Here is a 119,812-nt window from a genome sequence, read left to right as displayed (position 1 = left end):
AACTGGCTGACTCCCAGACATCAACTGGACAACTGCCTTGCCCAGGGAATCAGTGCCAAGAGCTGTTTACAGTGTGTACCAGAGCCCTGAGAGCCAAAACTGAAGGGAAAGTCCATGGACACGTGTCGTGCAATTAGAAAATAAATAATCACAAATCCATTGGTATTAAAAACTCTTACCCAGAATATCCAGGGATGCTCTAGCAATTCCACAATGTTGGTGGTCTAAGCTGAAATAGAAACAAAATATTGAAACCAGAGGAAGTAAACACATCAATGAGAATATTGGTGTTTACACAGTGGAGAAGCCACATCAGAATGTTTTTAAATAATGCATCATGTCAGGAGGATACATCCTTATAGGCATGCCATGTATGTATTTATACCCACAGAGACATCACCATGTCCTGCACAAGTTCTAGCTTCCTGACTCCCTATGTTGCTTTTTCTGAGGATTTTGATGCCTGTCTGGAAGGTCATGACACTGGGGGTTAACCCTTTGCAGCCAGATCTTCTTTTTTTGCAACTTTTGCTGCTGTTTGGACTGTTTTCCTGAGCAGCCACAGCTCACATCATTTCACTGTCTCCCCTGTGCAGAAAAAAAAAAAAAAAAAATCCTTGTTTATTCTAAATAACTCTACCAAAATTTTAAGTGGGATTGAACCCCTTTGGTTTTCTCTTTAGCCATTACATCCTTGGATTTAGCTTCTTCAAGCAAATTTCCTACTGCCTGCCTGATTTATCAAATGAATGTTTTCCTCCTACTTACCGAAAGACATGCAGGTGAATTTCAGTTGTTTATTATTATTATTGTTATTGCTATTATTTTACCGTTATATTACTACTATTGTTGTTGTTGTTATTATTATTATTATTATTATTATTATTATTATTATTATCATTGTCATCATCATTATTATTATCACAAATTCCTTTTTTGAAATTGGCCAGTACCTTTATTTTTTCCCTCCCCCCATTTCACGGAATAATCACCCGACATGAAGCCACGGCATCCCACAAAGGAGCCCCTGTTAATGGAAGGCAGCAAATCCGTCCTGAATCTAATGTTTACATACAAACCGCGGCCCGAAACCCTTCCTCCGGAGGAAAAAAAAAAAAAAAAAAAGGAGGGTGAAAAGGTAAAGAAACGCCCCCAGCTCCGGCGGGGAGCGCTCCCGGGCCGGCTGCGGCAGCGGGGGCTGCGGCGGCGCCGCTCCCCGCTCGACGCCGGGCGCGGCCGCGCCCCGTGCCCGCGGCGCACAGACGGACCCGGGCAGCTCCCGCGCCCCGGCGCACGCAGCCCGGCACTCCCGCACCCCCTCCGCCCGCCCCCGGCTGCCCGGGGCGGCGCGCAGCGGCGGCGGAGCCATGCTCTCGAGGAAGGGGATCATCCCCGAGGAGTACGTGCTGACCCGGCTGGCCGAGGATGTGCCGGATCACGCCCGGTACCGCGCGCGGGAGAGGCGGGCGCGCTTCGTGGGCAAGAACGGCGCCTGCAATGTGGCCCATAAGAACATCCGCGAGCAGGGGCGCTTCCTGCAGGATGTCTTCACCACCCTGGTGGACCTCAAGTGGCCGCACACGCTGCTCATCTTCACCATGTCGTTCCTCTGCAGCTGGCTGCTCTTCGGCATGGTCTGGTGGCTCATCGCCTTCGCCCACGGGGACCTGGACCACAGCACCCGGCTGCAGCGGGACCCCGCGGAGGGGGCGGTGGCGTCTGCGGCCGCCTTCGTGCCCTGCGTGACCAGCATCCACTCCTTCACCTCTGCCTTCCTCTTCTCCATCGAGGTGCAGGTGACCATCGGCTTCGGGGGACGCATGGTGACGGAGGAGTGCCCGGCCGCCATCCTGGTGCTGATCGTGCAGAACATCGTGGGGCTGGTGATCAACGCCATCATGCTGGGCTGCATCTTCATGAAGACGTCGCAGGCCCACCGCCGGGCCGAGACCCTCATCTTCAGCAAGCACGCGGTCATCGCCCTGCGGGAGGGCAGGCTCTGCTTCATGCTGCGCGTGGGCGACCTCCGCAAGAGCATGATCATCAGTGCCACCATCCGCATGCAGGTGGTGAAGAAGACCGCCAGCCTGGAGGGGGAGGTGGTGCCCCTCAACCAGATCGACATCCAGATGGAGAACCCCGTGGGGGGCAACAGCATCTTCCTCGTCTCCCCACTCATCATCTACCACGTGATAGATAAGAACAGCCCCCTCTACGACATCTCCCCCATGAACCTTCACCACCACGAGGACCTGGAGATCATCGTCATCTTGGAAGGGGTGGTGGAGACCACTGGCATCACCACTCAGGCCAGAACCTCCTACCTGGCGGATGAAATCCTCTGGGGCCAAAGGTTTGTGCCCATCGTGGCAGAGGAAGATGGGCGATACTCGGTGGACTACTCTAAATTTGGCAACACAGTGAAAGTGCCCACCCCCTCGTGCACTGCCAGGCAGCTGGAGGAGGACAAGAGCATTATGGACACCATGCCACTGTCCCCTAAAGGCACAATAAGGAAGAGGTCTGTCAAGCTAAAGCCCAAGTTTACCATAAGTGATGAGCCTTCCTGATGCCTTCTGACTGGGAAACTCTGTTAGGGCTTTGTGTCTGAAAAGATCTCATGAACTCAAAACACTGAGGTGGCCTCTAAGTTTTTTTTAAAATTCAGGTTGGTAGCACAAGGTATGTTCTGGTGTTATTTATTGTGGGGAAATCTAAAGCTAATTATATTTTTTTAAAGTTGTGAGAGATTTCAAGCAGAACTGGGAGTAGGGAAAATCATGGTCTGCAGCTTTAAATTTCAATTCAGACTATTTAATTGCACGATCATTCTGCATTGATTCAACTGCAGGTAATAACACATTTTCTCAAAAAGTAAATGTATATTTATCCTCAGAGATTGCAGTTTTTAGGGTCTTGCAGTGTTCGCAAGTCAGTAGTTTTTAACTGGTGGTTTTTTTCCTAACTTGAACAATCAATATAGCAAAATAAAATATTAATAATTGATAAAGTAGGCTGGATTTACATGATAACAAAAGGGTCAGACAATGACACAAGACCAGATCTGGAAGTGTCTATATATTATACTGTATGTCTCAAAGAAATTAACTGCTGGATTTGTGTCATCCATATTGTGTTGTATGGAGCCACTCCTGCCACATGCAGTATGAAATGTATTTGAATATTTACTTTTGTTTATTTTAAAAGCCTTTACACTTCCAAAATAAAACATTCAGGAATACCGTTTTGCACTGTACATTTCTGAGAGTAAGCAATGCTTTGCCTTTAAAAGAAGTAGCAGATAATACACAGTTGAAATGAATTATAAATAGGAAAAATTTTGCATTTTAGTTTCTAAATGAAGAGAAGCAACATTCCCCCTCCCCGAGCCACATGGCAATAAGACACTCAGTAGAAAAATTAACCTGTCCCTTGGGTCACGGTGAATTCTGCTAGATAATCAGGGAATAAAAATAGAATTACATATTTTGAATGAAAGGGCAGTGCTGAATGCTGAAAATATATCTGCATGCAGTAGGGAAAACCTCTTACTCCTTTCCCTTTTGTAAGAGAAGCCAAGGTTTTTGTGCTTAGGGGAAGGAGGGGTGTATAAGACAGCGTGGTCACTTCTGGGATGCTGTGTCACAAAACATACTCCTGCTGAGGAAATGATTCCCTTTCCAATCTCATCCTGACCTCCTTATGCAGCTGGTGCCTGCGTCAGTTTTTAGCTGAATCCAAGATCTGTCATTTACCAGCAAACATGAAGGAGCCATGTTCATTCTCTCGGTGCCACAGTGACAGCAGGAACAATTCCCCTTCACCCACAACTGCAAATCCACTCTCTGGAGATCCTGGTAACAGCAGCATGTTTATTTCTGCAGAGGGTTATTAGGAGACAGCACCAGTATTAACTGCATGGCAAACTGCCACCCAGGTAAAAAAAATGTAACGTCCAAATAAAACCTAAATAAGCATCACAGAACTGGTCCAACACCTGGTTGCACAGGCTGTGCAGAGAGGCACCAACTAACTTTAAACATAATAATTCAAGGAGGATCTAATGTCAAGTCTTGTGTGTTCTGTAGTTCACAACAGACACCTGAAATGGTTTGTGTTGGCAATAATATGGCAAATTTCTGATGCCTTGTCAATGTAACTATATGACAAACTCATTGAAAAGGGTAAGAAAACCTCCATAGTGACTGTGGAATATTTTCAGGCATCTATAATAAAAAATTGATGTTTGGGTGAAATCAAGTATTGGCTTAAAATTAAAAAAATATTTGTTATATTTTCACTGTTCATGCATTTCAGTTTGATGAAGCCTTATCAGACTGTCCGTTACAGGAATAAATGCCTGCTCAGTTTCCAAATCCCCAATACACCGATATTATTCTGTGAACAGCTCTGAAAATGTGATATGAGTTTCACAACAGAATGACAGTAAAACTAGCGTTAGCAAATAGCCAGCAAAGAAAATTTGGAAAGGCACATTTTATATTTGTAATCATACCCCCCCCCCGCAATTTTTTAAAATAGGGCATGATTAAATGCCTTACATGATTACATTTCTTCTGTAACACTGAGTTTACTTGTCACATTATTTTCTGGCTTTCCCTTTTACTTCCCCTGTTCTATCTCCCATTGCCTGTCAAAGGGCACTTACAGTAGAGCTCCCTGCATTTCCAAGGCACCTTTGTTCCTTTGAAAGTTCATTGTTCTTGATCACTTGCCACAAAACCACTGTTCAGTTCTCACAAGAGTCATACACAAAATATTAGTTGCCTTTTTGACTTGAAATGTTTGGTCTGTCCATAGTTTCCTTAGTGCCTTATTTCTATGTGTAAGATTCACTTTAAGGTCTTCTCATTAAACTTCCTCAGCTCTGCTTGCATTTTAAAGCTCTTCTCAAGATTTGACCTAAATGTGAAGCAGTTTCAGCAGCAATACCATGCAACTATTTTCAGGAACTGATGCAAGCTTCTTTTTGCCTCGGGGAAATCTGTGAAGCTGAGAGGTGGAAAATTCTCTTTGTTCCCTGTGAGATGGGAGGGGAAAGATGGGAAGAAACAGCTTCTGTTCACTGGGCTGCTGTCAGGACCATCTTTTATGTCACTTCTTTTTCAAAAATCTGCCTGATTTTTCTGAAGTCTTGCAACAAAGAGGCATCATAATATTATGAGGAAGGCAGGATTTGTGCTGTTAAAATCACCATAGTGAATAATTTGAATCAAAGTGCTGGTGATTTTGAATCTCAGGATTGTTGTGATATAAAATACTTCTGTTCTTTCACCATTTAAAATACTCAAAAGCATTTTGGGTGCAGAGCAAGGAAGGATGAGTATTTATTTTGTGCTAAGGATATTACACCTTTTGGGGGATCCTTTCATTTTGTCATTACTAAATATTTGGGAACACTGGTATCTGAAATTGTCCTCCCTCTGCTGACTGCCCCCATTCTGTGTAGGAAGGCTCTGAAGAAGGCGTCAGTGCTCGTTTTACACAGAAAAGTCCTCATTCTTAGCAGTGAGCAAGTGCTGTGTTTTCCATAGCTGAACTCAGCAGTGAGTGGGCTTTTGAACTTTCTTTCTCAGCCTACATCTGCTTTTTGGTAGGTGGTATCACAGTTTGGATCCTGCTGAGCAGCCAGGGAGAGCTGTGGCTCCCGTGTGTCCTCTGCACAGAAAGTGGTGTGAGGGAAGCTGGAGGCTACATCACCTGCTCGGGGCTTGCCCTGGCTGAGGTGTGGACATGGACACGAAAAATAGGAAGTGTAGGTTTTGTGATGTGACCCAGTGATGAGTTTCCGCTGTGGCAGAACCAACTGAGTCCATGGAATTGCCTTTCTGTGCTTCAGGAGAACATTCTGAGTTTGTACTCACAAGTTCACACTGTTTAGTGCTTTCGAATTGGAGTTTGTGGAGCTGCTTGGACGGAGAGAAGGATCACAGAGCTGGTTAATCAGAAAGGGAGGCTGGAGAATGCTTATCTTATATGCTGTAGTTTTAAAATACTTGTAGTGACTGCTGGTGAGCCACTGGGCATCTCAGTTCATGCTGCATTTCCTAATGAAATCAAAACATATGTATACAATATTAGATTATAACTAGGTCCGACTTTCTCTCTTTATCCCTCAAGGCACGTAAATCCAGTGTTATAGCACTGTGCTTCAGCAGGACATGTCCCTATGAAATAGATACAAGCCACAAATTAACTAATGAGGTGGCATTATAAGGCAAAAGAGAGTCAGGGACACAAAATAAATACATTTAAAATCCAGAAGTTGCACAGTGTGAAGACAATGTCAAACAGTAATAAACTATCTTATTTTGAAGCACCAGTGAAGGTGTGACGATGCTGAGATGAGTGATCAGAGACCTAAAAAACAGATATGAGAGGCTGGAATGAGAGTATTTAACAAGGCCAAGGTCTAAATGCTAGCACAGATTGACAACAGGGTCAATGTCAAAATTCAGGCTGCCCTGTAAAGCGAGGCTGCGGGCTGGGCATGATCAGCATTGCTCAATCCAGTGGGTAAATATTGGTGCTTGTTGAACAAGGTACGAGCCACAACAGAGCCCTGCTGGAAGCAGTGCTAGGAGGACTTGTTGGGGTCTGACCCTTGTGGTTAGTTATGTATTAATAGTTAATAATATGAAACTAACAAGTAATCAACAGTTCTTTGAAAACTGAATTTGTTTCTTGGTGTTTTCCTTCCTTTTCCACTCTTTGTACCTCAGTCACCCCTGAAGGTGATTAGTGTAGGTGTGCTAGCACAGATTGCTTTTATTTGGGACAAAGCACAAGAGTGTTTTGGGGAGTAAAATACAAAATTAAAATAGACACTAGAAACGCACAAACTTCTATGAAATTGCCAAGCTCGTAACTTTCACAGTGATTACTTTTACAAAGCATGGAAATATATTCCTAGGAACTGGAAATTGATAAACCACCATGGATTTATGCTTTCTGTTGTTCATTTTTCAGGTCTGTGTGGAAGGGAAGTGGTTTAGCTCGTCAGATTAGGGTTGAGGAGAAGAGTTTAAGGTTCAAAATCACTGCATTTTAGGCTCCCTGGTTACACCTTCCCCTCTCCCTGTGCTCAATGTCCTGCTGATGTTCCCACTAAAAGTGTGCAGGGTAAGTGCTCTTTGCAGGGCATGTTCCCATGTGGCACTTCATTCATCCAGGGCCAGCTGCACCATTCCAAGGTGGGCATCTCCAACCCAACAGCCCTGATCCAAGCATCCTGGAAGGCAGCAGAAAAATACCCACCCATTTCAGTGTATTTTTGGACCAACAGGCATAATCTGCCAACCTGCTGGAAGCACGTGCTGCAGCAGAGAGAGGGATTTTCTCCTCCCTGCAGCCCTTCCTCGAGCAGAGGTGCTGCTGGAGGTGAGAAGAGCCTTGTGAGGGGAGGCTGTGGGGGAGCTGGACGCGAGCGGGCGCAGGGCCGCGTGCTCAGCGTGGCTGGGGACTGCCTGACTGCCTGTAACCAGTGACTCAGTGCTCTATTTTTGATCCAGCAAGGGGAGAAAGATACGTGATACAAACCTCCACACCACACTAAGGAGAACTATTAAAAGAGCAGAAGACATTCTTGAGAGGCTGCAGATACTGCTCTGTCCTGCTCTGAGCACTGCTGGGTGCCTGCAGAATATGCTGCGTGTTCTTGTGGCTTACGCTCCTGTTTTAATTTGTAGCATGACTTTAATGAGTTATAACAGGCAATGACTCAGTTTAAACAGAATTTTCAAAAATCAGAACCTGCAGCTCCTCTTTGCCATTTGCCTCTGCCGACCTTTGTGCCTGCCTTACTCAGGAGTTTAAATGCAGGTGACACCACCCTGTGAGGTTTCCTAACCAGCCCCCTCACTGCAGAGCTGAGCAGCATTAAATGGCAATCCCAGCAGAACTGGAGGGGGGCCAAGGGGTACCTCGTGACAGTAGCCCCACAGAGAAACATGTCTCCTCTCTTCCCTCACTGGGAGTAGGGCTGCCACCCTTTCCCTCCTCTAGCTGTAATTTCTACATTAGCTGTTCCTTGTTCATTCACTATTTTAAGTGGCAAGTACTTACTTATAAGTTTTGCCTTTTCTTTTTGCCCAAGACAGGGGAGGCACAGGATATAAACACCATTATTGTTGTTATATTCACAATAATATTATTCCCAAATGGAGTTGAAGAACTGAAATTGGCAGTGAGCATCAGTGCCAGCAACAGGAACCTTGGACTTCCATGAACTTCAACTCCAGCTCCCATTTTAATTCCTGGGCCTTCAAATCCAAGATAGCTTGCCAGGGAGTTCATTAGCACCAGGATGTCCCTGTTAGGGCTGGGCACTATTAGGTTAATGGGGTGGGCAGCTGACTCAAATAGTCTCTGGTGGGGCCTTTGCTGTAATAGTGATGCTGTTTCTCGGCTTCAGCATCTCCTGGGAACTTCTTCCTCTGCTTTGTGAGTAAAAATCTTGTTTTCTTTCCTTTTCTCAAGCTTGAGAGAATATGACCCTTTGTATTGTATTGTGTGCATATTGTATAATCCTTTTTGCTAAGGCATTTGAATTTCTTGAATGTTTATGTCATGGTCTTGCCATGTGCCTGAAAGGAGGTTGTCGTGAGGTGAGTATTGGTCGCTTTTTCCCAGGTAGCAAGGGACAGGACAAGAGTAAATGGCCTCAAGTTATGCCAGGAGAGGTTTAGACTGGATATTAGGAAAACTTTCTTCATTGAAAGGGTGCTCAGGCATTGGAACAGGCTGCCCAGGGAGGTATTTAAAAGCTGAGTGGATGTGGTGCTGACTGACCTGGTTTAGTGTTGGACTTGGCAGTGCTGGGCTAACGGTTGGATTTTCTGGTCTTGATGCTCTTTTCTAACCTAAACAATTCTTTGATCACAAGTTCTCACTCTCTCCTGGTGAGTGTATGCTTATAGCAATGGGCAAAATAAAGTTGTTAAATCTACTTTAGCTGTATGGCTTGAGGAATGAAAGTTAGCAAGGTGATGCTTCTTTCACGGAATAGGTGGAGAAAAGAGGCAGTGAGATGAGCGGGAAGATCAGAGCAATGTTACTGCAAAATGCATGGATTTTGGTGGAGTAGAGTGCCCAGGGAGCAGCTTCCTTGCATAAAATGATGGCAAATTCTGAGGGTAATTCCTTACCTGAGGGTAAAGAAGCTGCCCAGTGATGTTTAGAGGGTGACTGCTGCTCTCTGGGTGTGCCCATCACTGAGCACACCGGGGTGGCTCCATCTGCAAGAACTAATGGCTGGCTACACCTACCATGGAGAAAGCTCATGCTTACTGAGAATTTATCTAAATTACAGGCAGTAAACAGATATTTTTCCAAAGTCAGTAGCTGTCTTTAGAAGTGACTTTGTAGGAAGTAGCTGTTATTTTCTTCTATCTTCACAGATTTTCTTCTATCAAATGTTGCCTGGATATTCTACACTTAGAAGCCACCTGCTTTGCTAAATGGATGCTTTTGATAGTGATATTTGATTATTTGGTTTGAAAGGTTGTTCTTTCATGTTTCCTTTTTTAATTACCCCAATGTTGTTATTAATTTAATTGAATCTTTTTCCTGCTTACTTTGCTCATTGCTGTATGTAGCCTGAAAAGCATGTTGTGCTCTTGTTTAAGGAGAAAAATAGAACTAAAAGTTCCCCAGCATGCCATAGCCCTGTGACCCATGGTCAGAAGTCTTGAATTACAATATTACCATTCAAGGTATTTCAGTGGTATCACAAGTGTTTCTACTCTTATGTGCACCTCTGTGTTCACTGAAGAGTCCATTTTCTTTTCTAAGTGGAGCTGAGTCTAATTTTGAAATTTGTGTTTCCTTAAAAGTCTCATCTTCAGTAGGAACTCACATCTGAGCCTACATTCTTCACTCTGTTTTCTTGTTGCAAGTTCTATAGAAGATTAAACCAGACCGATCCTCATCCAGTCCTTATTTGCTACTTTTTTTTTTCCAAATGGGAATAGTCCCTTAAAGCAGGTAACTAAACTCACCCAGTTTCTGTTCCTTCCATACACCCAGAACTGAAGTGTCCCATCACAGTAGCCTTTGGATGTGCAGCAATGCCCTTTTATCTTCAAAGTGGGAACTGCTTCTTGGCTAGATGGGGCAGAATTGTTTATTTTATTTTTTCAGAAGGAAGTGAATAAATGTTTTGGCAGCAAAGCCACTCCATAAGTGTGTCACATTGGCCAAGAGGTTTGTGTTTTACTATTAAAATGGTAATTTCCACATTTCACTGATGTCCTGTAACATTAAATAACTACCTGAAGAGACAAGTATAAAGATAAGACTCCCTGCTGCCTTGTTCCCATTGTTTGGACTTGGCCTTGAGCAGGCCCAGTGTGAAACTTGTGTGTTCTAAACTCTGTCTCTGGACTGCTAGAGATCCCTTACCTTCAGCTGACTTTCATATGAAAAAAAAAACCTGCTTGGTTTAAAAACTATTAATATTAACCCAGAGACAACTTCTTTGGAGGTGATGGATCATATAGATTCTGCCTCTTTCTTCCCATTCCACATGCATGTTGCTGATCCCAAACCTGCAGTTCTGTAGGCAATAGAGGGTCAAGTAGCTGCTGGATCCTCTCACTTACCGTATTGTGCTCAGGAGTGATATCATCAGAATGGCCTTTACAGTTTTGTTCTGCTCCAAAATGATACAGATTTTATGTGCCTTTGATTTGCTGTTTAGCAGACAGTTTATTAGCAGCCCTGTTGGCTTCTTCTACAAAGCAGGAAGGAATTAAGTTAATTGTAGTAGTAATGCTCTTATACTGATCTGTCATAAAGGGAGTTAGTGTATGCATAGAAAAATCCACAATCTCACATTAAAAAGTATTTCCCAATTTACACCAGTCCACAAAAATTCTTAGTACTCATTACTCAGTATCCAGTGATCACTGCTTTTCTCAGAGAAACTGCTCCATAGTGTGCGAAATTCAACAGATATCATCTTACTGACTTAAAAGCATCTGGATGTGGTTCAGAGAATGCCTGGCTAAAATGGTGTGCTGGCACTCATGTTTCATTCATTTTCCTGAAACAGTTTAAATAAATGAAAAAATACTGATCAGCAGTTGTTGAGAGGTTTGACTTGGTCCATAGCAAGTTAGAGGTGTTAGCTCGCTTTTGATGTTTACTTTGTAGCTACAGCTCATTCATTGCAAGAGTGGGGTGGAAAACTGAAAATTTTCACAATTTTCTGACATACAGAAATACTTGCTTGAAGATATGATCTCCTTTAGGGTAAGACTCCAGTACCTCTAATAACTTTGTGGGATCTCTTATTCCTTTATTCAGCCATTCTAAAAGAGGCTTGGGTGTTTGCAAACTGGTACCCAAGTTTAACTAACTTCTAAGAGGTAACAAACAATTATAAAATAATACAGTTTGCCTGCAAGAGTGAGTTGATAGGCTTGTTCTAAACGTGTTTGATGTTTTGAGGTACAAAATGTGATATGGAAAGTCCAAGACACACAGTCCTATTGACTGATTTCTGTAGGAATTTCTCATCCCATGGAGACAACAGAAGAGTTTGCTAAAGCAAGAGACAAAGTCTTTCTTTAAAAAGCTGCTGCAGTAAAATACTCCTGGGACACTGAGCCAAGGGTGATTTATTGCAGAGGGAAGAGTTGCACCACAGCAAAAGAGTGTGTGTCTTGGGGTTTGGGTGCTCTGCTCCTGGGCTCAGTGGGACACTGCACTTACATATGTACACACATAGTGTGTCACAATGCATAGATCAAAAGGGAGAAATGTTGTTCCTTCTTAAAGGGTGTTTTCAAAGTTTTTTTCCTGGCAGCAGGAGCATGACCAAAGCATGACTCTTATCAACATGATAGCAATTAAGCACTTGACTTGAGCCAGGCTGTTTTCAGCCCAGTCACCATCATCCACCAACTAAAATTTTCTTTATTTTGCTACAGAAAAAGAAGATTTATAGTTTGAGGACAAACTAGTTAAGAAATAAACTCCAAGAAAAGGTTTGATGGTAACAGTCCTCAAGCATGAAATGCAAAATCTATACTTCTTTCTAGCCTCTAGGATTTTACAGAAGGGTAAATATGAAATTACATCTTGTGGTTGAGAGGGGAGAAGGAAAGAGAAATTGTTCTGTCCGTTGTGATCTCGTGGGAAGCAAATTGGTGGTGGAATGGCTGGATTAAAGGTAACCTCAATTTGTGGCTATTAATTTTTTTCCCCAACCACTTTACTTTCAGCATTTCATAGTGGGGAATATAACATTCTTCACTCACTTGAAATAAAACAATTCAAGTAAAGCAAAAACCCAAGTAAAATACCACTTTGTTGGAGCTTTTGTAGAGACTCTCAATAGCAAAAATAACATGCCAGGTGAATAAATCTTGTGGAGCACTGCATGGATTCATTTGATAGAAAGCTACAGCCAGGGTCTCCTGGGCTGAACTGTGCTTGCACAGTGGCTCAGGAGTTACACCTTCCTGGCCCAAATGACTCTGTACAACTGAAACAAAATTATTGTCCCCTGCAAATTGCATCAAACAGTGCTCTGTACTGCCCTTACAGTGAGAGAACTCGTAGATCTATTATATGTACCTGAGAACTTTAGAAATGTCTTTTTTTTTTTTTTTAATAGGTTTCTCCAGACTTTGTACATTACTTTGAAAACAACTTTTCGTTTGTTTCCTTTTTGGGGGTTTGCTTTTTGTGGTTTTTTTTTTTTTTTTTTTGTTTTTGTTTTTGTTTTTGTTTTGTTTTGTTTTGTTTTGTTTTGTTTTTTTTGACAAATTTGAAAGCTGTAGTGTTATCTGAAGCACAGGATATAGGTAGAAGCAGTTGCCTGAGTGGCCCAGTAGCTCTTGTCTGACATTATCCTTGATTATATCCTCCTCCAATAACCACTGAATTTGAATCTCTTTAGGTCAGAAACCATTTACTCTCTGCACACAGACACAGAGAGACTAGAGAATACTTCCTACTGCTAGATAAGCAGATGAAGATGTGAAAAGGAGGTGGAAGAAACTTGATTATTTAGGTCTTGGTATTTGTATATTTGGTTATTTATACAGGAAGCAAGAGGAATTCAGTCTCAGTAAGAAATAGGAAAAATAATGTTATTTGACAGCTTAAACACTGCTAACCTCTAGTTCTCTGGCTATGAAAATGCATTTATTTATATTAATTTAGTACTCATCCAACTACAAGGCTTCTGTAACAAATGTACCATGTAATTACATATTTTATTTTCCCTGGCTTATGAAGTTCTCGGCTTCTCCTTGCTAGTCCTTCTTGTGTCCCTGAAACAGCCATGCCAGCACAATTTGAAAACTTAGGAACTACAAATTACAAGTGGTTTCCCTGCTGCAGAAGGAATAATCTATTTATTTTCTCTTAAAGGGTCAGTCTCATCCTATTAAAATATGCTTCCTCAGGAAAACACTTCACAAACTCCAAGAGCTCTTTTCCCTTTTTTTTTTTTTTTTCCTTTTTTCTTTTTAATTTTCTTGTAAGAGTTTCTTAAAACCTTTTAAGATATAGAGACCATTGCTCAGTGGATTAGGCTTTCTGACTTTTATAGGGTAGACAGGAATACAGATGCCATGGACACTTTGAAATTCTCAGGCCAGCTCTGTTTTTTAAACTTAATCTAGTCCTCAGGCTAGATTTAGATCTACATCTACATTTTTCTTCCTTTTTAATGCATTGGTTTGCAAGTGCAGTGCTCTGTAGGTGTCTCGTAGTGGGACAATCAGGTCTGTGTGGGATTCTATTTGGGTTTTTTCTAAATACTTTATTAGTTTGTGACAAATCCTGTGAAATCTTATCAGGAGCAGTACTTTTGTTGCTCCTTAGGTCCAGCCCTCTCAAAACTCTCTATTTCTGGTGTGTCAGTGCTTGTAAATCTGGACATCCAGGACACAGCTGCACTGACCTCCCTCCAGGGCAGACACAGAGCCAATTTGACTCATGGCAGAGCTAACATGGGTTTAAAGGCAGTGTGTCTTCTCCAGGTGTTTTCAAGTGGACCAAAGAGAAAAGCACAAACACCCTGCCCAAAGGGCACAGGATAGGAGAGTCACCTTGCAAACTGAGAGGATTTCCTTGTAGTACCTTTGAATGTGCAGCATCAGCAATGAGCTGTGTGGTTGTGAAAATGGAATTTGATTGTCTTTGCAATGCAGTTTTGTCTCCAGCAGCAAGTTAAAGATCTTTGTCTTTAACTTCAAAGGATCGTTCTGAGGGCAACTCATCATCTTTTTGCCTAAGGAGTTCAATTCCCTCAGGAAAGAGGAAATGGGCTGTGCAAGTTGAAGACCCTTCACAGCAGCTGGCATTAAGCATTGCACTGCATCCAGCTCTGGTGGGGCTACAAAAGCAAATCACCAGATTTTTATACATTTTTATCAAGATAAGGGAGCGCAGCAAGGTGCTGATTGAGGGTGTCCCCCTCTCCCAGACACTGAGGACCATGACCCCCAGAATGCTGGAAGTCCATAGCACAGGCAAAAAGAAGAGGCTTGGGGAAGGATGGGTTTCATGGTTGCACCCTCTGCAGATGTTGAATTCCTCTGGAGAAATACCCAAGATGTGTTTGCTTTTCCTAGCTAGGGAGATCTAGTGGCTGTGACCGACAGGGCATGAAAGTCCCATTCTCCTCTGTGTGTGCCTGAAACTGAAAAGCTTTCAGATCCCCCTGGTTCTTAAGCAGAATTGCTTTTTCTTCTCCTGCAGCACTGCTTTGTGTGTCAGAGGAAAATGTGTACCTTCCTTTCTTGCAGATACTTTGGATAAGAAGTTGTAATAGTAATGGTTTGGGATGAAAGCCCACAAGCTGGTGATTCAAAACAGCTCCTTCCAAAGGCTGCTTTTCTGTGCTTCCTTTGAACACTGCTACTTTTTGGGGAGCTGGAAGGAAAACAAAATACCCTTGTTTGTGCATTCATGCTTACCCCAGGAGTGGGACAGCCTGCTCATCTTCTGGGCAGCCTTGAGGAGCTATGTGAGAAGTGAGCTGCATCTTCAGAGTTTGTTTGTTTTTTTTTTTTCCCCCCCCAACTCACAAACATGAGGCAGTTCTTCACTTTACTAAGGTTTAGGTAATGGACTGTGAAAGTGCATTAAAGAGTTTTATTGCTTTAAAACATGCAATTACTTTCCCTTAATTGAAAAGCTGCAATTATTTAAATAGCCTTTAGTCCACCAGTGTTGCCAGATATGTGACTGAGAGTCAGCTAAAGCCAGGCAGCCTCCAAGGGCTGTTCTCTGTGAATTTGTTTGTGAAAGGGTTATTTAGATACATAAGTTTGTCACACTTTAATAATAAAGAAACCGTGTCATCAAGCAGTTGGGAGTTACCACTTCGAAGTTCTACTGATGACACCTGCACATCAGGCATGAGCAGGATGATGTGCATTAGCCATTTTTTGGGTCAAACTGCATCTGTTCAGCCAGTCATTTGTGGCAGCATGTGAATGCACTGCTTGTAGTCCCAGTGCTGTTTTTTCCCTGTTTCATAACTACTGTGTTGCAATTTGGTTTTGAGGTTTTTTTATTTGTTTTGGGGGTTTTTTTGTTTCATTTTTAAATTTAAATAAATGTTCTGTGCACACTTGATGCCACCCTGGCTTTGTCCTGAGGAGCCCAAGGGACATCTGAAACATTTAGGACACGTCTAGACTGAAAGCTGAGCTGTGATGAAACATGCATGAGCTGGCAGGGCCCAGGTCTGCAGTGCCACGTCAGGCACAGATGGCTTAGCAATCTCCAGCCCAACTGCAGCTGCCAAGGAATTAAAGGAAAACTTTTGCTTTTAAGTAAACGGGAGCAAAGGCATGTGAGTGTTGCTTTTGGGAGCTGGGGTTAAAATCACAGTAATGGTAAGGAGTATTCCAGGGCTGGCTGCAGTCAGTCAGCCTTCCCGTTGTCCTCAGAATAAAATCATCTGCAGGAACAGTTTTCAGTGTAGAAATTGTAATAGAATCAGAATTGAAATTTAGACACTGGAAACCACTGATGTGGTTGATAGTGCTTAACGTAAAGGAAAGCTCAGCCCAAGGGGCAGACAAGCAGATGTTAATCCAAAGACTGAGGCAACTAAAATGCAACTTGGGACCAGTAAATAATTAATGGATTAATTAATAAAGACTATTATGGTGATACTGTCATTATCTGTAGATCGAAGTAAATCTACTCATCAGGATGGATAATTGGCTGGTTATTTTTCTCATCTGAAAACAAGGTAGAAAGTTAAAATACAGATAGTAATTTAGACTATGAATAGTCTGTGTGATTTTTTAAATTTCCTTCACACTTTATAATACTCAGTGAACACAAATAAACAAATATTTACAGCACTTAATTTTCCTCTTGTTAAAAAGTAAAATACATTAAAAAAAGGTTTTTAGGTGAAGATTTATAAAACTATTGTAGTTGCAATTGAGCCATGGCTTTATATGCAGTGAGCAGCATGGCACTGAACAGAGACAATTAAACTAGGGACACAGGGAAACTCTGCTCATAAATTTAAGGTGTGCCAGGATGACAACTCCTTATTCCTTTATCTGAGTTCTCATATTTAGCAGGACGATTTTTATGAGTTTTCTTGGCTGTTCATTGGTGATCACACTTCCCCTGGGAGCTTCAGAGACCAAGTGAAGCAGCATCCCTAAGCTGGCTTTAAAATATGCAATTTTTACCTTTGGAACTCCTGAGGGAAAAATAACTTGCCATCTGCTTCCAAAGAAGCTGTTTCCTGAGCCAGCCTCAGGAGTGACCATGAGCTGGTGCCTGTGTAATCCTGTTTTCTCCAGAAAAAGTACAGGTGTTGCCTTTTTTGTTTCACTAACACATAGGCTTCTACCCTAGGACTGTGGTTTCAAGGTATTAAGTGTAAACAGCAGCTTTTCACGGTCAGTATCTTGGGGTTTTAAATACCAGCTAATCCTCATATTGTTCCCCAGTTGTGGTTTACTGCACTCGGAGATGAAGCCTCGTACAGAGGTGTCTATTCAGGAAAATCATTAGCTTAGTGCTCATTTGCACGTTCAGGGTCTCTTTCAAAAAGAAACAGCATGGTGTAAGGAATGCGCTTTGTAGAAGGAAAGTAAAAAAAAAAGGCCCTTTTGAAATATGGCAGCTGCCGTTGTTTGGCTTTTGAGGGATCATTCCGTTTTCAACATCCTGCTTTATTTATGCCGCCACCCTGCTTCTTAATCGGCTCCGGCGAGGGCTGGGTAATCCTTGTCTTGAGACTCCCTCTAGTGAGGGGATGGTGCTCGTTCGCTGAGGGATCCTCGTGTGCTGGGGCAGGTGTTGGATCACTTCTCCGCGGTACTCAGAGCCCTGCCAAGGTCTGCGCAGCCTGTGGGACTGGCGGGGGCTCAGGAACTCCTCTCACGGCTGCTGGAGTTTGCAGTGCCTTGCTGTGAATGGAAATTCCGTGCACAGGAGTTGGCTGAGGGCTCCATGGCTCAGCAACCCATCCTCTCCTCCTAAGGGGTGGGCCCTGGATTTGGGAATTGGGGTAGTCCGGGATGAGCACAGTGGAGTTAGAGGGCTGCCTGTGCCTCCATCCCACTTTCTGCCATGTCCCTGGGGAGAGGGAGCACAAAAATGGAAGCCGTCTTCTCAGTGTATTATTAACAGCAATGATAAGATAGTGAGAGAGGGTGTGAAATGAGATATTGAAGGGGAAACGGTGCATTGTAGGCACTGGCACCTTCTTTAACACAGAAATGGCTCAGTGGGTGGTTTCCCGGGAGATCCCAGCTGTGAGCCATTATGTGTTTGAGGCAGTACACGTTTGAGTAAATAAACGTCGTTTGCACGGGGACTGAGCAGCAATTGCAGTGCAGTCACTCAGACTAAGAGCTGCTTGAATGGATGGAAAAGGAGCCAAGAATGGAGAGGTCAGTTCTGGAGTGCTGCTCTATCCCTGCCTCTTTCACTGAAAAATACACCAGCTTAAGAAACTGGGTTATCTCTGAAAAATTTCTTTTCCCTCACTGGTATTGTACTTTACCACACAAGCAAATAGGTAGGGTGTTATTGAGCACGGTTTTTGATAGTGTGATTATAAAAACTGTTACTATTGGATATAGCTGGATTCTGGCAAGTGTACCTTTAAGGCATTAGGCAACATCAGGGTAACTGTAGGTGGCTTTGATATTTGCTGTCTGTGGATGCATAAATAATAGGACTCAAACTCATTCCCTCTTTTCCCACTATGTAAAAATAAACAATGCATTTTTAGAAATGTAACTGAACTACAGTCAGTGTTGCTGTTTTCAGATGGAACTCTCATTTCACAGCCTTGGTACAACTGGGACCAGCCTTAGGGACAGCTCTTGGCATCTGCTACCTACTTTTGGATAAATCACCAAAGGACAAGCCCTAGTCCAAAGCTTCACTTCTTTGCATATCCCATCATATTTTTCCTAATCCACATACATTTACAAGATGGAGAATTTTGATGTGGCTGGATATGGCATCACATCCTGTGGGTGTCAAGAGACATCTTGCCCCAGCCATTCTCACATCCTGAAGTGGCCAACACCTGGCCACGAATGCACAATCTCTAGGCACAGAATGCAACCTATAGAAAGATGTTTTACTAAGCCTATAGGTGCTTCACCTTCTTTGGGATTTCTGTTTTGAATGTGAACACGTCAGGGAAGTGTCGGGTGGTGTTACGAGTTTGTAATGCTGTGGCACAGTAGGATTTTAATTAGTTTTGTACTTTTATGAATATAGAAAACTGAGCATTTGAGTGCCTAATTAGTGAATAGCTACTGCAGTGAGGCAGCTGGTGCCAGGGAAGAACACATGATCTCTTACATCTTGTTTTAAATTCACACCTTTCCAGAAAGCAAGAAGTGGAGTGCAAACAGGAACGACTTCTAAGGCAAGGGCTTCAGGGTGACCTAAGTGTGGCCTGTCACTACCTGAAGGGAGCCTGTGAGAAAGATGGAGAAACTTTTACAAGGACATGTAGTGACAGGACAAGGGGGAAATGACTTCAAACTAAAGAGGGCAGGTTTAGATTAGATATTAGGAAGAAATTCTGTACTGTGAGGGTGGTGAGGCACTGGCACAGGTTGTCCAGAGAAGCTGTGGATGCCCCACCCCTGGCAGTGTTCAAGGCCAGGCTGGATGGGGCTCTGAGCAACCTGCTCTGGTGACAGGTGTTGCAGCCCATGGCTGGGGGCTTGGAATGAGGTGATCTTTAAGGTCCTTTCCAATGCAGGCCACTCTGATTCTATGACTACAAACCCACTTCCAGCCACCCACTAAAAATAAAACACTAAACTTCTGTCACTGTGCTGAGTTTCAGTTTAATCCAGTTAAAAACTAATCTATACAAAGTACAGAGTGGGGCTTTTTTTTTTTTTTTTTTACATATATTGCACCAGAGATATGAATTTGTACAACATTAACCAAATTTTACCCCTTCATCCTCCTACCAAAATCACAGCCAAGTACAAAACCAAATCACTGCATCTTTGTGGTGGAACTGGTGTCTGTATAAAGTTACAGTTTAGTTGTAATCACCTCCTAAATGAAGAGCAGAATACAGGTGTAAGCACTTGTGCCCATGATATTCCAGTCCCTTATTTCTCTGTGGTTATAGCTTTCTACTTCCCAAGTCACAACAATTTTCTACAAAACTCTGGATGTTTCCACGTAAATGGGATAAGGGGACCAGTCGCCAACAGCAGAGTCAGGACCTTACAATCAAATATAAGAGGCTGCACCGAAACTGAAGCTTGAGCATTACATTACAAAGCCATCATGACATTTGATGGCATTTGTGAGGAGGCAGAAGTAGCCTGAAGGAATGATTTGTATGGTAGAAATGCCTCCACACCAAAGGTTCAGTCCTTGAATTTCTACAAACATCTGTGACTGTACCACTTGTCCTCTGTAAACTTTCATGAGGGATGGGGAAAACACAGTAAGATTTCCCTTCACCTTTACCATGACTTTTGAATAATTCCCTCTTGGTTTCCCTCCTCACCCTGTTACCCATTACCAGGCTACAACCCCAAAGCCAGGGCTTGCCCAGAGAAACTTCATGTAGCTGTAACTATGTCTGAGCCTCTTTGCAAACAGATGAGGCTGTTGAAAGATATTTTAGTCTCCAGACAAAGACAAAATCAAACTGTTGTTACAATTGCCTAGAAATGACAAACAATGGAGACACTGGTTTTGCAAACTACTTGCATAAAGAATGAAAAAAAAAGGTAAAATAAGTCGAATGGTATAAAGGAAGGAAATGCAACATGACAACTTACAGGATAAAATAGATAAGGGAACCTAATCTGTTCTGGCGCTGAGTTCTGCTGCATTGTGTGGAGAACACGACTATGCCCAGGTCTGATGAAAGAAGCCTTGAGCATGGAAGGAATGTGCCTGGCTTCCATCAGTCAAAGTTCTTCAGAGCGAGAAATTTCCCAAATGTCAATACAAAATTGCCTTCTGGTTGTTTTGAGTTTGCCTAAAATATTCAAGTCTTGTTCTGAAAGGAACATCTTTCTCTAACAGAGGCATGCTTCTGTTTCTTTGCTCAAGCCCCAAAATACCTCTTTTAATGCCACTGTCAGCAGTTAGCCACAGAACAGGAAGGAAATGTAAAGGATGCTGGCAGAGGTGTGTATCTGTTCAAAGCCAGCATTATACAATCAGAACAATCCATGTTAAAAAAAAAACAAAACAAAAGAAAAGAAACAACCACAAAAACCCAAGCAAACAAGGAAATCCATACAGGGTTTACACTTTAGAATAGTTTCAGTTTGAAATGAATGAGAAGCAGGGACACTGGCACAACTTTTCAGCACTATAATAAAACTGACAAGAAAATCAATTTACTCTTGTAAAATCTTGGCTTGCAATTCTAGGGACCTATCCTGGTTCAATACCAAAATAATACAATCAAGTAGCACCCCTGATTTAGGACACTTCATAACCTTAGACCAACTGCTGAAAGACTCACAAGAGTCAACAGTGAGACCCTTAACAAATCCCAAATTCATGTCTGAGAAGAGCTCTCTGAAGCACATGGTGCACTTTGAAAAATCTGGTTTTATTGTAGGAGGTAGGAGAATCTGCACAGAAAAAGACAATGAGTCTTGTTCTGTTTTGCACAATATTTCCATCAACATAAAAAGCTTACTTAATAACATGCAAAATTTTGAGATCAGCTGGCATCTGATAAAAGAAATGGGGACAAAGTACTGTCCCAAGGGCCAGCTGAGCTTTCAACTGCTACACAGAATTAATCTCAACAAGGAGGACGGTTCAGATCAATACACAAGAAGTACAGCATTCCTTTTGAAGGCTTTCAGTGAAATTCTTAGGTTTCTGTAAACATGAAAAATATTCACTGTTCCTCATAATTCTTTGCTGTGTTTAAATTTTAAAAAGTGCAAATTTTCTGTGATTGAGAAGTTTGTTTTTTATTTGGTCTCAAAGAAGAAAGGGTTTGGTAGTGCTGGAAATAGGCCTTTATCTATGGTCTTTGTTTCCCCCTCTTTTGCTTTTCAGCATTTCTGGAAAGAGTTCCTACATCAAACTAGATCTAACTGAACATTCAGGCCTGTTCCCTGCTTCCTCTCTGAGAAGATTCTGATTCATGCCTAAACACAGAATGGCAGACATCTCCTCTCTCTTTGTCAGGGGAGAGTTCAACAGCTCAGTCCCCTGGCCATCAAAATTTTTAATAGTAATGGTTTCCTTAATTTCCTCCTCTGTTACAGCCTCTACATGATCCCCTTGTGTTTCTAACTGATGCATTGGAGAGAAAATTATTTTAACTTACAAATCAAATCTGACTGATACTTCATCTCTAACAGTCCCGATGATTTTACAGTCTGAGGGAGAAAGAGGAGAGTTCATGTTTCACTCTGATTTCCTGTCCCCCCCACCCCTCCCATCCCTTCCCCACCCCAAATAATAAAGATGCTATAAAGTTGAGGCACAAGTGGTTAAGGGTGAACTTGATCAGTTCTGACAGCTGGTTCTTGGACATGTCCTGGTGGTAAAGGCTGATCACCTCCCACTGGGTGTTTTGGTGTGTCTCCAGCTTTGGGTTCACCAGCTGTAAAACAAGAAGAGAAACATTTGTAACTTCTTAGTAAACTGGCCCCAAATGTGAACATTCTCTAAATGAAAGTTTCTAGCATAGGGACACTCAACAAAACCTTCTATTTTCTGAACCAAGAGCTTTCTGTGTGCATAACAATGAAATTGGATTGAGATTACCCAATAGACTGCACTATTAGTCAGTGTTACCTCTTAGATTACAAGTTGTTTCTGCTTTTAAGTAAAATATTCTCACGTAACACATTGTTTTTTCTGAAATATACCATGTTTTTATGAGACCTTTAATCCCAATATGGGAAGCTTGAAAAAGAAATAAGTAACAACTTGCTCCTGTATGTTACTCCTCACTGCATCAGTACTTACAATGTTCTCCCTTTGCCAAGTTTGAGTAACACTAGTTTTATAGTTCACATAGTAGCTCCAGTGGCCTATATATTTAAAATAGTGTCTGCCTGGATATTCTTGATTCAGTGAATGAGTAGTGACCAGTTCTGGCTAGTATAATGTATTCTTATGATACTTCATTAAATGACTTTGAAGAAAGATTTTACATAAAATAATACATGTGTTAAGAACAGTATCTGCTACAATATTTCCAGCATCAAAAGATGTATCATATGCAATTACCCATAACGGTTTTACTGAAGGTGAGGGGAATTTAGGCTCTTGGAATGCAGGACCATAAAATGAAGTTACTCACAGGCAGTTTCAAAGCAAAGAGAAGACAGAATTAAATTGGTTCTGAAATCTCCTAATTTCCCTTCACAGAACTGAGTGGGCAGAATTTCAGGGTACCCAACAAAGTAAGATGTAATCACTGAACACAGCTCCTGCAGTTTGAAACCCCACTGTTGGCCCTGCAGGAGCAGTGAAGTGCTCCTAGTGTTCAAAAGGCTGCCTGGATAGATCTGAAGCTCATATTTGAGATCAATGTCAAGAAGTTCTTGAGCTTTGCACATGAACATGGAAGCCAATAAAGCCAGCACAGTTTCAACCTTTCTAGAGAGGAAGAAAAAGTTAATTTAGGATGCATGGGGCAGCAGAGCCCCTTTAAAGCACAAAAGAAACCTGGGCAATCTGCTCTGGATAAGAAGTGCTAACATATACCTGACTGTTTTGCCACCACCACTGATCAAATGCAGTGATTTATTATGCCACTACCTTCTCCTGAGAGTGTTGAAGCACTGGTCATTCATACTGCCCAAGACTGACTTGTTGTGTCATACTGCATCCAGTTGCTGGTAAATTGGCCACTGAGGATTTTAAACACTTTGATTTGTTCTGCAGCCTGAGACTGCAGTGCAGCCATAGATCCTGGGACAGACCTGGTCTTTTCTATGTCCCTGTTCTTCTCTGGATGCTCAGAAATCCTGGATACCCTAGATCTCAGTAATGTAGACTGATAGGTACAACACAATCCTTCTCTGCCCCTTTGATGCCTTGTGTTAGGACTCTGGTTTCTTACTATGGACTTTAAAGGTGAGATTTCAGGAGTACTTAGAGTTACATACTTTACATGAATACATACTTTACATACTTTACATACATACATACTTTAATGACCTCTCTCCAGAGGTCATTAAAGCTGTATTAAGTTAATAGTTTTAACAGAAAATATGGAGGTAATGACTTTTACATTGCAGAACTTATTTTAAAGTTTGTGTATCTACACAGAAGGACACATACGGGGTTGAATTTTCAGTTCTCCACCTGGTCCTGCAGGAGGATTTCCTTGCTGTAGTTTCTTTTGTTCCATCTGTTTTACAACCTGGTGAAAAAGAAAATACAGCAGTTGAAAAACTTGAATTTGTCAGCTTTATCTGATGTGACATAAATGGGTACACCTAAACCAAATCTTGCAGTTATGTAAGGTCTTTCTTAGTGGGTGTACTGCTGAGTTGCTTTAATTCTGAACAGCTGTGATACCATTAGTTTAGAATTCAGCTGGGACTCATATGAGAAATCAAGGTAAATCTCCAGAGTTGGGGATTGTCAAGAGCCATTACACATATAAGGACAGAGAAAAGGTGAAAACAAATATATTCTGTCCTCATACATGTACCTGCTGAAGCTCTTGTTTCTGAGCCTGAAGCTGATCGTGCTGCCTCTGTAGCTCTTCCTTCTGTTTCTGAAGTTCTTCTGCCTTCTTTCTAAGTTCATCTTCCTGCTGGGAAATGTGGTTTTCAAATTCCTTCAGCTCATCCTCAGTGAAGAGCTGCTGTTGATCTAGTGTCTGCAAGAAAATACGTACAAGTGTGAATACGTAGCCAGGAAAGCATGTGTGTTTTTTATTATTGTCTTACTGAAATTCTTGCACAGTTCACTAAAAAAACCTCAGAACAAAATACCAAGACATGACACTGTGTACACTCAATGAAAACAGCAAAATAGTAATTTCTCAGCTATTTTCTCAACAAAGCTCTACTACGGATTTAGACACAGGAGAAAAATATCCTCTTTCTTCCAGCTGAGCTCTTATCTTCCCTTTGAAGTGATTCATAAACAAAATGTCCATTTCCATTTGAAAAGCACGTGTGAAAAGCTCTTCCTGAATCCCCGGGGTGGCGCCAGACCTTTTCCGTTTGTGTGAGGCCCGTGGAGTTCACATCTGCATCACATTAGGCTGCCGCAGCTCAATGCTGCGTTCAGCTGAGGGGCTTAGCGACACACATACCACAGCAGAGCTGGAAAAAACCAAAGGTCACAGACATGCCGCTTGGCTTCCTGGTCCAAGTGCTGGTAATGGTGCTGTGTGTTGTACTTGGAACACATTTTCATTACCTCCCAGCTATCTGGCTCCAGAAATTCCTTTTTCTCTGTAGCTCGCAGGAACTCTTCCAAAGTCACTAGCCGGTCCTTGTTGATGTCAACCTATTTGAGGCATAAAGTTAAGCTCAATCTAAAGAACAGGTTTTGGTGGAGCTAATGTTTTAATTTCATCAATCCAATATCTTCAAATATAACCATTTAAAATTTTTTTAATGTCCCATTTTCAAGGGAGTGCCCACAACATTTTCTGAAAACTTCTCTCACAAGCTTACATAGCTTAACAAAAATAGAACCAAAATCCTGACATTTCACTTCAAAATTCATTGGCTTTATTGGAAACACTTGTGTTCCCAGTCCCAACACTAATAGTGGAAAGCACTATTTTTTTTTTTTTTTTGAGAAAAATGTTTTGTAGCTTTCTGGTAACTACTCTGACTCACAGTTACAAAATTATCTCCACTGTTGGAGGGGGAGGTTTTGAAAAACAGAAATCCCACCCAACTGAATTGTGTCAGAATCCTTTGAGGGGAAGGGAGGAAATGCTTCCCTTTATGACTAATACATGACCATGCTTGCTCTGTTCCTCAAGTTTAAGGAATACAGTTGAATACAGAAATATTATGGGTGGAAAACACAGTGATTCAAAACACCCCTTTTCCATTCCTGTGTCTCCTGAGCTGAAAGCCCATCAGACCCAGTGAAGGTATTCACTGTCACAGGTCATACCTTGAGCTCTGAGCCCCCTTTTAAAGGCACAAAGGTGAGCTATATGAAAGAAGACATTGCTCTACTCCCTCTTCTCACACCTAAATCTTATCCATTTGCCAAGTACCAAAGCACATTTAGAATCTTCCTTGTCTGAAACACAATTCACAAGGAATTTCTGTTGAATCTCAGAATCTGCAAACAACCATGGCTACAGCACAAGTCCTTCTCTGGAACTCCTTAAATAAAAACTAGTCAGCAGGCATTACATCAGAACACAGGGAAGGGGCTTGACAATTGTAACTTTACATGAATCCCAGCACAAGCAGCATTCAGTGTGACAGGCCCTCCCTTTCTGCTGCACTTGGACAACACTTCATGTTAGGAGAATGTGTTTTTTGAACACAAAAGGGAATCAGCCCTACCTCATTCATTACATGTTCTCTCATTCTCAGCCTTTCTTCTTCCATTTCAACCATGTCATCCTCTTCATTCTTGGGATCATAAACTTTTTCTAACTGGAATTTAAAATTAGTACATGTTAGTTTGAAGAAAAGACTGCTCATTCAAATGGCAGAGCATATCTGGAAAAGCAGTGTGAGATGTTGCTCTGTGTGTGCAATTTTCCTCTTTCAGCACAGTATTTAAGCAACAAGTGAGCCTTTCTTTCCTAAGAATGAAGTTTTCAGTTAATCCATGTGGTCTGTTACAATTCAGTGCTGTGGATGTTACAGTAAAGTTGACCTCAGTGTGCATTGTCTGATCCTACATTTGATTCAAAGCAGGCAGAGGTTCCATGTGGTTTCTGGAATAGGAGAGAGTGGCTTTTTCACCAGGGCATGCAGCTGACCCTGTAAGCACTCAGGGTATCACAAGACAAATTCAGTGCCAAATTTAATGGTTCACTTCTCTTCTGGCACAATGTCTTTCTGGAGAGTTCATGCTTATTTGCTTCTACTTGGCTTTCTTAGGCATTGAGCTTCACTTGCCCAGCTACAGCTAATTTTAAGGCCCTGGGCTGTTAAGTTTTTACACTACAAAACTATAAAACAGTGAGACATCTGTCAAAAAAAGACTGCACTACACCTTCATTGTAGTGAAGGGGATTATGGCAAATTATTGTACCAGTGTTGAATTTTCAGACAACAAACCAAGGCTTCAAGAAACTAAGAGCCTGCCTACTTTATCAGATGTACATGTGCTTCCAACTAGCCAGACACAAAACATAGGAATTTTCTGTAGCCCCTTCCACAGTGCTGTCCCTGAGCCAAGTCACACAAGTATGACCTTTTTTTCTCATAACACTTGTTAATAAACACTGAATGAGCACAGGTGCCCAGCTTCAGAACCTCAAAGCCTCTACCAGGCTATATCTAGGGAGAGCAAGAGAGCAGCTCTCTACACTGCAATTTATACAGGTAATACCTATCCTGCAGATTAGTTATAGAATCCCCAGCAACCCTGGGGCAGAGAAATACATGAGCACTGATATCTGACTCTTATCCTTCAACTACTTTATTTTGCCAGCTGATAGGTTTTATACTTTTGTAGAAATATTAAGGATGCACAAAACTTGGCATGAATGCTCTATTTTGTAGTCCAAAGCCTCCAAATATACTTGGGAAAAAGAGACATCCCTGTAACCTTTTACTGAAAGAAGCTTCTGAATATTTTTTTTTACCTCTTTAGTAAACAGAGCTTCTAATTCTTGCTCATCCAGGAAACCATCATTATTGACATCTACAAAAAAGTTTTAAAAATACAAGCTGAGTACATATGGAAAGTCATACAGGTAAATAGATGTTAAGAGAGTTAAGTAAAGATCAGTGTACACATCTCCTTTAACAGGAAGTTGGTTACATAGGTTGTTTCTTCTGTTTAGGTGTTTATCAGGCATTGGCTGGAGTCTATTACCACTTTTGGTTGATTGGACAGATCCAGAGCAATCTCTCTACTACTCAGCAAACCGAAATAGGTCACCACAGGATTGCGCAGACTGCAACTGCCAAAAAATATTGCTGAGAACAAGCTGTCCCCATTTAACCACTCAATTTGTAAATAGACTCAGGAGCAACAAGATTCTGCAGAAAAGCTTTAACTGACAATATGACTCTCAAAAAAAAATTAAATAATTACATGACAGTCTATATAAACACGAGCACTTGAGATAAGTCTAAGATGACTTTACATGACAAATGCAGAGAGAATACTTGGTAATTAATAATCCATCTTTTAGTCTACATTGTGCTCTGAATACTGTTACACTACCTCTGAAATGGAATGTCTACTTCAATTTGTTAGCCAGTATTTTTGTGTAATTGCTACAAAGTTTCCTATATACTAAGCTCTAAGGCAACAGGTGATTTCAGCAGTTTCTGTTTTGGTAGGTTTTGCACAAACAAGCTACCAAAAACTTTCAGAAAGCTATTTTTCAAAATCTCTTTCTAGAAAGAAGAGGTAAGATTTAGTAGCTATGATGATCTTCAAGGTCCTTTTCAACGCAAACCATTCTATGATTCTGTAATACATACTTATTATATTTTAATAAACTGAGATAAAAGTTCAGACTCAAGCTAGAATACTTTTCTGCATCTAAATCATCATCTTTGAGATTAGTCCAATTCTGTGTACTGCTCAATCCTTTGCAGCCTAGTGCCAGGCAGGATCTACTTAGGGGTACTTTGTGATGAAGCATTTAAGAATATCAGAACAGAAGGTTACATGGTGACATGATCACACATAAAGCAAAATGTTCATTGAGAAGCATCTGTATCTGCTACTGCTACTACTTATTGTTCCTAGCTGCCTATTCCTCAGAGATCTAGAGGCAGGATTAGAGGGGTTTTATTTTATCAAGGGAATCTTGCAGCTTCTGAAGAGGCTTGGCTCTTCTATGACCATTCCAAAGATTAGGAGTGTCTGGTACTTGTCTGCAGAGATGATGACAAAGCAGGTTCTGCCCCTGCACAAATCTCAGAGGATTTATTCCCAGTACATACTGTGTAAGCAAAGTTACCGATATGGACAGCCCTCTAAGTACCCATACTTCCCTCAGGAATCACTACTGGGTTTTGCCTGTATGATTTTAGGAGTAGTTAAACAAAACTCTGAAAGTTTTTAAATTTTAAATTCCATTTAAAACATTGCACAAAAGTTACAAACAGTGACAAGTATTTTCTCCTCTGTATTATTCAGATTCATCCAAGTTGCTTGAAGTGAAAGACTTCATCCTAACATCTGACAAACTTGTCCTCAGCAGAATATAACAAAGTCACTTCACTTGTTCATTAGATTAAAACTAAACCTCTTACCGTGCAATTTGAAAAATGTTTTGGGGTCAAATTCATTAGGATCTAGTCCATCTGCTTCTTCCCACACCTCTTTCAGTTGATCTTTGCTTCCCTATAGATTGGTTACAAAGAAAAACTATTCAAAAGACAATTTAGTGTAATTTCCCTGCATTACCTTTACTTTATGGTTTCTCTGAAAGGCTTTCTTTGTTTGCTGATTAGTCATGTGGCAAATGGAATCAGTGGCATTTTCTTTCATTCCCTTTTGGTCAGGTCTAATACTTTCATCAGACAGAAAGGTCCAGGGAAAGAGGGAGTGTAAAGGAAATGCATATTCTGTGCAAAGGAGCACCTGTAATAATCAGTCATGGCCACGCAGCCCCAGCCAGAAACAACAGCTGAGGGAAGCTGAATTATTTTGCCTTTCCTAGAGCAAATGGTACTGTGATGCAGCTCCTTGCAGGCCAGGCATACCATGAAGGCATCCCTACAGTTCTGAACACTGTCATGGCTTCTTCCTCCTGAGTTTCAGTGTCTTTGTTAGTAAGAGTTCTGGCAGCAAATAGCACACCTGCACAGAAAGAATGGGGTTTGTACAGTGGGGCTTGCAATGCTCTCAGCATTGTGCCCACTCTGCTCCCATGTCAGTGAGGGGAGGCAAATGCTGAGAACTAACAAAACACACCCTTCTGTGTATTAGCTTTTTCTCTCTGGAAAGGAGAGCTTGAACTCAGTCACATAAGAACAGGCTGTGGCCTTACAGGATGGTGAACTTTAGGGTGATCTCCATGTTTTTTCTTCATCTCCTCAAATTTGGATTCTTCTCGTTTCCTCTTTTCTTCATCCAGTGTTTTTAAATACTCTCTCCTCTCATGTTCTTTCATCATCTCGTATTTCTTAAACTCCTCATGGCGAGTCTTATCATAGTTTTCCAGGTCACTTGTAGCCTAAAAATACAGATATATGCAGATGTATGATTACGTGACAGATCTGACATTAAAAACCCTGGCTTGTTCAGATCTGTGGGCAAGGTTGGCCATTTTGCCATTCAGGGCCGACTGGCTGGGGGTTCCTTTCACACGACAGTGATGCAGAAACATCTCTCCTCCCTTTGTCATTTTCACAGAAGTTAAATTGTAAGGGTTCATCTGCTGGACAATTTTTGCAGTAACACAGTGCTGTAAGAAGCCATCAAGGTGTCCTTTCTCATCAGTCAGTAATAAATGAACTCAAGTTATCAAGTCCTACACTAATGGTACCATTAACTCCTTGATCATTTCAGAATAAGAACATTTGTAGCTTATCCTACGGTTTAATGACAAAAGTGCCTTCATTAATAATGGGACTCAGTTTGCAGCAGCTTAATACAGATTAAAAAAAAAAAAAACCCAAACAATTAAATGGAGAGAAAGGGTATGAGAGAAGAATTTCTGATAAGCTCTTGTATAAAGATGTGTCATTTTCATACAGGCTAAGGTGTTAAAGGATGTTTTGGTAGTGCTTTTCAAAGGAACATGTTTACACCTGATACTGTCCCTCCATTATTCACATTTTGCTTTTCAGATTCACTGTATGTTTTAAAAAACAATTCCAAAGCTAAGATCCCCTTAAGTATCCATTAGACCCTGTCAGTATTTTGGCTGAGAAGTGAGAAGACAAAAATAAAATATATAATAAAAAAGAACTGGCCTTTTAAGGATATGCTTCTCCAAGCCAACCAGAATTTTCCCAGAAATGACGTTGAGAATGTTTGGAAAAATTACAATATCTCTATAAAAAATAATTTTACAGAAAATGGACATAAAATCTTCCAAGGGTAAAAAATTTGCACAAAAATTATAGAAATCTTGAAATATACCTTATCTTTCATTAATTTTGTAAGTATAGAAACTGTCAAAATTTCATCAGACATGCAGTGCTCTCTAAAGCATAGCTGAGATGAAAATCATTTTTCCCTCTGGGAAGTGTATTTTTCTCTAGGTATACCATGCTTAGCTTAACTGCACCCCCTGAAAAAACCCCCCACACCTGTGACAGATACTGAATCTGCTGAACAGACACTGAATGCCATGCCCAATATAAGCAATTTCTAATATTGCTACCTGAAATTCTACTCTGCTGTGGTTTTGCATCTTGATGTATATATAATAGATCCTAAAATTCATATGGCTTGGTTAGGGATGATTATTTACATCATTCTGTGAGACTCCTATATGATGTAGAAACATAAATCAGAAAATACACCTGGGAAAAGATACCTATCTCACCTGTATTTAATTTAAAGGCTCTCAGAAAGGTGTATTTTATTCCCAAAGTTGCTTGTACTGGCATATGAATGCAAGTCCTGTTAAGATGACATCCCAAAACTTATGGACTCTTTTGCACCATGCACACTGGCAACAATTTTCAAGTGTGCATGCAGACAATTGACTTTTTTCTGAAAGTGAAAGCTGCATGTCATTTATCAAATGTGATTTATAGGAAAGGACTTCCCTTTACCAGAGGTTAAAAAAGCATAATAATTAACCCCCCCGCCAGAGTAGTTCATATCTGGAACTCACTGCTTTGATCAGCATATCCAAGTCTTTAGGTTCGAAGGTGTCAGGATTCTGATGGTTCAGGTGCTCAAACTGCTTAAGGAGAGCCTGATGGTCTATACCAGTGTCTGGAAGAACAGGTACAGTGTAAAACATTAAAGTAAGTTTGAAATCCAGCAAAATGGAGCTTATGCCTTGTAAGTACCTGAGGTTCCCTGAGGACTGAGTAATTTGTTGGAGGAAACGACAGCAACGTTTCTAAAGTTGCTTTTCCTGAAGGAGGTTGGCAAACTTGATGGCAATTTGCACTGCCTTCCTTCTGGTGGGTCAGTGCTGCATTGCACACAGTCATTTTACATGCACAAATTACAGCTTCTGTTTCAGCAAGAGCAACTATGATCAATTTGAGCTTTACAAACTAAAAATATTTTATTCTCTTTTATATAAATGAGATAGTTGAAACTGTGATCTATCAAAGCTAACAACTTCCATATTTTTCCCACATGGGGAGAAGTCCAACTCTTCTACTGCCCTGGGCATTTTGCAAATGACACACATCTGGCCAAAGATTTATGTACAATATAGTGTAAAATTGTATCAAATCAAACAAGCAAATATTCAAACTTCATTTGTGCAAAAAAGAGAAGTGCGAGACAGTGGAGAGTCAGGTCTTGTGTCTAAAAGCTGGAAACCTTTTCCTTATGACAGGAGTGATACCCACCAATATCAACACACAATGCACTCAACCCATTTCTACCACAGGCTTTTCTAGCTGTTACCATGGTCTCTGAACACTAATGCTACATAATAACATTCTCTTAAGAAGCGTATGCTTTGATATATTAAGTACAACAACTGTGACAAGCTTTTACTAGATGGCATAGCAAAGAATATTTCATTTGCTTAAAAAAAATGGAAAACACAATTTTGAACATACTGTTCTTTCACAAACTATCTGCTTTACAATCAATGCTGTGTTTGTATTATCACAAAACAGCAAACACTGGCCAGGGCAGATTTCAACCATCATTCCTCCCTGGTGAGATCATAATTTCTGTTTAAATATATGTGCCTTTGTCTGTGTTTGAAACACTTTTAGAAGTGTAATAATAGACTTAAGAAAAACCAATAAAAAATAAAAAAACGATCCCCCAAACCCATTTTCCTCCATTTCTTACATTTAGGGGAAAAGATTCATTCTATTTGACACTATTTACTTGCCACATTACTGTATGGTCTGAGACCCAACTCCTAACATTCTTCTGGCCTGTACTGATCAGTCAAGTAGGATCATGGTGAAAATGTTTAGAAACACAGCTGGATGAGGACTGAATAAATGCAGAATATAATCTCAAACCTGGTTGTCTGGGGTTTTTTAAACCTGATCCAGATAAGAGGAAAGAAGAGGGGAGGGGAGTTGTGCCTTTTTTTCCTTTTTGTAGATCAGACAGAAGACTAAGATACTAAGTGGTGTTATAGGGAAAATATTACAAGAGCAAATAAAAGGAAATCAAACCAGTCTGCCTGCTGCTGCTATAGAATGCTCTCTGTGCATATTCCAAGATGCTGTCTAGGTGTGTAGATGCAGCTGTATTTTATAGGTAAGCTGGCCATACTTGTACATAATGTGAAGTACTCATGGGCAAAGCTGATTATAAACTTTGCAAAATGCTTTCACATCTTAGTACTCATCTGAATATTCTGAACTGCAATCATCTGTTCCCAAAAGTAAGATCTCACATCTACATGGTAGGACCTGAGCTGCTGGGGGAAATTATTTTCCTAAAGCACATTCTGTTAGTTACTATTAATTTATGAAAGCAGAGAGAGGTAGAAGTGATCAGTTCATTAAACTTCAAAATACCTGGGTGTGTACACAGCTGTTTTATGTATCATTAGCTGCTGTCACCTAGCTGTGAATATCACCATGATGTCACTGGACTGCTTGTGTGCAACAGCAGCAACATCCCCATAAACATTTATTTGCACTTCTTCAGTCTATTTGCCACATCTAAATTTAGCTTAGCCTGCAAGACATATCCTTATTTTAGGAGTATTTTAATTTGATACATTATGTATTCAATTCCTTGGGATTGCCCTTGAAAACTTGCAAACATCTTTATAAGCATAAAATACTGACAAAAAAATTCATTTGCTACCCCCTAAGGATATGAAATACTGTGGCATGTTGTTTTCTTGAACACAGCCCTACTGTGTTACTGGTTCTCTGCGAGTAATCTATGAATTGAATTGACAAAAGTAAGAGGTTGAAAATAAGAGGCAGAAGTATTTGAAAAATCCACAGAAAGAAAAAAGTTCAGTTATTTCTAGAACAGAGATGGCTTTTCTCTTCTCCCCAGTTTCCTATAAAGACAGGTCTTTAATGGCTCCAGGCCAGCTCAGAAAGGACACTCACTCTCAGCTTAGTCATTATTGGTGACAACAAACAACGCACAACTGCTGGACTTTGACATTTCTCTAACATAATTCCATCTGTTAACTCACCTAGATAAATTCTGTATTCTTACCTTGAACAGAATCCATTTTAGCTTTAATTAACATTCTTAATCTGGCTACCTCTTGTCTTTTTAGTTCATCCAGCCGTGTTCTTACATGGTGGCTTACTAAATCAAGCTCTCTGCTTAGCTTTCCACTCTGTTAAAAAAAAAAAAAAGTTATGTATAAACACTGGAAGAAAGAAGCCTTTAGGATTCCCATTAGACATGAGCTGCAAGACAGCAGACTAATGGCAGTCTCTGGCAATACTGTAGCCCACATTGTAAGAATCTCAACATTTTTTAAAGAGCAGATTAAAAATTTTTATGCCTCTGGTTATGGAAACAGAGAGGAATCCTAAAAGCTTTCAGAAAAGAGAATTTCTAAGTATCTTGCTCCTCCAAAGAACAAGACCATAACCTTGAAGGAGCAATGCCTAGTAACATTTGTGACAAATTTCTTGATCAAATATTCTCAATTGAGTTCAAAAGAACTGTGAGAAGAATACAAAGTGCCTCATCCAAGCGAGGAGGGCTATTAGACTGGAGGGAAGGTACAAGGCAGCAGCAGCCACCAATGTCTACTGCAAGAACCTGGAAATGGAGAGTAATCTCCAAGGGTGACACTAGATAGAGCATGGAAAGAAAAGAAGCCACAAGCTGCCAACAGCATCATGAGGGATTAAAGGAAACACAAAAGGCAGGATCTCCTCCTTAAGTCTGTCACTTTGGACTGTTTCCTACTTGTCTCTTCCTAAATTGCTCCTAAAGGGGCAATGTAGAACAGCCACCACCTAGAGCCAGGAGCCAAAGGAAGAAAGAATACAAAATATGTGGCTCATCACGATGGATTTAATTAACGTCAATTTAATTATTTTTTTGAACCTACCTTTATTTCCTCTATGTCAGCAGTCTGGAGCTTCTCCCTGAAATGCTTATCAGTTTCTAAGACATCTATTACTTGCCTGAGATATTCATCATAATAAAGTCCTGTATCCTTAAAAAAAAAAAAAAAAAAAAAAGGAAGTTGAGGAAAGAATATACTGACAAACAGTTAATTAGTTTTGTTTAAATACAGTTATAAAACTGACACTCTAATCTCAGCAACACAGGCACTGTGCTGTCTTACGTATCTTTGTTTTTCCAGATTTGCATCATTGCCCTACAGCAATTTATGATTCATTTCTTTCAGCAACTGGCAAGGAAGAGGAGAAAAGTGATTAGGAACCCTCGTAGTGCACAAGCATCTGTCACATTAATAGAGCGTGTGGCTTTCTTAAAACAGTGCAATTCATTTGTTACTGTTCTATTTGAAACACTGAACTGGAATCAGTGATTAGAATTTCCTAAGGCACCACCCAATCACTTGAAATAAGTCTCTGTAGAACAGCATGCTCTTCCTGTTGTATGCTGGGAATTCATTCCATGTGCCACCTCACCTTTAGCAGCTCATTGAAAAAAAATAAAGAGCAAACTTAAAGGGAATCTCCCCACAGTAGATGGCACACACTATGAGAATACTGGGGAATACTAGTTTCCTTCTAAAGGAGTTTGCTATATCCAGATTACTAACAATTAGGATAAACACTCAATCAGATAAATTTCTTTATACTTACTGGATTTTCTACCTTCTCTCCTTCTACATGGCCTTCTGCTTTGACTTTTGTCTTATCTATGTCTATAGGTACAGCTTCCAAGGCCATTAGGAGACATGTCATCAGCAAAAGACACTGTTGGGGCAGGACAGATAACCTCCTCATCTGAAATGAGACCAGGTCACAAAAATAAACATACATCACGTTAGCATACTGTACTAAGCAAAATTTTTTATGTTCCTACATAGATACCTGTAATAACCCACTTTCCTCACAATGTTCTGCCCTCAAGGAACATGAAAAGCCAAAGAAGTAAATACAGCCTTAATTTTTAAAGGCCATTCTTAGGAAAACAGATTTCCTCAGATTGACTTCCACTTGCGTGCCAAACCTAAGTTGTAAATGGTAAGAGGTTTGTAACGTGTTGAGGTATTATCAACAGCAGATGGGAACATGAATTTAGGATGTTCAAGACTCACATAACTAATACTGACATTCCTACTAAGATCATGTCCTTGCTGAATTTATTGGCAAACTCCTAAAGATCATTAGGGACATTGAATCAGATCTTAGCATAGTAATGCCAGTGTTTTTTATGTTTCAACACTGAAGTACTTTGCCGAATTTGGATTCAATATCCCCTCCAAAATTTATTTGCAGGAAGAATATTTTACAATCCATGTTTTATCCATATTTCAGGCTGACAGAGATTCCTGAAAAATAGTGTTCACACTACTTGAAATGGTTGCTGAGGCTGGGGCTTTATTAAGCCAGTTTCCCCCATACTTTCTTTAGTGTCTTATGTGGAGCTAACTCAAACATAATTTGATGAGCACTGAGCACTTTGAGTTCTTGACCTCTGTCTTCCCCTTTATCAAACTTAGTTGAAAATAATTCATTCAGAAACTGGTAAAATGGAATAATTAGATAGAGTGAGTATAGGCAATCAAGCTAAAAAAAAAGTAATTATGGTAATCCAGCATCTGACAGCCAAGTCAGGCTCTTGACACAATTTGTCCAGTCCAGACTGTGACACTCCACTGTCTATGGATATTCCGTAAGAAGTTTGAGCAAACTCAATATTATACTGGTAATATAAATCACCTCCTAGAAGGTGAAAGTTGCCAGTCAAAGGCTGTCTAAAATTAGCTTAGATGTGACAAAGAAAAAGACATAACATTGAAGAAATGTGCAGTCAAATAAATTAAAAGTATACCTGCTACAAGGGGAATTTCTGTACCAGCGATTTAGCAAGTCATGCGAGGAATTCTGTCAAAAGTATTTATGTCCACCAGCAACAAATCTCTTTTTAGGTGGAGGGATGAAAGGGACAAACTAATTATGGTGTCAGTGCCAGTTTTCCTGACTACATGATCTGGTACTTGACAGAGAAGCCCTGCTTTTGCTTGGGTTAAGCTGCCCTTTACTATGGCAATAAATGTTGATAGCGGTACATACTTAATATTACGCATTGTTGACGCCCTTTATTCCCCCTTATTCAACTGCTAGGAAAATAAAAGCACTCTTACACCAAAAAAAAAAAAAAAAAAAGCAGTCAAGACATGTAGAGATGGTATTTCTTTTGTTGGGGATGAGGAAATAGATGGAGATTAAAAGTATATCCACCTATCCATCTCTTGTTTTATATGTCAAAAGCTCAAGAATTACAATAATTTTCTGAAACTGTTTTTTCTTAATCACATCTTCAACAAAAGGAGCCTAAATGGATTATGCTCTGCAAATACCTGTTACTTTCATTTTTAAAGATAACTAACATCTGATCATTACCAGATGGGATAGCAGGAACTATTGTTGCTGCCACACTGAGCATTTGAAATTGAACGTCAGCATTACTGTCAGATTCACAAGATTCATAACCTTGCCTAGGTTATGCCCTTACAACAAGCAAACAAACACAAAAAGAAACCAAACCCAGACTGATTTCTGGAACTGATAAGGTGATTTCTATACCTCTACACAAACCTTTGGCTTGCAGGGACTTAAAGAGCTGATGAGTGAAAGGGTTAGCTGTTCACCATTGCTTTTAAAAATGCCAAAGTTCCTGTATGTTGGATGTTTTTAATTACAGAACATTGTTGTATAAATCCTGTGCCTAGCTTTGTAATTTCAACAGGATCTAATCACAGGAGATGATGATAACTAACAAATACTAGGTCTTCAAGTCTCCTAATCTTGATGTAGATGCCAAGACTCAGAGTAGTTCTTGGTACTACAGGTAAAGCAAAAACCCACCCTGCTGAAGTTCTTGCAGAGTATGACTGGGGCTGTCTAGTAATCTCTAAGTGAAAGGATGTAAACATGCATAAAGTCTAGGAAATGCATATGAAACAAAACTAATTAACCCCAAAATACTTATCAAGGATATAATAATTATATATATACTCTCAGCATTTTTGGAAACATCTTTTAAAAGGTTATGTATGTGTGAAGTATTCATTTTTAAAAAGTGTAGCCTTCTGATAATACTAAAAATACAGAACCTGATAGATGGATATTTTTCCAACCAAAATATTTTCATATATACAAAATTATAGTAATAAAAGTAATTTAATATTATTATACACTGCTCTAGTTATGCAAGGTGTGTAAACAGTGTTTTAGAAAATCATTATCTGGCTATGAAATGAGCATGCTCAAGCCCAACAGGTGATGGCAGAGAAGCACAGAAAGCTTCCCACAGGTCTGGCACTGACTCATTCTTTGCCTATGGCAAGTACTAAAGCCCACACTTTCAACAATGACACCTAGTCTTTGATCCATTTTAACGACATAACTAATTTCTTAAAACTCCTGACCTACAACTTCTAGCAACATGAACAATTGTGGAGACAGGGATTGCCAGTTCATGTTGAAGGGGGGGCACACTTAAGATTTTTCAGACTTTTTCCTTGCTCCTGAGGAACACTGCTACATAAAATGTCCATGCTAAGCTGAAACAACTGACATATAAGTAACCATCTTGGTCTGCCAAACCCCATATGAGGGAGCACTAATCACCTCCAGATTTGGGATGGACAACTGGAGCTGTATCATCCTTATCTACCTCTGCAGCAGTCAGCAGAGCTTATCTATCAAAAGGCCTAATCGAACTAGGTGCCATTGGCTCTGATCACTTTATGTGGAATTTCTGCTCATGGGCAATGGGGTTTTTTTTAACCTTTGTAATTACATGCTGTCATACATAATGGGAAAGACTGGATGATATTACAGTATGTTCTTCATATCTATTTGATGTAATAGGCTGCTCAGAAGACTTCACCAGGCAGTTTTGCTTCAGGTTGTATAGTGGGTGTTTTTATTGTAGTTTTTTTATAAAACAAGTTAAAAATTTCACACATACCAGGAAGAATTAAAAGCAGAGGAGTCCAAAATGGGTAAGTAAACAATATCTCTGTCATCACAGCTGACTTTGCAGACAACTATGCCTAACACAGCATTTCCCACAGTATTTTGAGGAACCCAACTGTGATGTAACAAATAAATTGGAAATACATTTATTAGAATAAAAAATAATTACCTGGTGAAGACAGAGTTACTGTATTTAGGTATCTACTAGTCCTAGACTATACTCACCAAAATTTCCTTACGAAAAGCAGGTGACTAAGACATGAGTCAACCTTCAGAGTGTGCCTGTCACACCTGACTCACTGAGCACCTTCTACTCTGATGTGTATCAGAAGAGAGAAACCAGGCCCATTGCAAAATCTAATATTAATCACCTACCAGAAAAACTCAGCACAATTCTCAAATTCAGCAACTGTAGGGAAGCATGAGAAGAAGCTCTAGATGAGAGGAAAACTGGGGTTCCCCTTTTTGTTCCACCGAGCACTTTATTATTAGGAATTAATTCCACTCTCAGCCCGCTACCAGCTGCTTTTAAGAGTTCTGGATTTTTGAAAACCCATTCCTGGATGCCCATCCCTTCTCAGGCATTTTGAGTGCATCCATGTGTCTGAACCAGGAATGTGGCTTTCTTCTGTACTAGAGCCACCAAGTGAACAATCAGAGAGGGTGCTGCAGAAGAGGAGCAGGGTCAGTTTGCTCACTGCCATCAGCAGTCCATAATGCACAGCAAACACCCTCCTACCCTGCCATGTGGCATATTATTATTACTATTCTTCCTACTTCTATGAACTGTAATAGAAATATAAACTCTTATTAATCTGCCCAGCTGACTACTTTCTCAAAGATAGATGGGGAGAGTTAATGTCACAATTGTCATCCGGAAATTGATTTTAGTCAGACATCCAAGATAGCCCATCTAGATGTAAAGGTAGCACAGCTGTAATCTGCTGGTATCAGAAATCAATCTTATCTTTACAAGAGGGATAAACAAACATTCCCACTTGTAGGACATAAAGAAAACTAATCATAAATGTAGTGCTCTACAAATACTGTAGTTTACAAACAAAGCTGATATCCAAAGCTTTCAGGGAAAAGGAAAAATAACTTCTCAAAGTATTTCAAAAATCAGAGTGAGAGCCAAAAGAATGAGACAGTCAGCAGAAAACAGAGCCACCAATGTACTTGCATGAAGAGAAAAATACAACTGGAAAAGAAAAGCACCAGGCTGCCTGCCAGCAATCTTGGTAATTTGTTAATCACAAACTCCTATCAATGTCAGTGAAACAGGATTGAACATCTGAATTATAAAGAGCTACAGGCTTTGAAAGGTAACTACAAATCTCTACTTCTAAGGTTTGTTTTAGCCATAGTAACACAAGCTGCTAAACACCTATTTTATACAGCTGCCAGGTGTTGTAATACAAACCCAAAAATTACATTTCATTAACGTAATACCCCTTGCCCAGAAAACAGCATCGTGCAGGTACTGACAGCTCCATCACCTTCCCGGCAAAGCACAAGTATTTTTAAAGAAGTAAGACCCAATGTCAAAGTTTCTAAAACTGAGATAGGCAAAACCATCCAGTGATATCAGGATGCAGTATCTGCACATGTAGAAGCTCAGTGGATGGCCATGATGCAAGACAGCACAACACTGTAAATGTCACATTGCACATTTGCACTTGCCAAACCCATGCGTACCGTGATGGGCAATGAAAACATAAATCTGGACTCACATAATACACAAATAAACCTACCTATTCATAAATTTCACATATGCCTGCTCTATCTGATATGGAAATAATTAAACCTGTGTGAGACACAGTGCAGATGTGCAGGATAACAGCAATGTTCTCTACAGTCATGACCGTAACATGACTTCCTATTTTTATGCTGTGCATCAGAAAAATGAACAATCTTCACAGGCAGTGCTGAATTACCAAAAAAACAGGAAACAGATAAAATATATCTACTGATTTTTATTTTTCTAAGAATATTTTACTCTCAGTACTAGAATGAGATTTAAAGTATTCCCTCATCAGTCTGCTCCAGTCACCTAGCATCTTGAATCTGTTTTCACCTCTCTGAAACAGTGATGATGTACCTGTCTGTACATCACAGTTTAAATAGAAAATATTTCATTCCATGGGTTTGTTCCAGTTCTTTAAAAATTATTTGCAAATCTATAAATTGATCCGCTTACAGAATCCTAAAAAAAAGATACATTAAATATTTGAAATGAGGCAGAAACAGATTATTCTTCTGCCATAATTCTGTGTTTGGAAACACCAGTGTTAGCTCCTCCCAGTTTTTTCAGGAGCACTTGCTGCACAGTCACCCTAAGCTATCATACCTTAAGCAATGATGAAAGTCCATGAATCAATAGTTAATGCATCTTCTTCACACTGTTTATCCATTGAGTTCATGAGGCATAAGCACAGCTGACATGTGGCAGCAATTTTGAGAAGCAAGTGGAGAAACCTGTTTGCACTCACTCTCTTACGGTAAACCTCTGGTTGTGGTGAGGGTGTCTTCACTTGGTCACCAGTCCCCCACACTGAGATTGCTCCTTTAAGACATGAGCAGGAAATGACATGCAAAAGGAAATGGCTACAAGCTGCAATAGTTTTCTCCTTACAAGTTAACGTTCATAACACAGAAACACCTGCACCCTTCCCTTCCCAAATGAAAACTGATCCTTTTAGAAGTTAATATGCAACCATTTAACTATTATAAGCCAGCTATTATTGCTATATAATTATATATATATAAAGTTTCATTATCCTTCAAGTATTTTTTTCTCTTCTTTCAATGTTGTTCACTAACCCCATGATTCAGATGTTGGTTTTTTTTTCCTGGCCAATATCAAACATGTTTCACATTGGTCATGTTGTCCTAATCTTTTGTTAGAGCACATCCCACTCAGTTCTCTGCACCAGGAGACCTTCCTTATTTTTTTCAAGAAGCATTTTAATCTTGCATGTAAATAGTTCTATATTAAACAGTATTATTTAAGTACATAAAGGCAGCAGAATCCTTTTTTCTCATCCTGTTTACTTGACTTAAATTCTTTTGAGTTGTATTTGTTACATTTTCACTGCACTGGAGCTGCTTAATTCTCTTTACAACTAAAAGCTAGCTGCTGGAACAGCTGCTTTTTTCAGCTTCCCAGAAAAGATAGCATGCCTTGACTGTGCCTAGTACAACATTTGCTGAAAGAACCTCCTTTTAAAAAATGCACTTCAGCTGTTTTATTAAATGAGTCATGCAATAGTAACACAAACTACGAATGCTCGAGTGGGAAAGAGCAATTTTATGTTCAAACCACATACGATATAGGATAATATAATGAAACAACACAACTCTGTCCAGAAAGAAATATGGCATAGAAGCAAATTGTATGTCTGCTGCTACACGTGCTTAGCTCTGTCCTAAGTGAAGTCTGAAAACCTTTTTAATTCTTGTTGCAATGTTAATGGCTCATCATTTAAAAACCTGTGTGTACACACACAAATGCATATACATATTTATAATACTACCTGCCTCCAAGGAATTTCCCTATCCTTGCTTCAAAAAAATAAATATCGCTGTCTACAAAGCTACCTTAGTAACTGAAGAATGTTGAAATATTAGGCTTGTTTTTCAAAGTGACTTGTTCGGTTTTATTAATTCTTTCCAACAAGGCCGACTCACAAAAAGATTTATGAAGCTAATAGTCAAGCAAAAACTTGTACTGAATTCAATGTATACTTGCTAAAAATCTTATCAACTTCAAAAGCAAATTAAAAAAAAATATTACTGCTACAAATATAGCTTCCTGCACTCTAATTTCAGTTCCCACATAGAACATTATACAACAGTACACTTGGAGTCTCATAAATTCATTTTTCATAAATGCAAATAGCAATTTTGTCAGTGCTGACGTAACTCCAGTGTGCTACTACATGTGAACAATGAATTAGCTCAAACTCTAACTCAAATCAAAAAGTATTTCAATTATTCTAACAATATGCATTTTGCTCTAGTCAACAACAAGTGATGATGCCAAAGCAAGCCTTGAATGCCACAGAAGTCCAAGGTAAACTTTTCCCCCTTCAAAAAAAATACAAAATAGTTATCCAGAATAAATCTAATCTAATGTTGTGGAGCCAGATTTAAAAATATTTAGGCACTTTATGATAGCTGCCTAAGGAGATTTATTTTCGCAGTTTGCTAATTCCCATTGATTTCTACTTGCTTAGAAACAAAAATATGCATCAACATCCCATTCTAGTTTTATAAAGAATAGCGGGAGAAATGCAGTCATGAAGAGCCTACACTTCTCTTGAATTACCTATGATAAAAAAAACCCAATATTTACAACTGAATATGATTAAAATGGTTCTAATGAAATGCAGTTTCTTTTGCTCTTCCAACTGTCAAATCACACACCGTATGGAAGAGCCAAAACTATTGTAAGTAACACGAATTTGGATTCTGATTTAATTTGGTTTGGCATTAGCACCTGGCCATGACTTTATCTACATAAAAGCACACCCCTGTCCAAAAGGCTCGTGTCTGCTACGTATCTGACAGGAACTTCCGAGAAATCTCTTCTGCTTACTGAGCAATCAAATAACTGAGGGCACAATACCTCGCTAGATCAAATGCCTCTGCACAGGAGTTCAAACCATAGGAAGTCCTGATAGCAGCTTCAAACTTAACAGTAAATGATTTTATCTTTCTTATGTAAAGCACATTTGTTTAGTCAGCACAGCTCTAGAACTATTGCATCAATGTTTCCACACCTCTAACACTTGAGTCAATATATTTCACATCTTTTATTACCTGCTCTCCTCTTTCATGACTGCAATTTCAGTTATGTATTTATAATTGGGGGGAGGAGGGGGGCAGTTTTTGACAGAAAATCTTTGATTTGGCTTATATGAACAGGAAGTTTTGCCAGCAGCACCACCAGTGCACAGCCAAGGTATGCAAACTGCACCTTAGCATTATTAATATTATATAAAAATAAAATTATTTTTGTTGCTGTTGCTTGGTTTTATTTGCCCAATGGAGTTTTCTGAATATAATTTCAGACACCAAATAATGGTATCTCAGGGAGTGTTATAACAAACTTACATCAGATGCCTTTGCATCCAATTGCTAAAGTAAGTTTTAAGCAGACCCAACAGGCAATATTAATCTGTAATTTCATTTCCCCCTTTTCTTTATGTTAACTGTCTTGGTTAGAAATGAATGAGATTCACATTGCCCTACATCAATACAATTTATTTAAATTTAAGTTATTCTTTTTTACATAACTAGCTTTCTTATTCTGAAACAAAATACCGCTACCATCCTAGAGATTACAGAAACAAGTAAAAGGAAAAATAGATGATCACAGTGAGGTACTGTATGTAACCAGGTTAGTAATCTGTGGCTGAGGCACTGTGACTGTACAAGATCATTGTGTAGTAAATTACAGTAAGAAACATAACAGGATCTTAAGTGCTCATAGAAACGTGGGCTTCTCCCATAAACTGTCTCTGAATTTTAAGCGGAGGTCCATAAAGGTTACAACAAAATCTGGTTTCAAACTCTTTGAGTGGCTCCTATCCAGTCTTTACAGTAGGAATCTTCCCTGTGCTGCTCTATTTGGTCAAGAGGGACAGTCACTTCAGAATTCAGAATAGAGCCGCACCAATATGGAGTTAGCTCCAGGACTTCTCTTGACACTGAGAGAAAACAAAATGACAAAAAACCTTGAAACAAAACAAACACTGAACTTGACATAGGCACTTCACTGTTGATACTCTGATGGTCTCACGTTGAAACTACTGGATTTTATCCTTCCGTAGCAAATACTTGTAAGTCAAACAACAAAGGCTTTTTTCTCCTACAAGTTTACTAAATAGTGTTGCAAAATGCAAATTCTTTTGAAAGCCTTAGCCGTGTTCATTTCTGCAAAAAAACGTTACCTCTCTAGAGCCATATCTCAACCATTTCTGCTTTTGGAATTATTTCTGAGTGCAGCAGCCAGCCTGGCACTGGAGTACTTTCCAGAGCTTCTCCAGGGGTACTATAGTAACAGTATAGTAAGAAGTGGCCAGTTCTGGGGTCCCCAGCACAGGAAGGACAGCGATCTGCTGGAGTCGGTCCAGAGGAGGAGACCAAGTTGATTAGAGCCATGGAGCACCTCTCCTACAAGGAAAGGCTGAGAGAGTTGGGATTGTTCAGTTTGGAAAAGAGAAGGCTTCAGGGTGACCTAACTGCAGCTTTTCACTACCTGAAGGCAGCCTCCAGGAAAGATGAAGAGAGACTATTTAAAAGAGCATGTAGTGATAGGACAAGGGGGAATGGCTTCAAACTGAGAGTAAGTTTAGATTAGATATTAGGGAGAAATTCTTTACTGTGAGGGTGGTGAGGCACTGGCACAGGTTGTCCAGAGAAGCTGTGGCTGCCCCATCCCTGGCAGTGCTCAAGGCCAGGTTGGATGGGGCTCTGATCAGTCTGGTCTAGTGAAAGGCGTCCTTGTCCATGGCACGGGGTTGCAACTGGATAATCTTTAAGGTCCTTTCCAACCCAAACCGTTCTTTTGACTCTAAGGCAGCAACGCTGGAAAGCTGTGCCCTTTCGAGGGAAACCCGTCCAGTCTCCTGCCCAAGTTTTCCCTGCGGTTGTGCAATTACGAGCCACTCAACATTTCTGCCGCTGCAGCTGCCGCCGCTGCCAGCTCTGCCTTCGCTTCTGCTGGCGCTCTACAGCTCCCCGTCACCTGCCGCAGAGCCGCGGGCCGGCCGGGGGGGCGGAGGGACGAATGGAGGGGATACGGGGACACGGACACACACACCTGGAGCCGCCTTCCCGGCGGGCGCCAGGGCGCTCCGGGAAAACTTCAGCTGCGCCCCGCTGCCGCCCCGCACGCCAGGCAGCCCCGAGCCCCGCCATTCCACCGCCACCCCCCGCGTTCCAGCCTGGGCGGCGGGAGGGTGCTGAGACCCCCGCGTCCCCCCGCGACCCTGACAGCGGCTGCCCCACCGCCAGGCCTCCGCCCCGCGCCACGGACGGGAGCACTGGGACGGGCGGCGCTACCTTTGGGTCCCGCTGTGGCGGGAGAGGAGCCACTGCTTCTTAAGGGCGAGGTGCGTCCTGACCGCGGGGCACGAGGCGGGGGCTCCGGCGGGCGCGCTGCGGCGGCGCTGCGGCTCGGGCTCGGCTCGGGCTCGGCTCGGTGCGACAGCCCCGCGGCGGCCCCGCGCCCGTTGCCATGGGCACAGCGCCCGCCCCCCGGCGCGCGCCCATTGGCCGGCGCTGACCCGCGGCCGCCGTCGCGGAGCGCTCCGATTGGGCGGCGCGGGCCCCGCCCCGCCGTGACGCGCGCGCCGAGCGGGGAACGTGGCGGCTCCGCGGGGCGGGGCCCGCGCGCGCCGCTGGCGTCACCGGCGGGGCGGGGGGCGGGACGCGGCGTGAGGGCGGCGGCGGGTGCGCGGCGGGGCTGCCGCGCTCTCTGTGCTCCGTGCCCTTGTGCCGCGAGTGACAGCTCCCTCCTTGCGCCCGGCGGCATCCTGTGCAAAGCTCTTCGCTGCGCTGAGCACTGCTCCGTGTCCGGTCGTGGGCTGCGGTGTGGGAATTTGAAAATGAACTCTCAGGCATCCTTCCTCAGTATTGCTCCTTCTTTTTCCTAATTATTTTCAGTCATTTGAGCCTTAACTGTGTTCAGACCGGGTTTTCCATTTCCCTTAGAGGACAAAAGTCTTGACCTCCGTGCAGATTTAACAATTTGGGGAACCATATTCGACCTTTGCATTTGTTAATGCTTGGTATAAGCTTGGGGTTTGATTTGTGGATTTCCATTCCCACCGGTTTCGAAGTGTGGTACCTGGTGGGTTTTTTTGGCTATTATTTTCTGAGTGCTTTAAGCATTTTTTTCAGCACTAAAAGGGCTCAGAAAATATTCAGAAAAGTTATTTTTAGTGGATAGTTAAATACTAGCTGTTTCAGCAAATGCACTACACTTCCTATAACACTGATTTCTGGAATAAGCGTAAATTCTAGTTGTAACCTCTGAGGGTGTCTCAATACTGTAAGCCTGTACTCCTATTTAAAGAGATGTACTGAGATGTACAAATTATTGAAAAACTTTTATCACTGTGCATTGTATTTCTGTTATCCTGATTTACAAGATAAGTAGGTACAAGTTAAGGTTTGGGGTTTTTTTTTAAAGAAATTATTCCAACAGTTCATACAAATCAGAGATAAAAAATAAATTATTGAGGGATTTGCTCAGCCTGGGGAAGAAACTCAAAACTGCCACAGGTTTGAGGGTTAATTACAATGAGGGCAAAGTGGTGCTTGAAACTGTAACTTCTGGGTTGTGCAGGTGAAAATAAAATGGGGTTGTGAAATGTCTATGATGACATCTGTGCTAAGCTGTTAAAGTAATAGGGCTGACACTACTTGGAACTTTCAGAGCCATACTGCTCCAGATTAGAAAATCATTTTCCTATACTACAGTTCACTTTAGAAACAGAGTTTTGTGGTGACTTAGCATTCTTTTCTCATTTATGGACTGTCATTTTGGGCACCTGGAAGCACTGGAACTTAGTAAGCTGCAGGCGGTTTGTGGACCTGAAAAGTGCCCAGATGTGGGAGAAGGAGGAGGGTGATGGGGGCTGAGGGCCCCTCTCCTGAGGTTCACTCATGCTGCTTACAAGGAAGGCTGTCCCCTGGGCACAGGGACCGTCCCCCACCTCCTGTCAGGAGCATCCTCATCCTGTGCCTGGGGTCCCCTCAACAAGACCAAGGAACAACATTCCAAGTGTGCCCTCACTCTCTGCTTGCATGAAGAACAAGCTTCTCTTCACTTTTGTGGCCTCCTGCTTACCTCCTCATCCTTTTTTGTAGGAAGACTCAGAGGCAGCTCCTATATGGGAGCCTTCCCGCAGGTTTTCAGGAAGAACCTGCCCTTCTCAGACAACTACCAGAACGTGGCTTGGAGGCACAAGGCAAAGGACAAGGTGACATCATCTGCAAGGACAAGCTGTGGTGGGACCAACATGAGCCTTGCCTGCAGGAGGAAGGTGTTCTGGTGAGACAAGGGAAGAGCAGTGACGGCCATTTACTGTGACACAGCCCCCCATGTTATCCAAGTGGGTAAGGCATGGACAGGAGAAGGGGACTCCTGTGCAATGTGCCTTGTGTTCAGCAGGACAAATCCTTAATTAGTATTCTATCCTGTATTGGTTATTGATTTCTTACTGTTCGTGCGATTAGTCCATATTTTTAGTCTTTTTTGTATCTTTTTCCTCAGTTAGGGACTTTCCAATACACATATACTGAGTCTTTGTTAGCTTTTTCTTTATGCTCTGATTTCTACAAAATGCCTGTGTGGTCTGTAAATTCTGTTCTTCTGGTCACAGCACCAAGCCTGACAGAGTTCAAGAAGCATTTGGACAGTGCTCTCAGGCACGTGGTGTGACTCCTGGGGATGGTGCTGCTCGGGGCTGGGGATTGGACTCAATGATCCTTGTGGGTCCCTTCCAACCCAGCTTATTTTGTGATTCTGTGATTGCATCCAATTTCAGCCACACTTGGCTCTCTCCCAGGCCTTGTTCAATGAAGCGTATCAGGGTGGTGTGCTGGCTAAAAGTGATTTAAGACTAGCACACTGCTTATAATTAATATACTGACTATGATTGATTAAAACAATTAGTTAAAAATTAATTGGAAAATTTATGCCACTTTCAACAAGCACACATGGCACTGCAGTGCAGGTGTGCAGAGGGTTGGTGTGATGCACGTGTATTCACAGCCAGTGCAGCGTGTCCAGGCAGAGGGTGGGTGCAGTGAGGATCAGAGCAGCTGTGAGTTGGTTTTCCTGGAGCTGCAGCTGTTTTCCAGCTACTGTCTCCTCTAAAATGGCTGGGATTGTTCAGCCTGCAGACAAGAAGGCTCCACAGAGATCTTAGAGCTCCTTCAAGTATCCAAAGGGCCTACAGGAAAGCTGGAGAGGGACTTGTACAATTGCAGGTAGTCATAGGACAAGGGATATAGGTTCTAAACTGGAGGGGGCTCAATTTGGATTTGAAAGAACGTGGAAGTTTTTTTTTTATTCTATGATTTTGTAGCTTTAGAAACAAATAGACAACAGCTGAAGGATAATAGCTTCTCTTTTATTCTCACAGGCCCCATGCTGTTGTCAAGCCTCCTGCTTGGAGTGGAGATTTCCATCATAGCTTTGACTGTTTCAGGATTATTTTGACCCTCTCTCAATCACAAGCTGGTAAGTACCATAGCCTAGTTAGTTGTGCTACTTATTTTTCCCTCTCCAATTATGTGGTTATTTCATGTCAGGCTGGAAACTCCTTTAACTGAAGAGTGGAGAACCTCTGGGTAGGCACATTTCCAGCTTTCTGGGGCTGTGTCAATGACCTCTCTCATGATGGTAATACTTAAACTAGGCTAAGGCCCATGGAAAATAAGGAGGTGATTGGTGATGGCCAACATGGCTTCTCCAAAGCAAATTGTGCCTGAAAAATTTGCTCTAGAAACACAGAAGGAAATATATTCAGAGAAACAGGCATGATCTTCCCTCCAAAATACTTAGAGTTAGAATTGAGGCAAGACCCACAATATATTTAGAAGGAAAGTATTGAGTAAATTGAGGGAGAACTGTTCTGAAGGTGTAGAAAAGTATTAATACTGGTAACAGGACATGAGGGTAATTTCAGACTTGAAGCCACATGGAAAAGTCACAAAAAGAAGGGAGAAGAGGAATGATACTTTGTGTAAGAAGTAGGTAAGACATCTAAGTTGTCACAATCAATTTTTGGTACTTTTAACTGAAGAGAGGGTGCTTTGAAAATGAGATGACAATGAACAGAAAGAAAAACAGAAAGTAAAAGGTAGGGTACTGCTGTGGTTGCAGCAGGAAGTGTATCACAGCAATTTTTTGGCTTCCCATTTCCAGTAATGGAAATATTTTTTAGAACAAAAAGGCTTGTGGTTATGGACAGACAGTGCATGTATATCACATGTATTTCACATGCAACAGAAGATAATATGAAGGTCTTGTTAAAGGAGAATATAGCACCTGATTACTGATGCAGTTTTTATTTGATTTCTCATGCAAATCAATATTTTATTACTTCTTTTTCCAACTTATCTGCAGTTTATAAATGCTCCTCTCACCACAAAGCAGATAAGTAGCATCTGAATATTTGGCAGAGGCTAAGTATCCACCAGATATTTACGAGATCGTGGTAGTAATTTTGAAAAGTACCTGTCTTTTAAAATTGTATCAGCTTCTGTCTTGTCATATCTATATGCATGTGATTATCACCCAGTTATTGATGGGCAAAAAGGGCTGTCAGCATGGGGGGTTTATTCTTGTGATCTTTAGAGTTTTTGGGAAGTTTATTTGCTATTATTTTTTATAAACCTTGGCCTAATAGCAGAGGGGAGTCAGCAGTGGTATTTCCTAGGAGTTTATAACTAGCCTCTGTACTTCAGTGTTACCATAATATTCCCAAATAGGGGTACAAAATGATGTGAGAAAGTTTGCTGATGACTTAGAATTAGGGAATTACTTAGAAAAACAACATTGAAAGAAAATCTTTTACTTCAGATCTGCAAAGTATTTTGTCATACTCAGTAGCCGGGTGGTGAAGCAGTAAATGATATGTTAGTAATGTAAACTGACTTGCCTTGAAGAAAAGGCAGCCTTGGATTTTTTAATCTATTTCTCTTTTTGCTCAGATTGTGGATGTGTAATAAGCAGGTTTTGTGGTAACGTTAGAGCAATGTTTAGTGGAGATCAAAATAGCAAGTGCTAGGAATAATGGAATTGCTAGGAAAATAATAGAATGTAATGAAAGGAATTGTTGTATTGCAGCATAAATCCATTGTACATCTGTCTGGTAAGTATGACATGCAGGTCTAGTCCAAAGAAGAGTGGCATGCTGGAGGTAAGTAGAAGTGATCACTATTTTTCATAGCAAGAAAAAAGCAATGAAATCCCATAGCAGATTCAGTGGGACATGCTGAACATTGGTGCCTGTCTTTGCTTGGTACTGTATGCTGCAATTTCTCAGCTGTCTTCTGCTCTGTGAAGAGTTATCCCCCCTTTTGGGCTGGATTGCAAGTCAGAGTTAAAATATAAGCTTATTAACTGCTCTGTGGAGAAAGATTAAGTAGAATCTGATGTATCTTCAAGAGATTAAAGTTCAGGGCGCACTTTTCCCTTTCCTGTGTGTGTTGTGAAAGGTACAGTTCTGCTCTTTAAGCACTGTGGATGAAAACTGCTTTTGCCTTGTGTTGTCATGAATTGTACAAGCCAAAGGGCTGCCTTTCCCTTTAGGTTTTTAAATGTGCACCCTCAGTAAGTTGTTGGATGACAGTGAGTTGGGCAGGAGTGGATAATTAGTTGTTCTAGCAAGGAAAATCTCAACAGGTGGGTGGGGAGCACATGTGAATGCTGAAGAAGGGAGTGCTGAACAACTAAGGGAGTGGGAGTGGGCACATGTAAGTGTGGGCATGAGACAGAGCAGGAGGTAAGTAAAAGTGTGAGAGCAGACAGGCATGTGGGAGGCAAAGCTGCATCCGTGAGCATAAACACCATGTGCGAGGGAGTGGGAGCAAGCACACAGGAGATGTTTCTCAGGAAATAAGAAAATGGAGGATTTAAACCAGGGCTTACGGCCTTTCATTTTCCTGTGCCACAGAGATATTTGAGGCGATGTGGCTCTCACTCCCCAGTCCCCTCCCTGTCTGAGTCATTTTCCCCTGCTGTGCTTCCATGGCGAATGTGCTGAAGACTGAATCTTTGAGTCAGAGGGCAGCAAGAGTATTTTGGTCTGGAAGCCATTTCCCCAGCCTTTCTAGACTCTCCCCAGCGTGAAGCACCCTTTTGTCCACTGTTTCATCCCATTGTGCAGAGATGAAACATGCATGTTTGTGGACATCTGTAGAGCAGTGCTGACAATATTGACAGTTTTGGGAATTGAAAACAAAACACCCAAAATATATCTGTGTGCTCATTGGAATAATGAGTTATTGACTGGATGTGTTTTTGTTTCTCACGCTGAAAAAAAGAGCAGTATTTAGTAAAAAGTATTGTTGGTGTCCTTGTTGGACCCTAACACTATCTTATTACTGAAAAACTTGCTGAGGAAATTTGAATGCTATAAGAATGGGAGGATGTGGTTGCAAGCTCTGCTCCATCCTGTGTTGTTTTGGACCCTGGCCATCAGGAAACATTTTGTTTATCTCAGAGATGAAACACTTTCTCTTCAGAAGTAGTATTATGGGCCATAAATAATCTGTGGCAAGCAGCGACTTTGTTACAGAAAGGGACATCGTCCCAACTTTTCCTTTCTTTGATGAAATTTTAAAGAGAGATTTCTACAAATGATGTGCCAAAGGGAAATTTGCAAGGTTTGCATTGACCTACATAAACCCTAGTTGAACATGAAAGCAGATTAAAAGTTGTTTCATTCTGCTTCTCTCACCCTTTGTACTTTATCAACCACTGATCTTCATTCTTTGTTAATTCATATGTTTAATGCAGCACTGCAAATATTTTTTTCTCACATCCTAAAGTATTCATAAAAATAAGGCTGGGTGAGAATACTTGAAAGAGCATTGTTTGTAATTTTCTTGCACAGCTGTGTGTCTAGAAAATGGAAATACTGGCTTTTCCGTGCTGCAGAGGAATGGAAATAAATCAAAATGCAAGCTCTTTCAAAAGAAATTACATATCCTGGAGTATCCCAGATCAGGATAACATTTTGTTGCATAGCTTGAGTTTTATTTCAAAAGATTGACTTGATATAGACACTTTTGTATTCTAACTAGTTATTTTACTGAATGTATCTACTTTGGATGAAAAGTTATGTGGTTGACCTGATCGGCTCATGACATGGGTCAGTGGAGGGAAAGCAGGGGAAGGACAGTTTGAAGGAAAAGGAACAGAAAACCTTGTGGAGGAAGAAGACTGAGATTGCCACATAATCCTGCAACTGATACTCTCAAGAATATGTTTTTGCAGAAGCAGAAATGAAATACGGTATGAAAGGCAAAGTAATACCTTTGAAATAATTCTGGAAGCCCAGCATCAAATCAGTTGTGCAACTAAATGACCATCACATAATTATTCAGACACTCCTTCTTAAAAGCAGTTTTAATAAGAAGTATTTTATGGTGGTTAGTGTTCATACTTATTCTGTGAAATAAGGAAATATTAAGCCAGGGGTTCCATAGATTGTGAAGCAAAGAAGTTCGTCCAGATTGTGAAGCCACACTGGAAATAAAAAGCCAGGGACATTTTAAACCTGTTGATACACCTTAGAAGTAGAAAAACTGCCCTGTGAACCAACACCTAAGAACTTCCTAGAAGTGGTCAGCTACTTGCTGCCTACTTTTCTGGTGTTGACATTGGATTAAAGGTAGCTAATGCTGCCTTTCTTTATGGTATTTGCTGTGACTGCTGCAGTGTTTAACAGTCGAGAGACAGACTGAGTTATAAAATAGATCAGGACAACAACAGTTCTTCTGGACCTTATTTTCTTTGCTTATGTTATCTCCTGGCCTCACTCCCACATCCTTCCATATTTTATATCCTCCTGCAATAAAAGTGTAACATATGAAGCAAAACCTTTTATCAAGCTATCTGAAAGTGCTCTGCAATTGTTCCTTGTTGTAGAAGTGTTATCAGACTCTTCCTATGAGCCTCAGGCTGCAGGTGTGTAATTTAATTTTAGAAGTAGGACAGGCTCAGTTGTCTCATTACCAGGGAACTGGAAGGCCTGTCTCACAACAGTCCCTTTTCATCTCTCCATCTAAGCCTCTCCCCAAAACTTTTTGTCCAGAGGAACACAGGGACACCCTGCAAGTCCTCCTGAAGAGTCATCCTTCCCCAACCTACCCAACAAATCATGTGGTCTCCATGTTGAATGGAGCTGCTGTTATTGCAGAGATGGAAACAAATCCTGCTTCCGATGTTACTTTTAAATTTATACTATTTTTTGATGTTTTAAGGAACTTTACCCACTGAAATGAGTGCACAAATTTTTCTTAGATGCTCATAGTCTTAAAGTTTTATCATCTGGTCAAGGCAAAACTCCCTTCACATTAACAGCTGCAGACACAGGGTCCCTCATAGATTTGGGGCAAAAATTGATGTCTTGCATCAAAATATTCTGATTTGTGTACCACTATGGGTGAGTAGTAGACAGCAGTCAAGTGATTTAATAATTTCAGAGTTTTCAAAGCAAGTGAAGATATTGGCGTCAGATTCTTTTAAATCCTCACTTAGTACAACAGTCCAAAACATTCATTTCCAGTGCTTAATGATCACCAGTTTAAACATGGTTTAAAATAGAAAAAAAGCTTTCAAAACAAGCTTTACCTCTGTCATCACATCTGTCTGCCTTTTGCCATTACGCAGGCAGGGTATTTATCTTTGAAGTCCTGTGTTTGCAAAGGTGCCAGTCATGCTCTATTAGTCCTCTCTAATCTCCATGTGTGCACTTAGCTGGGAGTGTAACACAATATTTGTTCTTTAATTTTAGATGAATGGTTTCTAATGAGTTGCAGGGTCTTCAGTGTTTTAAAAGTCTGTTTTCACCCTAAACAACTTGGGCTGGGTCACTGAAATGGTAGATGGCAACATAATCTATCAGGCTTATTTGAGTTTCCTTAATCTATGTGCTTATTTAAGAAAGGGAAAAAAGGGCAGCAGTGGAAGAACATTATTCACTAACTCCAAAAGGTTAGTGAATTCTCTGAATTGTGATAACTGAAAAGAAATTAAGACATTATTAGTATTTCTAAAGTAACTTAGGGTTAAAAGAGACTTTCTGGAAACAATCTCATAATTATGGTAGAGCCTGTGGTAAGGTGGCTATCCAGGTTCTGGTCTTAACCACATCCCACCGTGTGGCCTGATTGTCAGTGGCTGAGAGTACTCCAGGGCTTGCTGGAAATCCCCTTGATTTTGGGGTCAGATGGAATCTTAAAAAATTGTATTGTGATACACACTGTCACAGAAACAGTTCCTTCCTTCCTTCCTGCCTTCCTTCCTGCCTTCCTCCCTCCCTCCCTCCCTTTTAAGACTGCACATAACACATGTCAAGCTCCCAGGGATGTTTCAGTCATCCTTGAGATCAACCCCGTTAATTTCAGTACAAATACAACATGAGTAAATCTTAATTTCCACCAAAATCAGATTAAAGAAGGATTCTTTAAATGCTTCCAGTGTAAGCCCTCTACAGCTGTCAGGCTGTCCTTTTCCTTGGAAAACTGTGCAGTGGCTGCAGAGCTCATGAAACTGTGATGTGAGAAAAAATAAGGATATAGAAGTGGTATAATTGAGAATAGGATTTTTAGCCTGATTATTCCAAATTGTAGGATTTGTGATAGTAATCAATTTATTTAAAAAAACCAACAAAAAAATAACTCCATCTGTTTCCAACCTGTACTTCCCCTCTTTAGTGAAAGCTGTGTGCCTACTCAAAAATATCCAGGGAATTCTCTAAAAGGCTGGGAATGTATCGTATCTTTAAGGATTGAAAAGTCTGTCCTTAGAACAAGCTATTAAAGTATTTCTCAACCTAAGAGAGAGGTCAAGGATGATCAGTGTAGTTTCTGCTGCTTTAGGAAAATGTAGTAGCCAGGAACTCTATTAACAATACTTCAGTTCATAGTCAGGCCCTTTTATGAGACTAGCATGTTAATCTTTATTCACGTTTGAAATCTCACAAAGATTTCCAGGTTTTAGAAGAATTCTGGCTTTTCTGGCTTAAACCTTGTGGATTTTTAAAGGTTTTTAATATTACATGGGAGGTGGGCATTTTATATCATAACCAAGTGACCAGGAGCTGGACTTGTTTTTAATAATGTAAGACTAAGGAGGACAGGATGCTCTTGCTAACAGAGAATGAATAAATAGCTGGAGGATGTCACTTTTTATTAGTGTGGTATTTTAATATGTAGCTTCCATGGGTTAAGAATTCAGCCAGGTACCTTTGGGGATGCCAAAACACTGCAAGTGGATCCATCCACTGGTTTTAGTGGGCTAAGACAAAGATAGTTTTGTTCTTTTTAGGCTATTCTTTCAGTGACAAAAGGGCATAGCTTCCACTGATTTAAACACAAAACCAAGATCATGCTTAATGCCATGCTTAATGATGTGATTCCTGACTTGGATAATGAATTCTGCTCTCCCAAAACACTATGCAGCATTCTAGTAGAAGTAACATTTGCAGGTGACATATACACAGTTTAGTAATTTTTTTCTGAAAGGCCTGGGATTTAGTTAAAACCAGGTAGCTAAAACTTACTCAGTTTAGAGGTTTCTAAGAGTTGTTAGACCACTCTATACTTTCAGAACACACACACATAAATACTTGCTTCACTGTGGCAAACCATGTATCATAGAATCATAGAATTCAGTTTGGGTTAGAAGGGACTTTAAAGGTCATCTCTTTCCAACCTCCTGCCATGGGCAGGGACACCTTCCATTAGACCAGGCTGATCAGAGCTCTATCATGCCTGGCCTTATTCCAGGGATGGGGGACACCCACAGCTTCTCTGGGCAACCTGTGCCGTGCCTCACCACCCTCACAGTAAAGAATTTTTTCCTAATATCTAGTCTAAACCTGCTCTCTTTCAGTTTGAAGCTTGAAGGTTGTAGTTTGAAGGTATGGTATCATAGGCAGAATTAGCCAATACTGTGGTGTCATTCCCTTATCCGTATTCTCTTCCACATCCTTCAGCTATTCTTCAGTATATATTTCAAGTAAAGGGCCATTACTATTTGAGACTTAACTCTACATTTACATTTGGAAAATAAGTAATTTTCTTAACATTAATACTTCCAAATGCTTCAGTACTGTCTGTGCTCTTAGGACGAGGGCTGTGTTTCTCCATGGCCTGATGTGTCACTGCTTCATTGCAGGAGGATGACTGTGGATCCCAAGAAGGTGATCTGACAGGTGATTTCTCTGACACCCCAGAAGATCAGAAGGGACATTCCCAATGTGCTCTGCACACCCACACTTGGGTGTACAAGCTCAATCCAGACAGAGTTCCTGCTACGTTTGGTGGAATTGTTCTGTTGGGTGGCATATCCACAAAGATGGGGTTTGTAACAAGGCCAGAACTGTGTGGTAAGTCCATCAGCTGTCCCCCACCTTGAAGTTTCTCAGTGAGCTGTGCACCCATGACCACACACTGCTTTTTCCCTCCCACACACATGAACTCTGTGGTAAGTTGTTCAGTGAGTTGTGACATGTATTAATGTTGTTGGCTTCTGATGTTGTTGGGTTCTTTCTTCGGGGACTGACCACTGCAATCCTATCTGAAAAGTTTTCCACCAAACTCAGAGATAGTTTTCATTAAAACTCTCTCCAGTTTAGTCCCTCAAGCATGGGTGTCTTTCTACTCATGAATGCAAGCAGCAAAGGAAAGCAATAAATCCCTTTGAATAATGTGCCAGTGCTTTACTGTTACATAACTATCATTCCTAAGAAGATGCCTATTTATCAACTAAAGAATATTGGCAAGGATTTAAGGCATTTTAAAATAATTCTGCTGCTTCCAGAATTTGGATCATTGACCCTTAACCTGAAAACTGGTTTTACAAATGTCCTCCAGGAAACTCATTGTGTACTTAACTCCCCCTATGAAATCTACAAAAAATTGTATACCAAAACACAAGGATTAAGGGCCAGAGCCACGACAGATTTAGACTTGGACAGGGATATGAAAACACCTCAGTGAATGTACTTGATAGGATAATTTCTTTTTACCAATATACACTGTGTGACTACAAGTAAAAGCATGAGGAACTGTTCAATATTTTTTAACAGTAGAATATTTCCATTGGCTTGCAATGCTTAAAGAACTGTGAAGTTTTGTTACTGATGAACATAGGGTTGCTATAAGAAGCTTCATGCAATTAGCTTGTGCCAGAAAGGGAACACCAGATGTTTTGGGGAAGGGCTTGGATTTTTCATGGAGCTACAGGAATATGGGCAGCTGGGAGAAGACCTTGTAGCCCCTTTCTTAGCCTGTGGAAGTCTCTCTCCTGTGTAGGACTCCTCCTGGTAGTGCTGGTTGGTTTGTTTGAACTTCTTGGTATGGGATAATCCAAGTGAGTACTCAATATGAAGTTTTATCATCCTCTGCCTTTGGATGTCTGATTAAGTGTGACTGGCTGTGACTGGGATTTTAAATACCAGCAGGCTTCCCAATTACCTCAATTATCTTTGCCCCAGGAATGATTGCTATTTCCAGGCATGCATCCTGTTGCCCGCAGTTTCTCACACAGGTTTTTCTGACACCATTCTTACAGTAACAGCCCTTAGTACAGCACACTACAGACTGAAAACTATCCCACAGTACCTCCTGAGTACACTGCAGCACTTTCTGCATGCATTTTCTAACTCTTCTGCTTCCACTCTATTTTAGGAATACTCAGAAACTTCATTTTATTTAAAGTTTACTTAAAATTATAGCAATCATGCATTTTGCTTAGAACACATTCTATCCAAAAAGCATTTCTTATAATTTCTTCTCTGAGTAAATAAACCATCTCTAAAAGGGAGTTGATGAAAAAAAATGGGCTATCACAAACTAGTTACAGTAAAATAAGTAGTGAAATGTGTAAAATTATTTCTGTTCAGGTCCCTGTTCTAGTAGCTCTTCTGGACATAACTTATTTGCAAAACTATGGGTAAATGTGAAAAATATTTTATGAATTTCAAATGCATGCCCTGTTATGTCATTTTGTAGAGAATGTTGCCTAAACCATGTGAGACATACCTAAGCTTCTGTGCCAAGATCTGTAGTAATATTTTGGCTTGTAATGCCTAAATTCCCATTTCCTGAGGCAAGACCCAGGCCCTAAGAAGTTAATCCAAGAGAACATTTTACTTGCACTTGAAACCACCAGCAGTTGGTTTTGTGGTTTTTACTTTAGAATGAAACTTTCTTCTTATATTTAGCCCTTAAATATGTAACTCATATGTAAAGCCAGCTGAAATGATTGTATAGATTTTGAGAGCCATATGCAGGCTTTAGACATGCTGCAAACACATGCAAGCTGTTGCATGACAGTGAAAGAAAAAAACCATAACCACAACCTAATTTTTCTTTCAATCATTACTAACACTGATATCCCCTTTCTCCCTAAGAGAAATTAATAGTGAACTATTAATAGGAGCATGCTGCTGACTAAACATCTTCAGATGTAAGCAATAGCCATTGAAGCTTGGATAAGCACTAAGAAAAAAGAAAAGTGAGTATTAATAATAGAGTTCAAAATGACCAAGAAAAGGCATTCCAAGCCTAAGTTAGGAAATGATAGTGAATTTTCAGGAGGTGTTTTTTTTTGAAGTACTACAATCTTCTGTTTTCTTTCAGAGTGAAAAAGAACCTGTCTCCCTCTACTGGTTTTCAGAGAAAAGTTTATAGATACTAAAAAAATCCTGGCTGCAATTTTGATACAACTTACCAGTTGCTCCAAAACTAGCTCTTAAAACCTGTTGCCTTTAAATACACAGAGGTCACCTTGAGGCTATCAGTGTCTTGATTAGCTGAGGATTGGTAGATTTTTGTAGTGTTTACTCTGTTAAGCTTAGTTTCTCAGTATATTGAACATGATTTCTTTAAGAAAATATAACAAGATAAATGTAAATATAACAAGATAAAAGCTGTTTTGTCTTTAATTCAAACATCACTGAATCTTGCAGTTATCTAAAGAGCAGCCTCATACTGGAGTTGTAGATGTAGTTGCATAATTTTCCTTTCCTGCATCATCTGAGTTGGTGTACTTTCGAATTCAGAATTTGTGTTGCAGTCGACACCCCAATGAAAGAAATCCCGGGAATTTCCACGCTGCACAAAGTGGGTGTGGGTTTTTTACCACGTTCTGGTACATAGCATGGATTCTGTGAAGAGGTTTTTGTCCTTGGTAGGATATGCTCCATCCTCCTATTGTCACAGGAAGCACATTTGTCCTTTAATAATCCCTGTGCTCCTACTAACAATTTCTCATTTACAGAAAGGATACTCAACAATAGACATCAAATTTATTCCTTCCAGTTAGTTAAAGGCAAGCAGCAATTCCAGTAGTTCGAGGCATTCACCTGTTAAAGGGCACATAAATGCATTTTAGGCTGAGAAGAAACTTAAGGAAATTTTGGCTTTAAAGTGATTGTTTTGAGTTGTTCTTTTTTGTTTTGATGGGAGAGTGTTTGGTTTTGGGTTTTGTGTGTTTTGTTTTTGTTTTGTTTATTTCCCATGTGTTGTAGTCACCAGCACATTTGTTAAGCTTCGTTACATGTAGGCGTCCTTTTGACTGGGTATACTTCAAGTTTTCTTGTGTCCTAGATATTGTTTAAAAAAGCATCTGCCAGTGACAGTTTGTCATATTTCCAGTTAATACCAGTGTCAATATCGTTAGTTACACAAGCTGATTTGCATATGCATATATGTCTTTGCATATGCTGTGTGTCAGTTCTTTTGGGATGTTTGACTACCAGCAAAGTGAGCACAGCACTTACTCTCTCCAAATATTTGACCAAATTCTCTCATTTTTTCTGTCTCTGGTATGCAATTTAGATTTCATTAAAATTTTATTTAATAAATTGTGGGTTTTTTACAAGACATAGCTTTATCAACTGTCTCCTGAAAACTGTCAGGACAACTGTGGCATTTGGTCTATGTATCACAGACAAGATACACAGTAGCAAGGCAGTGAGGCTGCTGAGACACACACCTTGTGCATGGCTTTTACATGGGCCTATGAATAACTTCCTGTATGAGAAATACTTTAAAGCTGGCGTCACTTCTGCATGTGGGAATGTGTAACTTGTAATCATCCATTCCTAAGCAAGTCTGCAGGCTATGCCATTGTTCCCTTCTTGACTCAGCTCTCTAGGGAATAGTGTCACTTTACCTGGAAGCTGAGCTTCCAAGGCCAAACAGTTGTCTTTCCTGAAGGAGAACTGCTATGACTGCCCAGCTATGGAGAGGCTACATGGCATCTGACTTAAAAATGCTGTTTCTAAATCTGGCTGGTACCACTTCCAGAGTACACCTGATAACTGGTACTTAGGTAATGTGGATGTAGCTGAGAAACAATGAAAGGAAAGGCAAAAGTACTTGTGTTGGAGTTGCTCTTCACTGTAAAGTGCTGGCCTGCATCAAAAATAGTGTGGCCAGCAGGACTAGGGCAGTGATTGTCCCCCTGGAGCCAACACTGGTGAGATGGCACCTTGAATCCTGTGTCCAGTTCTGAGGCCCTCAATTCAGGAAAGACATTGAGGTGCTGCAGCAAGTCCAGTGAAGGGCAACAAAGATCGTGAAGGGTCGGAGGAGCAGCTGAGGGAGCTGGGCTTGTTTAGCCTGGAGAAAAGGAGGCTCAGGGGAGACCTTACTGCTCTCTACAATCACCTGAAAGGAGGTTGTAGCCAGGTGAGGGTGGGTCTCTCAGGCATCCAGCAACAAGACAAGATGAAATGGCCACAAGTTGTGCCAGGGGAGGTTTAGGCTGGACATCGGGAATAATTTCTTCACTGCAAGTGTTGTCAAGCACTGGAACAGACTGCCCAGGGAGGTGGTGGAATCACCATCCCTGGAGGTGTTAAAGACACAACTGGACCTGGCACTGAGTGCCACGGTCTGGTTGACAGGGTGGTGTTCGGTCAAAGGTTGGACTCAGTGATCTTGGAAGTATTTTGCAACCTTAATGATTCTGTGACTCTGTGACAGCAAAGGAAGGAATAGCACACTCAGTTTGATAATATGAAGTCAGTGCCTATTTAACATGAAGGACCTTCAGAATACCTTTCAAAAATGAGATAGTGCTAAAAAGGATGGGCTTAAACTATTTTTAAAATATGCAGAATAGCAGAAAATTTTTTGAGAGGAAGGAAATAATTTCCAAGTAAAGGCGCAGACAGTTCTTACAGTTATCGTGACACTGGTAGGCAGGCTTGATAAGAGTCTAAAATTCTTCACTAATCCACAGAATGAACTGAATCCTCTTTCCTATCTCAACTAGTAAGATTCATATTTGACCTACTGTCACATAGTATGTAATAACGTGATAGAGGTTGGTCAATCAAATGGAATCATGGAATCACAGAATGCCTTGGGTTGGAAGGGACCTTAAAGATATCTCATTCCAACATGATCATGTTGGAACTGTAGGGTGTGGCACCTGCCTTTTGTTCAGACTAAGCAGGTTAATGCTCCTTTAGTTAGCAATGGATGAAACATCGACAAATGGTTACCCCAGGTCTAAACCCTGTGGCCAGTGAGTCACAGGTGCAATTGGGAGCAGTTTAATGTGACCTGTGAAGGGGAAAGCAGCACAAACGCCATGGAACTGGTTTGCAGCAGGATCCCAGTCAGAAAGGCACTGTGCCTCTGTAAAGTATCGTTTATGTGGGTCACTAATTGCTCCAAGTACAGCGCTCTCCTGGCCAGGATCACCACAGGAGCCCAGCAGAGGAGGTTGCCAGGAGACAAGACTGCAGGACAAAAAGTCTAAAATGCAATCTGAAAAGAAGGTGTATTTGGACAGACAGTCTGGAAAGGACCGTCGAGCTTTTGAGCAAAGTAGATTTCTTCTACTGATGCTCCATTCTGTGTTCAAAATTGGAACAGAATTTGCTTATTGATTGTCAAAACTGAAATGGCATTAGAAAGGACGGATTTCTACATCTTATAACTGTCAGCCTGAAAAATTCCTGATGGCTTAGATCTTAAGGGCAGTAAGAACTCCAGTAATTTTTTTAATCTATGTAATTAAAGTCATGTCTGTGATGATTCTCCAGGAACACGTTTTGTGTCAGCCTTCCAGGTCCCCATTTTGCTCATGTTGAAGTCACCTGCAAGGGCTTTCATTGACCTTCACGGTGCTAAGTCAAGATTTATCCAACAGAAAATGCTTAGATGCTGAAATGGTGAAGTTTATCTATAACCACACAGAAAATGTCCCTGCCCGCAGTGTATTTTTGACTAATTTTTGATAATTCGTTTATATTGTATCTTCTAAACTGATGTGTCTTCTTTTCATGTGTCTTCTATGCTTCATTAAGTATTCATTAAGTTTTGTATTTTTTGGAATTTTCAGTGTGCTAAAAGTGCAGAATAAAATACCAATAGGCATAAACTGAATTCTTCACTTATGTTAAGTGTCCCCTGAGTGGACGGAATAAGAAGTCATTCTCTCTGGAATTCTTCTACATTAAAAATCATATTACTGCATTTAAACGCCCATGACAACTTTTAATTTGATCTTACGAAAGGCCCATTGTCTAAACTTTGTATAAAATCCCACATGCAATACTTTTGGGCATACCCAAAGCATTTCGTTCTTTTGAAGCTATTGTGAAGGTCAAACCAAAATATTTGGTCTTTCTGAAACGTATTGGTATGTCACGAAGGTTGGAGTTGACAACAGGGAACTGTCCTTGCCGGCAAAGTCGTTTCTGAAGTGAAGCAAAATTCTGTGGAGAGGAACCTGTTGTTCCAAACCACCGGGGTCGTCCACTGGCAAGCGATGAAGGTGTTCATCCCTGCAGCCAAGCCTCATGTGCGGGGGGCTCCCCGGCTTCCCCAGCATCACCGCTCGGCCCTGTCCCCGCCGCGTCCCGGCCCTTCCCCCGCTCCGGCGGCGGAGGAAGTCCATTGTGTCCGCGGCGCGGCTCCAGCCCCCCCGACGGGCGTTTCTGGTGCGTTGTGCAAGTTCCCAGTCATGCCGAGCATTCTTGGGAAGATCGGGCGATAAGGGGAGGAAATGACGGAGAGTCACCCCAGCGCCACCCGGCCCCCGCGGCCCCTCCGCCGCCGCCCCCCCGGCGGGACGGGCTCCCTGCGCGGGCCGGGGCCGCGGCGGGCGCGGCGGGCGGGGGGCGGCGGCGGCGCGGGCTCAGGTGAGGCGGCCCCGGGGCCGGGCCCGGCGCAGCGCCCGCCCCGCCTCGCTCCGCCCCGCGCGGCCGGGCGGAAGTGAGCGCAGCGCGACGAACGGGGGGAGCTGCCCGCAGCCTGGAGCGCTCCCGCCGGGAGCAGCAGGGACGAGGGGAAATGGTCGAGGTAGGCGCGGGGAGCCGCGGGGGTCGGGGCGAGCTGGGAGCTCTGCGCCGTCCCAGCCCCGCCCTGCCGGGGGCCGCTCGCTCCGCTCCCCGCCGTGCCCCGCTTCGCCCGCCCCTCCCGGGGGTCTCTGCGCCCCTCGGCCTCGGGCGCTGCCCGCCGCCGGCGCGGCCTCAGCGCGGCCCGGGGCTGCCGGTGCTCCCCGCGCTGCCGGGCGGCACCTGCGAGCGGCGGGCCCGGGGCCGGGCAGCGCTGCCCGCACGGCTCGTCCCGCTCCCGGAGCTGTGCGGGCTCCCCGAGCCGGGCGGCGGCGGCGCTGCCTGCGGGAAGTGCTTCCAGCCGGGAACTGCGTGTCTGGAGCGCTGGAGCGGCGCCGCTCGGGGCGCGGAGCCGTCCGGAGGAGTTGCCCGCGCTCCGCAGGTGCCAGAGGTGCATTTTGGACCCGGGGGTGAAGTCTCCGGGGTGGCAGGGAGCTGTCACCGGCACGGAGCGGGGAGCTCGGGAGGTGCCCAGCATAAGGGGCACCTTGGCGGTCGCTGCAGAGACCCACCAGGTTTACACTTCCTTTTTGTTCGTCCTCTTGTTGGCTTTGGAGTGGGTTCGCTCGCCCCGGGTTGGTGCGTTGCTGTGGTTCCGGAGAAGCTGGGTGTTTACAAAGCTGATCCCTAAGCAGCTCTGCTGTTTCCTCCGGGAGCTTTGCCGATATTTCTGGTGATCCATGGAAGTTTGTGACTGCCTTGCTGTTCTTAGCTCGATCTAGTTTATTACTCTGTATCAACACAATAAAAAAGGTATACCTGCACCTTTGTTAGTACAAATAACCTCCCACTTCAGCTATGCTGTTGTTGGGGAAATGATATGGTAACAAGATGCAGTCAAAGGAAAAGCGTTTGGAAGAAAAGAGATTCTGGTGGTCTTTCTACTCATTTCTACTGTTACTTATTACAAGTCTGATACTAGAACATAACACAGTTAAACTGAATTGGGATAGAGGAGAGATGGACAGGTTGTAACTAATAACATTGCATGTTTAATGCAGATCTCTTCCCAAAGGGAACTGAAAATTTAAGAAAAAATGTCTGATGTCTGTACAAGATGTTGTGCAATACTTGATTTGAATATAAGCTGTGCTCAGGAGTAGTAGTGATGAATGATTTATGAAGAATCCAATGGGGAAGCAGAAATGGGGCAGGGGAAATGAAATCAGACCAAAAAATGGTTTTTTGTTTGGCTTTGTTGGCTTTGAAGGCAGTCATTCCCCCAAAATGGAGAGTGAGCCTGTAAAAAACTTCCTTTATGTGTCTGGGGGGAAGAGAAGTTACTTAAATTGGCCTCATGCAGCACATTTTTTGGAGGGGGAGAGAGGGATTATAAATCCCTCTAAATTCTGTTGTTTGTTTTTTGGGGTTGTGTTTGTTTTTTGTAAAAGCAAATTGAAGCAAAACTGTTAAGAATAAGGTGACAGTGAAAGAAAGTTGCATAGAAGATAAAGGCAGAGGGAGAAAACACAGGCAGAAGTGACAAATACTTGAAGTTAGATGTGGTCCCCTTTTGGGGAGGGGACCACAAATCAGACAAGTAATAGGCTATTTGCAGGTCCTTCTTCTTAAATATTGTGCTGTATTTGAATGGTTTTTTACATTCCAATTTATTTTACATTCTTTTACATCCCTTAAAGATGCTTGCTTATAAAATATACAAAGGAGATTTCAAGAAATATTTGAAATTTTGATTGATTTAATAAAATAGATTTGTTTCAATTACAGTGCAGTAGTAATCCTGATTTAGATACTTGAGGTTCCTCTTTCCTTTGGGTTATTACTGTCATCACTGAGAACTCAAAGGTTCACCAGTACATATAATCATTGTACTTAAATTGATGATTTAGTTATTTTTATGTGATTTGAGTAGCTCTCTGTGTACTAACAAAGAAAATTGAATGCCTTAAATGGAAAATGATGCATTTCAAAACATTGAGTAAAAGAAAATACTTACAGATTTTGTGTTCCTTTGTTTCTTACTTCTCAAGCTAAGTTGAAACTGGTAGTGTTTCTTAGAGCTGATGTTGTATTTACTGCCTAGCTGGAGACACTTGGATTAAAATGTTGTTTAAGAAATAAAAATGCTGAGGTGATGTTTTGGAGGGTTTTTTTTTGTTGTTGTCTTAGGCTTTGATGTGGGACCAAAGCCCGACGGTATGGGGTTATGTAAAAAAAAGAATGCTAGGTTTGAATTTTATTAGAGCAGGATTGCATGTTGTTTGTCTTTTGAATAATCTTAAGGCTGCCTTGTGGGAGCTTCAGAAATTGCAGTAAAGTAGCACTGGTGGGTAGGCCAGTGCAAGTCTAACACTGACATGACTAAAATTCATAAAATATAGTATGTGTTTTAAGGTCAGCCTTTACGACATTCTGGTAATGATCTTCCATATTTTTATTTTAGAAGTATTGCCTTTTAGTGTCTGTAGTCAGTACAGGAATAATTTGGTGTTTATTTATTTTTAGGATAATACAACAAGCTTAAAAATGAGAGAGTATTACACAAATGTACGTTGTTTGCTTTATGGATGTGTATCTGTGAAAACGTATTTTGTTCTATTTTAAGTAGGAGATGTGGATGTGTAATTAATTACCAGAACCAGGGTTCAGTCTTTATCAACAGTGGTCAATAAAATCAGTCATCTAACACAGCATCATCCAGCCCCTTTGTAGGCAAGGAGGGTGGTGTGATGCAAGTTTGTGAGAAGAATGATGATGTTGTTTCCATAATGGCCAGGGAAGGAGGAAATGTTTCAAAGTGTGCCAGCAATGATAAACCTTACTTAAGCTATAAAAATTTTAGAATGAAATGCTTTAGTCACATTAAAAGAAGTTATGAGAAATATTACTTCAGGCTATAACTTTGTAGGAATGCAGCCTGAAAGTATTTCCTTAGATTAAGCTTATTCCAACTGATGGTCACTTCAGAGGGAAGAAATGGAAGTAGAGGGGGAAGGTATGTCTGCGTGTTTCATGTAACTTGTAATTTGAAGTTACAAACAAAGCATCACTTACAAAACCCAACCATAAGTTGCAGTGTGTAGTATATGAGGACACTTGTGGGGTTTGTGCTAAGGGAATGTCACTGGTTCAGATCTGGAGGCTGGTCAGTGCATTGTGACCCAGAGGAAATAATAGAGCTTGTAGGTTTCAATCTTGTAGTTGATGTTTGTAGAGGACTGATCACGATCAGGTCATCAATAACTGATCCAGTCTTCTGCTTAGGTTGTAGTCACAGCAGAAAAGCAGAGCGTGGTGACAGTGCTGAGTTACAAGGTGAGAGCTAGAAGTTTAATTGAGTTCAGCATTCATCTGAACAAATTCCTCATGAAAAAGTCCATCAAGAGTCTTAATCTTAGAGAAGTTACCTCAGGATTCAGGAAGTACTTGAGTGGCAAATTAGTGGAGACTAGAAGGGTATTTTGAGGAAGTGTTTGTGTTGGTTTAGCTTTTCCCTATTTGCATTTCCAAAGCCACCTTTAGAGACAAGATAAAGATGAGGTGAACCTTTGGTCTGAGTGTAGCCACCCTGTTCAGTTCTCTACCTGTGTACTGTAAGAAAAACAAGTCCAAACCAAGCATGTAATCGTTCAGTCAATATGTGTAATAAGCGTTTAGTATTTTCTGATGGATAAAGCATGGAGCTACACGGGAACGGTGCATTTGGTCTGTCAATTAGTAATTGGCAATTCTGCTTGATCTCCTGTGAATGTGAGGTGTGTGACTAAGAAGCATCTGCTGGTTATAACTGAAACTGTGCAAGTTTCCTGCCTGAGGGGAAACTCAGCTGCTGAATCAAGTGATGGAAATAACTTGGCTACTGCAGCAGAATTGCATTAGGGTAGACTGGTAGGATGATGCTAATACAGAGTTAAGTCTGGGCCAGAGCTGAGGTGTCAGTGTTTCTTCTCCATGCATGTTTTTGATGATGGTTTGTTGAAGGTGTATATGGTGCACTGCTGCCCAGGGAGTAAAATAGGATCTCTGTGGGGGAGGGTTGTTTTCATCTCCTGTGTTAACAGCCACTGTACCTTGCATCATGGGCCTCCTGCATTTTGCTGTGTTTTCAATGTTTTGTGACATTAGGAGGATGTCTGCAGGGCTTACTTCGGTCACATAATTTAGGAAACAGTGGGATTTTAACACGGTCCTCTGTCTATGCTGCAGAATATTATAGAACTATATGGAAGGTGTTTGGGCATCTCTGTTGTGGTAATTAAAGCAGGCAGCACAGATGTTTCTTTCCTCTCTCCCTGTTCTTCCTGCACTAGACACTTTCTATGGTTTTGATAAAATTGGCTATGCAGTTTAAAATATTGTTTGTCTTCTATTTAGTACCACTGGGACTGGGATTAATGGAAGCACTAGTTTAGCTAAGTGCTCCAGGTAATTTGTCATGCTCTGCTGGGGTCAGGCCCCACTCTGCATGAGTAACTAAGGCCCCTTCTAGTCTTAATTGTTCCATGAAAGTGATATTCCAGAATAAAATTCCTTTGCAAGTCAAGAATTACTGCACCAATTATTCAGCTGGGGAATCAAAATATTTGGGGCAGTGACCTTGCTTAAAGAATAGGAAAAAGCCTCCCCTTAAGCCAGCAGCTAATGTTGATTCCGTGTGAAAGTTTGTATTGTGTGAGTGTTTTCAAGTATCCTTTGAAAAGTGGGATTGGTGGAGGGATTGGGAACGTCAGGGTGACGTGGAGAAAAGCACAACTTAAGATGTGTCTGTAAAGCAAGGGAACCAGTAAAAAGTTTTTAAAGACAGTCTTTTGAAACAGGAGGAGTGGAATTGAAAGCATTATTCTGTAAGGAGAAACATTGCAACAGAACTAGAATTCCTAGCCTTTGTCAAACAATGTGGGTAATAAGCTTGGCTGTAAGGCATGGAAAAAACTATCTTGGCCAAGTGCATCGGAATGAAACAGCCTGGGATGCCATCAGTTTCATTCTTGCTCTTTTCTGGTACCTGCATCCAGAAAATACTGGGCAGGAGCAGAATAGCAGGATGCTCTTAGAGAGCTGAGAACGGAATAGGGAGAAATACAGGGATGCAAAGTTTGGTGAGTAGTTCTGCAGCTGCTGAAACTGATGCCAAGTTTCCTGTTGATTTGTGTCTTCTGCTGATTGGCTTGAAGGACTTCTTGCCATGGTTCAATCATTTAGAAAGATTATCCTGGTGATAAATCTGCAGTGTCCAGTTATATGAGTGTACACTACAATTTTCTTCTAGCTGTGACAGCCAGTGTTCTTGGCAGGGTCAGGTTTTTTGGTTTTTTTGACACTTAACGTGGAATTCAGTTGTTTTTACGACCTCCGTCTCTTTAACAGACTTAAATGGAATGGTGGTTAGTTTCAAAATTTGAGGGGAGGAGTATAATAGCAGAAATGTGCTGAGTAAGCTTGCAAACCTGCTGTACCAAACCTGCATAAATCCATAGCTAATGATGGAAGGGCTTGCAGTGGCCAGTGGTGCAAATCATTGCAGGGGAGGAGTGTGGCAATGGGAAACATATGATCTGTAGGTATCTGTAGCTGCCCTCACTGAGATCTGGCTGGAACATCATGATAGATGCATCCATGCTCTGTCTATCAAGAAACATTGCTCAAAACCTGAGGATTCAAAGTTAGAGCAGCTACAAAGTATGCCGTATCTACTAATGATCCTTTCTGCAGAGTGTCCTGGGTGAAAATTTATTTTAATAGTTCATAAATTTTTATAAGCACTGAAACAGCTGAGGTTGGATTTTTCAAGGGATTTGTTGCTGATGTTGAAAGACCTTAAAGGCTGAGACTTCCTGTTCTAGTGCTAGAAACATCCTATTCTTGCCTAGCCCTCAAGATCAAAGGTTTTGTGATGAAATTGTACTTTTTTTAGACGTAAATGAAATTTCAAAATCAAAGTTAAGAGATGCGGTTCCTGCTTAGGTATTTATGATCTGAATGATTTGAACAAAACAAACGAAATTAGTGTTGGTTCAAGGTTTGTGCTCAGTTGAAAATTGCACCTGTATTTAAGCTAGTGAAGTTGCCTTTGAAGGCTCTGTAGATGTGAGCTGAAACAAAATGGATTCAATTTTCTGGTTAACTGTGTTAATCTCATCTGTAAGGGGGCACTTGCTCATTTTGCTAAAATGACTGGATTAAAGAAGTTACTAAGTTTTCACTAAAAAGATGGTGTGATAGAACTGTATAGCTTCAACACTGACCTTTCAGAACTGTTTGTTATTGAGAAACCTCCAGTTTAAACCTAACAGTATTTAAAAAAAAATAACAGCCTTACTTCGAGAAGTCATGTCATGAGTACATGTTCAGTTTTTTCTCAGTTTGAAGCAATCTGAATGCATCTGGCAGAGAGGGCTTCTGAACATCAAAGTTCTTGTGACTTTTTTCTTTCTTTCTTTTGCTAAGGAGTTTTCCTGCTGTGGCAAGTGTCTGGCTATGAATTCCTTTGCAGATGATTCGTATTTTCCACAGTATATTACTGCTGTCGTATTTTGCTAAGTTTTCCCTGGTTTCCCATAAAACTGCTACTGTCTCTGGTATGCAGGCAAGATTTGTTAATTCTAAGTTAGCTATGATTCAGTATGAGACAAATGCTTCAAATATTTTTATTTTTGTTCTATTTAATGGCAAAATAACCTCAAAGTTAGTTTGAAAATTGCACTTGTTTTGAGGAAGCACTAGCTACTGTATGCCAGCCTGTTACTTTATAAGGAATGGAGGAAATGGCCTGACTTCTTATCATTGCTTCTGTATTTAGTGCTTGGACTCCAGGGAGTTCATGTGCACTGATTTCTGATAGCTATTAAGTACTTCATATGAAGAAATTACCAAATAATATGTTCTGTGCTTGCGTAGAACAAATTATAAATAGGACATTACAAGCCTTGGGTGTTTTTGAAAAGAAAGCTGTGCAGCTCATCTGAAGTAGAGAAAAATGTTAACATGTACATGAGCAGATGGTGAGATTACCTCTGCTTAAGGTAAAACGATTTATGTCTGATGAAGTCATCCCTTGCTCATTAAGATAGGAAACTAATTTAGGTTTTGGGAGTCTTTGTCGTGGTAGAGACGTAATGTCCTGTATTGGTTCCCCGAAGCTTCTTACTGGAAAACTATAAATTCCTTACTGGAAGGAAAATTCTTCCTGGTTCCATTTTATGTATTTGCTAGACCTAGTGCATATGTAATTTTTTTTTTAATGTAAGCCTCTGTAAGTGAAAATCTGGTTTAAAATTAATTTCCATTCCATGTAGAGGCTTTGATCTGAAGGAGATGGTCAGGCATCTTGCAGGTTCTTGGTTCTTGATGATTAATAAGTTTCGTTGCTGCTTTTTTTTTTTTTAAAGAGTATTTTGCTCCTCTGAAATAATGCATGATGTGCAATACTCAAAATTATATAACAATACACAGGTACTTGAGTGATCAAATGTAGGCTCTAAACACATTTATGTAAAATTGTTACCTGGGGAGTATTGCTGTTACAGAAATTCGGGTAGACCAGAGCCAAAAGCTCTGCAGACTCCTGTCTGATCACAGCTGGTTGAATAGCTAAACTAAATATTCAAGTTAATGAAATCTGACTGCAAGAGGCAGATTACCCTTGGTCAGGGCTGTAGATAAATCGTGTGGTTGAGGTTTTAGACCCACTTCTAAAGGAAGCAGGTGAGGTGCTGCTAGAGCAGTGGAAATGTGGCGACTTCACACAAAGTATGAATGTGCCTGTTTAATTTCAAAATTAGGGGACAAGTAAGTGGTGTAGGGTATTGTTCTATCACTTCTGAATTTCTGTTACAATCTCTTCAATTGCTTCTGGCTTTCCTTTAAAAATAAATCAAATGTTTCTCACGTTCTCTGAGTGCTTGGCAGGAGGAGCACTCTTGAAGGTGAACAGATTGACAGCTGAAAACTGATTATTACTGTTACTTAAAATAGTGTGTAGCAGTTCAGATGAGAACAGTCCTAGCTCCAGAAGGATCGCTTCTGGGTCTTCAATGACCTCCAGTTGTTGCAAACTTCTGGTGAGTTCCTATGGCTTGGTCAGTAATGGTTCAGGATGCCAGGATTTGAACTGAAAGTTATTTTTTCTGACTGTTTGAGGAGTTCCCTGGTGATAGATGATCCTAATGGAATTTGCCCTTCTCTTTGTACATGTTGGAGAAGTTTAAATTCTGCTCACTCCCTGCCTTTGAACTTAGATGGCTGTGAAGTGAGAGGTTCAAAGTGAAGCTAAATTTATGTGAAAAAGTTAACTGATGCTGCATGGTTAGCATTTAAAAGGTCTATCAGTATTTTAATAATGCTTATGCCTAGGGAGCTTTTATTCTGATGTGTTATGTGAATTTACTGCTTAGAACTGGCATGCAGGATAAAGTTTTGCCAAAACTATTGCAATTTTATCAGAATTTTTTATCAGTTTTTAAAATGTCAAACTGTTTGAAAAAAACCTGCAGTCTGCTTATAAAATTTGTTAGAAATTTATACACTGACTTTACAAGTTTCCCAAGGTCAGGACTTAAATACAGCAGATTAAATGTATGTATGCTTATGAGGTTGTCTTGCAAAGAATATGGCTAAAATGCAATTTTTCAGATAATCAGACAATAACCATCTGTCTTGAATGCTAGAAGTCACTGGATTTGTCAGTGCAAGTGTGCTGTCATACACTGACAGAAATACAGCACTGTAACATGAAATTGTAAAATAAACAAGTAGTTCTTGAGTGACTGGGATTCTCTAGATGTTGTGAATGAAGGTGCTGTGGTAGCTGTGTGCCATGTTTCTGAGAGCTGAGGAATGTGTGTTTATCTGCAGCTGTGACTTCGTGGAACAGGGACTCTCCTTGTGAACAGGAGACTGCTCGGTGATATGGAGATCAAGGCCATCAAGTTCAGCAGAAAAATAAGGCTGCTTTTTTTTTTTTTTTTTTTTTTTTTTTTTTTTAATAGAGCTGGCTGTTGCTATATATAAATACTTTGAAGACTATATAATTTTTTTTTGTCTCCTTTAGAAAAAATCACTTGTAATTATCAAGCAGCACCTGAATGCATTGATAATCTTCTAAGTTGCAGCCCAAGAAGTTCTGAATAGTCTCAGAAAGTATGATTCTGTTTTATTTTTTTGAATAAAGTTCAGGAAAAAGTCCTGCTGCTCTTTAGACTCCTTAGGCAGCAGCAAGACTGTGAAAACTCCAAAATGCACTTACCTCAGGTTGCTGCTTCTTGGAAAAGCCAAGTAGGATTTCCTGAGAGGACTTCGTAAGTCAGGGTGTTCTTGCATCTAACAATCTGACATAGCAGTTTTAACCAGCTGTAAGTTAATGAAGAGATTAAAGCTGGCTTAGCTTTCTAGACAGTCTGAGAAGGTGGTGTCAAGTATATGAGACTTCTCATTAGGATATTATCTGTGGCTAGTAGGCTTAGACCATCCACAAAATATTCAATATGTCTTCAGGAGAAGTTTTAGTATGATTGTCCTGCTAACAGGAGCATAGTAAATAATTGAAGGCCACAGCTGTGCTCTTAATGGGACCAGAGATGTTCATTGTCTACAAAGGAACCCAGCAAAATAGTTTTGGGGTTTTTTAATTGATTCCCTGGTTGTGTTTTACGCTGAGCTCTGGAATAGGCAGCAGACAGGACAAGATTTCTTCCTAATGCAATATTTATGGCTTTAATGGGTGTTGACCTCTGCAGCTTCATAACTGTACAGAAAAGGATCTGGTGTCTGTTTTTTTCTGTAGACTTTGACTGTTGAATATTTATATAATTATCCTGTGGAATGGATTCATACCTTTAACTTCCAAAGCTTCTTAAGACTTTACGCCCCAGGACTTGAGTTGTGTGATTTTCAGAGTTAGTCTGTCACTATTTCAGCCTTTCTGAAGACACCCTCTTTTGTTTAAGTCTTGTCTTGGTAACTGTAATGTTATTTCTGGTTTAATCTTGCTTTGTGAAGGGTTTCGCTTGGATTTGTCTTCAGACTGAGCTGAAATGTATAGAACCTCTTACAGAGATGTCTGTCCTTCACACTGTAAGCTATTGAAATAAAGTAGATAAAACAAAAGCTTGACCAGACTTAAAGAATTTAAAGAATCTGTTATAAATCTGTTAAGAATCTTGCTTTCTGTGTGGGGAGTCCACAGAAATACAGTCACTTTGTTTGAAGCACATCTCTGGTATAATTCGAGGAGGGCAAAATCCCCAATCTAAAGTCCAAACTATTCTACTGGTGTGAATTGAAAAGGAACATAAAGAATTTTGAGTTATCTGCATTATTTGCTGCAGAGAATTCTTAATTTGTAGATTGTTGCATGACTTAAACTCAGAATGATTTGCATCTATAAGGCTCATCTAGTTCAGTGAAACTGTGTTTTAATGAGGATTGCTGATTATGTAACCCTCCTAGCAGAAACTCATTATTCCTGATTTTTATCTTGCTGCTTGATGTGCATACTGGCTGTTGCTGGAAGACATCTTATCTCCTGGGCTCGGCTCTGACCCGGCTGTGTGCAAAAGCTGGAGCATAAAGTAGAAGGAATGCTGAAAAATAACACAGTTCTTGTCGTAATCTCTTGCAAGATTGTTTTAATAAAGAGTCTGCATAGATATTGTAGTGAATATGGGAAGTTTGTATCATAGTCCTAAACACAAGACTGGAATCAGAGAAATGTAAAATATCATTTTCTTGGTGGTGGCTTTAAGCAAAAGTGACCTTCTGGAGTTTCTTCCCTTACCTAGTAGTGAATGACACTTCCTTTGAAGGGCTGTTAAAGAGATTACTCAATGAGCAGCTGTACTTAAATAGCTTATTTTGCTTGTCCAAGAAATATCATTTCATAAGCATTATTTTTCTTGTTAAGAGGGTGAAGTACAATATTTTCCAAAGGAAGAGAGGTCCTTCAGTGTCATTATGACCATTATAATCATGGTACAGCAGTTTGAAAGGTCTGGTTTTGTGGTCTATTGAAGTAAGGTGGAAGTCCTCTTGATAATGTGCTTTATTGATGCTGTATTTGTATACTCTTTAGAATGACTTCTACTCCCAAGATTGCACCTGTGTAATTGCTGAAGTCTGAAAACCGCTACATACCTGAGGGTGGCTTTTGTGTGTCTTGGGTCTAGTGGTGCAGAAAGAAACCAAGTGCTTACTAGTACCAGTAGGTAGAGTAAGAAAAATAAATGGGTCTTGCATACTTCAAAGACCGTGAATTTTATTGTGTGGCTTCTTTTAAGTTTGGCACTCTCTCCCCTCCAAAAACATAAAAATTGGCCTCTTTAAAATTTTACATCCTGAGTTTCTGAAGGACATGTTCAACTTTGTCAGCCGGTGATGTGTGACTTTGTAGTTGTCCACATATGATTTGTTGCACGTGTTTCTAATGTTTTCATTTCCTTTTCAGGTCTGCTAAACCCGTTCTGAAGCCAGGAGTAGACAACCAGTGCAAGGGAAGCGTTGCTGCCTTACATGGACATCTGCTCTTGCGGCATGGCCCAGATATCCAGCAGCAATGGATTCAAGCAGCGCTCCTCACCTTCTCTGTCAGCCCCAAGGTCAAAAGATGTGGACAAGGAGGAGGCACTGCAGATGGAAGCTGAGGCATTAGCCAAGATGCAGAAAGAAAGAGGAGAAAGAGGTGTAGCTGGTAATAAACAAACCTTTCATTCTTTAAGCAGTCCCAGACAAAAAGCACAGACTCATAACAAACAGGACCATGATCTCATGGTGTTTCCAGAGTCTGATGCCAAGAGCATGGAAGATAAACTAAGTACCATTGACATAGAGAAGCTTACTCATGCTGAACTAGAGAAACTGCTGCTGGATGACAATTTTGAATCTAGTAAAGTACCTACATTACCAGCAAGTCCTATTTTGAGCCCCTCTGTGTCTTCACAATTTTATCTTGGGTCCGCGGGTCAGAGGAGACAGTGGACACCTGGGATACCAGCACCTGTGACATGCACTTTACCTCCTATTTACACCTCAGCTTCTTATACAAAACAGACTGGTGTATTTCAGAATGGATTCCATCCAAGTATGTCATCCTATCCCTCTAGAGAGCCTATTTATCTTGGTCTTCCAAGACAGTCACAATACATTTCATACCCAGTGGCAGCTACCACACCTTTCCATCCACACGGAGGCCTACCTTTATACCCTCCAGTACTCACACCAGAAATGGCAAAAGTATTTGACAAAATTGCAAGCACTTCAGAATTCCTGAGAAATGGGAAGTCGAGCACAGACCTAGAAATGACTGCCATAAAGTCTGCAGTCTCCAGCCTGCCAGCCTCGGATGGCTGTGGGGATGTCAGTAAATTTGACTGGTTGGATTTGGATCCTCTGAGTAAACCAAAAGTGGATGCTGTGGAGACTTTAAACAAGGCAGAGGATGACAGAGAGAGGGCTTCGAGTATGACTGCTGAAGATCCATGGGATGCTGTTCTGTTAGAAGAAAAGCTGTTACTAACTTGTCATCTGGAAAGAAAAGTTAATGGGAAATCTTCTGGAGCAACAGTCACAAGGAGTCAGTCCTTAAACATGAGAACAACTCAGCTTGCAAAGTTACAGGGCCAAACATCTCAGGTATGGAAATCACTATCTTTAAATTGCAGTATAACAGTAGAGATTAATCACAGTGTTTAAAGACACTTTGAGGTCTGTTGTTTATTTTATGTATATTACTTGGCTTGAGCAGTGTCCAAATAATGTGATGTTCTGGCATATGTATTAGTGCTATTCAGAAAATTGAACATTACTACTGAATTATCTCTCAAAATTCCTCTGCCCTTCTGTAATCCTTCCACATTTACTGAGGAAATTGCTGTTTTTCAACTCAACACTCCCATAAGAAATAGAAATAGAAATAATGTTCAGCACAATTAAGTGTCTAAATCATATTGATAAATATTACAATTTTATGAGCAGTTCGCATGATACTGTGAAATAAAAAGGTGGTGAGCTAAGCCCTGAAAGTTTTATCTTGCCTTTTACAAGACTATAATTCTCTTTTGTATGTAGAATGCTTTCCTTCTGTGTAGGAATGCTGGACAGAACATTTTGGTTATACTGAGTGATGGGTGCCTGAGTGATGGGATGGCTGTTGGGTCAGAAACGCTGTACCATGCAAAACCTCTTTGTGTGATGTTTCTTTTATCAGGCAGGGCAAAAAGATGTTTGAGAGATTTCTTCTCTAGGATCAGGATCACTTTAATGAAACATTCAAGACCAAACTCTCAACAAGGGCTTTAGTTATGACGCTCGTATCTTTGGACATGGAGTACATGCAGTTTGTGTCAAAGCTAAACTGTGCAGCAGGTGATCAATACTGTCTCAGTCTCATCTGGTCAATCATGCCCCATTAGGGCATCCTACTTTTTCCCAAATCCAGTAAAAGACTGTAGGTTGTTTAACTTTGCTTATATTTTTAATTATTTCTGTGATAATTCCACCATAAATATAAGACGTGTTTTAAAATATTAGTCAGCTCACTAGAAAGTGGATAGGAATATTTTTCTGGGTTTTGGGGGTTTTTTTGGTAGATTACAAAGACTGAAAGAGAAGTGGAAAAGTTTTCAGTGGAAAAGCCAGCAACCTGGCAAGGGTGATAATGGCCAAAAAAATTGTGTTTGTAGAAACTGGTTAGAGAGTGGGAAGTAAACAATTTGTTTTGGAGACTTTGTTTTACAGCTGTTCTAAATCTTAGGTATTGTCTTTCTAGGTGTTTTTAATAGGCTAGGGACCTGGCATAAAAAACCAACTGGTATCACTCACGGATATTTTCCAAATAACTCCTTAATTCTTCTCTCCCCATCCCCAAACTGGAGGGGGATTTTTCACTGAAACAGTAATATTTACTAGAATGTGGCCTAAAAGATTGTCTAGATTTCTGAAGTGAAATTTTTGGCCCCTCATTTGAAGGATGTCCTGTTTTTTCTGCGTTACATGTCAGTATTCTGGCAGAAGTTCAATAGAAGGCCAGTGGAGAAGGAATAAAAACCACCCTGAAACCCCAAAAAAATCCATTTATCTCTAGTTTTGTGCCATGTGTGCAGATCTTGAATCTGACTTTATTTTGTTTCCCCGCTTGCTGTTGAGCTGTGATACATTAGGTCTGTTATTTCCTAGGATTTGGAGAGGCATGTAAATTTGGGCTCTACAGCAGTTTGCTTCTCAGTTTGCTGTGTCATCTGGTGATGTGTTTGTCAGTTTTTCAGTGGTAGTTGATTGGTTGTAATGTAACTCCTGACTAATAATTAGGCTAGGTTGGATCAGTGCTTCTCAGATGGTGTCTGTAGGAAGTAATGTTTGACTGTTCTGAATGAATCTTTTTACATTCCAGGTTTTTTCAACAACGTAGGATTTAAAGGGGTCTTTCCTGTTCATAAGGTCCAGTCTCCTGCTATTTGCATGTCATGTATTGACTGATTCATAAATAAAGTTCAAGCTCTGCCTTCACATGTGGTCTTTTCTTCCTGCCACTTCTGATTTAAAGGCTGTTCCAGCTCCTCCTCATCAGTCATTTGCTTTTCAGCAGAACACATTTGTAACTAACTCTTAGCAAATGTTCTTCTTTCAGGATGGAACAGCAGGTACTTAAGATGAAAGAATCGTTTGGATATTTACCTCAATATGTTCCAAGAGACAGTGACTTTCTGTCAGCTTTCACTGCAAGTTCTGTGAGAGCTTCTCTTTCTTTCTTCTTTTTTTTGAAGATGACTTATGAGGATTTTAGCTCTCTGTGTGAGACCACAGTGTACCACGTGTACCTCAGCATGAATAAACCCTCATTACAGGCAGGGGCATCCTGCTTGGTACTCTTTTATTGCATTTACTTTATTTGTGATGGCATCACAACATCAATCCTATCATCAGTTAATAGACCTGATTTGCTTAAGTCACCATCTTTTTCATCAAGTTCTTAGTTTACAGCAGATGTCTGCTGCGAATGCCCAATTGAAGATTTGAGATTTACTTTCCACTTGTGCTCCTCCAGTCTTGTTTTGGCATCACACTAGTTCTAGTCTGTATTATGAAGGTAGCTGATGATACAAGACTGTAAGTTATCAGTGTTGCTTCTTCTGAGTTATTAAAGCAGAAAATAAATAGACTTAAAGATGAGTCTCTCAACTGGATATCCTTGCAACATAACCTGGTAGTATATCTTTTGCCTATCCTGTACTTCTGCTTTATTTTCTAGCTGAAATAATTTTTTACATAGTATAGAAGGAAGCTGAGTTTTGTAGCCTCTATTTTTAGCAGTTCTCTTGTACTACCCAATCTACCCTGGGTTTACTTCTAAGTATATTCTCAAGTCTTGCATCTTAACAAGTCTGGATCATTCCCTCCAACCCTTCCTGAAAAACTCAGTCTCTGCCCCTTTAAACAAAAATATATGTATTTTGAGTCAATCAAAAATACACTGTGATTCTATCAAAATTTTTGACTATCTGTTTAATCCCTGAGTCAATAGATTGCTTTGTTTTAATGAAGTATCTATTTCCATCTATTCATATTTTTGTCTATATGATGCATATATTCGTATTTGAAGTAGCTATACATTAAATATTCCCATTTAAATACTTCAGTAGTTGTCACTCATTTCTGAAAGCAGAGGCAAAAATCATCATTTTGTCCTCTTTTATGTGTTGTTTTCTCTTGCTTTCCACAGAGCTGCTGCGTCTTGTGACTTTGTATACTCATGGAATTTTATTTAACTTGACTTTTGTTAGTTTCTTGGGGTTTGGGTTTGTTCGTCATTGTTCAGAGTAATTGTATTTACAGACCACTTCTATTTTTGCAGCCTGTGCTGACATGAACTATTTATCTCAATTGGCCTGAAGTCTTTTCTTTCACGTTATTTCCTGTTTGACTGAAAGCTTTTGCACCTCCTAGATTGGCCCATCTGGAAGTTAAAGAAATTAAAATCTCCTTGTTGCTTGAAACCCATCTGAGTCCAGTGGGTTTTAAATAGAATTCTTGTTTTTTCAGAGCTTGTTGTCCTGAAATTATTTTCCCCAAAGTGATCAAAAATTAATATTGAAGTTCAGCTAAGAAATAAGGTGTTTGATGATCTTAGTTTTCCATCAGGAGGTCTTTTTCATCATTACATATTTGTAATAACATGAGGTTTCTCTCCTTAGCCAAGTGTGACCCTGAGGTCAACCACAGATAACCAAATCTTTCTTTTTCTTTGCTCATTTGATCAGAATTTATTGTTTACCCTGGCTAAGCTTGCATGTGTTGACCTGCCTTGTTAGTTCCACTTTGAGTTTAACAATTGAATAACCAACAAATTTTGCTGTAAGTAGTTCAGAAGTGTCACATAGTGGCCTAAAGCGGTGATGTGTCATCACTGGTGCGACTTTATTTGAAAACAAGCCCCTTGTTTAGTGCTTTTATCCTGTGGTTGCACAGTGCATTGTGTACCTATATGTAGTATTCCTTAAAGAGTTTCTAAATGGAATTTAACATTTGTAGAGGCAGCTTGGTGATTTGCAATGACCGAGTTTTGTGTTGAGTGCCAACCAGCAGTCGGTTAACCTTCATCAGAGGTGTTTGCCTCTCCCTGGGTATGTTCCCTTCCTGTTTCCTTGTGATTTTTGGTATTGTTGTTCTGCAATTGCTTAGAGAGTGTGTTTACTAGGTACAGTTGCACAGGTTAGCAGGTCTTGTGAGGTTGCCCAGTATTTTTATGTGATAGAACTTGCTGAGATGTTACAATAGAAGAACCTTTTTGATTTAAGGTATTATGCATGCTCCTGCAGCTCATTTCAAGTTTTGTGGCTTTATAGCTTCCTGCTCTAATTGTCTCCTGTGGTGTGGCTAATCCTCAATTACACAGAATTTGTCCTTTTGACTGATCAGTGTTCATGCAACCAATATTTTCGCTGAAATAATGAAGCTTAAATGTGATTCAAGTGGCAAGTATAGGTTGTATCTCTTCCAAGTTTATGCTGTAGTGCTTGAACAAGTTGGTTTGAAGGGATAAAAGGAAAAGACCTGACAGTATGTGGCTCTCTGATGTGACCCCTTTTCTGAGAGTCTAATTTAACTATATTGTCTGATATGCTCTAATGAAATTAGCTGACTACTTTGGCTAATAATAAATAACCCACATACTAGTTAAGTAGTTAATCACTGCCTCAAATATGAATAAATTGTGGTGATTTTCAGAAGAACTGTAGTGCAGTCTGCATTGTTCCTAGACTTGTGGTTGGATTAAAGGTTTCTTTAAGCATTGTAAAATCTTTGGATGAAAAATGTAACTGGTCATGTAAGTTATTCCAGGGAGTATCTGGCAGGAGCTTCATGAATCCTTCAGGCAAGTGGTGGCTGTTAGACTATGGACAACTGTGTTCCACTGGTTATTCCAACTTTTCTCTGCTTTTTTGCTCACTCCAGCATTTGTATGGATGTATTGTGAGTTGGATCAGAAAACAGATACAGTTTTAAAACCTGCTGCAGCTCTGTGTTTGTTGTTTCGGTTTTGTTGGGTTTTTAAGTTTATTAGATTTTGCTGTTTGAAGCTGCAGCTTTCTTTTAGCAGTTGTTTCTTGGATTGGGTACTTCAAAGATTGTGGTTTACAGTTTTGGGAGGTGATGGGAGCATTTGGCATAAGGGATTAAAACAGCAGTAAATTGATTCCTTGAGGTTAGTTCTAAGTTTCAGGTTCTGAATGCTACTTCCTTCCAGTGTTCAGCTTGTATTTTCCAGCTTTGTAGGAAGAGATAATCATGGGCACCAGTGATATGTAGTGGTTCTTTCTGGAACTACACTGAAGTCTGAGTTGCAGAACTGGAGGAAAAATACATTTTTCTTCCATCTGTGGTTCAGCTGAATTTAGCCAAATCTGAATGTAAGAGGTCACTGCTGAAAGCTCAGGAACTGCTTGCAACTTAATCTTAGCTGGTAATGATGCTGGCAAATAAATTACCTGCTGCCAAGGAGTCACTGCTCCAGTGAATCTTTACTTTTCAAGTTATACATGTTATTCTCCATATAAAAGTAGACATAAAACTAATGGTAAATCTCAGACTCGTGAAAATCTGTCACCTACGTGTGGCTTTGCTGGCTTTAGGAATATGTTTGCAGCTATTTAAATTCCGTATTATCTTTGAGTTGCAGAAAGACAATGGGACCACTGGCACGCTGACAGAAAACGTGCTTCTCCAAGCAATTGAAGGGCAGAATCAAGAACTGTCAGCTTTTTCTGAAGCAGTTACAAAGTAAGAAATGACTGAATATGAATTAACTTTTAGAGGAGGAAAAAAAAGCTAAATGATTCATTTTCAGTTAGCTTGACAGGAACAGCCCTACAATTTTTTGCTTGATGGGACAGATTTCAGTATGTATCCTTTTTCCTTTTCTTATCTCAGTTTTTCCTGGTTTTGTCCTGGTTTGTTTATTTTTTTTCAAGAATGCAACAGGATTGTTAAGATCTTCAGTACTAATATTGTTGTATTATCATATTTCCTCTTTCTTATTTTGGTCCTGTGACTTTCACTTTTCCTTGTTTCTCTAATACCTTTTTATCCTCGAAATATTTTTCTGTATCTCCTTGGTTTTTTATTACAATTTCTTTTGAAGGAATTTGAAGTCTTTTTTTTTTTTCTTGTTGCCTGAGGCACCTCACAAAATCCTGTCACTCAGTGACTTTCCAACCTTTTAATGCTTTTATTTTTGTTGCTTCCACAACTGGACTTCTGTAATGTAAAACCTTTAAATGTATCCCTGCCTTGATCAGATAGTGAAGCTCCTTAAAGGTCATGTGTTTTTTTTTCCTTGCTGCCACAATTTAATGAGAGAATGTTTTCTTCTTAGAGAAGACAAACTGCTCTTGCCTTTTTCCCTTTAACATCAAAATCCAAGACATAATGGAGGAAATAGAGATCTTTGAATCTTAAGGATAGCATCTATTTTTTTTTAAGCAGGAATGTTTATGAATTGAAAAGGAAGCTCCACAAAAACAATGAAAATTCATATATATGTGAAACTTACTGATGAACAACATGAAGACAAAGCTCACACAGAATAGGCTTGTTGCAGCACTTTCTGGTTATATCTGATTGTTGTCCTTTGTTTCAAGACCCAGTTTTTTAAAAAGTGATGGACTTAAGACTGGACAACTCTTGCTGAAGGATTTGGGGGTCTTTCCATTCTTGCGATTGTCCAGAATAAAGATGATGAAAAAAGTGATCCTTATAGAGCAGTTCTGTTCTTAATCTCCTGTAATATTACTTTAATATTGGCAAAAGTTCACGGTTAAATTATTTTATCCGTGTTAAATAGCAGAAAATAAAAAGCAGCTTTCCAAGCGTGGTTTATCCACTACTAGGTAAATGTTTTATACTGTTTGTGTCCTAAATAAAAACCTTTACCTCCATTGAGGCCTCTTCCTCACCTTCCACAGCTTAGAATAGCTACCTTCTGCATCGTATCTAAGTTCAGATTAGACTTCTAAAAATTGAAACATGTGAAGAGTTTTGTTTTGTTTTTTTTTAACTAATTTTTAGAAAATACTGTGGATTACCTTTTTAAGAACTGTTTTAGAGCTTAGCTTCTGCAGAAGCTGGGTATGTCCTGTAAGAATTGACCTATTAAATATTTTAAGCTATGTAGAAAACCTCCCTAATTATATGCTAGGATTTTTTTCCTGTCTAACTACTACTTGTATAATTATTGTGGGCAATGTTCTGTTGAGGGTAGAAAAATTAAATAGTGCTTTGCACATGCAGTTGAGGTAGAGAGCCAAAGGTAGTCTTTACTGTTCTGCCTTGTGGTTATTACCATGTTATTTTGCTTTAGTCTTAGACTTCTCCATTGCAATGTTTCATAAACCTTCTCTGCTTCCAGATTGAGGACCAAGTTTCCTTATACTGATCAGCAAACAAACCCAGGCTTTGTGCTGAGTCCAATCATGCTGCAAAGAAATATAAGTGGGGAGAGTGCCAGTATCAAGGTTTCAATAGAAATCGAAGAATTCCAGCAACCAGTAACTTTTACATGCGATGGTATGTTCCTGCTTCTTAAATTGGAGTTTGCTTGTTAAAGACTATACACTCAGCCTAGGCCAAGGCCTTTCAGTTTTTGTAATCCCTGGGTCTCAGGGGCATGGGTTGTTTGTGGGAAATGTGGAAAAGGTAACTGAGGAAAGGCCTAGTTCTGGGTCAGTGCCTCCATCGGAAAATATTTGGAAGTTGACAAAGTGAAATACTGACTGTAAAAAAGGAAAGCACAGCAAACCAGAAGCGCTGTTCTGTCCATAGCTGGATAGAATAAAACAGTTGTTTAAGAGCTTTTAGTTATTGAGGGGACAATGACACCAGGACTGAGATTTTTAATGTTTAATTTAATTTTTCATTTCAACACACTAAGCTATCTAAAAGTTCAGACAAACTGCTGCCGGAAAAGAGGGATAAACACTAAAAGTATCTATTACTTGCATTCAATACATGCTTATGAACACAAGCACTAAAATAACACTGTTGGATGTGCCACAACTGGCTGTCCCAGTTTTGTGGGTAACCAGGAATATTGGTCTGGGGTGGACCTTTGAGCTTTGCCTTGTTGTGCTACATCAGTTCATGTCCTCTGTGCAATCTTGACTGCACAGTGGTTGTATTGAAACTGCATGCTGTCAACTTTTGGCAGTTCTGGGTGATGAAATAACTGGTAATAAGCTTTTTTGCCTCTATACTTCTGTAATTCCTTGTCACTTGTGAGGGTAATTATTTGGATCTCAACCTGTATTAGTGTAGATGCTTTAGAGCTGGTTGTTCTCAAAAGATCTGGAGTTGTTTTATTACTCGCATAAACTTGCTGCTCTATTGGAGAAACAAACTCTCAATGCATCAGTGTTTTCATTCTATATTAATTTGCTGGTCCTTACATTTATTCTGTGGTGACTTCATAATCTTTTGTTAAGAAATGAGGTGGATTTTAAGTATAGCCTGGGAAGGGTTTCTGCTCTTGATCCTTAAGATTACAGTTTTCTAATATTGCAAGCTTAATCCTTTCCTACAAAAGGCTTTGGTAGGGTAACTGAAATGTGAGGGCTTCAGCCCTTTATTTCTAGTATTTTTTGTGGCTAGCTTGGAATGTGTTTTGCATTCTAACCCCACATATCTTCTTCTTTGCACTTTCTACTCCCTTTTTTCTGATGCTGAAACTAATCAGCAAGTTAAACTACTTGTCTTCCACAGCTGGTGAAAGCCGGGCATGTGACTAGTAATGGGGTTTTTAAAAGTTATTTTCTACCTTTAATTCCTTCTGCTCTTGGTCAAAGTGTTGCATACCTCAGCTTCCTAATGCTAGAGCTGCTCTACTTCAGTGTGGCTTTCAGTCTTGCTCAGAAGGAACTGCAGCCTGTCAGTGCTCTGACAACTCAGTTTGTAGAAAGGACTCAGGAGGGAAATAGATGAACTTTAGAGCTTATTTGGATTCATTTTGCATTCCTTTGTTAGACTTTGCATGGAAGTTTGCTCTGTCTGAGCAAACATTGTGTGTCAGCAAGAAATTAATGTCTTTGAATAAGATGTAGGGCAGGGAAAAGGTGGTAGCATCATCTTTGCAGTCTTCACTGGGCTTTGCAGGGCTGGCAGACCTTTGGCAATGCAGCCTGTGACTACAGCACAGAACCTGTCACTGCATGACCTATCACTGCATCTTTTTCCTTTATCAAATACCATATATATTCTCTGCTGAAGGTAGCACAGCAATTTCACCCAATAATAAACAGTCTTAATGAGTTAAAAGTGTTTCTGAATTCATACTTCCTGTCATTCCTTGTTCTTGAATCTCACACAGTCATTCTTCATATGTGCTCAGATGCCTCTGTGCTTGTAATAATTAATCATTTGTTAATGAGATGAAGCACATGTGTTATATTGTGGAAAATATTGTTGTGGCATTACCTCTGTGTCTATCATAGCAGTAATATTTCTTTATTTTAAAAAATTTTTGAGAAAATTAGGAAGGTCCTTGGAGAGGGAGAAAAAAAACCCCACTCTGAAGGTACTGATGAAATACAAAATTGCTCTTATACAGGGTTTTTTACAGAATTTTGAGGCACTTAGTGATATTGTTCACAAATTATTTAAAGGAGATCATCAGAAACTAGGTCGGGAGGGCTAGAGAGCATTTTGTATTTAAACATTTGTGTAATTCAAACAGGTCTGTATTTTTAGTCAGTGACAGCTGGTGGCTGTGGGGGAATGGATTTTGAGTTTGACTGGGATTATTTTGTTGCTCTGTAGTTGCTGGATGGAAGAGAGACTATTTTCCAAAAAGCTTTTGGAGCCTGATACAAAAGTACTGGTAGCTGAGAGCTGCATTTGGCAAAGGCTTGGTGGTGCTTACTGAGATCTGCTCTGTACTAAGTGGAAGCTTCCCATGACAAATGGAAAGGGAAAAGGACTTTCAGTAGGATTTGCCTCAGCTGCAGCTGATACTCAGTTCCTCAAAAGCAGAACAAATAGAGGAGTTCCATATCCAACTCTTCAGATAGTGTTTTTTAAACTTTAAGTGCCTCTGGGGTCACTTAACTATTTGAAGTCCTTTCTAAATAGGGCAAGTTTAATTTATAATTTAAAAAAAAAAAGAAAAGGCTATCCTCAGTCCTGCAGACTGGGTTTGTACTTCTGGCTAAGTGACTACACTGCATCCTAATTGAAAAAGATTTTTTTTGGCTTTTTATAATGGCAGGCAAGTTTATGATACCTTTCTTTGTGAGAGAAAAGTGAAGATCTCAAACTATGAAATTTGGGATATAATAGAAGTGTAAAAGTCTTCTTTACAAGTACAAAAATCAGTTTGATTAAATAACTACAATTTGTGAGTGGCAATAGTTAATATCACTTGCTATAGATTTATATTTAACTTTTAGATGTAATTTCTTTAAACAGTGAGTTCCCCTGTTGAGCTTATAATAATGCAGGCACTTTGCTGGGTGCATGATGACTTGAATGAAGTGGACATTGGCAGCTATATCCTGAAAGTCTGTGGCCAAGAAGAAGTTTTGCAGAAGTAAGAAAGCTCTTTTTCATTAATACTTAATTTCATGCTTTTTCCTGAAACAGTTACTAGAAAGTGTATCTCTAGTGATTAAATGTGTGAAAGAAACCTTAAAAATATAAGGGAGTCACTCTTTGCACAAAGGTCAGAAGTTTTTGGACTTGTTCTGGGATATAGCAGAGTAGGTCCTCATCAACTTCCAAAGGCTCTGTGCTAATGCAGGTGCAGGTTTGTAGAACATTTCTGTGGATGGATATTGTAGTTTTTGACCACTCTTCAAATCTCAGAAACAAACCCAAAAATCTAATGTTTTCTAATAAACTGGGCGGGTTGTGGTTTGCAGGATTTTGTTTGTTTCTTGGTTTGATTTTGGGTTTGTTTCTTTGTTGGAGTTTTTTTTCAAAACTAATGGTTTACAAAGCCCCATTAGTTTTCTGGGTTAGAATATTTGGTTTCAGTGTTAACCACTGCAGTAAGAGCATTAGCACAAGTATAGTATCTGTAATAGTGTATAAAAACTTGGGCAGAAGTGAAAGTCAGATCAAGGATGGGCGTGGAGGTTGATTCACCATTTCCTTATTTTGAGGCAACAGGTTGCCTTGCGTATTCTGTGTGAGTTTTTGGAAAAGCACTGCATATTTTTGTTGTGACTGGAGCTTGCTTTTGTTTCACAGCAAGCACTGCATAGGAAGTCACGAGTATATCCAGAACTGCCGGAAGTGGGACACAGACATCAAACTGCAGCTCCTGACCCACAGCGGGATATGCAGCGACCTGGCACGAACAGTGAGTACCTCCTGGTCTGCAAGAGAGTGCTGGGTCCAAGGGGTGCCCTTCCTGTGTTATTGGCAAATTAGCACGTCTGCCTGCTGTTGGAAATGGTATCCTCTTATCCTAAGGGCAAGTGAAATACATAACTGAATTTTCACAAAGCAAATTGTATAAATATGGGTAGTGCCTCTTACTAGAACCAAGTATTACACCTGGAGAAAGTATGCAAGCATTTGGACTAAACTTGAGGCTTGAAAGAGAAGCAACAAATTTCAGAGTTAAATAAAAGTTGAGAAGAGTTTTTGTGTTTAATTATATATGTATTAGACCATCAAAGAGGAAGGGAGCAGTTATTTGGTATCTGCATAGTTAGGCACTTGATGGCTGTTTCTTCCCTCTTTCCCCATGTGTACACATTTCCCAGGCTGTTAAGTAGTTTTCTTTTCCCCTTTGAAGAGATCACCTTACATCTTTCCCCTTCAAGTCCCCAGGTATTAGTAATTAATCTTCTGTAACAGTATACCTATTATAGAAAGGTGAGAACTGGACTTAGTACCGAATATTTTATTGCAGGAAGATGATGACAGCACACCTGTACATCTAACCAAACACCTCTACAAAGTAGAAAAGCCTTTCAGAGAACCTATTATAAGGTAAGGTTTTGTAGTTATTTTAGTAATCAAGTGCTGATCACTGCTGACCAAGGTTGTGTTCTGTTCTGTTCCTGTACTTGTGTTCAATAACTATTATTTCTTGCAGGTCTTCCATTGAAGAGCTTCTTGAGGTGTATCACAAGCAAGTTAACATAGCCCTTAAGAATGAGGTAAGGTCATTGCAGATTATTGCTGAACCAAAAGTAGTGTGACCAAGTTCACTGATAAGGTAGCTGGGAAAAAGACTTGCAGGTTATCTCAGGGAAACTGAGATCTGAACAAGCTACCAAATGTGAAATTATAATCATGGGTATTTAGATTTCTGTTCTTCTTTTCTTCTAGGCTTTTCTTGCAAACCAGTTATTCTCTGCTCATCACAACTAGAAATGTGTCTTCCAAGTCCTGGGGTGTGAAATGACCTTTTCCTCAAACATGCTGGAAGAGGTTAATTCAGGAGAATAGGGAAGAGGTCTGAATCCTGACTATGGCTGTTGTTGACAGCCATGAAAGATGTATTTACTAACAGATAAAAATCTACCTAATAGTGAGCAGGAATAGTTATGTACAATGGGAGTTAGAACTGAAGCATGTTTGGAACATATAAGTAAGTTCTACAAAAAGCATAGTAATGTCTTATTCTGCATTATTCAATTAATTTAAAATACCCTGTCCAAAAAATTGTCTATTTCAGTATATGACAGGTAGCTTAAAGCAGTTTGCATGTTGAGTAGTTTGGAGTGACTTCCCATGTGCAAAAGCTTATGGATATAACTTGCTTTGCTCATTTCTCAAAGGAGAGGCTGCTTTTAACTCCTGATAGTAATGTAACTTGGAGTCTTAAATGCTTAAACATTAGATAACTGTGTTTCTTAACCAGTTTCTGTAAGAATGGTCTCGAATTCCTTAATTGCAATACTTTTCATTTCCACTATATTTGTTTGCCTCTCCAGGAATGCAGGTATGAGCAAGCTGCTGTCTGCTATTTCCACACTTCCTTAGTATTATTTAATTCCCTTGATGGTAATTAACCCTGTTCTCAAGGGTAGTTTTGAACACAATCTTTTTGTAGAAGAGTGAGCTGTTACTGCTCCTGACATGGTGCTGGTTTTGTTGCTTTGCTCTTGCAGCTGCTTCAGTTTCTTTGTTCAGCTGTGATTTCACAGGCTGAGATGAGGAATGCAAAACATCTCAGTTCAGACTTGTGTTCCACTCTTTGTAATCTTTTTGAGGTTGGGAGATGTAGTTTGTAGGTGGTGATGATTAGGTCCAAATAGCAGCAGTTCTGCATTTGAAATTTTTACTTCATGAAGTGAATTACTTTACATATTCAGTAGCTGAAGCTTACTAGCCCAAGTGAAGAAGGGTAATCCATAAATAATTTGTATGTAGGCTTTGATTTCACATTGTTGAATACTTCCAAAGTTACCAATTGTCTTTTTATTGAGATTTGAGAGCCTGTGAGGAAAATAGCAGTGGCAATTTTGCTTTCTGTGTCACAAAGAAGCAGTTACCTTCAAACTGTTAGCTTTGGAAGTATGGCTTAAATATTTACAGTGTTGTCTGACTTCTGTGGTTATTTTCTTACCAGAACAGTTAATTGTTGCCAGGTAGCTCTCAATTTAAAAACCTTCTGATTCAAATGGCTTCTTTACTATATATTTGTAGGAAGGCCATGAGAAATAGGTCTGGGATAGTGGTGGTTGGGAATCAATTTACATCTTAGTGAGAGAATATTGCAATAATTATTCCTCTTATTTAGTTGTAAGTGCTGGTACATTATTGTGAAAGAAACCTATGCATTAAGCCTTTAAAAAGTAAACCATTATTTTGAAGCAAATACATGTATTCTTTCAAATTGGGTGAAGACCTTCCTTACATTAAAAAACAAACCCCAAGAAACCTAGGATAATTCAGATTTAACTCAAGTGGCTTTTTGTTTATTGGAAGAGTAGAAGCAAGAGAGTATTAGGAGCAGCTCAACTTTGTCTTAAGTAGCCTACAAAAGTATATTAAAGTGAAGTAAAAAAGGTTAGTTCCATCATGGAAGCAGTACTGTAGTGTAAGTAGTGGAAGTGTAATTTAAGCCTGTATCTCTGAGGGCTGAAATTGAAGCACTGCTTCTTTAGCATTGCTTCCTCACACTAATTGAATTTTCTTCTTTGAATTGCACTTTCTTTTTAGGCCATGAGGGAATTTGAGCTTAGTATCTCATTAGAAAATAATTGTTTGCCAACACATCAGTAGAAAAATGGTTGGGAACCTCCTAATGTTTCCTGGCACCCCATTCTAGGATCTGTACTACTGTGTTTTTGGCATTCATAAGGAAGTTCTCAGTACTGAGGTTTTTCTTTAATCAAATCGTTACACCACAGTTTGATGTAATGGAGATATGCATCTCATAATGGCATTTTCTTGGCAATTCATTAAAAAACGTTAAAGCAATACTGGGTTTCACAATTGTGATCAGATCAATCTGTTCTCTCATACATTCCTCATTAGAACCAGCATAAAGCAGTAGATCATGTAATTAGGACTGTCAGAAAAATCTGTTCTACATTGGATTGTGTAGAGACTCCTGCAATAACGGACTCCGTGAAGAAGCTAAGGAGGGCTGTTAATCTCCCAAGGACTAAAAATGCTGAGGTAAGCTATCACACTATAAATTGCATTTTGGGGTATGCTTTTTAACTGACAAATATTATTTCAGAGTCTTTAGTAGCTAGAAATACCAGCAGCAGTTCTGTCAGGGTTATATTGGGATTTTTGTTGGGGTTTATTTATTTATTTATTTATTTTACTTGATATCTTCAATTTATTTTGACATCTCTCTGATCTTAATCCATTAATCACTTGCTTTGGGAATATTTTCCCTTTCTAAACAGTGACTGTTTAAAAACTAGTTTTAAAATACTGTGTTCTGGTTCTGTAACTAGAAACTTGTGTCACAGCAGATGCCACTAAATCTGATTGAGGGGAACTGACAGGAGCTCATGCTGTCTAAAATTAATGCAGTTGTACTTTAAAGGAGGAATTGACATCATGTATTTTCCCAGTAGTGCTTGTGACTAGCAATAGCATCTTGAAACTCGTAACTGTTCATGCCTCCTGCATTCCTGAGATAAGGACAAACCCAAAATCTCTCAAACAGTACAGAATTTGATGATGCAACTTCCTAATGATGAGTGGTTCACTTGAGCAGGACAATCTCAAGTCATGCTGTCAAAACAGCCATTAAGTAGAGAACTGGGCAACTAAAAAAGCTAAATAATCTTACAATGCTATTTCTGTTGTCCTGCTGGCTTATTGGAGTGGCAATTCACATGATGCTCTATTTGCTTTTGGCTTCATCAGTTCACTGATGTATTTTTAATACTGAGCAGAAGACAAATAAATATAGTTGTCACAAGAACTAAAATTCTTGCAGGGAAGGGCAGCAGACATTAAGAAAGCAAAGTGAAATACAGCATATAGATTTTTTTTTCAATGTTTGCTTTCTGATAGGAGAAATAACTAGATTATAGTGTACAAATAGCTCCCAAAAATAACATTGCTCCAGTAGAATTTGAAAAAGGTGGGATTGTATCAATAAAACCCTGCAATTATTTTATGACGGACATTGGCTTACACAGTAATGTGTACAAAGGCATATAGCATTGCTTTCAGAAACAAAATTGCTATAAATATTGGAGACTGTTGCATCTAAATGTTTTGTAAGGTATTGTTTGATTGCTTTTTTTTTTTTAAGTAATTCTTTGCAGTTGGAAGAAGTGACTGTGTTTTTTGTAAGAATGTGAAATTTTTTGATACTCAAACTTTTAAGTTGAAGATGCTCAGTACACTAAAAGTGTAAGGAGAGCTTTCATCCTTCTGCAGCAGTTGTGGCAGACTTCTTAGACTCTCTGAAGTGTTGGGAATTCACTGGGTTTTGATTTTAAACCACAAACTTAGTTTTCATTAAAAATTTTAGTTTATCAGGACTTGAATTTGGCATGAGACCCTTCCTGATTAGAAGGGAGTGAATTCCCATGATTTGTTTGTCACCTCTTGGTTTCAACAGTGTCTTTGTTGAGACTAGACATTGCTGTGATGTTGCATCATGTTGAGACTTCCATTTTAGCAGACCAAGAAGCAAACAAAGATAGTACAAAGTAACAGTCCTTACTGTTCATTTTCTCACTTGTTTAGTATCTTTTTTTATTCAGTAAATTTATAACTCTGCCAGCAAAAGGTACCTTAGCAAATACCACAAACAAAACAAAAGAAAGCTGTTTAAAGCTGTTCAGATTTAAATTACTGGGTAGTAAGCTAATGACCTCTGCTTTCATCCATAACGGCCCTGAGCAAGTTTTGTCTCTACCAGAGAAGTTAGATTATCCTGAGCAATATTCCAATGTACTGTGTCTTCTACAAGTTCATAAAGAGTGTCAAAACAGTTGACTTGACGAAAAATGAGCTTTTGAACTTGGTGAATAGTTGCTGCATCATATGAAAATTGTGATGCTGTCAGTTAACACTTGAGGAGCTTTGAGTGAAAAGATGTATTACATAAACTTAAATATGGGCCCAGTTCATTCAGATACTTCATAATTTCTGTATAAGATACTTAATAGCCATGGGAAATTAATATGGATATTCAGTATTGACATTTTCTCTGACTTTATTGTGTAGGTATCCTTAAAATGTGGTGATAACAATAGCAAGGGCTCCTCTGGTGAGTAAAGTTCTTCAATTTTAATTTAAAAACTGTTTTCAGGTGGCTAATTCAGAAAGAAATACATTCAAAATAAATTGTCATTTAGGTTCACAGCAGCCTGAAAACCCTCTGAAAGTGAGTCTAAACCAGTTAACAAGAGCAGTTGAGGCCCTTCTGCGACTCCATACGAATTCCTGTAGTAGTTCAGCAGCAGTTTCTCCAGAAGAGACTAAGAGTACCAAGGAAGCTTGGACTGCCACAGAACATCTCCAATTCACAATATTTGCTGCTCATGGAATTTCTTCTGGTTGGGTGTCAAAGTAAGTGATTTATTTATTGCAAAATTCCTCCTTTTATAGTTTTTTAATGTTCTTATGGTTTTTTTATGTTTAACTTTTTTTCCTTGTCCAGTTATGAAAAATACTACTTGATTTGTTCCCTGACCCATAATGGAAAAGATCTGTTCAAACCTGTTCAGTCCAAGAAGGTTGGCACATACAAGAACTTCTTCTACTTGATTAAATGGGATGAACTGTAAGTGACTTTAGCCTGTTAAAACTCAATAAAGTGTTTTATTTTAGCTACTACCTGCCCAGCTAGCTGCTGAATACGGTCATTCAAGCAACTCTTGGTTTTCTGATTCCATTTGAAGCATCCAAAGAACAATGTGTGAGACCTACTGATCAAAATCAGGAATATTTTTCCAAATGGTATTTCAATACTCATTTTAAAAGGGGGAATGAAAATGCTGGACAAGTCCCCTGTGCTAATGTGTTTGTAGCATACAATTACAGGGAGTTGGGAACATAACATTCCTTGCAATGGGAATGGCTTGTGCTGCTTTAAGAGGGATTAAAGAATAAAGCTTGCTTATGTGTACTGCTCAATTTATGTAAATGGAGAGGAAAAGCAACTCACTTCTACTAACATGAATGTTGAATCAGTTTTTGTTCCAAATACAGAAGATAGAAAGGAGGAAGGAAGAGCATGCAGAGAAAAGATAGGGAGATGATGGCAATTGGTATCTGATAACTGAAAGGGGAACATTTTTCATTATCTATGCACAGCCACTTGAGTTATCAGGCAGCCTGTCATAGCTGAAGCATCATGTGAGCTCCATGGTGCCCCATATCTACTCTCCTGACTGTTTTTAAAGGTCAGAGATAGACCCTGAGGAATACCCTGAAAGTTTGTGGTGAGCAAATTATTTCAGAGCAGCAGTGAGAGTTTCTAGAACACCTGCCTTCAGAGAGTACTCCAACTACCTTTTTTTTCCTGGTGATGCATGGGATTAATTGTCAGATCTTTTGCTGGCAAGTACTAGTGTATTACAGTGAAAGGTCTGCTAGGTTGCTTAAAAGCTGCTGACTGTAGTGTAGTGCTTCATAGTGCAACTGTGATGTTTTACAGAGAAATCAAACTGAAGGAACATGTTTGGTAGTAAAAACAGTGCAAACAAAAATGGAAGCTTGTATAGCTTAGTGAGGTGTATGCTCCTCAGCTGCTCTCTTTATAGGTTTTGTACCATTTGAATTTAACTTTCAGTAGTTCTTAATAGATTCTTTCATTTGGATGTGAAACTACTGTCAGCTGACCTTTCAATCTGAAAAATTAGGAGGTGGCTAACATGGAATTGTGTGTGTTCTTCCTAGTGAGTGGAGTGGGAAAACTGGTTTTGCTGGACAGGTCAGTTCTGTGCAAGGAATGTGATTTAATAGAGATTTAAAAGGGTTGCTCCAAATCTGACTACAGTGCAGAAGTGTTATTTAGGAGGTTTTACAGACTATTGGTATGGGAGATGAAGTGGAGTAAAATATGATTGCATGGATATTTAACACTTGTTCTTCAATGTTAATTGATTTTTTGAAAGCAAGAGGCATACATGGATTATATGGATAAGCCTGTAACTTACTAACTGCTGCCTTTTTTCTAATTGACTTATTTTTAATGCTTTTATTTTATAGAATAATTTTCCCCATCCAGATTTCACAGTTGCCTTTGGAATCAGTCTTATGTCTGACTTTGTTTGGAATCCTAAATCAAAGTAGTGGGAGTTCCCCTGACTCAAATAAGCAGAGAAAGGGCCCAGAAACTTTGGGTCAGGTTTCTCTACCTCTTTTTGATTTTAGGCGGTAAGTATCCAAAACATGGGTAAGATTATCAGTATGATTTGCTCTGTGTAAAGCTTCCTCCACACCTGTAACTATAGAAATTGCCTCTCTGATATTGAATATAGTAGGCCATGATAAAGGTAAGAATTGTAAACTGTACTGATACAGAAAAAATACATTTCATTAAATAGAGGACAAAACGAGGTCCTGTGTGGTAGGATTTCCATCTAACTGGATGAAAAAACTGCTGGAGGAAGTTGAATATTTGTTTGGATGATTATATCCCAGAATATTCTGAAATTATTCCCTTTGATTCAGAGCTGGATTTATTTTAAACAATTAAAATAAAGGGATGACTAACAAGTGTGTTAAACTTGTGCCATATTTGTATTTTGAACTGGCTTTCCTTCAAATACAGCTGCTGGATGCTGTTACATGCTTTTCACTAAGAATGAAAAGCCTGCTGTAATTTTCCTAAGCTGAGTGTTTCTGGATTGGTTCAAGTTGCTTTGTGCTTCCAACTTTGATTACGAAGTGCATTCCAAAATGCTTATCACTTGGGCAGCTACTCAGTGAGACATTAACCAGTAGACTCGAACCACAGGTGCCCAAATTAGACATCATGTTGCAGAAGTGATCATACCATTGCAAAACAGCTTCTGCATTTATGCTTTAGGTTTCCTATTTATCTGTGCTGCTGAGTTCTAGGTCTTACTGGAAGCTTAAATTGTCAAGCAAAGCTGAAGAAAGGCAGCAGATCTTTCCTGGACAGTCACTGCTGTGTGTTGCTTGTGGCTGTTTCATGTGCTTTGGGTACTCTGGTTCTGGATTTTACTTCACTTGTTCTGCTTTCTCTTTTGTCTGGTGATGATTCCAACAGCTTGAGGGTGTCACAGTTTAGGATTTCCTGCATTGCAAGGATGGCCTGCAGCTGCTTTCAGTCTCCACCAAAGCTTGGATTCTTTTCATAAAGGATGCTTATTTCAACCTTCTGTTTAAGTGTTGCATTTCAGTCTCCTATCTAAATACCACATTTCACAGTATTTGAAAACACAGCTTTTGATTTGATTTGCAAATTTATCTTGTCTTCATGCTGCATGGTATTCTCATAGGAGTTAGTTTGGGGAGAAAACTGTATTTTCTGTTTATGCAGACCACTACAATGGTGTGTGTTATGCCAGAGCTTGCTGAGTGGCCTGTATATAGCAGCTGTAAAGATGCTTAGTAGTCTAATCCACTTGCAGTCCACATAAATTAAATCCAGACCTAGATAATTAAAGATAGTAGCCAAATATTCCAGTTACAGTTGAAAATAGAATCAATGACAGGCAGGAGCTGAAACTTGGAACTAACTAAAATACAGGGAGAATAAAACTGGTCATGTATGTGTTTTGGAAGAATCCATAGCCAAGTTAAAATTCCTCCTGCTGAAGTGCATGTGGAGTGGCTTAAAATGTCATTACTTGTGGATGACACAGAAGGCAGTATTGAACTGGATAATTATTAAAAAGAATAAGCTGTTCAGTTGTGCTTTAGAGGCACAATTTGGTAGTCTTTATTGGCATGATAAGCTCCTAGCTAATCAATATTTACATATAACAACCTGTTCCTTATTTGAAATAAATACAAACCCTAAAACACCTTTTAAAATATACTTAAGGCTTGGCCTTCAAGCAGTCTTTTGAGCAACATTTTGATCTTAAAAGACTGATAGAAGTTTTCTCTACCTAACATTCAACACTTAATTGATTTATGAAGTGTCTTCAGTTGTGCCCTACTGCTGCAGTTGGAAATTGTATTAATGTTGGGAATACACTGGCAAATGCAAATGTCATTTGATAGGCCCTTGCAGAATCTGGTAATGTGGGAAGTCCAAGCAAATGGTGATGCCCGTAAGATTCATACGCCTGGGCCTCTTTTCTAGAAGCTAAGAAGAATGTGGGGGTGTGTGTGTTTGTGTTCAGTTTTTTCCTCAGAGGCAAAAGTATTCCTTTTCTGACTTAAAGAACAGGGAGCACCTAATTTATCTGTGTCAATACTGAACTTTTTCCTTTGCCTTTTCCACCTAAAAGTTGTGTGCAGTCCTTTAAAGCACTTAAAGTACAGACAACAGCCAGTAAAAATAAAAAAATTCATTTGACAACTCATGTCTTGGTGAAGTAAATGGACTGTGATACTAATACCTGCACATGTTTTTTTCTCAGATTGTTAACTTGTGGGACAAAGCTCTTGCAACTGTGGACCTCTTCACATCCACATCATGTGTCAGGGACGACCAGTAAGAAAGGAAACATGGAAAGAATAGTATTGCAGGTTGTACATAATTCTGATTTGCTCTGGTTTGTTTGAATATTGGGACTTGTAGGTCATATTAGATGAATGTTTTGTGGAGAGGGAAAGTACTGCTACAAAGTGTTTCGAAGTCAGTATAGAATAGTGATTGCTAAACTGTAAGGGCAAAGAATGGGAAGCTTCTGGAAGTCTCTACGAATCTGTTACTGAATAACTGTCTGGAAGTAAGAGAAATCAGAGGTGCTTTGGCATTACATGCTGTCAGTACTGGGAGGGAATGTTTTTGAAAGCAATCCATAGAAATGTGTGCTGAGATGGGAACTGTGTGGACAAGCTACCATTACAAGCAGTAGCAATTCCAGTTCCTTTACAGAACATAAGCACCTCTCTTTCTAAGTTCAGACTCCAGATTTCCCTCCAAAGAGAAAGTGCCTTACTAGGCATGGCTCAGCAGTCCCAAAACATGGCCTGAGTCGGTGCTTTGCTGGAAGCCACTGGTGTGGGTTTGAACAGTTCTGTGATTATCTCTGCTCTAAGCATTCTCACTTCTCTCCTGAGGAGTGCTCCAACCGCTGCATTGTGCAAGAACACAGCTGTATGTTTAGGAACTGTAGTTACGTAGGAGAATTGAGATGGAAAAAATTACTCAGCAAACAGTATCTGAAGACTGTTACACTTGTAGAATTAAAGAGTTCAGATACCCAAACATCTGACACTGCTTTCTCTTCTGTGCTTAAGGACTTACATCATCTTTTTTCTTACTATATTTTTTTTCAGATTGACTTCCCATCCCATGTGTTTGATATTGAATATAAAATTCCTCAAGCTGCAAAGACTACTGTGCATCTTTCTGTAGAAACATTAGAAAAACCATCGAGAGAACGTCTCCTTGCCATTCTCTCCAAGGATAGCACTATTGGGTACGTCCATCTCTTCTAGCTTGGCTCTTTTTGCACATGACAATTTGTAGCTAGGGTATGGAATGCATATATATTCTCAAGTTTCTGTAATATCTTTTTTTTTAATACTTTGAAGACCTGTAGAGACTTAAACTTAAGAGGTTGAGTTAAACATGTGAAATAATGGTGCTGACTTAATGAATTTCCTTGTGTTTTCTGTGGCTGGTGCTATAATAGTTTCTTGCTACAAGATTGCTGCTCCTTTGCCTGCATGTTACAGTCACCTGCTCCTGCCTGGCAGTTTCTCAGTGGCAGTCTCAGCGGTGGCTGTTCATGTGCCATGGAAGCTTTTCTGGCAACCTTTCCTACTGATCTGCACCAAACTAACATTAATGTTTTTGGTTTATTTCAGATTATACTAAAACTTAATTTTGTCCTGCCCAAATTAGAACTTTGAATTGTTTCCTTGATGTTTGAAGCTTTATTTGGCTTCTTGTTTTGACTTTTGTGGAGGGAACAGTCATTTCAATGTCATTCCATTCTGTGTGTTAAATTATCTGTATGAATACAACAATCAGTGGCATTGGGGTTAATTCCAGGTGACGGTTTTTCATGTGCATTATCAACTGAAATGCTCTTGTCTGCAGGCTGTCGAAAGAAGATAAAGAATTTTTGTGGGAGAAGAGACATTATTGTCACAGCCATACTAACAGCCTACCAAAAATCCTGGTTAGTGCCCCTCACTGGGACTGGGCAAGTCTTCCAGAAATATATTCGTTACTTCAGCGGTGGCCTCCTTTATCACCCTTAGCTGCACTAGAACTACTTGATTCAAAGTAAGAAAACTGCTGTAAATAAACTCTCTGTGTTTTGTTGAGCATTAAATGACTCTTCTTTGGTAGAAGATCCTGGAATGGTGTTCTGTGGAAAAATATTGCTGAATTTCTTGTGGCAAAAGTTAAGTGTTCTTAAAGTTTCAAAGAACCCCATGCTTACTTTATTGATGTAGGCTTAACCAAGTCATGTAGTGAAAGCACAGCAACAGTGGTTATGTTTCTGAAGTTTAACATGCAACAGGACAGGAGTTTATTGAGACAGAGTTTTGAGAAGTTTTGACTGTGCTTGTCCTAAACATGCACATGTGGTTGCACCTTATGTGATGAAGGGCCTTGTACTTGTAGGTCCCTTATTGAGCTTTTAGAGATTATAAATGGTTGCTTTTCTGTCTAGCTGATCTCAAAAAAAAGACTAAGAAAAAAATCCTACATGAACAGAGAAAACTTAATGTAGATTTGTGGTGGCTTTCTAGGTTTGCTGATCAGGAAGTACGAAATACAGCTGTGAACTGGATAGAGACACTGAGTGATGATGAGTTAACAGATTTCCTCCCTCAGTTTGTACAGGTAAGACTTCCTGCCTACACAGGAGTTTGAATTTTTATGGCTCTTGAAAACCCAAAGGAATTGCTGCTGGCTTATAGCAGAAGTGCAGTTGTGTGCCTCTGACTGTAGTACACAGTAGGGGAAACAATTTGAATAAATAATCACTTTGTGCCTGTTCAAAGTACTTGTGGTGATTCTGTCTGTGCATTAGTCACAAAATTTGTCTTCATCGAGAATTAAATCCAGACTTGATTCATGTAATTTTCATTGTGTTTAGGCATTGAAGTATGAAACCTACCTTGACAGTGCCCTTGTGAAATTTCTTTTGGCTCGGGCACTGGGAAGCATTCGGATTGCACACTACCTGTACTGGTAAGGGGCTTTTTGTTCCACTGCTCGTGTAATGTGTGTGCCACAAGATTAATATTTCCAGAAAACAAAAAGATCCTTCTTAACATCATCATTTAATAACATAACAATGACTGTTACGAATGGTGATTATACAGAATGTAGATCCTGGTTGCTGGTTTGGTTTTTTTTTAATGAAAGAATACATGGTGCCTGTACAAAGCACAAACTTCTTGCCTTTTCTATCCTGTATATCAGTAACTTCAGACATATGTAGTACTGATTCATTGAAATATTTTAATGTCTTAATATTGCATTGTTTGCTGTATATTCTTTAGGAAAAATTAACTTAAATCCTTTATTTCAGGCTTCTTAAGGATACACTGTATGATACAAAGTTTGGTGTAAGGTATGAGCAAATTCTTGGAGCTTTTCTTTCAGTCTGTGGGAAAAGGCTGAGGGAAGAGCTGGAGAAGCAGACCAGGCTAGTGCAGCTCTTTGGAATGGTAGCAGAAAGAGTAAAGCAAACGAGTGGATCTGCTCGGCAGGTGTGTATGTATTTTTAATTTGAAACTAATCCACTTAATTGTCTTTTTAGTCTAAGTTCAAAGTGATACGTAAATGCATAGGAAGATTTATGAACCTATTGCTCTGCAAAGCTTAATGAAGTTGGTGTTTTTGACAAGTTTGTCATCTGAAACATGGTGGGGAGGTGATAGGGTAAGAAAGTAGGATGGTTTCTGTGTATGATAAACTGGAAATGAATTTAAACCGATTACTGCTGAAAAATGGTCCCATTATATAAAAGAATGGGATATCTGTTTTTGTGCTAATAATAGAGCTTACAGTTTGATAGAGTGGGATGCTGTCATCTGGTTCAGTCAAAAAACCCCCCCACGAACATGTGTGATGGGTGTTGCATTGCTAGGCTTAGGTATTTTTAATAGCTAAGGCAGCAGCTGTAGTTTCTAGCATTCCTTTGACATTGATGAGTTGAAATAGTGGCTTCAGGGTAGCTTTGTCCAGAAGTTTTCTGTAGATGCTTCAGTTAGGAAAATGTCAGCTGAATTTTCTTTTCTGTCTGCAGGTTGCCTTGCAAAATGGCATGGAGCGTGTGCAGTTATTTTTCTTGAAGAACAAATGCCGTTTGCCTCTCAATCCCAGCCTTGTGGCAAAAGAGTTAAATATTAAGGTACTGCACATTCAGGGTTTCGAAACCCTTTTGTAAAAATTACAACTAGATACAGTTTTTACAAATGAAAAAAATCACTTGAAGTGCTTGAAAGCGCTTTATGCTGTGGAGATGGGGTTTAATCAAAAATTCTGATTGAATAAGGCAGCAAAATTAGCTGAGCAAAGATAAAATGTGTACAAATACAGTGTAAAACTGGCAAAGGCACTTGTGTTAAAAAATATAGACATATATCTGTGATAACTTATTAAATCTTCAGAGCCTGTCTCTTGAGACCAGCAATCCTGGTTATAGCAAGCCAAGGGACTACTCAAAGGGCATGAAAAAGTCCTGTGTGCATTAGTAATCAAAAGAGGAAATTGACCAAGAATATAAAGTTCAAGCAATGAGTAAATACTGTGAAACATGCAAAACTACCTGTTACTGATTGTGTCCAGAGATGCTGGGCAGGGTCAGGGAGGCAGTAGCTTTATTTTATTGTGAAGGCCCAGCAAGTAATAATGTAGGAGAAGCAGGTAAATTATTTTTCCAGAACTCTGCAAGGCTTGACAATATCTGCTCAACCACAGTCTTGATTATATCATCATGCATGACTGAAAACCTAAAGGTCTGTTAACGCTTGAACTAATCCTGTGTTGGAGAGACAGCTCGTCTCACTTTCCTTCTCTACTGTAACTATTAAATCATGAGCAGGGACTTGTAAGCAGATAAATGAGAAAATACTGTGAAACACACAAATACACATTTTTAATACATCTTCTAGGTTTCAACATAACCTGCTGATAAAATATTTATTCATGTTTTATTCACTCTTCCCTTCAGAATGTATAAAACATCACTGTGCAACAGTATTGGCTTTTGTACAAGAATTCAACAAATAACAGCCAAAGGGCTTGTTATTCAAAGGAAGCACGTATTCACCACAATTGAAATGTTCAAAGTCTGAATAGACACATTGTGTGTCAAACCTGCTTGTTGTCAGAATATCTCGTTTTCTGGGTTAGCAGGAATAGTCCTTTCTGACCATTAACACTAAATCTACTTGCAGGCATGTTCTTTCTTCAGCTCCAATGCAGTACCACTCAAAGTTGCACTGATAAATGCAGACCCTCTGGGAGAAGAAATTAACGTGATGTTTAAGGTAGGCCTTGCATGTGTATTGGAGAAAAGAAGCTGAATGATAATCACTATTTCATTGGTATAAATTAATTTTAGCACAGACCAATAAGCTTAGTTATTCCATGAGTTTGCTCCTGTGTATCTAGAAAGCAACATGTGAACAGGCCATAAAACATAAGAGTCTATCACATGTGAAAGCTTAATTGTAGCCTGTTCTTCTTCTAAGCTTATTAAAGAGAATAATAATTCTCTGGTTAACTTTTATTTTTCCATTTAAGGTTGGAGAAGATCTGAGACAAGATATGTTGGCTTTACAAATGATTAAGATTATGGATAAGATCTGGCTGCAGGAGGGACTGGATCTACGGATGGTTATCTTCAAGTGTCTCTCAACTGGAAAAGACAGAGGTGCTAAACCAGATGTTGCCTTTAATCTTTGCTCCCCCACTTCGATTTCTTGTCACACTGATAGTGAAAAACTTCTGGGCAGAAGGTGCCAAGCAACAGTTCCACTGCAAGGAGCTGGGAGTATAGCAAGTTAGATTGTTCTGAATGTCCTGATGGCTGAGTGGCATCTAAATGTGTTTCTTCTCTTGAGTGTTCTGCTGTCAATGAACAGTGGTACAAAAAACCAAATACAGTGATAAAAGCCAAGGTTGCTCTTGATGCTCTTATTGCAACACAGGAAAATAATGGTGCTATAGCAATCCTTATTCTGAAAGTTTAATTGTGGTGAAAGTATTCCAATCAAAACTGAAATGCTGAAGTATTTGGAATCTGCTTCAATTTAGTCAGGGGTATCATTCTTGTACTGAAACGTGCAAAAAGAAGAAAAATTTAAACCAGTCCTTGCCATGCCCACACACATACTATCCCCCAGAATTAGTGTCATATGCTGGTAAAAGTTCTTTGGCTGTCTCTGGGGTTTGAAAGTAGGTCAGAGAACTCTGAGTGCAACTACTGCCTTGCACCTTGAACATGCTTTTTGCTAGTTTTAGCTAATTCTCTAGAGCTGGCCAATAGAAATCAAAGATATTTAGGAGGATAAACAATAACTTAAATATTTCTTCAGTCAGATGAGCATCATGACCAAAACTCCTAAATACACGGAAAAGATGGAAATTTAGGGTGGCAAAACTAAGCAAAAAGCTTCTATTTATGTAAGACTTGCTTTTTAGAGAAACAGATGGCTTTTCCTCCTACTCTGAATGATGACTTATGTAGCTTTTTTTTTTCTTACTAATATTACTGTCCTTAAAGTACTTGAAAGATTAAAGGGGAAAAGTAAAATGGATGTAAATTGCAGATATACCTTTAGTAGCTCTTGCCAAGATAGAAGTAAAAATTCTGTTAACCAACTAAATGTTTTCCTTTTATAGTTCAGCTATACAAATATTTTTAGTAAATTATATCTCCAAAGTAAGGCCACATATAAAGCCCACTGTCTGGTCTGTTTCAACAATTGACAGCAGATAAAGTTACAAGATTGATTCAGTGTCCGTGTATGAGAATTGTCAGCATCAAAGTATTTTGCCCAATTTAGACTAATAGTAGTTTATGTGGTAGAAACTAATAATTCAAAGTATAACTTAAATGTGCATTCTAGCAACTGTAACTAGGGGTAGTAAAGTAAGCTAAGTTGGATTGCTACATGTGTTTCATGGTTTACTTTGTAGCATAGTCTGTGGAAATGCTTAGGGGCTAATAGAATTATTTTTACACCTAGCTGGATTTTGAAAGAGGTTGGTCTAAGACTGTAAAATTCGTCATTGTTAGGAAAGTTTATACTGAATAATAAAAATGTAGCATAACTTAAGGAGATATGCTTTGTTTTGTTCTATATCAAGGCATGGTAGAGCTTGTTCCTGCTTCAGATACACTTAGGAAAATTCAAGTGGAATATGGAGTGACAGGTTCTTTTAAGGACAAGCCTCTGGCAGAGTGGTTGCGAAAGTATAATCCTACAGAGGAGGAGTATGAAAAGGTAACTTTTTAGCACTGTTCTTTTTTGCAGATCTTTTAAGAGGGCTAAATACCATCTGATGAAAGAATGAAATTCATAGTCCAGGTCTTCCATTGAAATTTTTCTTTTGTATATTTAGGAAACTGAATTTTTTTCTATACTTGAAAAAGAAAAAATTAAAATACCCTCTATAAAAAGGAGCCAGATGGATTCTCAGGATTTTCATCAGGAATTTTTATTAGATAGAGAAAAAATGTACTTTAAATTTAAGAGAGGAGAGAATAGTTGTCACTCTTCATTGTAGTTCAGGAGCAGTGGCCTCTTCTTGTACACAAGAGATTCAAAAATTGAAACTTTTTTTTTGGGCTATAATGCCATTACAGTACATTGGGAATATGTCTTGTACCCTTTTCTTTGCTAACATAGTTTTGTGGTTTGTCTTCAACTCCTCTTTTCTCTTTCATTTATGTAAAAAACAAAATGACCATTTTTGCTGAAAAGTGTGATATCTAGAGATTTTGGCAAAACTATCTGTTTGAAAGACAGTATTTGGGGAAAAAAAGCAAATTTAGCATCTGTTTTGCCTGGCTTGGATTTTGCACTCATCAAGATTGACTCCTGAATACATGAATTATGTTTTTCCACTGATATTTGATCTCAATTCACTTCTTTTCTCTCCCTCCCAGGCTTCAGAAAACTTCATCTACTCTTGTGCAGGATGCTGTGTAGCCACATATGTCCTGGGAATCTGTGACCGCCACAATGATAACATAATGCTCCGGAACACTGGGCATATGTTTCACATCGACTTTGGAAAGTTTCTGGGACATGCACAAATGTTTGGTAGCTTTAAAAGGTATCTTCTGTACCTAAGCAATGTAGAGAATGAAGTGTTTTTTTTTTCCTAAGTGTTGTTCTGGGAGATCTGCTGTAGGTCCAGTACCATGTGTAAGTGCTGTGTAACCTGAAGCAGCACTTGGGAGAGGAACCCAACCCAAACCCATGAAGCAGCAGTAATGGAATGTTTAATGTCATTACTTCAGGATGGGGATGGAGGGAAGCAGAAAACACATGACAATGAAGAGACCTTATGATGAACTCAGGAATTCTGTGCTTTTTGAACAGGGATCGAGCTCCTTTCGTGCTGACATCAGATATGGCTTATGTCATAAATGGTGGGGAAAAACCCACAATTCGCTTTCAGCTGTTCGTGGATCTCTGCTGCCAAGCTTACAACTTGATCAGAAAGCATGCCAGCCTCTTCCTTAACCTACTTTCATTGGTAATCATTTTTCACATTCAACTGAAACTTGACAGATCTGTCATGCTGGGTTGTATTAAAACTGTGCTTTTTATGCTGGAGAAACTCTTAATGCGGGCTTTTTTTAAAAGCCAGAAACATCTGATCTACTTTTTGGGGAGCTTTATTTGGAATTTTTTAAGCTTTTTTAGTGCCTACCTCTTTCTAGAAGATTTAAAACTAAGATGATACCACGAATTACACTGCAAAGAGTTCTAACTGCTTTTAATTCAGCAGAAATAATGAATAACTGCTGATTATTAGTAACTGTTGTCTATTGCTGTTAGTGTTTTGCAATTTAGTGCAGCTACAAATGTATTTGAGGGTCTAGGTCTTAATCATTTCAGTAGAAAATCATATTGGGTTTATTGCATTAAAACTAAATTTCAATTTCTTGCAGATGCTTTCTTCTGGGTTACCAGAGCTAAGCGGGGTTCAGGACCTGAAGTATGTCCAGGATGCTCTCCAGCCCCAAACAACAGATGCAGAAGCCACCATCTTCTTTACAAGGTACTGGATAAGTGAAAACTAAAATATGTCCCAGTATCATCCTCTTAATGGGAGATTTCTGATAAGAAAAAACATACTAGGGATGGTCACAAACATGTCTGTACAAGCTGAACAGCTACACTGTACAATCATAAAATATCAGTTAACTATGTAAGTAAGACCAGTTCTATATAAGAGTAATGCTTGTGCTAAAATACCTTGTAGATTTTAGGAGTGACCTTGTGTGAAAAATTGGTTTAAAGTGCTGATGGCAAATAATTGTCTGGCTGTTTAACACTTATATTTTGAATACATCCTAAATCATTTAATAGCAGAGTATATGATGGAAAGCACTGTAAAGAAGTTTTCTCTTGGAGAAATCTTTTGCATGCTGGGGAGGGAGGGCTGATGCTCCAGTATAAGTGGAGTGCATATAGTGTAACTGAGATGTTGCTATGTGTTAGAAAAGTGTTCCTGTACTTCAAATATAAGGGGAAACTGCAGTGGTGTGCATGCAACTGAAAATCATAGAAAGGTTTGGGTTGGAAGGGACCTTTAAAGGCCATCTAAGACCAATCCCCCTGCAATGAACGGGGACATCCTCAATTAGATCAGGTTCCTCAAAGCCCTGTCCTGTCATCTACAACCTCTCTGGGCAACCTGTTCTGGTGTTTCACCACTCTTATTATAAAAAAATATCTTACATCTGAACCTACTCTCATATTCTTTATCCTTTGTCCTCTCACAACAGGTCTGGCTAAAAAGTTTGTCCCCTTCTTTTGTATAAGCTCCCTTTAAGTAGGAATGGCCTCCCCATGAAAGGCCACAATAAGATCTCCCCAGGGCCTTCTGCTCTTAAGTCTGAACAACTCCACTTCTCTCAGACTGTTCTCTCAAGAGAGGTGTTCATCCTTCTGATAATTTCTGTGGCCCTCCTCTGGACCTGCTCCAACAGGTCCATGTCTTTCCAGGGCTCCAGAGTTGGATGCAAGTCTGGAAAGCCTTCACTTCTTCAATAAAAACCTATTCCAAAATTTGGGTACTGAGTCTCATATTAAATGTTGATATGATGCTATTCATATAGCCCATTGATCACTCTTAAAAATCTTTTCTTTGTCAGTAAGAAATGGGGGGTTATTTTTCTTAGACTTCAGTCTGATGCATTGACAGAACCACTTTCGTGTGTTTTGATGTTTTCTTTTTCCAGGCTGATCGAATCCAGTCTGGGAAGTGTTGCCACAAAGTTCAATTTCTTCATTCACAACTTGGCTCAGCTGCGTTTTTCAGGTCTGCCTTCTAATGATGAGCCCATCCTGTCATTTTCTGCTAAAACCTATTCTCTCAAACAAGACGGCCGAATCAAACAAGTGTCTGTGTTTACGTATCAGAAGAGATACAACCCAGATAAACATTACGTAAGTATGTGGGAGCTGCTTCCACTCAGGGAAGATAATGGTGTCTTTTCTTCCAACAAGACACAGCAGGGACAGCTGACCAAAACCAGCCAGAGAAATATTGTATAATGTCATTATACACAGAGAGTATAATGTCACTGTCAGCAATAAATCTGGGGTAGAGGAAGAAAGCAGGGGACAGGAGGGGGTTGTCTTCCAAGGTGGCTGTTTGGGAACTGGCTGAGCTTCTGCATGTGGGCTGTGGTGATTGTCTTGCGTCACCGTCCCTCCCCAGGACTGTCTTTATCTCAGCCCACAGATCTTCTCACTCTTGCTCTTGTTCTCCCAACTGTCCCACTGGTGAGGGGGTGGGAAGCGAGCAAGCAGCTGTGTGGGTGCTGAGCTGCTGGCCAGGATAAACCAGCAACAGTACAACCAGCTAGAGTACATACTGGCATTTCTAGCATCTCATAATATTCTTCAAAATGAAAACAGCTCTTGAAAAGCATCTAGAAGGAAGTAGAAAGAGCAGAAGTAGTGTTGGTGGAGATTATTTTAAAAATACGGGAATTTGAGTCATGATCACGGGCTCTTATGTAGCTGCCTTCTGTAAAATGGCTTGTTCCTGAGTAGGAGTTGTTAAGTCAGACACTCTGGTTTTGGTCTGAGCTTCCATTAAAGTTTGATTTGTTCCTCCTAAGGAAAAGCATTATTTCCTGTACTAATGCACTTACACTCTTAGTCTTACTAGAGACACCAAGCATTGCAATTTGCCCTCAGGATTTTAATAGACCTGGGTTACACTTTGAGACGTAATGTTAGTATTCCTATGCAGATGTGCAACCTTCTTCCATTGTTTTGTTTGTTTGTTTTACTTCTATACTGCTATATTTTTGGGCTGGAATAATAAGCTCTAGTTCATTTCCCTGAACTTTATAAAAAAGTGAGCTATAGTGATAGATGGAAGTGTACATCTCTTTCCAAGCTGTATTTGCTGTAAATGTCTTAATCTGGTAAGGCACCAGGAAGGGAAGGTAGAACAAATCTCACTAAAGCTGGAAGTGAAGAGCTTCGTACTGAATCACTGTATAATAAATGTATTTGAGTACTCCTGGTCTGAGCCAAAACAGCCTCTCCTCTTCCAGGAAACTGTTAGGGTGGTCTAGATTCTGCCTAGATTTTTCAAGTTAAATTATACATTGTACATTTAACTCCTCTACCCATAAAATGGGCCCACTGAGTTGAATTTTCTGTGCAGCTCTCAAACTTCATTTCCTTTGAATAACGTGAATGTATCCTGGGACTGTACCCCCAGTACTTTGAAAAATTCTTCTTGTATAATGCCGTGCACTTGCATCTGCCCACCAAATTATCACTTTAAAAATGGACTCCTGTAGAATCAGGAGGGAATTAAACTGAAAAAAATCACACCTGAAAGGTTCTGTGGTAGTTCTGTGCCCACAGATACATGTCTCAATGTAATCCTGCACCAGTGTTAACATTTTGTATATCTGGTAGGAACTTCCAGTGAGTTTTCAAAGGGAGAGTGCACACAGCTCAGTCTTCCCTACCTTCATCATCCCCCGACAGCTGTGGGTCTACCTTATGGCAAGACCATGTGATGTTACTTTGCATCAAGGGCTACTTATAATTCTAACTATGAAATGGAAATGTTGGAATAAGGGATATAATAATGGGATATGTATTCAGGAGAAGGATGACTATAGGAGAAAGAGTTGATTGTTAAGAAAATTGTATTGTTAAGTTATTTTATAATATTTTTATATAAACTACTTTTATTTTTCTGTTTTGGGCAGATCTATGTAGTGAGAGTTTTGAGAGAAGGGCAAGTTGAGCCAACATTTGTCTTCCGAACATTTGATGAGTTCCAGGAGCTCCACAACAAACTTGGCATTCTCTTTCCTCTTTGGAAGTTACCAGGGTATGTGCCTAAGTTGCTCATCACTATTGCAAAAGCAACAAAACTGCTCCCAGCTGGGTGGAGGAAAAAATAGCTTGAAATGGAGACAAAACTGCTGAGGGGCAAACTAGACCTCATAGTTGGCAATTAAGGGAGAAAAGTATTTCCTTGCCTTTCTGGAGTGTCCTAACCTGTTGGCATGCTGTGTTTCCACTCTGGATTGGCAGAAAAAAATGGATGTGAGCGCTTCAGGATGGAAATGGCATTGAAATGCTACTGTACTTACTTCTGATAAATTAACTGAAAACTCTATTTTTTGTTCTTCTCATGTAGCTTTCCTAATAAGATGGTGCTGGGAAGAACACATATCAAAGATGTAGCAGCCAAAAGAAAAGTGGAGCTCAACAGCTACATACAGAGCCTGATGAACAGTTCTCCAGAGGTGGCAGAAGTGAGTACACGTAATTTAAATCAAATGCAAGTTTTCAAGTTTTGGCGCTTTTAAACACTTAAACTAACGTGTAACATTTCTTCTAAATTTAGTGTGATCTTGTTTATACTTTTTTCCATCCATTACTTCGTGATGACAAAGTGGAAGGAATAGATGGAATAGCCAGACCTGCAGGTAAGGGATGTTTATAAATTGGATTATACAGCATGATGCATTTACAGTGTGAATCTTTGATGTTTTTTTACTTAACTGTAGTTTTCTCTAATTGCAAACTGCATCACTGTCTTTCCTAATGTGCCTACATAGAGTTTCAAGGAAGTACATACCAAAAATTGTAATAATGTGTGTGATCACTTGGGCTTGTTTATGGCTTGACTAAATTATTCAGGTTTTCACTCCAGACCTCCAAGCTGGTTCTTGCAAGAGAATCCAAAAACCTTTAAAGCCCATAGCCTTGCCCATGTTAGGGAACTAGAAATAAAATCAGGAACTGAACTTGGTCTAAGGCTTGTATTTTTTACCATATGTGATAAGCAGAGTAGTAGTGATGAAAATGTACCAGTATTACAGAAGAAATAAATGTCTGTTATTCCAGATACAAGTCCATCAAGTCCTACCTCAGGCAAAGTGGGAGGAGAAGTGAAGCTATCCATATCCTATAGAAATAGCACCCTATTTATCATGGTGATGCACATCAAAGACCTGGTAAGTGGAGACCCTGCACTCACTGCCAAAAACTGTTTCCATTTTCTCAATTACCATCTTGACTTAGATGGATGCAAGAATGGCGAAACTCTCTCTTTTCCTCTGTATTTTCTGACTGCCTGCTTAATTAACTGCTGCTTTTGATTAGCTTGATTGCAAAGTCTAGACACTTGAAAATAAATATGCAAACGCTTATGCACTAATTAGTTTTCTAACTTGTCTTGTTTCTTTGGCCATAGGTTACAGAAGATGGTGCAGATCCAAATCCCTATGTGAAAACTTACTTACTCCCAGACACGCACAAAACATCCAAACGCAAAACCAAAATCTCCCGGAAGACAAGAAACCCAACTTTCAATGAAATGGCAAGTTAAAATTTGTGTAGTAACTTCCTATAGCTTGCTATGATCTTGCATTCTAAGCAGTAATTAAAATATTGCCTAAAAAAATCTGTAAATATGTATAAATGGAAATGGAACTGTTTTGAAAAACTTTGTGCCCTGTTTAAATATAAAGCAACTGAGTTAGGTCAGTGTGCTCTTATAAGTAAGCAGAAATTTCTCAGACTGACTCTGAGGAGTGATGTGGAGAAAGGAAAGGAATCTTAAAACTAAAAATCCCCCTGCCCTGGTTTCACTGACTGATGATGTGCAGAAAAATTAATTCAGGAGTCTTGGCATGTAAACAGTACTTCAGTCAAAAAACAATAGTTCTTTTAAATACTTAACATTGGGAGCACAGAATAAAATAGGGATATCCTTCAGCCCATTGTCTGAGAAACAGACGTCCTGAATGGTCACAATGTGCAGTTCAGACCTCTGTCAGTGGCTGGGCAGTCAGAAGAAAGGGCAGTTTGGGCAATTTCTTTTGCCTAACTAGAAAATTCTTGACTTCTTCCCTCCTAGCTCGTGTACAGTGGATACAGCATGGAGACGCTGAAACAGAGGGAGCTGCAGTTAAGTGTGCTCAGTGCAGAATCGTTACGTGAGAACTTCTTCCTAGGTGGAATTACACTCCCACTAAAGGACTTCAACCTGAGCAAGGAGACTGTTAGCTGGTATCGACTGACTGCTGTACCCTATCTGTGAACTCATTGCTGCGCCTCAGCAAGACCAGAACAGTTGTATTCACTTGTGCTTTGTGCATCTTCCTACTTGAAGATAACCTGTACATCTTAAAATAAGAGACTCTCCATTTCAACAGATACATTGGACCAATGTTCAGGTAGCCTAATTTGGAGGATTGCAAAAAAACCTGGTTTATGCCCATGTGGTGTTATCAAAGCATCATTTGTAAACGTTTGAGTTGAGGGTAAAGGAAGGGGTTTTTAAACCATCAGTGAAAGTAAGATGAGCAGTTTGGCCATGCTGGTTGGTTGAACCATAACTCAATCATTAGGCCTGTGGATATAGTGCATTTTTGCTTTTAATTTGTTGCCGCTGTTGCGTCATCCATGACATGATGCTGGAGAACATCAAAGGAATTGCGTATTTTAGGATTACATTCCCACTACTAACGAGACATCACAGAAGCAGCAACAGGTAAAATTTTGGTGGCTGCACACACACCTGTAGAAATGAAGGTTGAAGGGCTGGAAAAATTCCTTAGCATTACATTTAATCCCAGATTCATGCTTCTCTAAGACTCATTGGAGTGAGTGCCAATAGTGGAAGTTGTAAATAATGGTGCCTTATAATTCAAATGCTTCTCTTTTACCTCATTCCTGGTATTTAAATATGTATACATACTAACTCTCAGCTCCTTATAAAGGGGGAACATTCTCATATTTGATACCTTGCAGGTCCTACTGGAAGCCTTTTCCCAAGACGTGTTACATGCAAATAGCATCACGTATACTGATCTTCACAATTTGTTCAACTTAGATACATTTTTTTCTTCCCCATTCTCTACCCATGGTCTCCAAAAATTGAATGAAGACTGGTTGAATGTGGCACCGTAGGAAATGTGCCCAGCTTCTCAGTGGGGGTTTTTGTTGTAATTTCTAGAACTTTTCAATACTGCAGTGATTAAGTGTGGAACAGATTCAAACACTAATCCAAAGTGGCATTTGCATTTGTGCTTCCAGGAAAAGAGTGGCCTCTAGTTGAAAAGCACCGCTGCTGGATGAATTGCAGGGCAGAACTTAGTTCAGTTAACAGCTTTGAGAGAGGAACTTGGCTGCTATTTTTTTTCCTTTAGCAGTTCACAGAAATACTGTTTCTCACTCCCAGTCAGAACTACTCCCACTAAAATACTTCATTCCAAGGAACATTAGATTTGAATATATTGTGACAGTGGAGTGCAAATGTCACTATCTCCCATTAATACCACTGGTTACTTAATTGGGCCCTTAATTAGGCCTTTCTGCACTACAGGTGTCACCTTTTTGTTCACCTTATTTGGGGTTTAGGATGTTCATGTTCTGTGTAAACAAAGCTCTAAAGTTGCACACTTCTTTAGTACAAAATCTTGAAGCAAAATTTAAAGTGAAATATGCAACTATGAACAAAGACACAATATGGGGAAAGCCTTCTGTCTACCCAACACTAAAAACCTATTTTATAATCCAATTTTCCTTCCCCTGCTACTGACCAATCACTCTTCAATACAGAAGAGAGAAGTAAACTTGAATCTCCTGGTGCCTAAACAATTCACGGTCCAATTTCATAGGAATTATTGCAATTAAAAAGCTAATGCTATCTTGAATGTTAGGAACTGGGCCAATACTAGTGGGCGCTAACAAATCCCAGTTGTAGTAGGCATCTTCTGCATATTTTTCATTTAGTATATAGCCTGTAAATAATAAACTATATAACTAACTAGATATATTTCCTGCTCACTTGATGCTTTTGAGACTTACTCCATTCCATCATTAGAATCACAAGTCACTTAAACACAGGAAAGTAGACTACTGTTTTTGTGAAACGTTCCATTGTGAAATAAAATGAAAGCAATATGGACTGCCTTTTTTGCAGTTTGCTACTAAAGCACAGTGTCTTACAGCACAAAATACAATTAAACTAAAATCATTTAAAAAATGATTTGCAGTTTTAACAGTTGTCTGGACTGAAAAAATAAAAAAGTATAGTACTGTATTATTGTTAGCACATGTCCTGACTTCTGATTTAATCTTCTTCATAGCTTAACTCATTTTGTGCCTTTCCCTTCCTTTTCAAAATCGTCACTGGCTGGAGCTTTTTATGGTCATGGATTTTATGTTGTCTATGGGATCTGGCCTTGGCCTCTCCCCACGTGTAGAGGACCAGCACCAAGCTTGCACCTCTTTTGCACTATTCTCAATTACAAAAAACCTGATTGTTGCAATAAGAATTTACCATGCTATATAGAAAAACCAAGATGGATGTGAAAGAGGGAAATACTTGGGATAGAATTTACCGGTATGCTAAGTAGCTTGAAAATGTAGTTTTAACAGCTTTTTATATCTTGTTTAATGAAGAAAAAAAAAAATCTTTTATGCACCGTTTGACCTGCAGCCAGAAGTGTAATTGTCCCTCCAGACCTTGTGTTGGTATCCGAGAGCAGCAGCTTGCGCTAGGACCTCTTCCTCTACTAACCTCCAACTTTGCACTGAACTTTTTATTACTGCCTTTGTACGACCTACAGCTGCCTGTCTCTGGACGCATGTGCGATCTTTGGTAAACGCTCTTTTCTCTATTTTTACAACTGTAGGGTTGTGTAGAACCCCCCGTCACCTGCCTTAAGGCCGGGGCTCCCCCGGGGCCCGCTGTGTCCCCCCTTGCCGGGCGCTCCCTGAGAGGGGGGACGGAGGGCAGCGAGAGCAGGGCGCCTCCCTCCGTCTGTGTATCTCTAAGAACCAAATACTTTAATTAAACGATAATAAAGATGTACAATATGGCCCCGCGTCGGGCGGGCTCGCTGTGACTCCGTAACTCTCCTGTAAGTACATTAAACACTATTCTGGAATAAAACCCAACGCGTGGCCTGCTCTCTGCTGGGAAGGGCGGGGGGTCTGGGCGGGCCGGCCGAGGGGGCGCGCGCGGCGCGGTGCGCAGCCGCGGATTGGCTGCCGCGCTCCGGGGGCGGGGCCGGGCCGGAGCTTCCTGCGGAAGCGCGCGGGAGGCGCCGCTCCCTCTCTCCGCGCTCTGCCGCCATCATGGGTCGCATGCACGCTCCGGGGTGAGCCGCAAGGCCCGGCCGGGGCCGCGCCCGGGGGCGGCCCGGGGCTGCTCAGGGGGGTCGGGGGGCGCCGCCAACCGGGGCGGGGGCGGGAGGGGTGCTGCGGGAGCGCTCCGGCGCCTGTGGGGATAGCGGGGAAGGCGCGCGGCCGTGTGGACATGGCGGCGGGGTGGGGAAGCTCGGGCCGCGGCCGAGAGGCCGAGTCCCTCAGCTCGGGCGCTCAGTGTCTGATGTGCTTCTTCCCGCAGAAAGGGCCTGTCCCAGTCGGCCTTGCCCTACAGGCGCAGCGTGCCCACGGTGAGTGCCTTCCCCAGAATCTTCCCCAGAATCTTCCGCACCCCGTGCGCGCTCCGGGACCCACAGCGCAGCTCAGGGGTGTCCACGGAGGGAGAGAAAACGAGAGCTGTAGTATTTTGCGTAATCGCTTTCAAATTATGGCCTGTGTAAATGCTTCTTCGTCAGTGATGAAACAGGCTTCCCAGGGAGATCGTGGAGTCTCCGGCTGTGGAGACATTCAGAATCCACCTGGTTGCGCTCCTGTGTTATCTGCTGTAGGGAACCCTACTTTGGGGGAGTGAGTTCGATTAGATGATCTCCAGAAGTCCCTCAGCCCTAAAAATTCCGTGGTTCTGAGGTGATCCTTAGGATACTGAGGAGGCAGGTGTCTTTTTCCTGGCCGGATGGTTCGTTTGGCGAAGAAGTCTTGTCTCTTCTTCGTACCTTTTTCTGTTTAAGTACTTCTTCAAGTACTTGGAGTCTCTGTGCTGATAATTCCTAGAGATTAAATCGTTATTTTCACACTCGAGTTTGCTATTGTGGAATAAACCGATTGCCTTCAGAAATGCTTAAAATTAATTTGTTGGTCAGGGTACTAAATGGAGTTGTTTTGGCGTGCCCTTAGTTCTTTCAGGCTGCTTTCACTTGTAAGGGAAGTCCTCCTTTGCAAGATCATTTCTTGGAGGATCTGTTGGCAGAAAGAACAACTTGTGGTGCATATGGAAAAGCATGGAGTGAAAACAATGAAATGAGAACATAAGCACAAAATCTGAAATTAAATAGATACAGTTTAAAGTAAGGTAATATGAAGCTGCTTGAAGTACTGCTGATGGTTAAACAGTTCAATAACAATTAGAATGATCAAATGCTATATTTGTTTTTAAAAATCCTGTGGTTTTTTTTTGTTTACTGTTTTAAATTGTAATCTTTAGAGCACTTCTGTGTTTATTTTTGCTGTGTTTTTCTGTTTCATACTGTGATAGTATTAACAAGTAAAAAAAATCTGGAGCTTCTGTAGCTCATGGGAAGTCAGGATTGCTGAACTTGGTGTTGTCTTCCCATTAATAATCATGGCAGCAGTGGCTTTATCAGTACTGTTTAACATAAAATTAATAGAAAAGGTACAGTCCTATCTCGGTAGATTCGTTTCATTTTTTTATTAATTAGTGTACTTAAAATCTGATTTTTCACTTATCTCTGTAGTTAACTTTACTGAGAGGTGGCTAAATGGGTCTCAGTTTTGTATTTGTCAAAAGGCCTGGATGAAGAATTCCTTCCCAAGGGCACTGATTTTTTTTTTTTTTTTTTGTCTGTAACATTGGATTTGTGCTTCTGGTGTGGCAGTTAAATTGTAATGATGGTAAAGCACTTGGTTGGAGGCTTTTTAAAAAAACTTATTTGGAGTTTTTAAAATGGAGACTCTCATCTTTACCTCTGCCTTCCACCACGACATTTCACTATCACTACAGGTTTATTATATGTTTAAAAGTTTCTATATCATTAAAAGTGCAATTTCAGTTCTTGACTGTTTTTTTAAGCATTGCAAAGCATCTGTTTCTACCATTTATTGAAAGTTTTCAGTAGCTAGCCCGTGCCTCTGTATTAAGCAGTGTTAATCAGTTTGGCTTTTTTTTTTCTAATTTTCTTTAGTGGCTGAAACTTACTTCTGATGATGTAAAGGAACAGATCTACAAGTTGGCTAAAAAAGGCCTGACTCCCTCCCAAATTGGTAAGGGTTATAAACCACTCCTGAATGGGGACAAACCCACGTTTTTCTGATTGTAATATCGTAATTGTTCCTTCAGTCTATATTAAATAACCTGCTAAGAGAACACAGCATTTCTGGTGTACCTGTGTTCACTGTGGATACCACTAAGAGTCCTAGGATAATGTCCTGAGCTGGGAGGGACCCCCAGGGATCAGCAAGTCCAACACTGGGACATTGTATGTATTGTACTTGCAAGAAGCATATTTGCTGAGGTAGTTGGTATTGGGGTTTTTTTTCAAGTGGAAGACTTAAAGCATTTGTATAATCTTATAGCCTGTCCTTAGGAATGGCTGCTTAGAGGTGTTATAGGGAAATTTTTGGTGTGCCAAATTTTCTGGAAGAAATTTTCCAATGCCATCAGCCCCGTGCTTAGGGTTTACTGAGCCAGGCACTGCCGCTGCATTATGGACTGGTTCTAGGGTTTGGGCCCTTCCAGAGCTGAAGTGTTTGCATGACACAGCTTTATATGGTCATGAGCTATGTATGCAGTGTAATTAGGTGCCGTGTAAACAATTATTTTTATTACTGCAGTCCTGAAAGCAATAATAACTCTTTCTAGAGGGATCCATAGAGTGATAGAATACATAGCGTTAATGAGTCCTGTTGAGAATTTTCCAGTAGTGTGGTAGCACCTAATGTGTTACCTGCCTGAGCACGATGGGGGAGTCAGTTGTCTTTTAAGTGCTGCCAGATAACATGTTTCAGCTTCTGTAAGTTGTATTTTGCTCACTTATGTCCACCATTTCTTCAGTTGCCACTAAAAAGGTTTTTAACTTGAAGAAGGCCTTACTTTGGGATAGCTTATAACTGTAAGGTCAGTTTCACAAGACTTGTTGTTGTATGTTTTTTCTTCTCAGTGTAAGATGTGAATGTTTGTTTCAGGTGTGATCCTGAGGGATTCCCACGGTGTTGCCCAGGTTCGCTTTGTAACTGGCAACAAGATTCTGAGAATCCTTAAATCCAAGGGACTGGCCCCAGACCTCCCAGAGGATCTTTATCACTTGATCAAGAAAGCAGTTGCTGTTCGTAAGCATCTTGAGAGAAACAGAAAGGTGAGTGCTCCTTTAATTAGGTAACTCAGTGTCTGTGTTTTTGAATTACACAGTAGTTCATTGATAGCTTGACAAAGCAAAGACTCTTTGTGTGCTTCCTGTTAGCCCTCCTTAGAATAAACTTAGGAGGTTGGGGAGGCATTTTGATCAAGGAGAATGGTCTTTGTGAAAAGGATTTCAAAAGCAATGTTTAAACCATGTATTTCTGGTCTTGTTCTGACTTTAGTGAAGCTTTGGTGATGGAAATTGGAAGTTTCTAGCAGCTGTGGATTATCTGCTTTACTGAAACTCATCTGAATTCTACATTGACAAGTCCAAGTAGTTGTAACGTTGGGGTTGTAATGTAACTTTGTTTTCAAGGACAAAGATGCCAAATTCCGCCTGATTCTGATTGAGAGCAGGATCCATAGGTTGGCTCGCTACTACAAAACCAAGAGAGTGCTGCCACCCAACTGGAAGTAGTAAGTCTTCTCCTGCATTCCTCTTGGCACTGAAGACTGCATGGTCTTACAAACTCTGCTGGGGCTGTTATTCAGAGGGTGAAGAGTGCATTGTGACTGTTGTGTAGGTAATCTAGGCAGCAGAGAAGAGGTATTTTCATACATAATTACTGCTTAATTCAGCTGATAAACTAATGAAACTTACTGCTGAGTGTTATGACTGTTAAAACTCTTGGATAAAAATAATGGTCACAACAAATGAAGTCACTACCAGACAATTTTTATTACACTTTAAGCTGTGGTCTTGGTTCTCAGATACCTTTATAGTTCATGTCACTTTCAAAACTTAGTGAGAAGTGGCTTAGTGGCTGTGGCAAAAAGGAAGTTACTGTAGCTTATCTCTATGAGAGGTAACCACCATAGAATTCCTGTAGATGTTGGGATTAGCCTTGTTTCTCCAAGGAGACTCGAGTGCAGCTAGTCAGGTTTTTAAACACATGGGTTTGTGCTGTTACCCTAAGATTTGTATTGTAAAAGTACAAGTGAAATCTTTGGCCACAAAAATTTTTAAGCAGTGATTTAGCTCAGGAGTGATAGTTAAAACTTTTAACTGTAGCTGGTTTTTTTGACAAATAGTTTTAAAAACTGCCTCTGTGATTAATATTTCTCTCTTTTGTTTCTCTTCTCTCTTTTTAGTGAATCATCGACAGCTTCTGCCCTGGTCGCATAAGAGCTGGCTGTGACTTCTTGAAAGAATAAATTTTCGTTACCTGAGTTTGTGTTGTCTCTAAGTGGTTGGTGTATTAGAAGCTTCTGCTTGTGTCAGGAAGCTGCATGTAAATGGGAATTTTTCCAGGTGGGGCAGGCTTGTGGCCGTGGTTTCCATACTGCTGTCCTGCGGTATCAGATCTGGGTCATGGTTGTTGCAGTGCTGCACCAGCTGGACATTGGTGTCTGTGCTCAAACTGGTTTGGTTTTTCATGATCTGAGAGCCTTGAGTTAGTGAAGTGCCCTAGTCATTCACTGCAAATGCATTTCATTCATGTGGGGCTGTGCCTCTGGTGTCCTGCAGAAGAACTAGGAGAGAAAGCAGTGACAGCAGGAAGATTTGGAAAATTAGAATTTGCAGAAGGGATTATGCAGGAGGTGAGGGGTTAATTGGAGAGGGTAAAAATGGAGAGGTTAATTAATTCATCGTAGGTTGTGTGGAGCTGTTCCTTGTGCAGGAAGCTTAAGGAAGCCTCAGCCAGTTCCTGGCAATAACTTGCTGTCATTTTTAAGTGATTTTAAGAATAATCTTTGGGATTTGGGTAAATACAGCAGCAGTTTAGCTCTTCTCACATGTGTTGTTACTGGCGTAGTTATCCAGAAACCCAAAGGGCCAGGGCTATTGCACAGTCACTTGCCAAGGTTGTGCCTCCAGGTTTCTAACA

At 40.1% G+C, this 119,812-nt stretch overlaps 4 protein-coding genes across 6 annotated transcripts; 3 read left to right on the top strand and 1 right to left on the bottom strand.

Moving 5' to 3' along the window:
• The first annotated feature begins 1,271 nt into the window (after positions 1-1,271).
• On the top strand, positions 1,272-3,241 carry KCNJ11 (potassium inwardly rectifying channel subfamily J member 11). Its single transcript, XM_069016870.1, has one exon. It carries the CDS (start codon positions 1,368-1,370, stop codon positions 2,568-2,570), a length of 1,203 nt encoding a protein of 400 aa, XP_068872971.1. The 5' UTR covers positions 1,272-1,367; the 3' UTR covers positions 2,571-3,241.
• A 16,074-nt stretch (positions 3,242-19,315) lies between these two features.
• Positions 19,316-46,110, bottom strand: NUCB2 (nucleobindin 2). The gene is made up of 13 exons (XM_069016867.1): positions 45,939-46,110; positions 35,520-35,663; positions 34,793-34,900; positions 33,937-34,063; positions 31,433-31,536; positions 29,633-29,818; positions 28,893-28,983; positions 27,263-27,321; positions 26,007-26,099; positions 24,889-24,978; positions 24,170-24,340; positions 23,794-23,875; positions 19,316-22,102 (listed from the first exon to the last, which is right to left on the bottom strand). Exons 2-13 carry the CDS (start codon positions 35,661-35,663, stop codon positions 21,990-21,992), a joined length of 1,368 nt encoding a protein of 455 aa, XP_068872968.1. The 5' UTR covers positions 45,939-46,110; the 3' UTR covers positions 19,316-21,989.
• A 17,746-nt stretch (positions 46,111-63,856) lies between these two features.
• Positions 63,857-114,635, top strand: PIK3C2A (phosphatidylinositol-4-phosphate 3-kinase catalytic subunit type 2 alpha). Of its 3 annotated transcripts, none has more exons than XM_069016863.1 (33): positions 63,857-63,953; positions 75,390-76,573; positions 82,110-82,216; positions 83,844-84,001; positions 86,894-87,014; positions 87,677-87,788; positions 88,347-88,426; positions 88,533-88,596; positions 90,926-91,069; positions 93,095-93,137; positions 93,226-93,439; positions 93,531-93,653; positions 95,084-95,251; positions 97,435-97,543; positions 98,300-98,442; positions 99,069-99,257; positions 99,731-99,824; positions 100,081-100,175; positions 100,519-100,699; positions 101,239-101,343; positions 102,392-102,484; positions 102,741-102,870; positions 104,310-104,446; positions 105,112-105,281; positions 105,551-105,707; positions 106,126-106,235; positions 107,422-107,629; positions 109,426-109,550; positions 109,863-109,980; positions 110,073-110,154; positions 110,576-110,685; positions 110,925-111,050; positions 111,591-114,635. In XM_069016863.1, the coding sequence occupies exons 2-33, from the start codon at positions 75,455-75,457 to the stop codon at positions 111,771-111,773; spliced, it is 5,118 nt and encodes a 1,705-aa protein (XP_068872964.1). In that variant the 5' UTR covers positions 63,857-63,953; positions 75,390-75,454; the 3' UTR covers positions 111,774-114,635. The 3 variants fall into 3 exon arrangements, with proteins under 3 accessions (XP_068872964.1, XP_068872967.1, XP_068872965.1); XM_069016866.1 differs by having other exon boundaries at positions 63,858-63,953; positions 82,116-82,216; XM_069016864.1 differs by lacking the exon at positions 63,857-63,953 and adding an exon at positions 71,943-72,009.
• A 127-nt stretch (positions 114,636-114,762) lies between these two features.
• RPS13 (ribosomal protein S13) lies at positions 114,763-119,153 on the top strand. The gene is made up of 6 exons (XM_069016862.1): positions 114,763-114,843; positions 115,092-115,140; positions 116,770-116,848; positions 117,770-117,939; positions 118,300-118,400; positions 119,076-119,153. Exons 1-6 carry the CDS (start codon positions 114,821-114,823, stop codon positions 119,107-119,109), a joined length of 456 nt encoding a protein of 151 aa, XP_068872963.1. The 5' UTR covers positions 114,763-114,820; the 3' UTR covers positions 119,110-119,153.
• The last annotated feature ends 659 nt before the right edge of the window (positions 119,154-119,812 follow it).

Source organism: Aphelocoma coerulescens, chromosome 5 (assembly GCF_041296385.1).
Source record: "Aphelocoma coerulescens isolate FSJ_1873_10779 chromosome 5, UR_Acoe_1.0, whole genome shotgun sequence".
In the NCBI taxonomy this organism is placed as follows: Eukaryota; Metazoa; Chordata; class Aves; order Passeriformes; family Corvidae; genus Aphelocoma; species Aphelocoma coerulescens.
Note: the sequence above shows the minus strand (reverse complement) of the source record. Positions and strands in the feature narration are given on the sequence as shown.

Excerpts from the sequence above, each read along its gene's own strand:
- PIK3C2A (XM_069016863.1), top strand. The coding sequence starts at position 75,455 with ATGGACATCTGCTCTTGCGGCATGGCCCAGATATCCAGCAGCAATGGA. Across the intron at positions 82,217-83,843 it reads TTTTCTGAAGCAGTTACAAA|ATTGAGGACCAAGTTTCCTT; the intron begins GTAAGAAATGAC and ends CTCTGCTTCCAG. Across the intron at positions 100,176-100,518 it reads ATTGCACACTACCTGTACTG|GCTTCTTAAGGATACACTGT; the intron begins GTAAGGGGCTTT and ends CCTTTATTTCAG.
- NUCB2 (XM_069016867.1), bottom strand. The coding sequence starts at position 35,663 with ATGAGGAGGTTATCTGTCCTGCCCCAACAGTGTCTTTTGCTGATGACA. Across the intron at positions 26,100-27,262 it reads AAGCTCTGTTTACTAAAGAG|TTAGAAAAAGTTTATGATCC; the intron begins GTAAAAAAAAAT and ends TTTAAATTCCAG. Across the intron at positions 24,341-24,888 it reads TGGAGCCAGATAGCTGGGAG|ACACTAGATCAACAGCAGCT; the intron begins GTAATGAAAATG and ends ATTTTCTTGCAG.
- RPS13 (XM_069016862.1), top strand. The coding sequence starts at position 114,821 with ATGGGTCGCATGCACGCTCCGGG. Across the intron at positions 116,849-117,769 it reads CCTGACTCCCTCCCAAATTG|GTGTGATCCTGAGGGATTCC; the intron begins GTAAGGGTTATA and ends TGTTTGTTTCAG. Across the intron at positions 118,401-119,075 it reads CTGCCACCCAACTGGAAGTA|TGAATCATCGACAGCTTCTG; the intron begins GTAAGTCTTCTC and ends CTCTCTTTTTAG.
- KCNJ11 (XM_069016870.1), top strand. The coding sequence starts at position 1,368 with ATGCTCTCGAGGAAGGGGATCATCCCCGAGGAGTACGTGCTGACCCGG.